The 141,559-nt window shown below is 47.6% G+C and overlaps 5 protein-coding genes across 9 annotated transcripts in view; 2 read left to right on the top strand and 3 right to left on the bottom strand.

Moving 5' to 3' along the window:
- The window catches only part of tasor2 (transcription activation suppressor family member 2), a 30,971-nt gene extending 2,611 nt beyond the window's left edge, over positions 1 to 28,360 (top strand). Inside the window, exons 4-29 of the mRNA XM_042335460.1 lie at positions 1,025 to 1,120; positions 3,581 to 3,653; positions 8,741 to 8,832; positions 10,092 to 10,226; positions 10,590 to 10,720; positions 10,959 to 10,978; positions 11,392 to 11,497; positions 11,653 to 11,753; positions 12,714 to 12,820; positions 13,493 to 13,565; positions 13,696 to 13,867; positions 14,449 to 16,184; positions 16,621 to 17,665; positions 18,628 to 19,084; positions 19,812 to 19,914; positions 20,332 to 20,466; positions 20,901 to 20,969; positions 21,774 to 22,968; positions 23,074 to 23,212; positions 23,420 to 23,764; positions 24,201 to 24,326; positions 24,972 to 25,125; positions 25,840 to 25,945; positions 26,690 to 26,871; positions 27,241 to 27,366; positions 27,934 to 28,360. Of these exons, the coding sequence (XP_042191394.1) occupies positions 1,025 to 1,120; positions 3,581 to 3,653; positions 8,741 to 8,832; positions 10,092 to 10,226; positions 10,590 to 10,720; positions 10,959 to 10,978; positions 11,392 to 11,497; positions 11,653 to 11,753; positions 12,714 to 12,820; positions 13,493 to 13,565; positions 13,696 to 13,867; positions 14,449 to 16,184; positions 16,621 to 17,665; positions 18,628 to 19,084; positions 19,812 to 19,914; positions 20,332 to 20,466; positions 20,901 to 20,969; positions 21,774 to 22,968; positions 23,074 to 23,212; positions 23,420 to 23,764; positions 24,201 to 24,326; positions 24,972 to 25,125; positions 25,840 to 25,945; positions 26,690 to 26,871; positions 27,241 to 27,366; positions 27,934 to 27,944 (7,035 nt within the window). The 3' untranslated portion in view covers positions 27,945 to 28,360. The remainder of the gene's footprint in view (positions 1 to 1,024; positions 1,121 to 3,580; positions 3,654 to 8,740; positions 8,833 to 10,091; positions 10,227 to 10,589; positions 10,721 to 10,958; positions 10,979 to 11,391; positions 11,498 to 11,652; positions 11,754 to 12,713; positions 12,821 to 13,492; positions 13,566 to 13,695; positions 13,868 to 14,448; positions 16,185 to 16,620; positions 17,666 to 18,627; positions 19,085 to 19,811; positions 19,915 to 20,331; positions 20,467 to 20,900; positions 20,970 to 21,773; positions 22,969 to 23,073; positions 23,213 to 23,419; positions 23,765 to 24,200; positions 24,327 to 24,971; positions 25,126 to 25,839; positions 25,946 to 26,689; positions 26,872 to 27,240; positions 27,367 to 27,933) is intronic.
- Positions 28,361 to 30,066: 1,706 nt separating this feature from the next.
- gdi2 (GDP dissociation inhibitor 2) lies at positions 30,067 to 49,872 on the bottom strand. Its single transcript, XM_042335485.1, has 11 exons — positions 49,671 to 49,872; positions 40,355 to 40,462; positions 39,773 to 39,872; positions 38,262 to 38,396; positions 35,708 to 35,906; positions 34,955 to 35,086; positions 34,063 to 34,162; positions 33,648 to 33,819; positions 32,762 to 32,906; positions 31,630 to 31,684; positions 30,067 to 30,761 (listed from the first exon to the last, which is right to left on the bottom strand). Exons 1-11 carry the CDS (start codon positions 49,713 to 49,715, stop codon positions 30,609 to 30,611), a joined length of 1,344 nt encoding a protein of 447 aa, XP_042191419.1. The 5' UTR covers positions 49,716 to 49,872; the 3' UTR covers positions 30,067 to 30,608.
- A 5,925-nt stretch (positions 49,873 to 55,797) lies between these two features.
- Positions 55,798 to 65,529, bottom strand: ankrd16 (ankyrin repeat domain 16). 2 transcript variants are annotated; one of them, XM_007891020.2, is made up of 8 exons: positions 65,188 to 65,529; positions 64,616 to 64,836; positions 62,899 to 62,941; positions 60,606 to 60,714; positions 59,708 to 59,869; positions 59,154 to 59,232; positions 58,017 to 58,173; positions 55,798 to 56,223 (listed from the first exon to the last, which is right to left on the bottom strand). In XM_007891020.2, exons 1-8 carry the CDS (start codon positions 65,514 to 65,516, stop codon positions 55,968 to 55,970), a joined length of 1,356 nt encoding a protein of 451 aa, XP_007889211.2. In that variant the 5' UTR covers positions 65,517 to 65,529; the 3' UTR covers positions 55,798 to 55,967. The 2 variants fall into 2 exon arrangements, with proteins under 2 accessions (XP_007889211.2, XP_042191276.1); XM_042335342.1 differs by lacking the exon at positions 55,798 to 56,223 and having other exon boundaries at positions 57,830 to 58,173.
- A 2,231-nt stretch (positions 65,530 to 67,760) lies between these two features.
- On the top strand, positions 67,761 to 84,813 carry fbxo18 (F-box DNA helicase 1). Its single transcript, XM_042335459.1, has 21 exons — positions 67,761 to 67,770; positions 68,086 to 68,235; positions 68,373 to 68,782; positions 69,492 to 69,622; positions 70,110 to 70,245; positions 70,536 to 70,726; positions 71,371 to 71,463; positions 72,290 to 72,387; positions 73,410 to 73,578; positions 74,011 to 74,233; positions 75,421 to 75,508; positions 76,423 to 76,509; positions 77,349 to 77,485; positions 77,656 to 77,755; positions 79,111 to 79,232; positions 80,278 to 80,353; positions 81,173 to 81,370; positions 82,331 to 82,456; positions 82,826 to 82,932; positions 83,934 to 84,068; positions 84,623 to 84,813. Exons 1-21 carry the CDS (start codon positions 67,761 to 67,763, stop codon positions 84,737 to 84,739), a joined length of 2,904 nt encoding a protein of 967 aa, XP_042191393.1. The 3' UTR covers positions 84,740 to 84,813.
- A 4,934-nt stretch (positions 84,814 to 89,747) lies between these two features.
- On the bottom strand, positions 89,748 to 120,742 carry il15ra (interleukin 15 receptor subunit alpha). 4 transcript variants are annotated; one of them, XM_007890824.2, is made up of 9 exons: positions 120,423 to 120,742; positions 108,529 to 108,720; positions 102,886 to 102,969; positions 97,900 to 98,001; positions 96,768 to 96,899; positions 95,992 to 96,147; positions 92,281 to 92,325; positions 91,433 to 91,508; positions 89,748 to 90,725 (listed from the first exon to the last, which is right to left on the bottom strand). In XM_007890824.2, exons 1-9 carry the CDS (start codon positions 120,505 to 120,507, stop codon positions 90,530 to 90,532), a joined length of 1,068 nt encoding a protein of 355 aa, XP_007889015.1. In that variant the 5' UTR covers positions 120,508 to 120,742; the 3' UTR covers positions 89,748 to 90,529. The 4 variants fall into 4 exon arrangements, with proteins under 4 accessions (XP_007889015.1, XP_007889017.1, XP_007889016.1 ...); XM_007890826.2 differs by lacking the exon at positions 96,768 to 96,899; XM_007890825.2 differs by lacking the exon at positions 102,886 to 102,969.
- Between the last annotated feature and the right edge of the window lie 20,817 nt (positions 120,743 to 141,559).

The following is a 141,559-nucleotide window of genomic DNA, read 5'->3' as shown; positions in this document are numbered from 1 at the left end:
TGCCTAAACCCTTCGCCAAACTGGTCCCCATTCCCCGTGTCCCACCATCGCAAGAGTCCAATCATCAGCCACTATGCCCTGTTCTCTAGTTTCCAAAAATCCCTCCGCCTCACCCTCTCTTCCCTCCTTCAGTTCCCATCGGAAGACCCAACTCGCAGCTCGGGTCCAAAAACCCTGATGGTCCAGCGCCCTGGGAGGTCTTTTTCTGACGCGAAGGGCGCTATACAAGTGTAGTTTGTTGTTGTTGTTGTTGCTATAAACGCTCCCATTTTAATATGTAATAACAATTCTTGCAATTTGATGTAGTGTCTCAAAGCGCTTCTCAAGATTTAGTGTAAATCGTAATGACTTTCGTATAAAATGCAACTTACGTTGGTACACGTAAAGGAGGACGTCGCAAAGGGCTTAGCAATGCTGGATTGCATTACAGTCACTACGCTTTACAGTGCATCCCGTGAAGCGCTTTGAGACGTCTCGAAGACGTGCTAAGGCGCTGTATCGAATGCCAGGATTATTATTACATTATGTGACGCACTTTCAGGACGTCGCAACTACGTGATAAAGCGCTCTATTATAATAATAATAATAATACTCGCATTTGATATCGCGCCTTAGCATTTCTTTCGGATGTCTCGAAGCGCTTCACGCAATGTACTGTAAAGCGAATTGACCGTATATTTTGTGGGCGAAACGCGACAGCCGATTGCGCACAGCAGCGTCCCCGCAAACAGTCGTGGATTGAGTGACCAATTTTTTTTAAGGGATATTGTTACCCCTGGAAAGCGATCCGCCAATCGACTTAACAACCGGGTTTCTACTTACTGCTGTAAACAGAGGCGCGTGGAGTAAGGAAACTTGTCCAAAGTTTCGCCCCCTACCGGGGAATCAAACCCAGGTCCTCTCGCTTGCGAGGCGAGTGCTCTAACCACTGAGCTACAGGGCTCCAGCGCAATAATTATTATGCACAATAATCCTTCACCTGTACGTAACGGAGGGTCGGTGACGGTGTATTTCTTGGTCGCAGTATAATGCCCGCCGACTGGACATGGAGAAGAAGGGATACAGCCAAGAGGAACTGGCGGAATCCTTTGCTTTTGTACCGTTTCAAGGAGAAGATCAGGTAAAAGAAAAAAAAAACACACACAGATCCTCAGACGTTGAGTGAACACTGTAGTCAGAAATACCGTTAAATGCCTCGACTGCTTTCTTTACCCCACTGAAATGCATTGAGGTGAAGGTGTCTTGCCCCCCGTGGGTTTGCATCGGAGTAGATTTGCCGAGCTCAGTACAAGGCGATTCACGTCACGTGTGGGTTGCTGAGATCCCATCGATTTGGAGACCCGTGTTACCCAGGAGAGCGTTGCAGGATCTAACCAGCTGGGAATGTAGAACCGTACGAACGTGTGGACGGGAGGAAGCTGTCCTGGGTTCTGTCCCTTGGGTTCTTTGCTGGAGCAGCCTTCTTGTAATAATATACTAATAATAAAAATAATAACTCTTGCCTTTGATATAGCACCTGACCACGTCGTCCAGACTTCTCAAGCGCTTCACAGGATACACTGCAAAGTAAATGGACTGCGTATTTCGTGGGCGAAACTCGGCAACCAGTTGTGCACAGGCAGCGTCTCACAAACAGCGGTGGATTGAAGTGACCAGTTTGTTGTTGTTGTTGTTTTTTTTTGAAGGGATTATTAGTCCCAGAAAAGCGATCCGACAACCGGGTTCCTACTTACCGCCAGGTAAACGGAGGCGTGCGGAGTAAGGAAACTTGCCCAACGTTTCACCCTGCCCGGAGAATCGAAACCCGGGTTCTCTCGCTCTAACCGCTGAGCTTCAGGACTCCGCATTATAGTCAGTCCCCTTCTCTTTTCACCTGCCCTTTATACCAGCTCTGTCCGTTTAGGGCTTTGGCTCAGTTTCCCACACCCAGCGGGTCTCGATGAGGAGCCAGCCTGGCGTTTCCAGCCGCGCAAGCCGTTGGAGCCAAGACTTGAGAGCGGCTTTCGTCCCGAAACCTCAGAGCGCGGTTGCTTTGTTTTGTAACGTAAAGTGTAACGTGTGTATAAAAGGGGGTGACTCCCCGCGTTGGCTCGCAATGGGCTTTACATAATATTTACCGAGATTGTACAGCACGGCACCAGGCCACCTGGCCCAACCAGCCCGTGCCGGTGTATATACTCCACCTGCGTCTCCGTCTGCCCCTTCTTCCTTTCCGCGCCCTTCTCGTGGAGTCCTGCAGCTTTTATGGTTAGAGCACTCTTCCCCGCAAGCGAGTCCCGGGCGGGCCCGAACATGGAGGGTCTCGAATAGGGCCTTGCTCCACACGCACGCACACGCCTCTGTTTGCCCGGCAGTAAGTGGGAACCCGGTTGTCAGTCGATCGGCGGATCGCTTTTCCGGGGGTGATAATCCCTTCCAAAAACAATAATAGTAGTAAATTGGTCACTTCGATCCACGACTGTTTGTGGGGACGCTGCTGCGCGCAGTTGGCTGCCGCGTTTTGCCCAGAAAAAACATACAGTCAAATTCACTTTACATTATGTCCCGTGAAGCGCTTTGAGACGTCGCAAAAGACGTGATAAGGCGCTGTGTCAAACACAGTGTGGTTTCACCGCACGGGTTGACGAACCTGTTAAGAAACTGCTGCCTTTTCGGTCAGTGGTTAAACAACCTGTTTTAGGGCTTTGTACTCTTTCCACACATCGCTCCCCCCTTTCCATCAGCAACCACACCCCCCCCACCACCCCCAGTGTGGCCCAATGGGTTGTCCTGTATGGCTCCTCCATCCAGAACATCCAAATCTTCAGACCCAACCCCTTGTGATGAAACGTGAGGGGCGAAGGCCAGAGGGGGGGAGAGAGGTGATGAAATTCACCCTTTTCTTCACGATCAATTCTGTTGCGTAACGTGGCATTGTTTCAGACACATCCCCTTAACGCTCCTCCCCCCCCCTCCTCTAGCTCCAAAAAAAAAGCTTCCTTCCTTATAGGAAGCAGGGGAAAACGCAGTGCGGTTGGCCAGTAGGTTTTGGATTGAATAAGGAAGTGGCGGGTTTATTTTTAATGCAAATTGTGGAAACTGGGGAAGAGAGTTTCGAGCCGTTAGTCGTCTTGTGACAAGTGGGGTGGGGGGAGAGGAATGTGCGTGTTTTAGTTTATCTTCTGCTCGTCATGTCTGCCTGCCTGATCCCTCCGCTCAGCGGGCTCCGGCCCGCTTCAGGTCCCGTCCCCTCGCCTGGCCCTCCCCGCCATCGTGGGCCATCGTGGGCCATCGTGGGCCATCGTGGGCCATCGTGGGCCGGGCCTTCGACCTCTCTTCGCCCACCCATTGGAACTCCATCCCATGTTCCCTTCGCCTCGCTACGCACCCCCACCACCTCCCTCCCTCCCTCGCCTCCTTCAAGGCCCGTCTTGAGACCCTCCTCTTCGACCGCGCCTTCGGTCGCCCTCCCAAGCCCCTGCCCTCCACCCGCTCCTGATCTCAACCCCCAGCTCGAGGGGGTGGAGATTCTCGACCGTCCAGCGACTTGGGACGTTCCTCTCCATGTAAATGTAAGTTGTTGTTTGTTTGTTTGTTTTAGGCAAAAGTAGTCTGTCAGGAAGGACTGGGTGTTGGACACAGCGCGATCACGACCCTGGGAGATCCGACGAAGGGTATTTGTTCTTTTGAATGTTTCCTTTTCGCGCGACGTGCGACCTTTTTAATTAAACGCCCGTTTTTTCTGGCAGTGTGCGCCTTGCGGGGCATGGCCGCGCGCGGTTGGGCCGCTGCCGCGTTTCGCCCTCCAGGTGCCGTGCAGTCGACGCACTCTACAGTACATCCTGTGAAGCGGCGGAAGCGCTCTCGAGACGTCTCAACGACGTGATCAGGGGCTGCGTCGGAGGCAAGGATTATTATTGCCTTGTCGTTATCACCGCTGAGCAGTAGCGTTGCTCAAGCGTCGGCCCGGCTCGGGTCGGTGTAGTGACCTCTGTGAGCTCGTGGTCAGGGCTGACGTTTCCTGATGCAATGCTGGGGGAGAGGTTGGGGATGGGATAGGATGGGGTGGGATGGGGGGAGAGTGTTGTGCTGTCAGAGGCGCCGTCGTTCGGGATGAGACCCCAAGATCACGCAAGGATTATTATCGTGACGATAACCAGAACGACACCCGCAAAGCTACACGTTTGCGGCCACGGTTCGTGACTCACTTCCTTCCGCCTCTCAGTCAGAGTTAACTCACCAGAGAGCCCAGTCTCTCTAGACGTGTCGGCTGTGTAAGAGTTAACAGCCAACCGTCAGAAATATTTGCCTCGAAACCTGAAGACTGTTCCTGGACTTTAACCTCATTTTGAAAGGTGCAGCCTGGAATCTCCCCCACCCCCCCCCACCCCCCCCCCACCCCTTCCCCTCCCCAATATCGTTCAGCTCACACGCTGAGACACTGAAGTAAGTCACAAACTGTTCGGACTTGTTAGAAACTCGTCGATTTGCTTCACGGAAGCGTATGTTTGCACCATTGACGGCCGTCTCGAGCTGAAGAGGGGATTGGAACCCGCATTTTCTCCTCCCTCCCTCCCTCCCCTTCCGCCAACACCCAAACACGCTCACGCGCAGTTGCTCACCCAGGTATGCCTCACCTATACTCGTTCGATCAGCGTGTTAAGGCACCTTTTCCTTTCTCCCCCACCCCTCCCCTCCCCTTCTTCGAGTACCTCTCTGGTTCCCTTTTGAAACTCAGTGTTGAATCCGCTTCCACCACCAGCCTTTCAGGGCATTAACGACGGGTCTGCGTTTTAAAACGAAACAACCACAAGAAATTCTCCTCGTCTTACCCTCCGCTGCTTTCGCCGATTATCTTAAACCTGCAGTCAAAACCCGTCCGCTCTTGTCAAAACCATTCATAATTTGGAGCGCTCGTTTGCTTCTCTCGGCAACTTTCGGACACTGTTTGGCGTGTCTGGCGGCTCTTCGGGCTGCTTGGGCGTCCTTCCCGACGTGAAGGGCGCTGTGTAAATGGAGTGTTGTTGTTGGCTCGCTCTGAGGTGCGCGCGCGCGTGCGCGTGTGTATGCGCGTGTGGGGGTGGCTGGTGTGTGTGTGTGTTGGCTGATGTGTGCGCGTGTCTGTCACATGTTGTTAATGCCGTGGCGATCCTGAAAGTTTGGCGATAAACTTGGGCCAGTGGAAAAGCACTTTAAACACGAGTGCAGGTTCAGGAACCGCAGCCTGTGCGTAGTTTCTCAATCGCACCAATTAATTAGCCCTCTGTAATTTTCCGGAGAGCGTCGAACGCGCCCGCAGAACCCGGCCCCGCAAGTTTTTGGGCAGATATTTCCGCACTTTTCTGCGGGGCCAGAGGGTGAAACACCGTTGATCGGATCCATTGAATCCTTTCCCGGGCTACGGGGAAGCAAGATAGGACAGTTTTGCTTCCTGGTTGTAGCTCGGAGCAGGAAGTGACGTTGGTATAAGCGGTGACTTGGAAGTTGGCTGTTTCCCTGTGGACAGTATGAGCAAAAACCACGTGGTGCCAACTTCCTGGTGCATTTTATTGCTTCGTAGACTTCCCCCCACCCCCCCCTCCGACCCCCCCACCAGTGGAAAGCTGATGGTTTTAGGATCAATTGCAGCAAAGCCAAACCACAGAAATATACAGTGCAGAAGAAAGTTCGTTGATAGTTGATAAGTGTACAGTTAGGAGCCCGGGAAAGGTTGGGTTTTTCCCCGGGGGGGGGGGGCGGTGGGGGGTGGGGGTGTAATAATGCCTTCAGAAATAATAATAATAATAATAATAGTAATAAACTGGTCGATCCAATTCAGGACTGTTTGCGGGGACGCCGCTGTGTGCGTTCGGCTGTTCCGTTTCGCCCGCAAAATATACAGTCAATTCACTTGGACCGTATATCCCGTGAAGCGCTTTGAGACGTCTCGAAGAACGCGATGAGGCGCCGTGCCCGACGCGAGTCTTACTATTGCTGCGGTCGGTCGTCACCGAGTGCAAACGAATGCCAAAGGAACCCCCGAGAGAGAGAGGTTCGCAAAAAGACGACCCCTTTTAAAACCACCTTCGCGGAAGGAACCCCCTACTTTGCGTCCGGAGAATCGTTTCGAAAAGGTGCTGCCTCGCGCGGAGGCCGACACGCGATGGTTTCATGTTTCGGGCACTCGGGAGCAGGTGGAACCTGTTTTTTTTTGTATTTTTTTTATATCAACCTCCCAAGAGTTCCTGCCATTCGATTCGATTCGAAAGGTTTTTAATGAGCTCCCAGGTTACAGCGGTCATGTTTCAACAGGCGCTGGTTGGTGCTTGTTGGCCGCGGTTCTCGGAGACGAGACGGCTCTCGTTGTCTGCTGGATTCCTTATTCGTAAGGACGATCATAATCCTTGCACTCGATGCAGTGCCTCATCCCGTCGTTGAGACGTGAAGCCTCGAATCGCGTCGCAGAACGTGGCGTAAAGTGGAGTGACTGTGTACCTTGCGGGCCAACGCCGCAGCCAGTCGCGCACAGCGGTGTCCCACGGACAGGATTTTCTTTTATAATCCCTGGAAAGCGGTCCGCCGATCGATTAACGACTGCGTTCCCCGCTTACGGCTGGGTAAGCAGAGACGTGCGTGCGTGCGTGTGCGTGTGTGCGTGTGCGTGGAGTAAGGGAAACTTTGCCCTGGCCCCGGGAATCGAACCCGGGTCCTCTCGCTTGCGAGGCGAGCGCTCTAACCACCTCGAGTGTGATCACACTCACGTTTGGTGCAGCACGTTTTGCGTCGGGGTGGGGGGGGGGGCGGACGGGGGGGGGCTTCTCGAAGCGCTTGCACACCTCCAACTCCCCGTCTCTCTCTCTCTCGCTCCCTCCCTCCCTCCCTCCCCTCCCTCCCTCCCTCTCACTCCCCTCCCGCCCTCCCTCTCTCCCCCCCTCCCCTCCCTCTCCCCATCCTCTGTTCTCTCTCCCCCCTCCTCTCCTTCCCCCTCCCTCCCTCCCTCCCTCCTCCCCCCCTCCCTCTCTCCCCCCCTCCGCTCTCTCTCCCCCCTCCCCTCCCTCTCTCCCCCCCCTCCGCTCTCTCTCCCCCCTCCCTCCCTCCCTCTCTCCCCCCCTCCGCTCTCTCTCCCCCCTCCCTCCCCTCCCTCTCTCCCCCCTCCCTCTCCCCCCTCACTCCCTCCCCCTCTCCCCCCTCCCTCCCTCTCTCCCCATCCTCTGCTCTCTCTCCCCCCCTCCCTCCCCTCCCCCTCTCCCCCCTCACCTCCCCCTCTCCCCCCCCCTCCGCTCTCCCTCCCTCTCTCCCCCCTCTCTCCCCTCCCTCTCTCCCCCCCCTCCGCTCTCCCTCCCTCCTTCCCTCCCTCTCTCCCTCCCTTCCTCCCCTACCTCTCTCCCCCCCCTCCCTCCCCTCCCTCTCTCTCCCCCCCCCACTCCCTCCCCCCCTCCGCTCTCCCTCCCTCCTTCCCTCTCTTCCCCCCCCCACTCCCTCCCCCCTCCGCTCTCCCTCCCCCTCTCCCCCCTCCCTCTCTCCCCCCCTCCGCTCTCCCTCCCCCTCTCCCCCCCTCTCTCCCCCCCCCCTCCCTCCCCCCCTCCGCTCTCCCCCCCTCCGCTCTCCCCCTCCCTCTCCCCCCTCCTCTCCCCCCTCACTCCCTCCCTCATTGAATCCATTGTGACCCGCACAGAGGTTGCACCACCATAAGATTTCGCCGTCTCGTTCGGTTGGGTTGTTGCCCGGTAACGGCCGGTATTTAATTTAAACTTATTTAACTGTTTTATCATCTATTTTAGGGATCTTCTTTGACTTGGACTTATGTTCTCTCTCTCTCTCTCTCTCTCTCTCTACGCACATAGACGCAACGTAAATGTACATTAAAACACATACGCGTTATTTTAAGAAAACTTTTTCCGCGTCTCAAGCGATTTATTTTCACGTTCTCTCCGGTTTCCGGCCCGCAGTTCCCGCTCGCTGTAAGTTACGGTTACTTTCCTTTCCATTTGGTCCCTGGCGCTGCGAGCTCCTTCCCTCCCCTCCCTTCCTTCTCGTTCAAGGTACGTCTCAAAGCGTAGCTCTTCCACGTACCTTTTGGGGTCATCTCCCGAGAGGTCCTCCCGAGATGAGAGCCGCTGCGGAGAAAAAAAATCGCAAATGTATATCGCGCTGTACCGGCTCGTTGGATCGACCCGATCCGAAACGTATCTGTCGAGGGTCGACACTCCAGTGGCTGCCCGACAAAATAATCCTAGAAATAAAATGCTGCAGTTTTATTGCCACGAGTCAAGAAATATTCAGCCGAGAAACATGTATTTTGTTGCCCACCGCTGTCTGCTCAGCATCGGCAGTGTTGTGTGGTGTTGAGGGTTAAGTGCTGTTCGGTGTGTGTTGTGGTAATATAACCTACATTATCTATACCTTTATGTATATATATATATTATATATGAAATAAAAAAGCCTGATAGATATTTTCTGGAGGATTTATTGGACCAGGGTTTTAAGAAAATACTAAAGTACGTTGACTGAACCGTAACCTCACAGGAGAGGAGAGTTTTTTTTATTTAAAAGCACTTTTTCCTCTTAAATCGAGGTGGTGGGTGTATGTTGCTGTTGTGTAGTCCGTCTTGAACGCGGTTGTGGGGGTTTATTATTATTATTATTTTACAGCATACGCAGTGGAGCACTTTGGGATGTCCTCCCCATGTGAAAGAGGCATTGTACCAAATGTAGTATTATGATTATTATTATTATTATTATTATAATAAATCACCTTGTTTTCCCATTTCATCCTCTGCAGGAGTGTATCTATGCCGATATTCCGATTTCCTTCACCCCGCGCCGTGGCTTCACAAGGAATCTGGCTGCCTTGTCATATTTAAAGTCATTCAGGTAATGTTCACGCTTGCGTGTTGCGATGTATTTCGCTTTGTGTCTGTGAATGTTTGTTCAGTGCCACTTTGCGGAGCTCCGGGACTTTTCCGGAGGACGTCCCAAGGCGCTGGACAGTCGGGGATTTGGACCCGAGCTGGTGGTTGGGATCAGGAAGGGTGGAGGGCGGGGAGGGTAGGAGTTAGGAGGATGACCGAAGGCGCTGTCGAAGAGGAGGGTCTTTGAGACGGGCCTTGAGGGGGCGAGGCGTGGGACTATGGGATGGAGTTCGAGAGGGTGGGAGTTGAAAGGCTGAAGGGCTCTATGTTAAATGCAAGTTGTTCTTGTTTAGTGTTGACAGTGTATTTGGTAATCTGACAAGATGCAATCATCCTTTGCGTGAGACGTTAAGCTGAGTTCCTGCCGCCTGTTCCGGTGGTTACGATTTGAGGAAGTGGGTGTGTGTTGTTTTTTTTGTAAAAAAAAATCGCTAGTGTGCCATTTGAAACGAGAACATGCGAGTTTCCCCCCCGGTGATCTGGCCAACACTCCTCCCCCCCCCCCCCCTCAGGCAAAGTAAAGGACCAAAGCCCCAACCAAGGGGGTCCAAATTGGTCTTGCGTTGGCTTAGCTCGAGATTAATCACGGCAGTCACTGCGCTTGTAAGCAACGTGTTTTGTTGAAGTGTGTGCGTGTGGTTTTTTTTTGAAGGAGGTTTCAATTTCACCACGAGGAGAAGCCATGTCAAGCCATGTTGGAGCAGAGAAGGTTAAGGGGGTGACGGGGGGGGACCTGATGGGAGGTGCACAAAATCAAGAGGGTGGGTTGCGACAGGGAAAACAAAAAAAAATGTATTTGTCGGGGTGATGGTTGGCCAGGACACCGGGGGGTGGGGGGGTGGTTAGAGAAACTCCCTTCTCTTTTTGAACGCGCCACAGGATCCTTAACGTCATCCACAACCACGCAAGGATTATTATTATTATTATTCGAAAGATGAGGGCTCCACATGCTAAGAGCGTCAGCCCAGACCGGGGATGGTCCAACATGTGGCCCGCGGGCCGCATCCGGCCCATTTGGGGAGAGCTTTGTTGTTCCGATGAGCAAATGCAAGCGATCCCAACCACCGGGGGGGCGGGGGAGGTCACGAAGTAGGGGGGGGGCTCCAGATAACCCGCAACCCACTGGCGAGGGAGGCGAGGGAGAACGCTGCCGAGCGAGCCCGGCCTTGACGCCTCGCCCCCTACGCTGTCTAATCGCACGCCCTTGCGTCTCGCCGGCAGGGTCGCGTGAAGTCGGTGGCCGAGAACTACACGGATGATTTCACCAGCCCCTCCCCCGGCTACGATTGCCACGTCTCCCCAAACCTCCGCAATGACGTCTCCTGCGCCACCGCCAGCCGCTTCGAATTGACGCAGGTGAATCGGGGGGGGGGGGGGGGCGGGCGGGAGGGAGCGACTGGGGGGGGGGGGCTTCAGCTCGCGTCCGGCGCCAAGGTAGAAGGTTTCATGGCCGTAGTATCCTCCCCTTTTCTGCTCAGCCACCCCGAGGGAGCCTGTTCCGTACGCGTCCTGCGAAGCAGTCCGATGTTCTCGGGCGCAAAAGGCTCTGGCAACGGCGTGACCGAAAGGGCGGTGATGCCGTCACAAACGTCTCAATAAGTCTTCCAAGAAATTCCGAGATTTTTTTAAATATATATATATTATATATACACACACGCAAAACGACGCAGTAGATACCCTCAGACGCCGATTGCTAATAGGTTTTCCTCCTTGTTTCAGTATTACGTCTACGAATTCGGGCAGAGCGACGGATTCCTTCGTTGTCCGAGACAGTTATGCCCTTACGCGCTCGTGGAATTCCAGTACTGCGGAGGCGCACGAGCCATGCGGGAGTCAGTCGACGAGGAGATGTAGGTTCTCTTTATTCCCGTGGAATTTAGCGGTTACCCTTTCATTTTACTCCCTTCGATCAACTGTCCGTGTTGGCCGTCACTGGAAAATAATACCTTTTTTTAATAAAATGATGTGTTTGACATTGTTTTGACGTTGCATTCATGCTTTTTTTTTTCTCCTCCCCCCCCCCGCCGCCCACTCCCCACCCCCCCACCCCCCCCTCCCCATCCCTTTTTTTTTCTTACCTTTTAACAGATTAGTTTCCGAAATTCACGGTGAGTTATTTTTCCTTATAGAGCTACGAAATGCGGTTGATGTGTCGTTGGCTTTTTTTTTTTTAAATCAGTTAAGTAATCAAGTAAATAAAATGAGGGACCGGGTTCGAAATCCCGGCCGGGGGGTAATATTCGATCCAAAAAAAAAAGATAATTTGGTGACTCAATCCACGACTGCTTGCGCGCAATTATCTGCTGCATTTCGACCCACACAATCCGCAGTCGATTCACTTTACGGTGCGTTCTGTGAAGCGCTTTGAGACGATGTGATCAACGATGTGATCAGGCGCTGCGGGGATTGGTATTATCGTAAGTGGACTGAAGTGCGTGTTAATGACCGGGGCGTTAAGTAGGAAGTCGAAGTGTCCGTGTGGGAAGGTTATTACGTGTTGGCGTAACCCTTTATATTTCAGCAGAGCAGAATTACTACCCTTGGAGGGGGCAGCTTATCAACAACAACACGGCCATCAATGTAGCTCTGAAGTCACAGGTTGGCGGGGCACTGATGCCAATTGTTTTGTAAGTTGACCGGCCTTTTGTTTGCGACATTTTCCCCTCTTTCCTTACCTGGCTCTCGATTGCGGGGTTTGCGGGAGTCACTGATAATTAATGACTAATCACGGACGGCGGTAAATCCACGCCATTGACCCCAGACCCCCTTCCTGTGCGTGCAGGCCGTCGAAGCTGGAGGTCAAATGGGTCATGAACGTTTGCGATCTGAAGACCAGGCTTCCCCCAGCCGTTTTTGATAAAGAAAGTTATGATCTGCAGGAAGGTAAGTTGCCTGGTTTTGACCCCGAGTTTCTCCCCCCCCCCCACCCCCCGTTTCTCCCTTTCTGTGGGGTCGCAGACTCCACCCTCGCGGTTTGTGAGATTTGGGGGGAATTATAGGCACAACAGGCAGAGGGCGAAACCTTGGGAAAGTTTCCTTACTCCACACAGAGCCTAATAATAATCCCTCCAAAACCAAAAACAATAATAAATTGGTCATTTTCAACGCACGACTGTTTGTGGGACATTGCTGTGCGCAATCGGCTGCCGCGTTCGCCCACAAATATACAGTCAATTCACTTTACAGTGTGTTCTGTGAAGCGCTTTGGGACGTCCTCTCCCGACGTGAAAAGCGCTATATCAAATGCGAGGATTATTATTATTATTAAGATAATTACAGGAACCACAGGACACGGCCTGCGATTGACGGGGGGGGATATACAGAACGAATCCACGCAAACACTATTGCAGTCAGCGAATAGCGAACCTGTGGAACCAGGCTCCCGAGGGAGACGGTTGAAGCAGGAAGGGTTGATTCTTTCAAACGGAGATTAGATAGTTTTCTTTTAGGAAATAACATTATGGGGTACAGGACATAGGGAATTTGGGACATATGTGCATGCGGCTGACTGCAAGGAAGGTTAGAAGGCGAACATTAGATGGACCGTGGTCTTCTTTCGTCTAACGATTCTTATGTTATAATTCCACGAACTGCGTATTATTATATCTATAAACTATGTTATATGTACCTCTTAAAAAAAAAAAAGATAATCTGGTCACTCAGTCCACGACTGTTCGTGGGACACCGCTGTGTGCAATTGGCCGCCGTGTTTCATCCCACAAAATGCACCGTCACTGCACTTTACGGTATATCCTGTGAAGCGCTTTGAGACGAGATATTCTTGTGAAGGCCCTACTTCGAATGGAAGTTTTATCATTATGTTATATTGTGCTTTTGCCTCAGTTTGCCTGGAGGGCCTGTACTGCAGCTTTTACGAGCTGGTGGAAGTCTCGCAGGACGAGGCACTTCAACTGAGCCCTTTATTGGACCGGCTGAAGGAAAGGAATCTGGTGAGAATGGATCCTTGCTGCGCGCGATCAGCTGCCGCATTTCGTCCACGAAATATACGGTCAATACGCCTGACAGCGTACCCTGCGAAGCGCTTTGAGACGTCTCGACGACGCGATCAAAGTGCTACGTCAAATGCAAGGATTATTATTATTATTATCCCCTTTTGTACTCCTTGAAATCGAGGGATATGTTTGGACCACCGTTGTACATCATCAAAATAATAATTTGATCATTTTTTTTTTTTTTGACATGCGCAGAAACTCGATGCGACGCTTTAGAGTCTGTAAACCAGATGAGTGAGGGTGCGCCGGGAGCGGGGGGGTGACGGGCGGTGGTGGTGTGGGGTGGGGGCGGAAAAGCCTGGCTTGTTCTCGAACGACGACAACCACCCTTCGTGCGGGTGGTGGGGGGTGGCGGGTGGGGGGGTGGTAGTGTCTCGGGAGCTGCTCGTAATGGGATGTAGCCGGGTTGACGTGCGATATGAAGGGATTGGGCTGTGCTTTAACTCGGAACTCGGGCTGAATTCATGTGTGTGTGTGTGTGTGTTTGTGTGTGATTGTGTGCCCGTGCGCGTTTGGGGTGCCTGCCCACGGGTGAATTTGTGCGTGTGGGCGTGCGTGTGGGCGTGCGTGTGGGCGTGCGTGTGTGCGCGTGTGTGTGCTTCATTTCAGGCAGTCGTAAAATTCTTAAAGGATCAAGGGTTGCTCGTCCTGTTCGGTGGTCCCGTTTGCTGCAACACCGAAGGTAAGCGAGCGGAGGAGCAGTCAAAACGTTTCGAGTTGCTGAGTTTAGGAAATGCCTCCAATGTCTAATGCCTTTCTCCACCTTCCCCCCTCCCCTACCCCCCACCCACCCCCACCCCTTCCCACTGCAGAAAACACAGAGAACGTCCCCAAAACCGTGCAAGCCGTGTTCATCTTCAAAAGTTCCAGGATCGCTCACCTGAGCTCCAGAGCCCAAGCACCTGCCGCGCCAATGCCGGTCCCCAACCCGCAAGAAGATCCTCACGTGGAAGGTGCTTTCCAAATGCTATTGTACCAGAGAGAGTGATGGAGAGGGCGGGGGGGGGGGGGGGATATGGGTGTGTGTGTGTGTGTGAGAGAGTGAGAGAGGGAGGTGGGTGAGGGGAGGGGGGTGGGGGGAGGAGAAAGAGAGAGCGGGGTGTGAGAGTGGGGGGTGTGTGTGAGAGTGTGGTGTGTGTGTGTGTGTGTGCATGCGCTGCGTGTAAGAGCGCGTGGGGGGGGGTGTGCGGGTGTGAGAGAAGTAGCAGAGGTGTGTGAGAGAGAGATGAGGGGAGAGGCGGTGGGTGGGCGGGTTGAGGGACGGGGGGGGAGGAAAAGAGAAGGAGCGGGGCGGTGGGAGGGGAGGAAGGGAGAGCGGGGGCGTGCGGGAGAAGGAGGGAGTGAGGCGCGAGCGAGAGAGAGAGAGAACGCGCACGGGCGGAGGGTGCGATAGGAGATAAAGGGTGAGCGAGAAAGAGCGTGAGAGAGGAAAAGGAGGATTAAATAAATGAGAGAGAGGGGGAGAACTGGGGAGTGGGGGGGGGAGAGGAGAGATGGCTTTGCCTTCGGGTGGGGAATCCTTCACGAATCCCGCTTCCCTCCCCCCTCCACCCCACCCACCGCAGATGCCAACGGGTGGAGCTGCTGCCTGGAGTCGACCTGGGCGAGCCCCCTGGTGCCCACCATCCAGGACGCAGACGACGGGGCTCGGATCACGGCGGCCTGCGCAGACCGCTACACGGAGCTGGCTCGCTGCGTCTCGGCAGGGAGCGGGGGAGCGGGGGGCCTGCCCCAGCTCCCGCCCGCCCCCACGGCCCCCGGGAACAGCCCGCCTCCTCTTCCTCCTCTTCCTCCTCCCCCCTCCCTGGCCCGGCTCCGCCTGTACCTGGCCCGGCCCGAGGGCTACGCCCTGCCGGTGTCCAGGGCCTTCGGGCTCTTCATCTCCAGCAGCAGCCCCGACCAGCGGTCCCTGCCTCTCTACGAGACCTTCTGCTACTCCCTGATCCGGGGGGTCACGCCCCCCCTCCTGGACGCTCCCCCCGACGTCGCCCCCGCCCCCCGCCTCGAGACCGCGGGCGGCCCCCCGGCCGGGAACGAGCCCGGGGGCGGGAGAGGGAGGCGGAGCCCGAGATGCCGGGCATCGAGAGGGAGCTCCCGGCCGAGCCGGGGAGGGAGCCCCGAGGCCCGGGGAGAGAGGCGGCGCCCCGGGCGCTGGTGAGGCCGCTGGAGGAGGAAGAGGAGGAGAGGGAGCCTCCGATCCTGGAGAGAGCTGTAGAGCCCCAGGCCCTGGTCGTGGAGAGGGCCTCCCAGACGGTCGTCGAGAAGATCGAGCCCCAGGCGTTCAATGGGGAGACGGAGCCCTCCGCCCCCCCTCCGCCGCCGCAGGGGGCCTCGGACCCCCAGGCAACGCAGGGCGAACCCGCGCCGACCCCCGACGCCAACTGGAACAGGGAGTGGGAGTGGGGGTGGGAGAGCGAGTTCGAGCCGCGGGCGGGGGGCCACGGGTGGGTTTCCCGATTGCGGGAGAGAGGGCAGCAGGCGGGGGAGGGGCAGGGGCAGGGGGTTGCCAAGAATAGGCGAGGGGGTCCCCGGGGGAAAGCTAAGGTGGTCCCGACCTCGCCCGACAAGGGCGGGGTTCCGAAGGTGAGGCAGCGGAGGCTGAAAGCGGGGGAGCGGAGGGGGCGGAAGCCGGAGCCGGAACCCAGCGCCGCGGGGACGGAGAACCGGCAGGGAACCACGGTCCAGCTCCAGGCCTACGGCAGCGGGAAGGCGGAGGATGGGGGACGCTGGGGAGGCAAAAGACTCGACGAGGAGGAGGAAGAGGAGGAGGAGGAGGAGATGGTGGTGGAGGAAGAGGAGGAGGAGGAGGAGGGGCGGGGAATGGGAGGAGGTGGTCCCGGAAGTCCGGCCCGCTCCGCATTGCGAGCCGCCGCCAGCAGCTACGGGAGGAAGAGACCGTCGCCGGGGGCCGGGAGGGCGGAGGGGGATGTTCCGGAAGACCTCGGCCCGGCTCCTCAGGGCAAAAGGCCCGTCAAGCTCAGAGCCCCCAAAAGAATGGGCCGCCCTCCCAAGTGCCTTCAGGTTGTCCTGCCGCCCCCTCCCCCTCCCCCGCAGGACTCCCAGTACCCCAAGACCTCCCGCATCGGCAGGCTCCTCAAGAGGCCCCAGCCGGTCCAAGCCCCGAGCGCCCCCCAAGACCCCGGCCGAGGCCAGAGGACCTCCCGGAACGGCCGCCCCTCAAGAAAACCCAAGATGCGCCCGGGCGGGGGTTCGGCCCGAGCCGGCAAAGCCCCGAAAAACGCCCGAGCCCCGAGGAAGGCGTCGGCGGACGGCAAGACCAGCAGGTTGACGGAGGAAAGCGGTGAGTGGGGTAAGGGGTGGGTACGGGGTAAGGGGTGGGGGGGGACATTCTCTCGTCGTCGCGGAAATCTGGGCAGAGTGGCTACCGATCGGGGGAATGGTGGGGGGGGTGGGCTGGTGTGGGGATGGGTGGGGGGGGGGGGGAGTAGGCGGAGGGCAGGGGGACGCCTTCACTTCGTTTCGAGATGGGTTCGGCTTCTTGAGGTCCCTTCGCAGACCCCGAGCAGAGCATCGATCGATTGATTAGTTTGGGGGGTACGAACGGGTGATTTCTTTTCGACTCATTGGGTGGGGTTTGGGGGTTTTGGTGTCGGAGGGGGTGGGGGGGGTAAGGGGTCGGGGGTCAGGAGTTGGGGGGAGGAGAGCCTCGGAACGCTTTGCCCCCAGATTTACCGACAAACCAACCTCCCCCCCTCCCCTCCCGGTTTGTGTTGCAGGAGGAGAGAGCGCGCGCAAGCCCAGGCGCGGTGGTCCGACGACAGAGGCCGGGAGTGGAAACGCTCCCAGCGATGCCGAGACCTCCGACGCGGAGCCGGACCCCGGAACACCGCCCGGAGAGCTCCGCACCGTCTCGCCGCAGGGAAGCACGGATGCCCTGAAGATCCTGGCCCAGATCTGCAGCTCGGCCTTGCCCTGCGCCCTGGCCACCCTGGCCAGCCTGGCCCAGCCGGGCGGGGGTGGGGGCGGGGGCGGCCCAGAGGCCGACCAGGAAGCCGGGAGCGGTGACCCCCTGGAGGCCGGGAGCCAAACCCCCCCCGCGCCGGGGCCGGGGACGGTGACGCTGATGGTGATGGCTTCGCGGGAGCGCGAGGGCCAGCCCCGCTTCTCCCCCTACGACCCCGAGGTGCACAGCGCCCGGACGGCGGGCAGCTACCCCACCCACCGCAAGCTGGGCTCCCTGCTGCTGGCCGCCACGGAGTGGGCGGGGGAGCCGGCAGCGGCCCCCAGCGTCCCCCAGAGGGCCCGCTCCCCGCAGGCCCGCCCGCCGGCCAAGGTCCGGCCCCTGGAGGGGCACCCGCCCTGCTTTGTCCACAAGGATCACTCGTACTCCCAGCCCCGGTGGTCCGAAGAGCCCCCCTCCTCGCCCCCCGGGCCGGCAGCGGAGCCGGAGCAGGAGCCCCCCGCCGGTGGCCAGGCCGGGGGCGCCTCCCGGGACGAGGAGCGCAGCTACGAGGAGGGGACCCTGGTCGGGAGAGTGAGGCCCTTCAGGCGGGAAGAGGCGGGCATTAGCCCGCTCGCCCCGGAGAAAGAGCTGCCGGAGGCCGGGAAGGACTACGGGCGCCTGCCCGAGCCGGAGCTGGAGCCGGAGGAGGGCTCGGAGGAGTGCTGCGGGCGCGGGGAGGAGGAGGGGTGTCACCGGGTGTACGAGGAGGAGGGGTCCCTGAGGGTGACGTTCGAGTGGAAGGGGCCGTACCTCTCGCAGTGGGACAGCAAGTACACCAACGACCCTCTGGAGAAGTCCGTGATTCGCGCTCTGCACGGGTAAGATAAAGAGAATAACACAAGTAATTACCAGTACTAATTGATAACACTACTAATAATAAAAATGCTAAACGTAACGAAGAGAATAAAATTAATAAGTCAGAATAGGAATGATCCTGGCGTTCGATACGGCGCCTCGTCACGTCTTCGAGGCGCCTCAAAGCGCTTCGGTGCGTGAATCGGCGGTTCGTTTTGTGGGCGAAAGGCGGCAGCCAATTAATTGCGCGCAGCGGCGTTCCCGCAGACGGCCGTGGAGCGAGCGACCGAATTACTATTGTTGTTTATTTCTTTTTTAAGCTCCGTCCCGCCAACGCGCTGAGGCGCTGCCCAGGTGTGAGTTTCGCCCGCGGAATATCGCAGTCACTCCCACTTTACAGCGTGTACTGCGAAGCCCTTGACGTGATAAGGCGCTATTATTATTATTATTATTATTACTATTATTATGCTGCTCAGCGTGGCTCGGGAGGTGTTTAATGTGAAGTCCTGTAGCGTAGTGGTTATCGCGCTCACCTCGCGAGCGTGAGGACCCGGGTTCGATTCCCGGGCCGGGGCGAAACCTTAGACCCAAGTTTCCTCCCTCCGCACACGCACACGCACGCGCGCACACGTGCGCCTCTTGTTTATCGAGCAGTAAGTGGGAACCCGGTTATCGAGTCGATTGGCCGGATGGGTTTGCGGGGGAAATAATCCCTCCCCAAAAAAACCGTGTCTCTCGATCCACGACTGTTTGTGGGGACGCCGCTGTGCGCAATTGGCTGTCGCGTTTCGCCCACAAAAATACCCGGTGAACACTTTTCCCTTCACCGCGTAAGGTGCGGCGCTTTGAGACGTCTCAGCGGCGTGGAAAAGGCGCTGTATCAAATGCGGGGGTTATTAATATTATGATTTATTGTTGTTATTATTGATCGTGCACGGGTTTTGCTTCTCATCCTCTGCCCTCCCCCCCCCCCCCCCCCTCGCAGACCCTGGGACCCGACCATTCAGGAGACCATGAAGGAAGTGAAGCTTATCCTGCACATGTGGGTGGGTCTTTTCTACGCCAGTTCCAGCGCCGTGACCCACAGCTCCATCAGGGAGGTCCGGGAACGGATGGAATCGGAGATCTCCGGCGATCTGGCGCACGGCTCCCCGGTCCCGGTGAACAGCGAAATCCCCTCGGGGCCGGTCACCCCGCTTCCCAGGCAAACGGCGGGAGGGGCCATCAAGTCGTCCGTGATCAAAAGGATCCAGAGGAACTCCAACCTGGTCACCTCGTACGACGAGAGCGAGCTGGAATCTTCTTGCGCCGGAGCCCACCAGCCACCGGCGGGACCCCCAGCGGTCCCCGACCCCGATCCCCGCTGTGATTACCCGACGTACCTGGAGGCTCGGCGGGCTGCAGCCTGGCTTCCGGCGCCCGGAGACGCCACGATCGACGCGGTGAGAGACATGATGGGTTTACCCGCGAAGCCCTGTAGCTCAGCTACAGGGGCGCAAGCAAGAGGACCCGGGTTCGATTCCCGGGGCAGGGGGCGAAACGTTGGGCAAGTTTCCTTACTCCACACACACACGCGCGCCCCTGTTTACCAGCAGTGAGCAGGAACCCGGTTGTTAAGTCGACTGACGGATCGCTTTTCCTTGGGTAATAATAATGATTCGGTCACTTCAGCGCTGGGGGGGTGGGGGGTGGGGGTGTTGTGTTGTTGGAGGTGCCGTCCTTCGGATGAGACGTTAAACCCAGGTCCTGTTTGTCTGTTCAAGTAGACGTTAAAAGATCCCGTGGCCCCTATTTGAGAATTGTGTCTCCTTGTGTCCTAAACCCCCAATCTTTTCCTCCCCACTCCCCATTTAAAAAAAAATGGTCATTCACTTCCCGTGTGCGTGTGTGTATGTGCATCTGTCTGTCTGTGGTTTTGTCTGTGTCTGTGTCTGTGTGTGTATGTCACATCGCTGTGTGCACAATTGGCTGTTGCAAAATACACTCATTGCACTTAGCAAAACTCCGTAAAGGGCTTCAATGTATATCGTGTGATAAGGGGCTACAGCAGAGGTTCAGGATCATTATTATTATTATTATTATTACGTGCCATGAAAATACATACACAAAAGCGAACGAGAAAGCTGTGAATCGTTCTGAATTGCAACACGTATCTTTTCACTGCGCCAGCAGCCTCAGCGGGAGCAAGAGTCCTCCGACGGCGGAGAAGAGAGTGAGGGTCGGGGGATCTCCGAGGAACTGGAGCTGAACCACCGCTTCCCTGCGGACCCAGGTCTGAGACGCGCACAGGACACGGGTTTCACCAAAAGGGTTCGCCCATCAAAACAGCACAGGCCCTCTCGCTCCACTTGGCAACATATTCGATGGAGCGCTTTGAGACAGCTCAGCCATGCGGTAAAGAGCTGAATCAAATCGAAGCCGTCAGCCCCCCCCGCCCGCCGCCCGCCCTCTGGAACTCCATTCAGGAGGCCCTCTGCCTCGCCCCTTCCAAGGTGCAATCTGGCGGCCTTCCTCTTTGACCCCACGTTCGGTCGTCTCCCCACCCCTGGCCCCCAGAAGCCCTCCTGAATCCAACCGTCTGACTGATAAGCCCCAACGGGTGTCCTCCCGACGCGAAAGGGGCTGTGGAAATTAAAGTTGCCGCTGTTGATGGAGCCCTCCCCCACCAATCCCTCTTGATGTTGAACAGGTGGAGGAGCGAGGCTGAACAACGCGTGGCAACTCGACGACGGCCACGACACCAATCCCGGGCACGTTTCGGAGAGGCAGACCAACTCGGTCATAAAACCGACGGAGATTATTCAGCAGCAGCGACAGTTTACAGGTAAACTCTCACCGTCGGATTACGATTTGTCAGTCATAAGAAATAACGTCCCCGTGTAGGTGTTGCTCACCAGGACTTGGTAATTGTTTTTACAGTCGACTGCCTTGCCCGTTTGGACCCCCCCACCCACCTACCCCCCCACCCCTAGCCTTGAGATGACTCTCCAGTGCAGTGCTGGGGGCAGTGGGGAGGGGGGGATTAATTGTCGGAGGTGCCGTCCTTCGGATGAGATGTTAAACCGAGGAGGGAGTTTCTGTCTCTCCCCGTGTCCTGGCCGACCAAACCCCCCCCCCCCTGCCCCCCCCTCCCCCCCCCCCCCACAAAATACGCAGTCGATCCACTCTGCAGCGCGTCCTGCGAAGCGGTTTGAGCGACGTGAGGAGGCGCGGGCGCTGCATCAAACAATTATCATTGTTATCGTTAAATCCCGCTAGAAATCATGCAGATCCATGAGGACGCCAGCCCGGAAGATGATTACAGCAGCGAAGAGCTCCCGTGTGTCGGTGAGAGCTACCGCCTCGTTACCTATTTTTTTTTCCCCCCAGTTATGGAAATCTTATCGGAAATCTCTAGGGAGTGCGTCGATAAGCTGTCGGCCGGACTCAATGAATAAGTCCTTCATTGCGCCTAATAATAATCCTCCAAAACCCCAAACAATAATAAATTGGTCATTTTCAATCCACGACTGTTTGTGGGACATTGCTGTGCGCAATTGGCTGCCGCGTTCGCCCACAAATATACAGTCAGTTCACTTTACAGTGTGTTCTGTGAAGCGCTTTGGGACGTTCTCCCGACGTGAAAAGTGCTATATCAAATGCGAGGATTATTATTATTATAATATTGCGGCTTCAAGGCTTTCAAAATCGGGCTCTGCTACAAGTGCTTTGCGGAGGAGAGGGTCGCTTTGTTGAAAAGCGCTGTGGCGCTTCACGCGAACAGCGTTCAAACCGTCTGACTGCTCGTCAGCTGGAACGTTAAAGATCCCGTGGCTCTGTTCGGCGCCCGGGTCAACTGTTTCCCCCCCCCCCCCCCCCTCCAGATCGGGTGGGCCGTTCGCTTCGTGGCTGTTTGCGCGGAAATTGGCTGCCGTGCTCACCGGCGGATAGATACTCAGTCACTGCACCTTCACCAAAAGGTTTTGAAGCGAGGATTGTTATTATTATTATTATTGTTGCACCAAAGCTATGACCCAAAGGGTAGTGGCCATAACGGTGACGGATTTGCTGCAACTATGGGGGAAAGTGTGTGGAAATAGTCCCCCCCCCACCTCCCCTCCGATTGACGAGTTACTTATCTTCTCCCTTCAGAGACGAAGGACCGGTCCCCCCCCACCAGCCTGTGCTCGCCCAGAAGCGGCGGAGAGGCCGAGGGCGCCGGGGAGCCCCCCCAGGCCGGAGTGGCCCGCCAGTCGTCCGTCATCCAAGGCGGGTACGTGGCGCAGCTCAGGAAGCAGCCGTCGTCCGGGGGCGAGGAGGAGGTGCTGAGGATGAGCGACGTGCTGGCCCTGCGAGGTGGGGGGGGCCGGGCGGAGGGGGGGCCCGGCCCGAGGCAGCGGCACCCCGAGTGCCCGGAGACGGTGGCCAGGGGGCCCCCCGGGGGCAGCCCGGCCGGGCAGGTCTACTCTCACGCCGGGACCTTCTCCCTGGCCGCGGCCTTCGCCCTGGCGGACCCCCTCCCGCCCGGCCAGGCGGAACGGCCGGAGAGGGACCCCGGGGGGGGCGGGGACGAGCTGCCACCTCCGACGCCGAGGGCCGGGGCCGACTCGAAGAGCGATGGGGAGATCACGAGCGACTCCGACGACGACGAGCGGGGCGCGACCCCTGCTGGCCCCCACCCCGGCCCAGAGGCCCCCCCCGGGAACATCGGGCGGGGGAACAGGCTGGGGCGCCGCTCCGCGGGCTGCGGCCGGGGGTTTTCCGAGGCCTTCGCCGCCGCCTTGGCCCCCGACCCCTTCTCCAACTCCGAGGGGCACTGGATGGACGGCGGGGGCTGGGGCTGGGCATCACTCCCGCTCCGCGGTGGGGAGTGGGCGCCTGCTCTCGCCCGCGAAGCCGCCTGGCGAGACGGGAGGGCCATGGCCTGGGCGGAGGCCGCGTGGGAGGAGGAGGAGGCGAGACGCCAGAGGGAGACGTGGTGGAGGGAGGCCGGTGGCTGGCGGAGGAGGAGGCGGAAGAGGAGGAGGAGGAGTGGGGGGACGCAGGCGGAGCCCGGCTATTCGTCCGGCGATACCCCGGGGGAGGGCTCGCTCCCGAGCAGCTCGGCCCCGGAGGACGGGCCCGACGAGGAGAAGGAGCGCGAGCGGGCCAGGCCCTCGGTGGTGAGGGTCACCGACCTGCTGGGCCGGTCGCTGCCGTACCTGAGCCTCTCAGGCCCGGGGCACGGGCTGGGCGGGGCCCCGAAGCCCCGGGTTTACCGCATGGCGTCCCAGATGTTCCGCGAGCGGCAGAGGGCGGACTGTACCCCTCGCCTCCGCTCGGAGTGTTTCGGGGGAACTCAGCAACAGCAACAACAGCACCATCAGCAGCACCAGCAGCAGCAGCAGTGTTGGAGGAAGCCCAGTCTGGTGCAGGAGATCCTGGACTGGGAATACATGCGCTTCTCCCAAAGGCTCAACAGCCTGGTCAACAGGTCCACCGGGATCCTGCCCTCCTCCTGCAGGAACGAGGGCAGGAGGGCGCCCAAGGGAAGGACGCGCGGGCAGAAGGATCCCGAGGGCAGAGGGTCCCCAGGCAGGAGAGCGCCCCCGGCATGCCCCGCCTCCAACCCCGGGCCGGGCGGGGGGAAGGGGGCCGAGACCCGGCGGCGGCGGTTGTGTTGGAGGGGAGACGGGGACGGAGATGCTGGGCCCCGGGAGCTGGAGGGAACCGCGTCCAGCAGCCGCCGCCACCACCATCGCCACCGCCGCCACCACCACCACCACCACCGGGCCCCCGGGGTTTCCGGCCACCGGCAGAAAAGGCGGAGGCTGGCCCGTCGGGCCTCCGGGGAGGCGGTGGATCCTGGCGGGTGCCCGGAATACCAGGGCCCCGCCCGGGGTCCGTCCCGGCCCCCCGGAGACCTGCCGGGCGGGGGGGGCCGCAAGGAGCGAGCAGGCTGCTTTCCCCCGGGCGAGGGCGAGGCTGGGGGCGAGGACGAGGGCTGGACAGGCCGAGGCCTGGTTGCGCCGGCGCCGACTGGGACTCAGGACCACGACTTGCACCGAAACCTGAACGAAGCCGAGATGGACGACATGTGGAGAGGCACCTACAGGTACTACGTGGTCGAGACCAACACCGAGCAGTTCTTCGAGGAATTGAAGGTAATTTGGTTCTCTTTGCCCTCTTTGCCTCCCCCGACACCCCCTCCTTTCCTTCCCCACCTTCAGAAGACCTGCCTCTGACCGTGCTTACTGTCACCTCTCTCCCCCTTCCCCCCCCTCTCCCCCCCCAACAACCCTCTTGTTGCCGAAGACGTGTGTCAGTCTGGCTCTGTCGCTGGCGCTCTCTCTCGGTCGCTCGCTCGCTCCCCATAAGTCAGAAAGTTGTGGGTTCACCAACATCCCCTCCTCCTTATTAAGGCACTGATCAGATGATGATGTTGTTATTATAAGCTTCAATATAAGGCACTTTATCAAACGTATTTCTTACTGTGCGTCTCCCTCGTTTCGCTCTCGTTTCCTTTGCCCCGTGAAATGGTTTTAAGTCTCGCCAAATTCCACCTGAACCAACCTCGCCAAAAACCCCCTTGTGTTCCAGAACTTGCTGAAGAAGGAAAGCCACGTGGAAATTGGGGCTTCGGATCTCTCTTCGATACAGCTTCATCCTCCCGAGAAATGTTTTGTCATCATTAGAAAAGACGACGTATGGAACCATCTCCATCAGGTGAGGTCAGAGTCAACCTACGCCTTTGCCAAACGCTCTGAGATGCTGACGTGTGCGAAGGCCGCAGGTTGTTGTCTGTAACCCAGAATTTGGGGGTTGGGGGTGTCGGGGGTGCGGTTGGTTGGGGGGGTGAGGGTGTGGTGGGGGGGCAAGAAAACCTGTAGTTTCGTGGTTAGAGTGCTCGCCTCGCAAGCGAGAGGACCTGGGTTTGATTCCCGGACGGGGCGAAACATTGAGCAAGTTCCCTTACTCCACACACACGGCTCTCTGTAAGCAGGAACCCGTGGATCACTTTTCTGGGGGGGGGGTAATAATCCCTTCCAATAAATAAATAAATGAATAATTTGGTCAGTTAATCCACGACCTCTTGTGGGACGCTCCCGCGTTTCTTCCCTTGACGGTGTATCCCGTGAAGCGCTTTGAGGCGTCTCAAAGATGTGATAAGGCGCTGTATCAGATGCAAGGATTGTTAGTAAAACTTCTCCTCGACTTCCTTGTCTGCGTGTAGACTTGTGGTAAGAAATGAGAGGGTGGTGCCCAGCAAGGGGGGTGGGTGGGATGTCCTCCTGACCCGAAGGGCACCACGTGAATTTGTATTGCATTTATTTTATTGAAACGATGGCATCCTTCATGTCCTGTCCCCAGATTCCACATCTAACACTATTGAAGCGAACGAGAGGTGTGCATTTTGCTGGGGTGGACAGTCCAGAGGACATGGAAGATCACACGTTCCAGGAGCTGTTGTGTTCAGGGGGCTTTGTGGTCTCCGATTGGGCCGTGCTGGAGTCGGCGACTGTAGGTAGGCACGAGTGTTAGCGATAGGTTCGTCCTCTCGCCTCCGAGTCAAGATGGTTGTGTCTGTGCCCCCTCCTTTTAAGAGCGATGCTCTTAGTCTCGTGTTGGGAGACTTGGAGCCCATGTAGTCTCGGCTGACACTCCAGTACGGTGGTGGGAGGGTTGTAAGAGGTGCCGTCCTTCGGATGAGACGTTTAAATCGAGGTCCCGTCTTGCCTGTTCAGGTAAACGTTGAAGATCCAAAGGAAGTAGTGACGATGATGATAATAATCCTCGCATTTGATATTGCGCCTTATCACGTCGTTGAGACGTCTCAAAGCTCTTCGAAAGGCTACACTGTAAAGTGAATTGACTTGTGTATTTTGTGGGCGAATTGCACCTAGAAAGTTTCTTCTGGTGTCCCGAACAAGAAATCCCCCAAGTAAAATTGCGGGGCCCTGCTGTTGACATATTGACTGCTACATTTTTGCCCGCAAAACACACAGTCCCTGCGTGTTACAGTAAAAATCCTGTGAAGCACTTGCAACCGGTAAGTCACATTATCAAAGGCAAGGATTATTATTGTTGTTGTAATTATTATGCTGTTAGCTGAAACGCGTCCTACGTACGTGGACTGCAGTGGCTGCTGACGGTTTCGTAATGCGTAGAATGGTTTACATTTCGCCACTGCACGATTGTGAATAAAAACGCAACTTTTTTTTCTTTGTTCGTAAATCAGAATATTTGCAACAGATTTCAGACGTCCTAATGGAGCTCAATGAAGAGAGCGAGTGGAAGTGGATGCTTCACATGAAAGAGCTCAAGCAGCTGAAGGAGAAAGTGAGGTGAGCTTGTGACGTTTGGAATCAGGTGAACGGAATGAAGTCTTCGCAGTAGTAAGTAAATGGTATTTAAGGGATCCTCCGTTTACTTAGTAGTAAGTAGGAACCCGGTTGTTGGTCGATTGGCGGAATTGCTTTCTGGGAGTAATATTCCCTTCACCCCCCNAAAAAATTATTCACTCAATTCATTACCGTTTGCACAATTGGCTGTCATGTTTTGCCCACAACATACACAGTCATCTCACCTTGCAATACATCCTGTGAAGCGCTTTGAGTCGCTTCAGCAACAATGATAAGGCGCTGTATCAAATGCAAGGATTATTATGCTATCGTCTGAGGCCTTCAAATGTTTTTCTCGAGCCTGCGCTGTTTTTCATCTGCTCGACCAAAGTTGTAGGGTGGTCCTAGCTTTGTCAAGGGGTGGGAAGCTTGCTGGACGTTACATCAACGTCAAACTATGTGCTTCTGGCTGGTTAAACACCAGCAGTTACCCCAAAGCACACTCTGGGGTCTCCAATCCTTGGCTCTTGCCAACTCTCTGGAATTAGGTAAGCAGGGTGCGTCCCTCCAGGGAGAGAGAGAGTGCGCAATGCATTCCAAACGTGGGAGTTTTCATGTGGAGATGGCACCCACGGAACTCTTGTCTGGCTTGGGTACTCTTAAAGCACGGTGACGGGTTTCCGCACGAGTCAAGACCACCCCGCTGAGCCACAAGTGAGTGCGTAACGCTGTCAATTATTGACGCAGGGATGAGGATGTGGCCACAAGGAAGAATTCGCTGCTGACGTCAATGATGGCAGCAAAAGTGGTGGAAGTTCTTCCTTTCCACGAGTGTGACTCCAGGCTACAAGAGAAGCCCGACTACCTCAACTGTCTCATAAAGCTACAAGTCCAGAAAATTGCTTCCAGGTTTGCTGTGTTTCTCACAGGTGAGACATGACCATCTGTGCAGGGCTCCCTCCCACCTGCGTTGAATCCCGGTCAGTAAGGTTCTGCGGATTGTAAGAAAAACTGGAGAGAGAGAGAAAAAAAATATATGTCGGGAGTACAGGGAAAGAGCGGGGCAATGGGATTAAAGCACGCAGCTCCAGTGAGGGGGAGCGAGCATTAGCTCACACCCGATTCGCCAGATAGTGTCCCTCTGCGCTGTAAACTTCCTTAATAATTGCCTCGACTGCAAAGGGCACGGCTGGTTTTGCTTTACGTGTAAAGAAATATTAATTATGGATTTGGGTTTTATTATTTTTTTTGTCTCTTCTCTCCCCCCCCCCCCACTCCGCCACCACTCTCCAATCTAGGTAAGCCTGAGGAGCATCGAGACACTTTCATGCAGAATGGCATCCTCGTGACAGATGCAAATAGTTTCGTCAAAGATTTCAATGCGTGGAGCACCCCTTCGCCAAGTAACAGCACCACGGAAAACGGTAAGCTTTATTTGAACGGCGGCGACGTTCTCGCGCTGACTTTCCCATTGTAATAACGATAGTTATAGATAATCCTTGAGTTTGAGGTAGCGCCTGATCGCACCTTTTGACACGTCTCAAAGCGCTTCGCAGGATAGACTGTAAAGTGAATCGATTGTACATTTCGTGGGCGAAAGGCAGCAGCCAATTGCGCACGGCAGCGCCCCCCCCCCAAACAGCCGTGGATTGAGTGACCAAATTACTCTTTTGTTTTCCCTTTCCTCATCTCTTATGCTTTACCACTTCCTACTCCCGTCTTTATCTTTTCCTGATTCTTTCCGTCTCTCGCCGTTTTGTTCCACTTTTCCTTTTGTTTCCTCCCCCCCCCCCACCCCCATTTTCACTTTCCTCTCTGCTCGTTCTTTTCTTTCGCTTTCACCTTCCACTTTTGCTTTCTTTCTTGTTTTGCTCGTGAATCTCTTTCACTTTCTTTCTTTCGATCCTTTTTTTAAATGTGGGTTTACATCTTTTCAAGGCCGTGAAATCCCATTTGAAAATGTGTCCAATTAATTGTTTCGCTCCCTTTAGGTCTGAGCTGAGAGGCAGATGACGATGACCTGTATCCCTCTCGACAGTATTCCTGAAACGCAGTGAAGAGACCAGCTCCACAAAGGTGACAGCTTTCCATTTCACCCGGTGTCTCCCTCCCTCGCTCGCCCCCACGACCAACTAAAGTTAAGGAATTTAATGTTCGCATTGTGTTACCGATTTGAGTTTCAAATGTTACCACGTTTCCACCAATCGATCAGTTTTATTGGTCTTTCGGCATGGTAGATGCTGTGTTTGCCGACATTAACTTCCCACCCCAGTTTTGTTATCAATGAAATATTGTATTTTTCTATTTATTTGTAAACGTTTAGATATTTTATTGGTGTCAAATGAAGACGATTCCTGTATTTTAATAGGGACATTCCATTTTACACATATTTTAATAAAAAGCACAATTTGGCAACAATTCATGTAAGCTTGTAATGTGTGTGTGTGCGTGTGCGCAATACTACCTTGGCCTCTGCTTTGAGCCCCAGCTTTTCTTTCTCACATCTACCTTGTTGAATGAGCCGATGACCACCTCCCCCTTGCTCAATACCCAACCCCGTTCCTTAAAGCACTTGGAATAATTACCCCACCTGAAGGCCAATAACCACAAAATATACAGTCAATTCATTTTACGACGTCTTCAAAGACTTGATCAGGCACTATATCAATTGCAAGGAATATTATGTGACCACTTCAGACTGGCACGAAGGAATTTCAACTAGGTCTGTTCTGCAAAACACCCAACAATGTTTAACATTTGATTATCGTGCCCCAAGTCTGTCTCGGAGCTCTTTTGAGTAACTGCTGTTAAATGCAGCGAGTGTGTTGGTCAGCCACTTCCAAAGACCTTTAAAGTGAATGGCCTATTTATCTATGCTGTTGGTCCATCTGCCTTCTGCTCACATCCCAATCTACCAACCACCTCTGTTCATCTGGCACTAGTCTGGCCTACTGCACATAACCCCCACAATTTGGCAGCCGTGCTATGCTCTGGAACTCTTTGCCTCAATCCCTCCATCTTCAAATCACACCCACCTTTCTGGCTCTGTCAAATCACACTGCTGTTAAGCATTCCATGATGCTACATAAATGCAATTTGTTCTCAAATGGTGGCATTGGATTTTAACATCCCTCTGAAGAGGCAGACCAGACCCTTAGTTTTAACATCTCACTTGATGGAATTATACTTACAAGTGGCTAGTCGTAGCAGCATTTTTACATACTACCTGTACCCGTTGCAGCTAGGCTTGCAACCAGTTTGATTTAATCGTCCTTCTCTTTCGTCTGGCATTTTAATTTGCTCTTAAATGGCTTGATCTTCGCTTCTTTTTTTAAGGCTTAAATAAAGCTTTTTTAATGTAGCTCAACAATAGGAGACCCCCAGTAAAAAAAATATGCCCATGACACTCCCCATTAGGTATAAATTATGTGTCTATGTCAATCGGTTATTGCATTCTTGCCAGACACACAGACAGACATTTTGTCTTTATGAGTATAGATCCCTTAAGATTAAGAAAATGTGCTATTGAACTTATTACCATCCCTTGCACACACCTCCTTTTGGGAGGACTCAGTGGGATGACTCCTGTTGGTGTCTGTCTCTACGTCAATCAGTTAAACAGACACCAGACAGACATTTTGTCTTAATTAGTAAAGATGTCTCTCTCCAGGAGGGTGTGTGACCTCGTTCACGACTTTGTTGTAGAGTACCATGCATACTTTTGTTGGAGCTGAATTAAGAGCATTTTTTAAAATATGTTTTGTATTATAGCTCATAAACAATAGATCCCCCAAAATATGCCCATGACACTCCCCCATGCAAGACCTTTCCGCTGAGGTATAAATCATGTATCTATGTCAAGGATAGACACGCAGACATTTTGTCTTTATTACTGTAGATTTTACAATATTCTAACAATGAACCAATACATTTTGCTGTTAGCAGTCTACTCTACATTACCTACCAGCAGATATACATTCTAGTCTCACTTGAGGTTCACTCCTGTCCCTCAGTTCCACATTCACCTTATCCTCACTCTTCCTATTTAAGACCCAAGTTACATCTCCTGAACTTACTCTTAACAATGCAAAGAGTAAAAATAAAATGTCCGCAGCATTACAATGTCTGGTGGTACATACAAGTTTTTATTGTGAAGTTGTAGTTGTACATAGAATCAATCCATCATAAAGTTAGTCAATCAATCATACAATGCAATTTTAGACTTAAATGTTGGGAGCTGATTAAGCAATGGCAGTAAACACTTCTACAAATGAGGAAATCATTGAATATTGGTTTAGCATTTTTACATCTTTCCACGTTTACAATAAAGAATGCATCAGAAGGAATTAACTGCATCACAGCCTCCTCAATTAAAACCTCTGATCAATTTTGTTTCCCGAATGTCAGTAAGTTGTCTTCTTTGGACAGCACCCCTAAAGATATCAGCAAAATTTACACATGATGCCAAAGACAATGATGGCTTTCCCATCCAGAATCAGTGCAATACTTGTCAGGATCTTGAAGATGTAATTTTAAAAAATAATCAGGGCCCTCACAATAAGAAATTTTTCTGCTGTGCTCATTAAGTTCCTTAACAGCACAATAGTTGAACCAGCCAAATACGTACGAGATTCCAAATGGGTCTTGAAGGTGCTTTTTTTTCTCTCTACTCACAATCTTGGCCGAAGACGTCATTCTGCTTGCGCTTCATTTCTTCAAACGAAAACTCAGAGCCCGTCAGCCTCCTGTAAATATCTTGGATGTCGTCGCAAGTGGTCTCAAAGTGGGTGGTCGCATCATAGGTACGGGAAATGAAAATCTGGAAATAATGGGAGCGTTCAAAAGGAAATCCAAGAAAAAAAATTGATTTGCTTTGTAAATGTATGAATTCTGAATTTGACCATCAGGCCAATTTCCTGCCTAAAGTATTATGAATAATAATAATCCTTGCATTTGATATAGTGCTTTTCACGTCGGGAGGACATCCCAAAGCGCTTCACAGAACACACTATAAAGTGAATTGACTGTATATTTGTGGGCGAACGCGGCAGCCAATTGCGCACAGCAATGTCCCACAAACAGTCGTAGATTGAAAATGACCAATTTATTATTGTTTTTGGAGGGATTATTATTAGGCTCTGTGTGGAGTAAGGAAACTTGCCCAAGGTTTCGCCCTCTGCCTGGAATTGAACTCAGGTCTCTCACTTGCAAAGCGAGTGCTCTAACCACTGAACTACAGGACTCCACACTTGACTTGCATTATTTAGGACAGCTCAAGTTAATAATAATTCTTACTTTTGATATAGCACTTTATGAAGTCATTGAGACTCAAAAGTACTTTACAGAATACACTGTAAAGTAAATTGACTGTAGTTTGCAGGTGAAACGCAGCAGCCAATTGTCCACAAACAGCCGTGATTGAGTGACAATATTTTTGGGGGCGTGGGTAGAGAAAAAAAGACAGTCAGCCAACCAGCCAGAGGATGCCAAGTTGGGTTTCGTTTAAGCGGCACCCTAACCATAAATGATGCAGTTTGGCTGAGCAGGTAATCGATCATTTGAAAATAAAACATTATTTCAAGAAAGATAAGGGAACTTCAATGGTCATAAACTGTACAGTTAGAATTTAACTGAAGTTTTTTCCCCCAAATTACAAGTCTTTTGTAAGGACTTTATCAAGTACTTACCTGACTTTCTTTTCCCAAGTCAGTAGGAGAGTACATATTACTGATACTAACGAACCTGAAAAGAAAAGGACGAGACTTCAATTGAAGTTTAACAAACTAACCAGAAAAAAAGGCATTTCAATGTGCAACTATCAACAAAACCAAAACATATCAGGCCTCTTATGTTTGAGAATAAATTGGATTAGAAATTCTAATCATTTGATACGAGGTGATTTTTAGAAACCAGACATTTAACAAAGGAAGCAGAGGACAAAAGTGGAAGGATTTGGTAGCCAGCAGCTGAAAGCAGTCAAAAGAGTTGGTCTTTGGAAAATATGAAACAGAGAAAGGTAAGACAACAACAAAATTAATTATTGATGAGTGCTTCAGAGGATGACAGTATAATGGCTGAAGCTTTAGCCTCCAGAAGGAGGATTGGGACAAGGCAGAGGTAACAGTGAAAAATACAGGCTGGACAAGAAACTGAACAGGTGCCGCCAGACTCAATGCCACTGAAGTGCATTTCAAACTACTGTATTTGAGATTGTAATAATACTTGCATTTGATATAGTGTCTTATCAAGTTTGAGCCGTCAGAGTGCTTCACAGAATATACTGTAAAGTGGATTGACTGTTCATTTTATGGGCAAAATTGTAGGACTCATCATAAGATAATGCAAGGATTGAGGGGAAAAGCCTTTCTGGATAAACACTGGCCCTGATAATGTCTTAGAAAAATTAATCCCCAATCTCAATACATTTGGGGTTGGGGGCTGAGAGAGAGACCGAGCCTGCTTCTCTTCCCAATGTTCCCTCCAGCCATCGGTGGTCGGACATTCAGCCCTTGCCTTCGAGTGTGCAACTGTGCCTTTGTTCACCCTCCTATCCCCAACCACCCTGTCCTCCACCCATCTTGATGTTCAATGTTCAAATTTAAGACCATAACACCTAGCTTAACTCAAGAGATAAAAGGCATCTGGTCAATTTGCCGCTCAGTTTCACAGATTTTTCTCCAAACTACTTACTACAAGTCTAACGCAAGTCAAATCATTCTCATCAGGGATGGGGATTATTTCAAATGTCACCATTACACAACCTCAAGTCTCTATATGCTTTTACTAATGTCTTTCCCCCGTTTGAAAATGGTAACGTACTTCTGTTCTATGGGTTCCAGAAGGTCCAGTGCTGCTTTAACTTCTTTCTCAGGATCGTTGGTTTCCACAGTTGTACTGACGATGGCAATGTACTTCTGTTGAGAAGCTACATTGTGTGCGTAGGATATCATGCAAACGTAGATATCTGAGGAAAAAATAAGTTTCATAGTACAGTATATTAATTCCTGGTGTAGATAATAGCACCCAGAAAGAACATTGTCCCCACATGGAACATTAACACATTTCCATTTTCAGGCTGAAATACTTCATTTTATTCCCAGGCCATGTTTTACATAAGATGACAGACAGGCCACCTGAATACTCAAGAGTTTCTACTAATACAGGAAGTCCAACTGTGTGTGTATATATGTGTATATAGAGAGAAATAGGTATCAAGATGAGAAGGAAAACGATCCCTGATCACAAGGCAGTGTTGGCAAGATTAGGAGCTTATCTGTGGGGGGGGGGGGGGCGGGCATTAAAAGGAAAGAAAATTGAGAAAACCCACATACAACAACTTGCATTGATACAGCGCCCTCAAGCAGGGTAGTGTCCCAGAGCGCTTGACAGTGGCGCCAAGGGGAGAGGAAGTGGGAGATGACTGTAGACACGGTTGAAGAGGAAGATCTTCAGGCACGACCTGAAGATGGGGAAGGAGGGGGGAGGGGGAGAAAAACTACATTTGGCCGTGGCAAAGTGAGAGCTCTACAGCCTACTCTACATTAATTTTCCGACGAGCAAGCCACAAACCCGCTAACAGCGAAAAGCCTAGGTTAATTCCGATTCAAAATTCTAGAAATGTCTAAACCATGTTAGATAACAATATTGCTCATGCCCCAACTCAGACGAAGATCTCTGCCGACTCAAACCCACCCAGAGTACTTACCGGATTTCCTGTTGACCTGATTTTGTGGAATGATAATCTGACAGGAGTTCACGTCATTTATGCTTTTGATGGGGTGATTCAATATGCAGATGACTCGAACCACCTGACCAACTTTCTTCACGTGATCTGGTACATAACTGGGGTCACAGATCAACTGCTTACAGCGGGCAATCTGTAAGCAGAATACATTTTATTACAGTCAACAAAGTCAAAAAAATGTTTCCCTACATCTCAGCTCCATACGTACGTGCATCAGGGGAAGAAGAGTCTTGTTTCATTCTGATAAGCCGCACAAAATAGTTTAAACTCTCACACATGAGTACTAGAGTGATTTACTGGAAGAAAATCCAAGGCCATTGGACAAGCCAGGGAAATTTAGAAGAGAGAAAATTGGGGAGAGAAAACAAAATCTCACCTCTCCTTCAGATTTAACTCCAACCACTCGTCCGTTCTCCATAATTATTTCTTCAATTGGCTTGTTCAACATGTAGGTTCCACCATAAATGGCACTTAACCTATAAGGAAATGGGTATTAAAACAGCAGACTCCAAAATTTAAAAAAAATTCTGTAGATTGAGAACACCAAAATGGAAACACAAAAATGAAGTCTTTAAACTTCATAAGAGATAAGGTCTAACGTTTTTAAAAGGTCAGTTGAAAGCTTTCAATCGACCACGAGAGAGCATGTCAAAACAATTCACACAGTGTTTATGCTGCAGTGAGGCATCTGCTACTCCTGAAACTCTTCTCCAGATGGTATCAGGAACAGAGCCCCTCAAGCCCATTTATACATCAAGATACTGGCAACTAATCACCATCCTTTAGTGATTTGTAATCAATCTAAATACAAATTAAAAGTAGGCATGTTGTAAGCTTCATAACTTAATTGACTTTTTAAAAAAATGCATTTTCCTGAAAATGTAATAATCCTTACATTTGATATAGCACTTTATCACGTCGTTGAGACGTCTCAAAGCACTTTACAGAATATACTGTGACATGAATTGACTGTATACTTTGTGGGCTTAAACCCAGTAGCCAAATGCATACAGCGTCCCACAAACAGTTGTGGATTGAGTGACCAAATTATTTTATTTATTTTTAATTTATTCATTTAATAAAATTATTCATTTAATAAAATGAATTTAGGAACTAAATCACATGTACCTAAAACACATTTTATTTTTAATTCAGACTCCCACCAAGTTATCCCACACTGGAACTCACCCTAAACTGTCCTACTTTCAATTTCTACTGAACTAAAGAAGCACTAACATCTTATGCAGCAGTTTTACAACAAAGCTTACCTGGCAAAACCCTGAGGCAACTCTCCAAGGCCATAAAGAGGGTAAAGGTATGGGCTCTTTCCATACTTGAACAGCGATTCTCTGTAAAGCTTAATCCTCTGTATGATATTATAGCAAGGCTCCTCCAGATAACTGTGAGGGAAAAACATTTAACATGATTATCTTGTCGATTGTGTCAATTAGAACTTTCTATTACTTGGCACAGTAGATATGGGATAGCATTGATTCACCACAGTGCACGTTTCTGATCTGAGTCATATTAAGGGGAACAAGTTGCAATGTGGAGTCCTACTGATGCCCTAAAGACACTTCAGTCTGCTCCTGTGCATACTGTCATGTAGGTCACAAAGTTACAGAGAAAAGGTGGAGAGAAATTCAGGGTCACTGGTTTGAGGTTGACGTTTCATTCTAAATAGAGTAAACATGAAATGGTGGCAATATACAGGGTTTAAGATTTTTGAACAGTCAAGGAAGGCACAGCTCAACTTGACATCTCTAATATGGTTGGAATCAGAAATAAGTCACTACTTAAAATATTATTTTACTTCAGTTAGAAATGCTTTTGCAATTGTTAGTCTGTAATGGAATGATTTGTAGACACTATAAGCCTAATCAGAGTCAGGCCTAAAGGCAGGAAAAAGATGCTAAAAGTCAAATAAAATAAGCAACAAATATAGTGTATATTAGTGTGTGTGTATATAAATATATATATATAAAAAAACACAACATTACAAAATAACTGCAAACACTCACTCATCAGTTCTGTGTAAGGCAAGCGCATGGCCTGTGAAATCAATGGTATCCACTCCCAGGCCAAATTTCTTATATAAATCCTTCACAAGCATTTTCCTGGCATCAACCCCGTCGTGAGTTTGGGGGTCATTTTCCTCATATTTGGAGACAAACACCAAAAAGTTTTTGAATCTGCGCTTCTCAAAAATACCCATCAAACCTGCGAGAGAAGAGACATTACATTACTTAATAACCCAAATCCATTACTGGTGAAAAACAATCCTGAGCTACTGAAATGTAGGTACCATCAGAGTTCTTTGGTACCTCCAGGTTGACAGGCTGATACTAGCAGTAGCTAAGCCTCTACACTTCACACAAGACATTTTGTAGAAGAGGCACGGGCACAGAGCCATCTGGCACTGCTGATGCCAAAGCAGTTGCATGTCAAATAGCTGCAGTGCAGATAGTACTGAGCTAGTGAGTCTTACACTTCCAGAGGCAACTTATAATGCTCAGCCGGGTGTCTGACACATGCAGGAACCGGTCACCGTGCTTAAGAGTATCCAACCCAAGCTGAGAATTCCATGCATCCCACCTACACATGGAAATCCCTGAGATAGATAGTTGGACTGGAATGTGCAATCTCTCCCTGGAGGGACACATCCTGCTTGCCTAATTCCGGAAAGTATTAGGCGCAGGTTGGCAATAGCCAAGGCTTGGGGACCCCAGAGTGTGCGTTGGGGTAACTGCTGGAGTCTAACCAGTTAAAACTACGTAGCTTACCATTGATAATGCAGAAGCAGCATTTTGGAATGCATATCTAAGAGCTCCAAAACACTCATTTTTCTACAATTATCCAGAATGCAATTATATATAATTATCCCATATCAGCAATAAATCTAGATTTTTGAAGGTTGAGGGGGTCGCCCGAAAAGCAAATCTAGTTTCAAAGACAGGTGGCTGCAAGACACAAATCTGCCATGACTTAAGGAACAGGACCACCTTAGATTGACGGCAGGGGGCAGCAGAACAATGTGCAAACAGAGCAAGATGTGATTTAACACCCACAGCAACTTCCTGATCTAGATTTGCTGGAATGCAACTGGTGGCATCTACCAATAAATGGAAATATGTTTGAAGCTTAAAAGGAAAGAGGAGAGGGGCGGAAAGCCGTTTAAGAATTGCACATATTCCAGTACTTATTTAAAAAGGCAAGCAGCTGAATTCCACTAGGGGGAGGATACTAGGGATGAGTGGTTTGCTCCATGAACAGAGACGGGAGGAATTGCGACTTTTTTTTACTGGAACAAAGAAGGTTGAAGGAGTGACCCGATCGAGTTCTTTAAACTTAGAGGAATTTTGATAGTCAATGGGGAGAAATTATTTCCACTGGTCAGTGAGTCTGTAATTAGAGGGCATCAATTTAACAGTTAATAAAACAACAAATGGGGATGCAAGGAGAATTTTTTTTCACAGAATATTTAGGATTTGGAATGGCCTGCTGGGATTGAGGCAAAATCCTTAATAGGCTTCGAGATGGAACTAGACAAACATCTCAAGGCACAGTTGCAGCAGTATGGGGAAAGGGCAGATAAATGAAACTGGAGCCATTGCTCGAGGGAGCTGAAATAGACATGTTCAGCTGAATGGCCTTCTGTGCCATAGATTTCTATGGTTATCTGTTAATCTTTGTATTTGATATAGCACCTTATCACACTGAAACATCTCAAAAGTGGTTTCGTTTTTTCTTTTTTTATTGGTAGACAAACACAGCTGCCAGTTTGTAAACAGTGCCCATTTTTTAAAACTGAAGGATTGTTGGCCAGGACACCAGGAGAAATTCAATAGAGCCATGTGATTACTTATCATTAACCTGAACAGGCACCCAAGTTTAACGTCTCATCAGTGAGATGTTATCTCCAACAGTATATGATTTACGCAGCACAGGCTCACACACAATATTTCAAGTGTTACAGGTTGGGAAAAAAAGTCTTCAACTGAAGTCACTGCTAGTAATTCCTTAGGAATTGGGAATAAGGAATGTCTAGGTTATGGGAGGGGGGGGGAGAGAGAGAGAGAGAGAGAAGGTAAACGCATCTCCTTGGGATTGAACTAGTTTGAACGGACACCTGATAAAATCAGACAAATTTGCAGTTATCCAAAGACATTGACTGTTACCCAGTTTCTCTTGCTCATCATTTAAGATGTTAACGTGACCTCAACTCTGAATGAAGATCTCAACAAACAAATATCATAAAGCTTACTAGCGTTTGTCCCATTTGTAAATTGTCCCATTATCACGATTGTGGTCCTAGATGCCCCAATTGCCTCGTAACACTAATATTTTCTTCAGTTGGACAGAAGTTTCATTGCAATATTAATTTATTTCACTGCTGCAGGAGTTTAAAATAAAAAGAAAATTGATGTATCAAGCACCCTACAATTCATACATCAAGGTTACTACATAAAAGATAGTTGGAATAAAAAGACTTTAGAAAATCTGTGCACTTAGTCAATGTTCCATATTTTTCCACCGTATTTAAATTTTCCTCATGCCAATTTAGTATTTACTCACTTGACTGTAAGGCTTCAGCGTCAGTGGAAGGGACTTTGTAGATTTTTCCTCCTTTGTAGACATAACTGCCTTCAATCACCTTGAAGTCAAGATAACGGGTCACGTTGGTGTACATCAACATATTCACAAGTTGGCCTGAAAAGCAAAGGGAGCACATCCAGTTTAATGAAAGCAATGTTTCAAACAACCCAAAATATTGCAACCTGCATCAGCATTCTCTCTAAAAGCCAGTCTCACAGAGAAGGCAAGCCTTAGGAGAAGCTAATCCCAAATGTGTTAATATTTGAAAGAAACTGCAGAATCTAGTATTTCTTCCACCACACAATCTTAGTCTCCCCGTATGCAATTTTATTGACTGGAGCCTTATTGCCAAGGGTGTGAATTGCCTTCACAGCCAGTGGCTAGGAGTTGCACAAGAGATGCAAAGTGATTAATCATTTTCTCCTTGTGAAAAATGCTTAAGTAGCTCCCCAGAACAACTGAGCTAAGATCGAAACTCAGAGAATCAATAAACAAAAGTACAAACCTCTCTACGTTACAATGTGCTGGAGCTTCAACTTGGCTTTAAATATTATTAAATATTAGTATATTATACGTGGTTTAAGATGAGGGTCAGCAAAAGAAACCTGCATTTAGGCCATCCGACATATCAAACATTTGCAGAAATAAATAGACTCCCTCACAATACAGACAGCTGTTCTATCCATCCACCAAATACAGTACAATATAAATTCTTCCATTTCTTACTGCAAACATCCTTATAACCAGTATAACCAATTTTCACTAGGAATTGGGTTGACACTAGTAACAGAATGATTTTATTTGGAATCTAGAACAAGATAGAAGAGACGACATACAAATCTGCACTGGATTTGAACCCATTTCCCAAACAAAAAGGACAGCAATGTTTAACTCACTGTACCATTCAGCCTCCATAACCATTTCAAGTCATCTATGATTTCACTGGTAATGATTCTATGAATAATTCAATAGAATGAGTCATTAGTTTGCATTTTAGTCTGTTCCAGTGCTTTCCCTCAGTCCCAACTGAGGTTACCTGATCTGCTACGACTGCATACAGCACAACACTGCCGATTCATAATACACGTGTGGCAAAACGTCCCCCAGAAACATTGCCATTTTACATCTCCGAGTTTTACTCTACACAATGCGTTCCTAGGGCTTCAAACTGGGACATGGATTAGTTTCAACTTTTGTCCATCAAATAAATCTGGTTAATTCGGAATCCTAAGCAATGAACGACTGGGAAGAAAAGGAACTGAATGCATTTCTGCAGTTGCCCAATTCACTCCACTAAGTTCTTTGCTCTAAAAATCAACCAGGTTCTTTCACAACATTTTAACCATGAGCACCCCAGATGAGTAAAATACATGATTGTACAATCCACAAAAACTCCATCGAGGTAGTCCAACTGATCATAACACTGCTTCCATTTAGCTCCTTTCAAATGTGTTGTACCTCATTCTAAAGCTGCAGAAAGATTTTCCTACCAGTAGCCATAAGGAACTTGGGAATCAGGTCCACATTCCAGTCTCTTCCCCTGCCCATACTCTCTGGAGGTGACCCAGGAAGGTTAAATCTTTTGTATAACTGCAAGAGAAAAAAAACATTATGTAAGAAAACCATTACATCAAAGCAGCACACACTGCAACTAGAACTTGCATTTATATAGTGGGTAGCATCTGAAGGACAGAGTAAAATTGGGACGTCCTCCTGACGTGAAAGGCGCTATACAAATGTAATCTTGTTGTTGTAAAAGCCCATTGTGTAGTCTATTCCATTTCCCTTAATATTTCTAATGAGATGTGTGGTTGCACTCCTAGTTCTTTAATAACTTTCATAATCACCTATTGATGTTGGTTATTGGAGCCTTGTGCATGCATACAGCTTATAGTGCCAGAGGTTTGTATTCCAAATTGGTGTACTAATGGAAGTGACAATAAAAGTGACAATTAAAACCAATGACTGACATTTGCAGATGTTTCAAGTCTACTAAGATTTTAAATAAATCCCATATCTAATGCTCCATGTCCACATTTTTTTTTGCTAAGCAGTACTTCCTCATTACTTACATCCTCCAGGGGAGTTATGGATGCACTCTCGCCCCCGTAGTAAGAGTTCCGGTCCATGTGAAGGACTTTCTTTCCATTCACTGACATTATACCGGAGAGGATGCATTCCTGTAAAAGATTGAAAAGAAAGCCATTTCAGTTAAGTGTGAATTTCCTTATTGAACAAATATGACAGTTTGCTTGTCAACACAATACGTCATACATTAGTTAAAAGCACACCAATCTAAACAGATTCTATTAAATTCTTAACATTTTTTTACACTCCTACTTACAGTTACACATAGCCATTAAAAGTATAATTAATGCTTGGGGGAGGAATGTAGAGGCAACCATTCAACTTTCAGATGTTAATTTGGAAAGTTTCAAAATGAGGACGCAAGATAATTTTTTTTACAAATAGTACTTTTCACCTCAGATTTTATAGTCAAGACTAGAATTAAATCCAGAACTCGAAGTGCGCATACACTCTATTTAACAAATTAGAAAACCTACAACGGGGAGTTTATCTGTGGGCACAAATTTATTAATATCAGATTCTAAAGAAATATGCTAGTGCTACAATAAGCGAAAGTACAAAAATGAACCTGCCTTTAACCCACAATGAGGGGGTTATTAAGTAAAGTGGAAGTAAAAGAACCTCTGGAATCTTTAACCGTATGTGATGCATTCAGAGTAGAAAGACACAATAGAAAGAAGCCTAATATTAATCAGATGACTGAGGACATAAGGGAATTTGATATAGCGCCTTTCACAAACGGTTGTGGATTGAGTGATCAAATTATGATTAAAAAAAGATTTTTTGAAGGACTATCCCCAGAAAAGCGATCCGCCAATCAACTAACAACCAGGTTCCTACTTACTGCTATGTAAACAAAGGTGTGTGGAGTAAGGAAACTTGCCCAAGGTTTCGCCCTGCTTGGTTGCCTGATATCATCTTTTTGCATTTGTGTTTTAAGCACAAAGCAGCATTTCAATCATTCAGCTAATCATGTCAGCTAAGGCTGCTAGCCAGCAAGGTTATGTAGTCTGCCAGGTACTTTTTTGGAACCCGTACAAGCATTTTGCATATGAGCAAATGTGGTCACGCAGCATAAAGATGATCTCAGTGACTATTGTTAGGGTTACAATTTCATCATCCACCACCACATATTAAAGATTACTGGTTTTATAACTTGCTGTTGTACTGAACACATCATTGTAGTTTACCTCAAAGCACATATTCATGTCCTAGAAATTTCCTTACACATATTCCAGGTTAGTGATATTAGATAAAGGGTTAACTTTATGCAGAAGTCAAGCAGTACTTTGCAGAACAATGGCTTACAGTTTAATTATTAAAATATTGCAGCTGCTTTGATTAATCATAAAATACAGTACTAATAATGTAAAGTACTTTGTTTTGTTTTCTAATGCCAATACCAAGTGCCCAATAAATTAGCTCATGTATAGATCAAATCCATTCTTGCAGTTAAGATTCTACTTTCTTAAAATAAGGAATTGGCTTTTTAAAATTAATCTTCTGTGATGTGGAATGCCCATTTAATAATTCAAATCCTACAGCAAAACAGAGTTGAAACAATAGGAATGCAAATAGTTTTACCATTTCAGAAACCACAGGATTTCTGATTCTAGAATTAAAAATGCCATTTAAGCTGAATTTGGTAAACAGCAACAAATTACATTTGTATAGCGCTTTTTACGTAGGGAGGACATCTCTAAATGTGTTCACTGTTGCCAAAACAAGCTTTTTGGGATGAGAGAAACTCTTCAGCAAAACACCAGGAAAAAACTACAACTTTTAAAAAAAAATAAACTACAAATTACTATAGATATTTAAGAGAATGCATTAAATTAAAAATATTTGGTTGTATGTAAAAATCACTTGAAATATTCCATATTTTGTTTCTGCACTATTTCATTGGTGTAAGATATACCCGACAAACTACTTTCCAGGGAACATTAATCAGCAACTAGTTTAAAGGCCGCAGTACTAGAAAAGGGCTGGTCCTGTTATCAACTCACTCCAAATCAACTGCCATAGACACTGCTCTGGGAAAAAGCCAAGTGAGGGTGTTGGGGAGGGAGAAATTACACATCCTTTCCCCGAAACAGATGCTATTATGTGAATCCACATAGCATTGGAAGTGTTGAGTTAGTAGACGGCACAAGTCTTCAAATTCTTAACTATCATATAACAAAACCATTCAAAGCACTACAAGATGTCCCGAAGCCACAGAAACAATACAATCAAGGATTTTCAGCTTCATTGTTATAATTTGCGTCAGTGAATCATTATAAATAAGTCTAATACCAGAACTTGAACTGAATATGTGCTATATTAAATGCAAGGATTATTTCCCCAGTGCTATTTTGATTCTAATTGCAACAGCCAAAATTGTGCAGCTTTATTAGATCAAGCAAAACACCATTTGATAATAATGATCCTTGCATTTCAGATAGCGCCTTATCACGTCGTTGAGACGTTTCAAAATGCTTCACAGAATATACTGTAAAGTGGAGTGACTATTTTATTTTACTGACAGAAGTCCCCAAAGATGGGTCGAATTATTGCAGAAAGGCTTTAAAATGATAATTAAGTCAATGGAAACGAAAGACCCCAAATTCAACAGCGCAGGGAATAATTGCCAACTGTAATTATTGTATCTCAGCTGCCTCAGTTGGTTGCATTCTTGGCTGAGTCAGAAGATTGTCGTGACTTGGACCATCAGCATAGACTATTCGGGTTCCAATACAGTGCTGAGGATGTATTTTCATTTTTGTACTTTAATTCAATTTAATTGGCATTGCAGAAGTCTACCTATATGAGCTGCCCAATTATACCAACACACTTGACAGTAAATACTGGCCAATTCCATTATAAAGCAGTGGTATGGGTCCATAAACACACTACACCAACAAGGCATGCTATAAAAATGGCCACCTGTCACCAATTCTGGGAGGGCAGGTCATATTGAAGTCACTTCCTGCGCACAGGAAGTCTCTCTCAAGTGTCTCCAGTGTCAACTTGAATGCCAGGAGGCTTTCTGCACCTGCACAATATGCACCGGAAGCCGACAGCGTATTGCACTTTCAGTATACCATAGGTCTATGATGCAACCGCGATATAAATAAACCTGTAGTATACAAGGCTATGTTATAGCTCGATCAGCTTGTGCCTATGAAGAATTTTGAGAAGTTTCAAGTACTTTATCAATAGCAAGCATTGATTATATTATCTGTGTCTTGCTCCCCCGCAAATAGTACCCCCCATGCAGATCTGCTTGTGGGAGGTGGAAAAAGGGAGAAAATAGAAGCTCCTTCAACAGAAGTGGTCTCTTAGGGAGAAGGCAACGCTTCACTGAACTGGAAAATAAGACATAATAACTGACTGAGTCAAATGGCAGCTGATACGAACACAAAACACATGCTCCATTCAGCATGTTCCAACAGTCTCCAAATGGCCCAGTCCAGTGCAGTTTTAACATGGTGCACCAAGGAGTGGTAGGATTATCCTCATCTTTCACACATCAATTTTTAAAGTAGGCATTTCTAATTACTGAGAGCAGGCATGGATTACGGTGGAGAGCTAAATCAGTCTAATCATCTAATCAGCAATGCCTGTTCCGCAAATTATTTCTTTCTCCAAGAACAGTTAGCCATTACATGGTTTAAAAGTACATGCAGTTTGCTTTGTTCAAATATAAAGCTTAAGGAATGCAATTTCCAATAACTTCCGAATCAAAACCAAAAGCCAATGCTCCAGGTCACAAGCAATAAGTGATCGACTGATATGACCTCTATAAACGAGGAGAACTCCTTGAAGCTCAATACAAGACATGTATAAACCTGATTAACCAGAGAGCATTTTAAAAAAGGCAGAATGAGTATAGCCTGTATAGCCAACAAAATTGGGAAGCAACACAGAAATGTAACAGAACCCCATATTAACACAATCTCAACTACCTGGATCGTTACAGGTAGAGTCTTAAACAACAAAGCAACCAGAACGTTTCACAGGAAGCAAAGGGTAGAAAAAATGTCATTCATTAGCACAAGATCAAATTAAAGAACCAACCGGGAACAATAGATATTCAGATGGATTGAGCTGCAAATTCCCTTTTGAAACAGAAAAGCAAAGTATGCGAGAGAGACCAAAGAAATTGCAGCAATGTAGACTTGAACAACCAATCGTTAAGACTGGAATATGACCACAAAAGTGAAAAAAAACAGGATGCCTAACACAATGGATAAAAGCAAAAGGATCCCAGTACTCGAGATAAGCCTGCACATCAGATAAGCCTCCACATTTGTGCTTGGTTTCCGCCCCCCATTCTACAAAATAAAATGACCCACACTTATGTTCTGCATGGTTTCCATAATTCTGAATCCAAACTACTAGGGTCTCCACTGAAACCACCTTTAGCATAACTGTACCACTTCCTTTGTACTCTGACTAATTTATTTATTCACTTTCAATAAAAAGTATAAAATCACGAAATAATTTATTTCAATTTGTGCACCTCTGTAGACTCCCTGCCTCTGTGTGGGTCGGTTTCCTGTCTGGGCCAGTGTTAGGCTTCCTATTTAATGATCTATTGGTAGCACAAGAGTTTTAAACTGTTTCAAATAAGCCCTTATGTTCCACTCCCCCCCTCTCTTGAATTATGTGCTTTTGTTTCTTACCACAACAAACTCACTTATTAGAGGGAAGATACCATAAAATATTCATTCTGAGCCAGATAATAGTCACAAATCTCAAAACTCCTCCTAATTCTTCCCCTGCTTACTTTTATTTAGTTCTTCTGTTCTTTGAAAGCAAACTTAAGACCAAAGCTCTGCTAATTATATTCCACAAAATATTAAGTGATTATTAAAGACAGATGGGGTAAATCTCAAATATAATCTGGGTTTTTTTTTAATAAATAGTCCAGGGTACAATGATTTGCTCTCTCCCAAGTGGTGCTCTGGGGGTGTCAGATAGTCTGCTTTTTTCAAGGAAAAAGGATCCCTGAAGCATCCCTCCTACTTTCCAAAAAAATCCTGAAAGCAGGAAAAATTACATTGCCAAGCCTCAGCAACGTACTCTGTTCAATATGAGCTGAAGCTGATTTTCATCAGAACACTGAACCTCCAGAACGCTGCCAAGCAACCTCACAGAAACTAAAAAGGCTCTGTGGAACAAAGCACAAAATACTGTAAGTAGAAGGAGCCTGAATAACCCTAGCTACACTGAGTCTTCTATTGTGCAACAGCATAAGAGGTACAGAAAATATTATAATACTTTCATGGTGGGCTCTTGCAATACATTTTGTGACAAACATCTGGAGTAGCAGCCTGCTTCATGTCCCCCATCTGATTTGCCCCATTAATGGACAAGCTTTCAGCTGTTCTGCCCCTGCTCTGGATCTCCACTTTCCCCCTGTGTCTCCTGCGTCAAGACCAATCTTTTCAATTGCCTTTTCAGTTACCTTCACCCCCACCTGGACCTTCAGGTAATAATCACCCTTGCATTTCGTACAGCACCTTATCACGTCTTTGAGATGTCTCAAAGCGCTTCAGAGAATATACTCTGTCTGTCCAGCGCCTTGGGACGTCCTCCTGAAGTGAAATGCACTTTACAAATGTAATTTTGTTGTTGTATGCTGTAAAGTGGGCGAAACAATACTGTAGTTATGGCAACCTATTGGAAAGTGCCAGTATGATTGAGTGTTGACCCACTCTTGTTCTTCTGCAGGTGAAGTGATGGTAGTGATTGGGTGGTGGTTGCCACTCCTCTCTTAGCAGTGGATATCCCAGTTTTCTGTATTTTGATTTCATGGAAAACTGCAGTGTGTGTGGGTTAATTAGTTGGGTTGCGGGTGACCAGTTGGTAGTATGGTGGGATACTGACGGTAGCAGAGGTCCTACTGTGCAATGTGGAACTTGTTCTTCTGTTTCTGAAAAGGTTCCATTTTCTTTTGAGTTAGTTGCCCAGTTTGGGGGGCATCATCTCACAATAGATCACTTAACATGAGATCATTAGGGCTCGTCACAACTCAACGCAGACTTTCGGGATAAAAAGAAATTTGAGGGTGTGTGAAAGTGTGTACACTGAGGCTGAAAGCATTCCAGGATGCTGCCTCAGGTGAAGGGCGCTATACAAATGCAAATTGTTGTTAATAGGGACAGTGCTCAACTCCGTACACAGCTGGAGATTTGAGAGGATCGCTTGTGACAAACAACAATTCCCTGGCTTTATTCATCGCGGTAATGTTTAAGGTTCAGGAGGATCAGCCACCTTTCGTAAAAAATTGTGTGTGATATCTACCTGTTCGGAGGATCCTGAATGGATCGTTCGGAGAATGTCTGGGAGAGAAGCAGTGGAATTTGAGATAACAGGATAAAGACATATACTGGGATTCAAAGTACTGTACTGTATGGTACATAGGACATTGTTCTGGATGACTGCCCTGTTATTATATAAGTTAGTACTTTGAGCAACAAGTCACTAAATTTGTTCAGATCTGCTGCACAATCTATTTAAGCAGAACTCCAAACAGCCAGATTTTCCCATCATTCATTTAATGTTACAGCACAGCAACTGGGCGACTGAAGAGAATTTTATAAACTACTGTGGCTTAAAGTACCGATCTAGTCAGAGTTTTATTGAAAACATTTGACAATTGACCTGCACAAAAACATTCAGGTACGGAGTAATGGGTATTTAAGAAAATGTTATACATTTTTGTGCCATGTGTTTCTACAGCTGCTGATGTGGCCTTTTTGCAATTGTAACCTGCATGTCTTTCGCTCCTAATTTCCACGCTGCCCGCCCATCTTTCTTTCCATTGTAGTTTAGTCATGCGAGGCTCCCAAATAGTTTCTAAATCACAGACCAGCTTTCCAGTGACTGACTTCGACATAGACCACTGAAGAAAAAAAACCTCTTGCAACTAGCTATTATGTAGCTTTAAAACAAATCCACCAGGAGATACGGTTCCAACAAAACTATCGGGATAACTGATCACACAATAATAAATCACTTAACTTACAACCCACGTACTTGTGCTCTTCATCTACTTTTCTGCTACACTGTATCGCAAGCTGCAGACATCAAAATGACATGCAATTTAATTGTAACACTACCCGTCTTCAAATTCTCCTCCGAGTTTTAAAATGCTTGTACGGTCTTCTAAACTCGAGTAGGAAAACACAGTAGTGTTTTTTTTAAAACAACCATGTAATAGCCGACTAGGATAGTAATGATTCATTCTATTCATTTGATTTCACGAGCTTGAGAAATGTTTCTTGATTTGGATGGAGTTTAGAAATGGTTTCCGTTCTCATTGTTTAGTCATATCAATTTTACAACAGCCACATATTGCTCTTATATTGATAAATAAATCACTGCCTTAAAACAGTTGTCACTAGTCATAAATCACCAGTTACATATATATAAAATCAATGTATTGGACAAGATGGCATTTTAATTACACGTTGTCCTTGCATTACAATGTTCGACAGTCCCATTTTAAATAACCATGATGTTTATTGATAATTAGTCAGGAAATAGGCATGTTTATTACTGAAGACTGAAATATTTATCCTTAAGACATCATTGAAATTTTAGTCACCTGCAATGAATTTATAGCAAATGCCACAACAATCATGAAAACCACAGCAAAGATGTGAAAAGAGTCTCAGGGAGCTTCGCCACGTAAATAGGTGGCTGACAAAAGCTTTACCCAATATTGTGCCAAGGCCAACACAAATCTACACTGCAGTCTATATGGTGCACTATATATAGCACACGGTAACATATATCCTGAACTATAGTATCAAGAGCATGCAATGCATTTGTTCTGGGAGTAAAAAAATGAAACGCTTCCTCTCTGCCACCATTTTGTCAAACCCTGCCTTTTTTTAAAAAAAATAAATCGTTTTGCAGAAGTTGCTTATTTCCTTCCCCCTCCAACCCCCACTCTCTCTGTTCACATATATTTTATCCCCCCCACCCCTTTGCTATTGAAAGCCAGAACCCAGCACGTTAACGCAGTTTGCAGACGAGGCGATTAAGGAGGTCCACTCCCGACTTTTACTGTCGCTTTAATTTAGAAAAACAGATACACACACGCGTGAAAATAAAAAGTCTGACGAACGGGTCGAAAAGGAAGTGTGTGGGGGGGGGGGGGTCTAACTTTGGTGGTTTTGTTTTAAAAAACAATGCAGAGATCTGTTTTCGTTTTCAAAGAACCAGAAGAACCAGATTATTCCCAAACACAACGATTGCTGAATAAAACGCCTAAAGAAATACAAACACTACACACACACACACACACAGAGACAGTCTAAGCTGCGAGTTCGTGTTTCCCGTACTAAACATTTTAATGATTTCACTCTCTCCCTTCCCTCGGGTCTGGAGGTTGGTGTGTGTGTGTGTGTGTAAACATATATATACACATATAAAATACAGGTGTGTGTAATAAAAAAACTCCCTTCAATTCACATTGAATAATTTTTTTTGCAGCCTCCGCCCAGCTCCACATCTACATACTCTGCGACAGACCCCCCCCCCATCACCACCCACCCCCGACAGCCAGAATCCAGCACATTTTGCAGACGAGGTGATTTAAGTCCCCACTCCCAACTACTGCTGCTTTTTTAAAAAATGTTTCAAACAATATAACGGGCACTACACACACACACACACGGAAGCCTCTGGACGGGTTTCAGGAGAGTTTAAAGGGGGCCAAACGCTCACTGGAGGAGTGGGGGGGTGGGGAGGAGAGAGAGAAACAAGCTGCTGTCGACTCTCACCTCATCTCACCCCGGAGGCCTCTTTCACCCCAACCCCCCCCACCTCTCACTCCAAGAGCCAAGCCACTAAGCCCCCACCCCCGGGGTGGGGGGAGGGACAGGTCACTACCCCCTCCCCCGGGGCCAGGCTTCTTCTCATCCGGAGACTTCTCTTCCCCCCCTCAACGGGCCTCTTCTTCTCACCCCTCAGACCAAGCTTCTCCCTGACCCGCGGGGAATAGGCCTCTCTCTCCACCCCCAGAGCCCTGGGGACCGAGCCAGAGACTCTGTCCCACCCCCTCCCTCGCCCCCGGAGGACCAAAGCTCTCCCAACCCCGGGAGCCAGGCCTCCTCCCCGTTCGGCCAGGCTCCCCGTCACACCAGAAAGGGAGGGGGGGCAGTTCTCTCTCTCTCTCTTTCTCTCTCTCTCTCGGTGGCCACTCCGCTCCAACGCGCCGCCTGACTCAGCAACGCCGGCCAACAGGCCCCAGGCTCACACACACACACGGGGGGGGGGGGGGGAATACGGCGCCAAACTGACCGTCAGCCCGGTGCCCAGCACGATCACGTCGTAGTCCTCATCCATGGCTGGTTGGTTAGCGGGGCTGGTGTGTGTGTGTGTGAGGGGGGCGCTGGCTGGAGGGATGGAGGCTGCGGTCGACGTCGGGCGGCGGCTAACGAGGAGCGACTCTCGCGCAGGCGCGGTGCGTCCACCTCTCCTCCCCCCCCCCCCCGGCTCGCTCGCTCACTCCCATCTGCGCAGGCGCGGCGCGTCCACCTCTCGCTCGCTCGCATTCCCACCCGCGCAGGCGCAGTCCGAACCCCCTTTCTTTGCACCGCCTCGCACGTCTCACGCGCCGCTCCCCATTCGCGCAGGCGCAGTGCCTTCGCCTCGCCACCACCCCTTTCTCGCGCGCCCACCCCGCGCCACTCGCGCGCAGGCGCAGTGCGCGGTGCGCGCGGTGGTGGGTGGGGGAGGGCGGGACACGTCGCGCGCGGAGTTCGTTAGGAATTCGAAATCGCCCCGCGTTCGTAGCCCAAAGTCCCGCTGAGTCCCCGCACACCCGCACCGCCCTCCCCCGCGACTAGCCCAAAAAGTAGCCCAACACTCATGATAATCCTTTGCACTTCGCCCACAAAATACACAGTCACTCCACTTTGCAGCGTCTCCCGCGAAGCGCCTCTGAGGCGTCTCGAAGGCCCGAGGCGGCGCGATGTCGAATGCAAGTGTTGTTGTTGTGCTGATGAATTGTTATGCATTGCTGAGGTACTAAGATTACAAACGTGGTCTTGTTGTTGTTGTTGTTGCTGTTGTTGTGGCTGTTGTCGTCGTCGTCGTCGCCGCCTTCGAGGCGTCTCAAAGCGCTTCCCGGGATGTACCGTAAAGTGAAGCGACCGTGTGCGTAGCACGGCAGCGCCCCACAAACTGTCGTCACATGCAAAGGGAATATTATTGTTGTTGTTGTTATTATTATTATTGTACTGAGTGGCCAAATTATTAATTATGATTGTTATCGCCCTCCAAAATACACAGTCACTCCACTCGAGCGCGTATCCCGTGAAGCGCTTTGAGGCGTCTCGAAGACGTGATAAGGCGCTGTACCAAATGCAAGGACTGTCATTGATATCCTTATTGTCATTATTATTAATATTATTGTTATTAATATAATTATTGGTATTAATGTTATTATTGTTATCGATGTTATTATTGTTGTCATTATTGTTGTTATTGATATTATTGTTAATATTGTTATTATTGATATTATTGATACCATTATGGTTATTATTAATACCGTTATTAATATTATTATTGTTATTATTGCATCTATCATTATCATCATTATTATTATCATCATCATCATCATCATCATCGTTATGTTATCGTCTTATTTATTATTTTCTACTGGGGAAAAAAAAATCCCGCTGTTCGCATACCGAACGCCGGCATTTCGAACGGCTTTCTTTCCAGAAAGGAACGTAATGATAATAATAATAATATAATAATAATAATCTGCTCTCGATGACCTCCGTTAACTTTTAACGTGCGTTTTGACGAGTAACGCAGCCTTCCGGTTTGACTTGGCGACAGTGCGGTCGGATATATTACGTCTCCGGAGAGCGGGGGGGTGTAGTTTTCAGCCGCTGTATTAATATTAATAACGATCACCCGCGCGTTTGATAGAGCGCCTTATCACCTCGTTGCGACGGCTCAAAGCGCTTCGCGCAACATACTGTAACGCGCGTATTTTATGGAGCGAAACGCGGCGGCCAACCACACAGCAGTGTCCCGCAAACAGTTGTGGATTATTATTATTCAATCATTTATTTTAAAAAAGTGCTTATTACCCCCAGAACATGATCCGCCGATCGACTGACACGTGCGGCATTGGATCAAAATGGCGAGATTTGTAAAATAATTTCTTTCCCCTCACCCTCCACCCCCCACCCCCCCCCCCACACTCGTCTCCCACCCGCAGCTCGGGTACCGAATCAGGACCATTAAGTGCCTCGGGATGTCCTCCCGACCTGAAAGGCGCCGCACGGATGTAAATTGATCGACTTTTTTTTCTCTCTCTCCGTTCCTCCGCTCGGCTGGCTCTCCTCCTGCTTGTCCCTCGTCCGCCCCGCTCCACCATCGGCCGCCGTACTTTCAGCCGCTGGGCCCTGAAGCTCTGGAACGCTCTCCCCCAACCCCCTCCGCCTCGCCCCCGCCTTCCCGTCTTTTAGCTCACAGCTGAAGACCTTCCTCTTCGGCCGTGCTCACGGTCACCTTCTCCCTCCCCCCCCCCCCCCCCACCGCTCGGCGACAGTGAAGCTGTTAAGCGCTCCGAGACGCTGCCCAGCGCGAAGTTGCGCCTTATAAGTAGAAGTTGTTGCTGTTGTGGGTACCGTACTTTAGAATTAAAGTCGTTTACACCTTAAAGTGGATTTAATTGCTCCTCCGTGTTGGGAGGGGCGAAAGCAGCAGCGCTATTCGCCGGATTGTACGGCAAAGACGAGCTGACCGACAGCCGAGAGGGAGATCTGCGGGTAGGGGACCTCAACGCAGTTTTACTTCCCCTTTTGCTGTTTGGGTGAGGTTTGGTTCAAAGAAAAACTGAAGTCGCTGAGACAACAGGAGCTCCAGATGGATCCTTAATTCAACAATCATAGTAGGAAGTGGCACCACGGCTGTCATTTCAGTTGCTGCGTCTGCTTTCCCAGTGACAGAAGTCATTCTGAAAGCAATTTACGTTTGATGGCAGTGGGAGATTGGCAGGAATGCCTTTCTTCAGGTGCCAAGTATTGTATTCATCGGTGACAGGGATAACTTTTGCTTCTCGTAGAACGGTACAGCACAGACGCAAAGCCAAGTCTGCTCTGCGTTTTTGGCTCCACACGAACTGCGTAAACCCAGTGGGGCGTTGTATAAATGCAAGTTGTTGGTGTTGAATCAATAGAGCCAAGAGCCACACGTGGTTTCATGTTGGGTCTTGGTGTGGCTCACGGTCAACGACAACTTGCATTTATATCGGGCCCCTCACGCGGGAACATCTCAGAGCGCTGAGCTTCAGCAGAAAGCACGCGTCTCAGATAACTCCCCCCGACATTTTGCATCCGGAGATGTGCGCGGCTGTTTAAACTCCTTGTTTGTCTTTAAGTCGTGCACTCGGCTGACCCATTTCGCCCAGAAAATATAGGCAATTCACTTTACAGTCTAGTCTGTGAAGCGCTTTGAGACGTCTAGAAGATGTTATATCAAAATATATCATCTAGAAGAACGCTATATCAAATGCAAGAATGATACTATTCTTATATTTTTTTGAATATTCAACTGAAATAGCCCTCTACAATAATACTCGTCTCAATAAAAACAATCAGGGCGAAATTATTTTCAGTGCTCAGATCGACACATAATAATAATAATACTTGTATTTGATATAGCGCCTAATCAATCGTCGAAAGATCTCAAAATGCTTCACGCAGTTATACGGTAGAGTGAATTAACTCTATATTTTTGTGGGCGAAACTATCCGATTTATCTGTGAATCAACATTTTCTGCGATCACTTTCAGCAAAGGAAACTACAGATCTCTCTTGACAGACGAACGTTCGGCGGCGGAACCGTGCTGTGCGTTTGCATAATCGTTTCCATCGAATTTGCAGAAATTGGTAGAGATAAACAACTGTCAAATCTCACACCAAGGTGTTTGTTTTCGTGCCGCCAAAATCTACTTATGTTCGCGTTTTGCTGTGGCTTATGTGGTTTCCTTGGGTTTGCCTTTCTTGAAAAGGGTTACGCTGGGCAAGTTTCTTTACTCCACACGCCTCCGATTACCTCGTAGTAAGTAGTAACCCGCTTGTTAGTTGATCGCGTTTCCGGGGGCAATAATTCCTTCAAAACAAATAATAATTACAAATGAATCGCTTCAATCATCCACCACTGTTTGTGGGTCTCCGTTGTGCGCGATTAGCTGCCGCGTTTCTCCCACAAAATATACAGTCAATTCACTTTGCAGTATATTCTGTGAAGGGCTCTCCAAGACGTGATAAGGCGCTATATCAAAATACAAGGATTATCGTTATTATTATTATTATCACATACTTATGCGGAGGAAATTCTGCGATTTGTTTCATTTTTCAATTGGTGTTCTTGAGCCACACTTGTTTCTTCGTACAAATCTGCGTTCGACCGCACAAGCCTAACCTAACGCACAACCTTCTGACTTCAGAGGCGAGAGCGCAACCGTTGCGCCAGACTGACACAGCACAGCATCACCAGAGTAATGCTGAGTAGAAGGGGATCTTTGTGCGATTATCCCAGTCATTTCGAGATTCAGTGAAGGAGGTTGCCGTAATTGCGCAATCACGTGGACGTGTTAACCACACCGGCTCCTGCGAATAACACAGGATGTGAACAGTAAGAGATAACCTGCCAAAATGCTTCTCAGTGGGGTTCTGAGCCCCCTGCAGTCCAGGAAGGTCCAATCTGCATTACCCGAGCTGACCTCAGAACAGATGGACAGAGAAGCTACAGCAACTGACAAAGGAGATGCCTTTGTCGATGGGGGAAAATTCAACCAGGGTTCCCGTTATGGTGACTATTCCTCGGAAGTGTTTTCCGACGTCTGATGAGAGGTTTGAGCTTGGCTCCCTCCGCACAGTCAAGTATAATAGTTACAAAACGGCTCTTCAAACAAATGACTGCGGGAATGTGGAATGTACAGCTTCAGGCAGGTGCACGGATGCAGCGCTGACTCGAGGTGTTAACAACAACAACAACAGCAACAACATGATTCCATTTAGAGAGCGCCCTTCACGTCGGGAGGACGTCCCAAGGCGCCGGACAGTTGGGTCAGGACCCGGGCATTGGGGGGAAATGGTCAGGGAGAGGGGAGGGAAGGGAGGGAGCGAGGAGGGGGTAGAGAGTCGAGAGGGGAGCTGAAGGCTCGGTCAAAGAGAAAGGTCTTGAGACCGGCCTTGAAGGAGGAAAGGGAGGAAGCAAGACGAAGGCACCGGGGGATGGAGTTCCAGAGCCTCAGGGCTGAGAGGCTGAAGGCCACCGATGGTAGGGCGGTTGGGGCGGGGGATGTGGAGCAGACCGGAGCCAGAGGAACGGAGGGTACGGGCAGGTAAGTAGGGAGATAGTAGGTCGGAGAGGTAGGAGGGAGCGAGGCCGCGAATGGCCTTGTAGGTGAGGATGAGGATCTTGAATTCGATCCTCTGGGGGATGGGGAGCCAGTGGAGGCGAGCGAGGGTTAAAGAAAGGGACTGGTACGTACCACGACTTGCATTCATGTAGCGTGCTTCATGTCGGATAACATCTCGGAGTGCTGCAGGAGACGGGAGATGGGGGGAAGATGGAAGTGGCCGTAGGCGCAGTCAAAGAAATAGGTTTCGAGGTAAGACTTAAAGACGGATGAAAAGGGAGAGGGGTTAAAATTGGTGGGGCCAACACCCTTTTAAAAAAAACCTCCAGAACTCTGAGAAGCTATCCACTGCGAAGGAAGCTATAAGGGATGCAAGTTGCTGCTGTTGTGATTCTTTTTCGGTAAAAGTCAGTAATTTATGAAATTTGCGTCGGTTCAGTGTGGTTCAGGAGGGAGCACGCTTATATATCGAAATCTCTCAAAGTGCTTCACCCAACGAGAGGCACCCAAAGTACGTTTATAACCATTTTACTTCCCACCAGGTGCAATGCTCCTCTTGTTTCCTTTCGTCTGTGCTTTTAATCAAAGTCCCCACCTCGCCTCTCCATGCTATAAATGTTCACAACAAGATTCATTTCATTTATGGAGCGCGTCGAGATCAATGACTGGAACAGATCACCGGGAAAGATGGTTAATAATGCCTTCAAACTAATAATCACAACAATAATAATTTGGTGACTCAATCCCCGACTGTTAGTTTCGCGGCAGTCCATTCACTTTACAGCATATCCCGTGAAGCGCTTCGAGACGTCTCGAAGCCGTGATGAGGCACCATGTCAAATGCAAGGAGTATTATGATAAGTACAGCAGACGCTGGCGATAGCACAGCGTGGCAGCGAGCTGAGACAGGCTGCTATTCTGCCCGGTCCCTGCTGTTTACAATAGCGAGCATTCTGCCTTGAAGAAACCACAGGTCAATGATGTGTAACCTTGAGGGAGGGGGCGGGGGAGCCAGTTGACGTGGCAATGAATTTCATTGATACGCAGGAAACAGAAGGTGTACAGGCCTATATCTCTCTACCTTCCGTTACGTCTTTCCTGAGTGTCGAGTAGAAGTTTGGACACATCCATTCAAGCATCTCCGACGGTTTTAACGGCACGCACGTGTTTTTTTTTCTCTCTGATGTGGGTCAGTGATTGCAGCTGGCTTAGTCAGTGCACCAATGGAGCCAATTATTGAGGGGGTGGATTAAATTAAGATAGTCATTGAGTGAATGCCAATGCAACATTGTACGTATTGTGCTCTCACACTGCAAGCTTCTCCCCTTAATGTCAAATGACAACACCCTGATTCCCTCTCCGCTTTGGCAGCCTCCGTCATCCCCGTTTACTCCGTTGGCTCTGTAAACTCCGGCCTGCACCACAGCCCTTCGAGAACTTTTGTCGTAGAGATTTGACGTCCACCTTGGAGAGAAGTACAGCATCGTGATTTCAAAATATATCCTCCTGCACTGAGCCTCCTCACTTCCCCTTTAGTGTCGAGACGTGTTTCCTCCCGTGCTCTGCCATGGGCCGCAATCGTGCTATTATGGCAAGAAGCCAGTCGCTTCCTCCTTACGACCAGTCACTGGGGGCAGGGGCAGCCATCCCACTCAGGTCCTGTTAACCCTGCAAGTCAAAGGCCTTGAAGGGTAGGGTGGTCCTAGCTGGGCAAGCAGCTGGAAAACTAATCAGTCAGCAATATCAATGGCTATGCTGTTATAGCTGGTTAGACTCCAGCAGTTACCCCAACACACTCTGGGTGCCCCCCGCCCACCCTCAAGCCTTGGCTCTTGCCAACCTGCGCCCAACGCTTTCTGCAATTAGGTAAGCAGGATGTGTCTGACCACCCATCTGCTGAGCTTGCTGTCAAGGATGTTGTTAACAAAACTAAAGTACGTGAGGAAGGGAAAATACTTAAGGGAAGTTTCACCGTAACCACAAATACATTAAACAGATCACATTTATATATCGTGCTTTAATGGCAAGTTATGAGGTTTTTAACTGGTTACACCCCAGCAGTTACTTAATACTTTCCGGGATTAGGTAAGCAGGATGTGTCCCTCGAGGGAGAGAGAGAGACAATCTATCTCTGGAATTTCTACGTGCAGGTGGGATGCATGGAATTCCCAGTTTGGTTTGGATGCTCTTAAGCAACGGTGATGGGTTTCCAAACGTTCCAGACACCCGGCTGACCAAAAATAAATCATGCCTTTCACACCGGGAGGTCATCTCGAAGTGTTTTCCACAACTGGCTGGGTGCCTGGGTTGGGAGGGGAGATGACCAGAAGCATAGCCAAAGAGGTAAGTCTGAAGTGGGCTATAAAAATACTCCATACAAGCCTCCACCCCTTGCAATCGCCTCTCCTGTACACCTCTGTTCTACATCTATGCAATGCCAGAGAACACAGCATCTTGTTCCAGATCAATGTATTAATCAAATCCACGGTGTTGTATAGAGGAAAACACAGTCTGCTGTGTATTATGCAGTGGTCGCCTTCAGCTTTCAGGCGCTTTCAGCCACTACTCCCCAAAACTGTGGAACACTCTCCCTCAATCCCTCCGCCTTGACACCTCTCTTCGCTTTTTCAAGTCCCACCTGAAGACCTTCTTCTTCGATCGTGCTTATGGTCATCTCTGCCATTCCCCCACCCCCACACACACACCCCAGCACGGGTCAGGCTCCGCAACTGTTAAGCTCTCTGAGACTTTACCCTGCGTGGGTGGTGGGTGGGTGGGTGGGGTGGGGGGCGCTATATAAATGCAAGTTGTTGTTGTATTATACACAGAATAACAGCCTGGAACGTGTTCTATACAGGCAAAACACAGTCTGCAGTGTGTTTTATTCACAGCGTTACGAAATCATTCCATTCCAACAATCTGTCTCTGGAATTTCTACGTGCAGGTGGGATGCATGGAATCCTCAGTTGGTTTGGATGCTCTTAAACACAGTGATGGGTTTCCACGCGTGCCAGACACCCGGCAGCAAGAAAAAAACAGGAAGTAACAAAAACGTGGGCATCCAGGGGTGTTAGTATGCAAGCAAAAGTCAAAGGTTTATTTTGTTTTAAGTGCACTACAGTACGATGGAAAGTCAACGCAACTCATCAAAATATCTTGTCGACAAGGGGACCGGCCATTCGGAGTGCATTGCTTCATAAGTGCGCGTGTGCGGGAGAGGGAAATGCTTCCAAATGCGATCAGATGAATAGCTTTACCTGGAAGCGGTTATGTTTTCCAGGGCTTTGAGGACCTCAGCTTTCCTGACCAGCTGGCTTGCCAGAGTCCCGCTGTTATCAGGAGAATCGTCCAGCCCTGCCTCTGTGAGCACTCTGACGCACTCCGAGTGCTGGCCTGCGCAGGCCATGTGCAGAGCTGTGGCCAAAGGAAACAGACTGGAAATAAATCGAGCCACGATGCCACCACGCGCGACAAAATACAAAACACACCTCCTCTGCTTCTCCTTTGCCGTCTCGACTCTTGTTAGAATTTCAATTAGTCTTCTTTGCATTCGCACCATTTTGTGAACACGTCAGCCTGGCTCTTTGAGTCAGAAGTCTGTGGGGTTCAAGCCCCCACCTGGCGACTTTGAACCCCTACGTAATCTGGGCTGACGCTCCAGTGCAGTGTTGACGGTGAGTTGGATTGCAAGAGCCAAGGCTCGGGGGGACCCCCAGAGTGTGCATTGGGGTAACTACTGGAGCTAAAACCATTGCAGCTTGCCATTGATATTGGCAAACTTTCCCGGTGCTTGTCCAGCTAGGACCACCCTACCCGTGAGGGCTTTGGCTTGCAGGGTTAACAGGAGCTGAGTGGGAGGATTCCCTACCCCCAGTGACTGATCTGCCCTTCCAAGTCCGGCCGATGAGTCAGGCCGGGCTGAAATGGGGATAGGCGGTGAGTCCTATTCGCGCACCGCTGCCCCGATGTGCTTACACTGGCCACTAGGCGGCGTGTTAGAGTAACTCAGCTTCGGTTCTCAGCTCCCCCTCCAATGCCTCGTTTCCCTTTGCCATAACCCCTCCCTCCCATAATCCATAATAATAATAATAATCCTTACATTGGATACAGCACCTTTCATGTTGGGAGGACGTCCCAAAACACTTAACAGGAGATGTATATATGTAACACATCGCTGTGTGTGTATATATATATACACTGTAAAGTGTAGTGACTGTGTATTTGGCGAACGAACCCGGCAGCCCAATTTCTAGCAAAAATACTGTGAGACATGAGCAGCGCTATATCGAGGGCAAGGAGTATTATGATTCTGTGGCGGGCTGTCAACTGTTATCTCCGCGTTGCTTTGGGTACCCCGTGCGTTCAACCCAGAAGACAAAGATTGTGGCACATACCAGAGCGGCCTTTGGCATCCTTTGCGTGCACGTCAGCTCCTAACACCAGCAGAGTCTGTATGGTCCCCGCATGGCCCTCCTGTAGTGTCAAAGAAGCAGACGTTTGACACGTTGAACCGACGCAATAAATTACAGCAAATAAGCGAATTCAACCCTAATTAACTCTCAGTTAACGGATGATTCTTCAACTTCAACAACTGAAGCTGATGGTTTTAAAGTGGTCAGCAGGAACCCCGTGGTCAGTCGATTGGTGGATCGCTTTCCCCGGGGGGTAATAATCCCTTCGAAAAACAAAATGAATGATAATAATTTGGTCACTCGATCCACGGCTGTTTGTGGGACGCTGTTGTGCGCAATTGGCTGCTGTGTCTCGCCCACGAAATACAGTCAATTCACTCGATAATATATTCAATATATTCTGTGAAGGGCTTTGAGATGTCTCAACGAGGTGCTAAGGGACTATATCGAATGTAAGGATTATTATTATATTATTATTAATCTCTCTTCCGCCCCCACCGCCCACCCCCCACCCAGGCCAATGATTGACAGCTGACCTTGGCTGCGTAGTGCACGGCTGTGAGCTCCATGCTCGTGGCTCTCTGGTTGACATCCACGCCTTGCCCCCTGACCAGGAAACACAGGGCGACATCCTGAGCTGTGACCGAAGCTCGGTGCAACGACAGAGCTCCTAGTTTGTCAGCAACTGCGACGTTGGCCTAAGAACAAACAGTTACTCTGTGAGATCCTCGGCTCGCAACAAAACCTGCCCCGTCCTAACCTAATGACGCACTCTCATCCGATGAGCTTTATCACGACAGCAACCATTTTACGTTTAGATTTCACGTCAAGAGGACGTGAAACAAGAGCCAACTGAGGGCTCAACCTTAATGGTAATAATAATAATCCTTGCATTTGATATGGAGCATTATCACTTTGTTGAGGTGTCTTAAAGCTAATGTATGTTTTGTGGGCAAAACATGGTAGTCAATTGTGCACAGCGGAGCCCCACAAACAGCCATTAATTGGGGCGGAGGGATTTTTACTCCGGGTAGCGATCTGCCAATCAAATAACAACCGGGTTATTGACTACTAGTTAAACAGAGGTGTGTGGAGTAAGAAGACTTGCCTAAGGTTTTGCCCCACCCGGGAAACGAACCCCGGTCCTTTTGCTTGGTGGGATGGTTCAACAAGATAAGGTGCTATAAGAGGCACGTTCATCTATAAAATAAAATACACAGTCATTACACTTTATGGTAAGTCTTGATGTGAAAGGCGCTGTATCAAATGAGAGGATTATTAGTATCTGCAATAGTTATTTGCTTCTTTCTTTTCACCCAAAGGTGGGTAATTGGAGTTGAGGTACAGATCAGCCGTGATCTTAATAGCATGGCGGAACAGGCTCGAGGGGCTGAATGGTCTCCTCCTGTTCCTGTGTTCTTACACCGAGTCTACCTTATGCTTCTCCAGTAGGAGTTTGGCAGTGTCGATGTGTCCGTTCTGCATGGCGTCCATGAATGGGGTGACTCCACAGCTATCTCGGGCATCTGGCACGTATTGGCATCTGCAGACAAGCAAAAACAATGGGTCAAATCTACATCCCTCTCGATCACAATAAATCAGAGATCGCTGTTACAAACAACAACAACAACAACACGACTGTGTGCGCTCGACTCAGATAGAGGAGAGAGAGAGAGAGAGGGTGTGACCAATAATTATTCACAGATTGTGGAGTCCTGTTAGAGCACTCGCCTCGCAAGCGAGAGGATCCAGGTTCGATTCCTGGGTCTTGGGTGCGAATATGCCCTCTTTCCTCGGAGGGACGCGCCTTGAAGGAGGCGAGGGAAGGAGCGAGGCAGGGGGACTGTGGGATGAAGTTCCAAGGGGTTGGGGGCAGAGAGGCTGAAGGCCCGATCACTGACGGTGGACGTCGAGAGGACGTCTCAAATCGCTTCACAGGATTTACTGTAAAGTGTGGTGTGTTTCCTGTGTATGCGGCAGCTGATTTGCAAGGAGAGCTTTCCACAATTCCCACATCAGCCTTCAGTTTGAAGTCAAATTGGCGAAATAAAAACGGGTGAAAGCTCAGGGCTCGGGGCTGGGGGTTGAGGGGGGGGGGATGGGAAGGGGATAGGGTGGGGAGAGAACCCTGCTTGACGTTCCTCCTCTACCCAACTCAGGAAAGCACGCAAACCTTCTCATTAGGAAGATTTCACTCAAGATTTGCTGCAAACTTTCTCCAGCTCAAAGGACGTTTCCCCCCCACCCCACCCTACCCCATCCGCCACCCACTCCCCCCCCACCCACTCTCCCCCTCCTCCCCGCAGCTCTCAGAACTCCAGCGTTAAAGAGTCACTCGGTTCCTTTGTAAGAGAGTGAGTGGCTCCCCATTGATTGCAGTGCACAATGGAGCACTGTCAAGAGCAACGCTCCGGTACAATGAAATTGTCAGCAATAAATCGCTGGTCACAGATAAGACAGCAGGGGTGACGACGGGATCTGTCAACACCAAGGCTTTCAAACAACAACAATGCCTTTGCATCTGCTGTTTTTTCCCCCTAAATCAGCATTCACAAGCGAGACATTGAGGATGTTTTCCTCCTTTTCCTTCCCCCCCCCACCACCCGCGCCCCCCCCCCCCGCTCCTTATTCCACGCTATGCATCAGTTCTACTGTGTGTCCCGGCTGACAATCCCCCGAGTAAAATCGGTCGTTCGCTTCATGGCTGTCTGTAAGGCATTGCTGTACGCAAATTGGTGGCCGAGTTAACCTACAAAATATACAGTCAGTTCCTGTAGCTCAGCGGTTAGAGCACTCGCCTCGCAAGTGAGAGGACCTGGGTTCGATTCCCGGGCAGGGCGAAACGTGGGGCAAGTTTCCTTACTCCACGCGCCTCTGTTTAACCAGCAATCAATAAGAACCCAGTTATTAGTCGATTGCCGGATCGCTTTTCCGGGGATAATAATCCCTTCAAAAATAAAATCAAATAATAATAATCCACGACTGTTTGTGGGGACACTGCTGTGCGCAATTGGCTGCTGCGTTTCGCCCAGAAAACATACAGTCAATTCACTTTACAGTATATTCTGTGAAGCTCTGTAGGTAATTCGCTTATAAGTACGTAGTCACTAGATTTTACAGTATATTCTATGAATTGCTTTGAGATGCTATTCCGACATGTAAGGAACTATACCAACTGTAGTTATCATTATAATAAGTGGGTACTTTGGGGCCCGGTGGGGGTTCATAAAATCCCAACCAGCGCTATAATGCCCACACGATCACTGGTCAGTGCTTCTGCATTCACTGCTCATGCACTCGGGAAGCCAAAACTCTGCCCAGCCCAAGGGGAGAAGTTTTGCAATGACGATCCCAACCAACAGAGGGCTGAAGGACTCGATCCTCCCACAACAACAACAACTTGCATTTATAAAGCACCCCCCCTCAGGCAGGGGATGGGATCACTGGTCAATGCATTATGGGGAGATTCAGCTGTGGACATGTAAGCACAAGCGCATCTCAGTTGGAGGTCTCCCAGGCAGTGTAACTGATAAGAACAGAGACTACAATCGATCTTAGCTAAAAGATCGAGAACTCTTAACTTCCTCTGTTCCTACTGTCACGTTTCTTACTCCGATAAAGGAACTATTCCAACATGACCGACAAGAGTAAATCGCACTTGTACAGCGCCTTTCACGTTGGTAGGATGTCCCAAGGCGCTGGCTGGGGGTTTATGAAGGAGCTTTACCTTCTCAGGAGTATCTCCACCACTTCCAAGCAGCCGTGCAGAGCTGGAAAACACGAACACAAATGACGAACGTCAATCAGTGACTTGCACGCCTCGAGCTCACAAGAGCCACAACTGAAAGAGATGTAGCGTGGCCTTTCCTTCTTCACTGTGTTCCTCAAACACCGTGGCCTGATAATAATAATAATGATAATAATAATAATAGGAATCCTTGCAATTGATATTGCACCTTATCACGTCTCAAAGCGCTTCACAGGATATACTGTAAAGTGAATTGACTGTATATTTTGTGGGCGAAACTCGGCAGCCAATTGCGCACAGCAGCGTCCCCACAAACAGTCGTGGTTTGGGTCACCTAAGTATTATTACTTTTTTTAAAAATGTTATTTGTTTATGTGTTTCAACGCTTATTGGAAAGAACCTGCGTTAGTTTTAGCGCCTGTAATGTCAACCTAGGTCTCAAAGAACCGCAGTGCAAAAATAGCCATTGCGTACGTAACAAGGTCCCATGGATAGCTGTGAGGTGAATCACCATCTTATCTGGAGGATAGTTGGCCAGGACGCTTAAAGAAACATTGCCTTTTTTAACAGGATCTCTTAACCTTTTAACGTGTGCTCTCCCAGTTTCACTCTTCCCTCAGAACTGCAGTGGAGCGTCAGCCTCGACTGCGAACCTAGTCTTGAAACCATTAACGGCAACTGGGTGGTGGGGACGCGGTTGAACTCTCTGTGCTGGAGGCTAGAGTGCCGAGCAATGAGTCCTGGTTCCCTGGTAAACGCACAATCTTTCCATCTCACCTCTCTTTATCTATCTTTAAATCCCACCCTAAGACCTACATCGCCAATTACATCTATAGTTATCCCCCGCCCCCACTTTGCTCGGCGTCTGATATTAATAATAATCCTTGCATTTGATATAGCGCCTTATTACGTCGCTGAGACGTCTCAAAGAGCTTCACAGAATATACTGTGAAATGAATTGAATGTATGCAGTATATTTGTGGGAGAAACACAGCGGCCAATTACGCACAGACCCGAGACGCGATCCTGCGTGAAGGGAGCTTTACAAATGCAAGTTGTTGTTGTCACGATCTGTGTAAGATGATTGTCAGAGAGAAAGCAGCTCTTCGTTGGAGACTGGTGGGGGTGCGTGGCTCAGTTTGATACGAACTGCACCATCACCCACAAAATGCACAGTCACTCGGCTTTACAGTATATCTCGTGAAGCGCTTTGAGACGTCTCGAAGACGTGATAAGGCGCGATTATCAGACGCAAGGATCACATCTGCAGTGTAATATTTGCTGTACCAAGCTCACGGAGGGACCTCTAACGGCAGAAAATGGCCACAGCACATCACTGACTGACTCACTGACTTGGACTGCAGCTGCACATTTTCTATGCAAGGGGGCGCTCGCTCGCTGCCTTGATAAAAGTCCGCTCGCGTCTAAACGTTATATGATGTAATAATAATCCTCGCGTTTGATATAGCGCCTGATCACGTCTTCGAGACGTCTCCAAGACACTTACTTTACAGTACATCCTGTGAAGCGCTTCGAGACGTCTCAACGACGTGATAAGGCGCTATACCAAACGCAAGGATTATGATTATTATTATTATTACTATTTTTCCTCGAGCGCGTCGACCCGATTCCCTTTCAGAAGCTCCCTCGGGAATTCATGGAAGGGCCGCTGCTACCGAACCCCCAGCCCCCTCACCAGCGGTGTGCAAGGGGGTCCTGCTTATCTTGCTCCGCGTGTCCCAGACCCCCGGGCTGACCTCCAGGAGGTAACGGACGATTGCGGGATCGCCCTCCCGACAGGCGACGTGGAAGCTGTTCCAGCCGTCCTTGTTCTTCAGCCCTGGGTTTGCTCCGCTTTCAATCAGGTCTCGGATCACCTCGAGGTTCCTCCTGGCGCAAGCCATCATCAGCGGAGTCCTGCAGGGCGACGAGCAGAGTTTAGCCCTTTTAAAAATAATCCTGACCGGTTTTATTTTGGGGGCGTCGGAGGGGGGGGGATTGTTGGCTCGGACGCTGGGATTGAGGGAGGGAGGGAGAGAGAAAGAAATTCCCTTCTCCTTTCCAATCGCCTCGCTGGACCTTTAACGTCCACGCGAACAGGCAGAAAGGCGGCGCCTGTGACGGCCCCCAGCCTAGATGGAGTGACATGACCAATTTTACCTGGGGGCGGGCGAGAGGGCGAGAGGGCGAGAGGGCGGGTCGAAGAGGGAGGGGTGGGAAGGGGGTGGTGGTGGCAGTGGATGGGTGGGTGGGTGGCTATTAACTCACCAGTCAGCTTTCTTCAGCGAGTCGACCTTGGCTCCCGTGGCGAGGAGGTAGCGCAGGCAGCGGGGGTGACCCATGGAGGCCGCCTCATGCAGCGGCCTCTTGTAGTCGGTGTTGGGCAGCTCCGGGTCCATACCCAGCTCCCCCACCAGGTAGCCCAGGAGCTCGGCGTGGCCGTGCCTGGCCGCGTGGTGGAGCAGAGTGTCTGCGGACTTGCCGAAGTGCCTGTTCGCCACCCTCTCCCTCGCTCCCGCGCCCTCGCCCAGCTCCTCTCTGAGGAGGGAGAGGTTGCCCTCCTGGGCCAACCTAACGAGGAGCTTGTCTTCGGGCATGTCAGCCCCCCCCCCCCACAGCGCGCGTCTCCTGCGCCCACTCCCCTCCCCTCAACCAACCACTCACCCACCCACCGCTTTGTCTAACTCATGGGTCTTGATTCAAACTCTTTTTTTATAACTGGGTGGGTGGGTGGGGGTTGTCTTTTTTCAGGTGCGCAGGCGCCGGAAGGGGCGCAGATAGCAGTGTGGAGGGGAGGGGGGAAGCGGGGTCAAGCGCCTGGGCTTTGGGGGTCCAACCGATGAGCGGGCGAGGGGTGAGTCTGCAACGAGCGCTCTCTCTCTCTCTCTCTCTCTCCCTGGAGGGGGTTATGCTGCTTGAGTTAAGCCTTTTGCGTTGTGGCCACCGTTGCGTGGGTGCGGAGGGTGGTGGGGGGGGGTGTGGGGGTTGGACCGGTGGGGGATGAGGCGGGGAGGGGGGGTAACTTCCGCCGTGTCGGGTGCGGGGAGAGTACGCCTGTCGCGAGGCTATGTTTGGCAAGGAGGACGGTCAAGTCAAGCTCGCCCTGTGCAGCAATGCACTGCTCTGGTCCTCTTGTTTATAGCGCTCTCTCTCTCTCTCTCTCTCTCCACAGCTGCCGTCTGCCTCTACGTCAGTTCCTCTGGACTCGTCAGCCCCCCGGGAGCTGAGCAGCTACAAGCACTCACTGGATCAGACCTCCCTCTCACGGCAAACCAACAACGGCCAGCGATTTTTCGCGCAGCCTTCACGAAACGCTTTGCGGAGAAGTAGGGAAGTCGTTCCGTTCCGTTCCATTCCTCCCACACACTACACAGTTCACTCCGCTTCGCGGTGTATCCTGCGAAGCCCTTCGAGACGTCTCGACGCCGTGATAAGGCGCTGTGTCACCTGCGAGGGTTATTATGATACGCGCGGCTGGAATTTCCACGCGGAGGCGGACGTGTGGTTTGGAGAATCTTAAGCGACGACGTGCGATGCGATACAATTGCGTTTGCGCAATGCAATTCACGTTCGTGCAGCGCAGTTAACACTCGCAAAATGTATCGCCCACGAAATACGCAGTCACTCCACTTTACAGTGCGTACTGTGAAGCCCTTCGAGATGTCTCAACGACGTGATAAGGCGCTTAATAATAATAATAATAATAATAATAATAACAACAAAAATAATAATCCTCGCATTTGATACAGCGCCTGATCACCTCGTTGAGACGTCTCAAAGCGCTTCGCGGGATAACACGGTAAAGTGGAGTGACTGTGCATTTCGTGGGCGACACGTTGGAAAGAAATCTCGCACAAATGGAAATCGTGCCGCAATTAATCGATGCAAGTAAGTTGGCTGTTGGCGGTGGTGATGTTTCCCAGGGAAAGCACACAGTACGACTACATGAGGCTGACGCATACCAAAACACCGAAGGCATCAGTTTCCTTTTAACCGTGTCTCATTAGCTGGTGTTTCTTGTCAATCACATAATTAGTGTGAAGCCGAAAGAGATGGGGTGGGGGGGGGGGGGATAAGAGCTGTGTGTGAGGTCCATTGATGCTGAGCTTGAGTTATAATAATAATAATAATAATGATTGTATTTTTACAATGTTTGTATCGCGCCCTTCCTGTCTGGTCTGACGACCGCCACGTAAATGCAACTCCTCGTCGCTGTCGCTGTCGTTGTCGTCGATAGAGCTCCTTGAGTCAGGCCGTTGAGACGGCTCGAAGCGCTTCGCAGAATATCCCGTGCGGCGCAGCGACTGTGTGTTTCGCGGGCGAAACGCGGCGGCCAATCGCCCGCAGCGGCGTCCCACGAAACAGCCGTGGGTTTTGAGCGACTGGTGGTGGGGCGTGGGGGGGCGGTGGGGAGTTGGGAGGGGATTGTCGGCCAGGACACGAGGAGAGAGAAACTCCCTTCTCTTTTCGTGTAGCGCCGCGGGGATCTTTTAACGTCCGCCAGAACCGGGGCAGACGGGACCTGGGTTTAACGTCTCATCCGAAGGTCGGCACCTCTGACACGACAGCACGTGTGCCCCCCCCTCCCGCAGGGCTGCGTTGGAACGTCGGCTTCGACTGTGATTCCAAGTCCCCGACGTGGGGGCTTGAACCCACAACCTTCCGACTCGGAGGCGAGAGAGAGTGAGAGAGAGAGAGAGAGCGTTACCAACTGAGAGCCGGGCTGGCAACACGGGTTGCCGCTTTCCGCGGGCACGCAGCGAGACTCAAACCCGACCTCTCTGTGTCCGCTCTCCCCCGGCTGGGATAGAGACGGGAAGCCGGCGAGGCCGTAACCCACGATGAGCCACGGTAAATGGAAGTCCCTTTTGCCCCCTCGTGTGATATCTCGCTCGCTGTGGGTGTGTTACGCGGCGCCGAGCTCGCTTACCTGGAGTTCCCAACCTCTGCTTTCACGCCCTCGGGGCTACCAGGCCGTTCGTCCCTTGTCTCCTGCGCCCCCCACACCCCCCCCACACCATCAGCAGCCGCGCTTTCAGCCGTTCAGGATAGGCCGTAAAGTGTAGTGACTGTGTGTTTTGCGGGTGAAACGTGGCACCCAAGTTGTTGTCGGGCGGGCCGCCCGCCCGCGATGCCCCTGTGACGTGAGTCGTGTTTTCTCTGCAGGTCGAAGAGGCAAAAGGCGACACCTGACTCCCTCCGACTGCCTGTCCTTGAGCAACAGCCGCGAGGGGGCTTCCTCGCTGACCCAGCCGTTGGCCTGCGGCCGGGGGGAGAGAGACCCGAACGGGGGCCTTTACCCCAGGCACGGGAAACGTAAGCCTCGCGGCGCCCGGCCTTCCTGCCTTGTCCAGGGTTCCTGGTCGGGAATCGCCGCACGGTCAGCCGGATGCACGGGGGGCGGCGGGAGAGAAGCAGCCCCGGACGGACCAGATGTCATCTTTGACCCCCAGGACCTTCTCGCCGGCGACTCGCCCTTCGACGCGTGTTTCCCACCAGGAAGCCCGGAGCCGGGCGAGGAACGCTGCTTCCCGTGGACGGGAATTCCGGGCCAGAGCGGCAACGAACTCGGGATTCCCACGTCATAAGGCGGTGGGCATCCCAGGAACCCAGGGCGCCTCGACCCGGCGTGTCCGTGACGTGGCCTGCGCTTGAGGACGAAGCAGCGGCAATCGATCCGCTCCCCGACTCTTACTTTGGGCTGTTGGGGTGCGCTCGTTCCCAACCCCCCGCGTCCGGGCACGTCGGCCAGCTTCCCGACGAGCTGCTCCGGATGATATTCTGCCTCCTGCCGGCAGCGGATCTGTACCTGAGTCTCAGCCCCGTCTGCCGCCAATGGCGACGGGTCATCAGAGATCCAGCGGTAAGCGATCGATCATCATCATCCTCTTGCCAGCCCGGCTCAGTGGGTGGGTCAGCCCCGGCTCTCTCTCGCCTCTGAGTTAGAAGGCTGTGGATTCAAGCCCCATTTCAGGACTTGTCTAGGCTGACTCTCCAATACAGGACTGGGGGAGCGCTGCACCGTTAGAGGTGCCGTCCTTCGGGTGAGGGCTTAAACCGAGATCCCGTCTGCCTAAAACCATAGAAGTTTATGCCACAGAAAGAGGTCATTTTGGCTCCCTCAAGAGCAATCTTTTTGGTCCCATCTACCTGCCTTTTCCCCGTAAACTCCTGGAGCTCTGTAGCCTGTTAATGTGGATGTTAAAAGATCCCACGGCGCTAATCGAAAAGAGAAAGGTGTTTCTCTCTCCCCTTTGTCCTGGCCAACAATCCTCCGAATAAAATTGGTCACTCACTCCGTGACTGTTTGTGGGGACGCCGCTGTGTGCAATTGGCTGCCACGTTTCGCCCACAAAACACACAGTGAATTCACTTTACAGTGTATCCCGTGAAGCGCTTTGAGACGTCTCGAAGACGTGATAAGGCGCCGTATCAAATGCAAGGGTTATTATTATCATTATTAATTTTTATTATTATTTTAACAGCCTGGATGACATCTGTAAACCGCAATGTGAATGGAGAGTATAATTATTATTGTTATTATTATTATTATTGTTATTATTTACTGACAGTTTGTACCCTATAAGAAGATGTACTATGGATACAGGAAGGGAGAGGAGACTGTGGTGGAGTGTGCAGGCCAGATCCTGAACGCGAATAGTATCACAGCGGAGGACAACTTGTGTCTCCTGAATCTCGTCAAGTGAGTGTCTAATGTGGTCTGGTTACACCCTGACTGACTGAGCAATGGAGACGTGGTGTGGCTGGGGGTGGGGCGGGGAAGGGGGATCTGACCATTGGTGTGTTCAAAGAGGTATGTTTTAAGGTGGGATTTCTTGTAGCTCAGTGGTTAGAGCACTCGCCTTGCAAGCGAGAGGACTTGGGTTCGATTCCTGGGCAGGGCGAAAATTGGGCAAGTTTCCTTACTCCACACGCCTCTGTTTCCCTAGCAGCGAGTAGGAACCCGCTTGGTAATCGATTGGCGGATCGCTTTCCCAGAAGTAATAATTCCTCCAAAATAAATTTGGATTTATACCCGAGGGCGAGGATTTTGAAGTTGAACCTTTGAGAGATGGGGAGCCCGTGGGGTGATGGGAGTGAGGAGTTTGGTGCGTGTGAGGATACAGGACGAGGAGTTTTGGATCAGCTGGATCGAGTTCTCTTACCTTTACGATTCTCTTACCAATTAGGTTCATGGCGTCCTTTAAACATGCCCGATGTGTGGATCCCGAAGCTGTCTTGTGCTGCTTGAAGGATCACCCGCTTTTTAAGCGTTCTGAAGCCTGCGTTGTCCAGAGATTGCCTGATTTGGTGCAAAGATCTGGGGTACGTGTTTGTCCTCTCTTCCTTTTCTCCTCCGATGTTGTCTGGTCTCTGGAACTCTCTGCCTCATTCCCTCTGCCTCTGCCCCTTCCTCGCCCGTCATCAGATCGCACCTTTCTCTTCGACCGTGCCTACGGTCACCTGCCCTCTCTTCCCTTGGCGACGTCTTGAAGACATGATAAGGCACTATATCAAAGGCAAGGATTATTATCATTATTATTATTGACGTGCGCAGGATTAAGTGGTTTAACACAGAATGTTGTGGGACACTTTTTTCCCCCTCACTGTTTCAGGCCGCAAAGGTTTGGGCGGTGATGTGTGTGATCGTCCTCCTGTCCATCAGCGTCAAAGACGTCCAGAGACTCGTCACCGGACTGCGTGAGTCTCGATCCACTCTGCCTGCGAGTGAGCTGAGCGAGACTCTCTCCTGCCTGGCCACTCTGCTGTTTGCCTCGAGGGAAAGAGGCATTAACCTCAGCAACAGGTAGGTCGGTCGGGGACATTTTTTCTGGTTGTTTCACCTGCAACTTTATTATAATAGTTATAATAATATAATTGTAATCGTATCCATCCATTCATACTAGCAATATATATAAATCAATATCGTTAACTGTCCAGGTCACTGGACCGTCCTTTCAACGTGACGGGCATTGTATCACTGTCATTTGTTGTTGTAGCTCGGTTAGAGCGCTCGCCTCGCAAGCGAGAGGACTCGGGTTCGATTCCCGGGGCAGGGCGAAACACATCCTTACTCCAAATGCCTCTGTCTAGCAGTAAGTAGGAACCCGGTTGTTAGTTGATTGGTGTTTCGCTTTACCGGAGGTAAAAAAAAGAATCATTTGCTCACTCAATCCACGACTGTTTGTGGGGACGCTGCTGTGCGCAATTGCTTGCCTTGTTTCCCCACAAAATATCCAGTCAATTCGCTTTACAGTGTATCCTGTGAAGCGCTTTGAGACATTGCGAAGACGTGATAAGGCGCTGTGTCAAATGTAAGGATTATTATTATTATTATCTCAGAATCCACATCCCGCTAATCTTGACATAAAAGTAAAAAAAAAATTCAGGATGTGTTTTTGAAATTCTGAGCTCTGTGCGTGTGTGTGTATTTTCATTTAAATGTTTCAGGATCCACTACAACCTGTTCCATGTTCTGTACCTGATGGAAAACCCAATGTACCTCAGCAAGCGACCTTTCACGAATCCCTATCAAGCTCCTCGGTGAGTGTTAGCTGGTGAGCAGCGAGTGTTTGGTTGGTGCGTGTTGTAACTGTCATCAAAATTCTGCAAAATGTCAGGGTGGAATAAAGATGCCGCTCATTGAATAATAAAGCCATCTGTCGGAGAGCAACAGGTGCGCGGTTCAAATAAAACAGTCTCTAAGTTTATCTGAGCTGGGTCTGCAGTGATCCAGGTCACTGCTGGTGACAGACCAGCCCGGCTTAGCTCATCGGCAGGACCTGGAAGTGCAGACCAGTCACTGGTACTCAGCTCCTGTTAACCCTGTAAGCCAAAGCTCTGACAGACCAGCCCAGCTTGGCTCATCGGCAGGACTTGCAGTGGCAGACTGGGAGCAGGGATAGAAACATAAAACCTGAGATAATTTGTGGCACAGAGGAGGGACAATCTGCCGATGGTGTCTGTGCTGGCTCCCTCGAGAGCAGTAAGAGTGGGATCTCTCAAGAGTGAGATTCTTCCCACTTCAGCTACTGTTAAATTTTGCAACGGTGTAGTTAGTGTAGATTCATTCAAGAGGAAGCCAGACCTTCACTTGAAGGAGAGGGGAATAGAAGGGTGTGGGAGGGAGTAAGGAATGGGTGAAGACTCGTGTGGAGTATAAACACTGGCACGGACTGGTTGGATCAAGTGGCTTGTTTCCGTGCTCTATAGTCTTTGGAAACACTGTAAGCCAAAGCCTTCAGGGGTCAGATGGTCCTAGCTGGACAAGCAGGAACCTTGTTCTTTGCTCCACTTTGGTAGATGGCCCCTTTTGTTAGCGGAGAGGAGGTGCGCGGTTGCTGATCTGTTTTCCTTTGGTTAAGTACAGGCTGGTGGCTGATGTCGAAGTCTTGACCTCAGAGCAGCAATGTATCCTGAGCCACGAGATCGCCCCGACACACGTGGTAAAGATCGCCGCATTTGCAGGTGGGTATTGCCGGCGGCTTGAGCTGCTCATCACTGTTGGAACGTGTTGGGCTCCTCCTGCTTCCAGTGCAGGTGAAATGTGTCCTCTTCTTCGACCTTGCTTGCAGTCTCCCCATCTCCCCCCCCGATCCCCTGGCTCGGCATCAGGCTCTCCCACTGTCGAGTGCCCCAAGACTCTACCCTGCGTGAGGGACGCTATATAAATACAAGTTGGAGGGCTGTATAATGTCAGAGGTGCCGTCCTTTGCATCGGACTTTAAACTGAGCTCCCGTCTGCCTGCTCAGGTGTGCGTTAAAGATCCCATGGCGGAGTTACACATCAGGAGGGTATCTCAAAGCGTTTCACAGGATCTTAATGTAAAGGTGTAGTGACCGTGTATTTTATAGGCCAACGCCAAGCTGAAACTGAATTTGAGCATTTTTCCACAATTCATTTTAAGGACAAAATGGTCTCACTCGCTAGGACCAGGTGGAATTTCGTCCCTCTGGAGTTTATCTAAATTGAAGTCACTTCATTTTGGGGTAATTGTAAAGGGAGCTGCAAAGTCGTCGAGAACGGCCTGGAGATGGAGCTACAATCACGTTGACGCAAACCTTTGCAAAAAAACAGGCAATGTCAGAAATGCACAACTTCTGAAAGAGGAAGACAGGGCAACGGTTTAGCTGTGACACACTGGCGTAGCAATGATAATAACAACCCTTGCATTTGGTACAGTGCCTTATCACATCGTCGAAACGCCTCAAAGCGCTCGACACAGGGTTTACGGCGCAGAACCACCGCTATTTTGTAAGGCAAACGTGGCAGCCAGTTGGTGCGTAGCGATGTCCTAGAAACTGCCTTGAAATGAGTGACCAATTTTATTTGGGGGATTTTGGAGCAGGACACTGGGAGAGAGAAATTCCCTTCTGATGCATAGCGCCAAAGGAATTTTTTTAACTTCCACCTCAACAAGGCAGACTCAGAGGCGAGGGCGCTACCATCCAACCGAGCCAGTCTGACCCTTCTCCCTCTAACTCTCCAGGTACTGGTAAGACATGTACGCTGATCTGGTACGCACAGCAACGACCTCACCTCAGGTTCCTGTACGTGGCTTCATCTGAGTCCGATGCAGTACAGGCCAGAAGCCTCTACACCCCTAATGTCCAGTGTGTGACCATGGACGCCATGGCTTATCACTACGAAGGCTACAAGTAAGTAGGACGGGAAGGGAACATTGACCCGCCTCAGAAGTACGTTACCGACATTCGATTCTTCTTTTAATGATAATAATAATTATCCTTTGATTATTATTATTATTATCCTTGCATTTGATGTAGCGCCTTATCATGTCGTTGAGACGTCTCAAAGCGCTTCACAGAATATACTGTAAAGTGAATCGACTATATGTATTGTGGGTGAAACACGGCAGCCAATTGCGCACAGCAGCGTCCCCACAAACAGTCGTGGATTGAGTGACCAAATTATTAGTTTTTTTGAAAAATGTTTTGAATCACGATCTATCTGCAGCATTTTTTAAAATGACTATAAATGAACTCCTGGGTTACACATTGGAATATAGACTGAATCTTCACAGATTACTTTATACTATATATAATATATATATATAAAAAATTCTACACCAGGTACCAACGTAGGAAGAAACTGATATTCGGTGATCTGAAACCGCTTGCTGTTCTGGGAATGCTTCGTGAAAGAGGTGTTGGGTACATCAGAGCGAAGCTCCTCTGTAGGACTCTATCGTCGTTCTTCTGTTCTGCAGACGAGGAGATCTCTGTGGCTCACGTGCCCGAAATATGTAACAACACCCGTGGAGATGTTCAGCTAATGGAATACAAAGAGAAATCGGTGAGTGCACAAACCATCAATCTCAAGACATGTAATAATAATAATAATAATAATAATAATAATAACCCTTGCATTTGATATAGCAGGACTCAACTGACCTCACTATCTTGATAACCCCTGTTGAAAAGTACACGCGCAGTTTGGCAATGTGTGAGACCCGGCTGGAAAAGACTCCTCGCAGTTGAAACTCTGCCAAGCCTCATGCATGACAAATTCGCAACTTGTGTGAAGTCACTGGCTATTGCTAGAACTGCACCCTTGAATAAGATAAGCGTCTTTAAGACACGAGAGAAAACTGTAAGGAAAAACACCGGTGAGAGGAAGGGGAAAAAAATCTCACTCGTTGCTTTGAATCACATTGACGGCTCCAGAGACCAGAAAGGCGAGAATAACTTATACTACACAAGAATAATAATAATAATCCTTACATTTGATGTAGCACTCTATCGTGCCGTTGAGACGTCTCAAAGCACATCATAGAATATACCGTAAAGTGAACCGACTGTATATTTTGTGGGCGAAATCATTGAGACAATGATTTTTGTTGCCGAATTGATGTTCTGATATCCACATAAAAAGAGGAATGATAATTGTACGGCACTATCTCACACCCCTCGCCTTGGGATTCAGCGGCTTGGGATAATAGTAATAATAATTCTTGCGCTTGATATAGAAATTTATCACATCGTTGAGATGTCTCATGAAATTGACGGTATATTTTGTGGGCATTTTATTTTGATAATCAAAAGTGCAAGGGAGGCGAAGGGACTCTGGGATGGAGTTCCAGAGGGAGGTGGCAGAGTGGCCAAAGCCCGCCTGTCGTTGGTGGGGTGTAGGCTGGGGGCATCCCCTTGGCAGGAGCTGAGCGAAGGGAGCTCCCAGGATGGTAAGGTTGAAGGAGATCGCAACGTGAGATGAGGCGAGACTGTGAGGGGATTTAACGGTGAGGACAAGGAGCCTCGTGCGGGAGAGGACACGAGCTGCAGAGTTCTGGATAGTCTGCAGCTTGTGTAGGGTTGCGCTGGGGACATCGATCCCTCAATGTTAAAATTATAATACAGAGATGCCTCAAAGTGTTTATTATTTTGTGAATAATGCACCCCACTATAATTTCCTCCTGGATAATTTTTTTCCGAGTTTTTCAGTGTGTGACCGGAAGGCGTCTCTGATTTGTTGATTTGTTCCAGAAACTGGCTGAAGACGCAGGAAGGATTTGGAGGAAGATGGTGAATCTTCGCGAAACGAAGACAAGTGGTTACTTCATGACTCGTGACGGTAACGCTTCATGTTTCCAACAGTCCTCCAGACAGAAACTGGTCGTTCACTCTCATGGCTCATAAAAACACACCGCTGTGCGCAATTGGCTGCCGCGTTTCGCCCACAAAATATACAGTCAATCCGCCAGACAGTGTATCCCGCGAAGCCCTTCGAGTCGTCTCGACGACGTGATAAGGCACTATATCAGATGCAAGGATTATTATTATTATGGCTGTTGGTGGGATGATAAATGCGCGGAAATTGGTTGGGGCATTTTGCCTAAAAATACACAGTCCCCAACTCTTTACAGTAAAAATCTGTGAGGTGCTTTGAGAGGTGTAGGTATGTATGTGTGTGTGCGCTTGACTGCGTGTGTCTGCGTGCATGGATATGGCCGGGTATGTATGCGTGCATGGGTGTGCCTGCACATACACAAGCACCAATGTGAGTGTGTGCGCAAACTGCGAGTGTGTGTGTATGTTGGAGGGGAGGGGTTGTTAAATACCACCACACTGGGGATCGTCGTTTATTTCTCCACTGCAACTGCAGATTTGCAGTTATTCAGACGAGTCAATGGGTGCAGGGAATCCTCCCACTCAGTACCTGTTAACCCTGTGAGCCACATCTCCAATGGGTAAGGTGGTCCTAGATGGACATGCAGCGGTAAAGCTTGCCAGAGAGTGATATCGATGGTGAGCGATGTGGTTTCAGCTGGTTAGACTCTAGCAGTTACCCCCAATCCACACGCTGGGGTCCCCACAAGCCTTGGCTCTTGCCAACCTGCGCCTATTACTCTCCGGAATTAAGCAAGCAGGCTGCGTCCCACCAGGGAGAGAGAGAGTGTGCATTCCATTCCGACGATCTATCTCTGGGGTTTCGATGTGCAGGTGGCAGGCAGGGAAATTGCGCTTTACTGTGTTTGTTTTGTTTAGGATGCCTGAAACTCTGGCAACTCAGCAAACCCAGTCTGTGGACGTTTGATGCGATCTTCGTAGATAAAGCTGAAGATTGCAGCCCAGGTTAGTGCAGCCACGCATCAGCTTCCGAGAACATTCTCAGTGTAGTAGTTGTCCCAATGCTTGCTAGCGCAGATCATGAACTTACTGACCACATGCATTCCCCAATGCATATCAGGTGTCAGCCTGATTCAGTTGGTATCATACACTTCTGAGTGTGGGTCCAAGCCCGAGTGTCCTGGCCTTGAGCTCACAGTCTAGATTGACTCCCCAATGCTGTCCAATGGGGGTGTAACGCATTGCCGGAGATGCCGTCCTTTGTATCGGACGTTAAACTGAGGTCCCTTCTGCCTGTGCGGGTGCACGATAAAGATCCCATGGCGCTACTAGAAAAAAGAAGGGAGTTTCTCCTGGTGTCCTGGCCAACAGTCCCCCAGATTAAATTGGTCATTCACATCATGGCTGCTTGTGTGACATTGCTGTGCGCAAATTGGCTGCTGCGTTCACCTCCAAAATAGAAATAAAAAACAAAATACACAGTACGCAATTGGCACATTTAACTTTTGAATTCAATTTAAGTTTCTGTACTCCACACCCACACATGCCTCCGTTTACCTGGCAGTAAGAAGGAACCCGCCCACTTGTTAGTCGATTGATGGATTGCTTTCCAGGGAAATAAACCGTCCAAAATAAAATAATACTTTGGTCACTCAATCCACGACTGTTTGTGGGACACTGCTGTGTGCAATTGGCTGCCGCTTTTCGCCCACAAAACACAGTCACTACACTCTACAGGTATATTCTGCTAAGCTCTTTGAGACATCTTGACGACGTGATAAGGCGCTATTTCAAATGCAAGGATTATTATTATTATAATTATTATTCTTTGTTCCGTCCTTCAGCGATCTTGGATATTGTGCTCTCACAGAAATGTGGGAAGTTCCTTGTGGGAGATCGGCACCAGCAGATCCACAGCTTCAGTGGTGCTGGCAATGCCCTGTGTGAAGCCCCTCACACTCACACCTACTGTCTGACACAGGTAAGGATACATCAGAACGGCCTGCCTTTAAAGTAATGCAATGGCAAACTGTCCGGTCCACAGTCGTGGATTGTGTGTCCAAATCATTATTATTATTTTTATTTTTTGAAGGGTTTACTACCCCCGGATAGTACAAAATGTTCCTTTTCATTCAACTTTTGTTCTTACAGAGTTTGCGATTTGGACCCGACATTGCCTATCTTGCGGCAACTATTCTGGAAGTCTGTAAGCACGTCAGAGACAAGACCTTGGTTGGTGGAAGCCTTGATGGTAAATGAACCGAGACATTTTTCTCTGTAGTTTTGCAAGGAAGAAAGGGTAGAGTGGAGGCGGAAAGGAGGTTTACAAGCTCTTTAAAGAGGGAAATATGGCAGACTAAATTACTCCACAACTTCAGGCGTCACAGACTGAGATTCCTGGCGTTCGCCCACAAATATACAGTCAATTCACTTTACAGTGTGTTCTGTGAAGCGCTTTGGGACGTCCTCCCGACGTGAAAAGCGCTATATCAAATGCAAGGATTATTATTATTATTACTTGGACTCCTGTAGCTCAGTTAGAGCACTCACCTCACAAGTGAGAGGACTGGGGTTTGATTCCCGGGCAGGGCGAAACCTTAGTTTCCTTACTCCACACATTTCTGTTTACCAAGCGGTAAGTAGGAACCCGATTGTTAGTCGATTGACGGATCACTTTCTGGGGGTAATAATCCCTCCAAAAAAAAAGTAATAATTTTTTCACCCAATGCACAACTGTTTGTGGGACACTGCTGTGCGCAATTGGCTGCAGCGTTTCGCCCACGAAATATACAGTCAATTCACTTTACAGTATACTCTGTGAAGCGCTTTGAGATGTCTCAACGAGGTGATAAGGCGCTATATCAAATGTAAGGATTATTATTATTATTATTACTTCCCTTTGTGACTAGGTTCCACCACACTGATGTCATGAATAGGATCATTGAACGTGTACCAGCATCGCTTTAGGCTTATTCCCAATCTCACTGTCCCCAGTTGCACCAACATGACATGTGCCACACCAACATACTCGGGGGCACCCTTTAGTTAGTGAACTTAGTATCCAATTATGGGCAGCTATGTGGTGTGGACCTTGGCTTACTCTAGAAGTAGTGAGATCTTTCTCAAAGACCAGTGAACCAACTAGTCCGTTCCAGTACCTCATCCCACAAAATACCAGTCAGTTCACTTTACAGTATATTCTGTGATGCACTTTGATTCGTCTCGTAAGGCGCTATATCAGATGCAAGGATTATTATTATTATCCCATCCCCAGGCACTAGTTGGGCCGAATAACACTGTTTCCGTGTTGTATCATTGAACGAGACATTTCTTCCATCTGTGCAGGGTGTGTGTGTACACGTAGGGGCACAAAGGTAGCTTGATAAGCACCTGAGCAGCAAAGGTTGAGGTTGAGTTGTGTTAGGATACTCTTAATCACAGCGATGGGTTTCCACGTGCGTCGATCACACGGCTGACCAAAAGAAAAGTATAATCCAGGCCCCCCCCACTTTCATTCATTCCCCCCCATCTACCATTGGCATACGTGTATGTTTTGTTTGATAAAACTTAAGTTAAGTTTGCACTCGCGTTCTGTCGCTCTTCCAGACGGCTCGAGAGGGAACGGTGTTGAGCAAATGGCCATTCTCTGCAGAGGCGTCCCTGCTGCTTTTGACGAGGCTCTCCGGTTGACTGCTGGGCAAAACCCCTCTAAGATACATCTCATTGGGGTGGGTATTGTTGTCAGGAGAATTTATACAACACAATCTAACCTTATTATTCGACCACAAAATACGCGGTCAATTCACTTTACAGTGTATATATAAAACAAATGCTTATAATAAAAATGATTTGGTCACTCAGCCCACGACTGTTGGTGGGACGCTCCTGTGCGAAATTGGCTGCAGCGTTTCGCCCACAAAATATACAGTCACTTCGCTTCACAATATATTCTGTGAAGCGCTTTGAGACGTCTCGAAGACGTGATAAGGCGCTGTATCAAATGCAAGGATTATCATTAATACAGCAAACTGCAGGAGCGTGTGTATAGGTGCGTATAGCTCTGGTTTTGATGCAGTCCTGCAGTCTGCGAGGTGCTTGTTGCGGGTATGAACGTTTCAGAGCTGTGTTGAAGCCAGCAAGCAGCCGGCAATTTGCTTAATCTTTGTGTGGTTGCGGCTCAGATTTTTGTTTATTCGAGTTCTCTCCCCAGAGAAGGTTAAACCTTTGTAGGAATGCAATTGAGCATCCACACTTTCTTCTGTCCTGCCGGGAATGGGAGCCTTTATCTAGCTTTTGACCACCTCCACTTCACTTTTCCTTACTCCACACGCAGAGCTCTGTTAACCTAGCAGTAGGTAGGAACCCGGTTATTAGCCGATTGGCGGATTGCTTTTCCGGGGGTAATAATTCCTTCAAAAAAAATGTATTTGGTCCCTCAATCCACGGCTGTTTGTGGGGACGCTGCTGTGCCCAATTGGCTGCCGCGTTTCACCCACAAAGTATACAGTTAATTCACTTTACAGTACATTCCATGAAGCGCTTTGAGACGTCTCGAAGACGAGATAAGGCGCTGTATCAAATGCAAGGATTATTGTTACCTTCACGCTGGGTAGCGTCTCAGAGCGCTTCACAGTGATAGGATCGGACCCTGAGCGGGGAAGCTGGAGGTTACCATAACAACAGCAACTTACATTTATTTATTTAGTGCCCTTCATGTGGGGTCGTATCTCAGAGTGTTCTCTTTTCATTGCTCAAACCCTCTCGCCTCCTCAGGGACTCGGTAAATTTGGGTTAGACACGATCCTGGACGTTTGGATGCTTCTGAAACCCGACGAAGATCCAAAGAGAAGTGAGTTGGCAGCAGTCTTCACACTCCATCAGGTTCTCATTTATATTTCCACCCGCAGTTCGTTCTGCTACCTCACGTATCTTAGCTCTGGGAACAATAACAATCGATTTGTTTTTGGACTCCCCCCAAGCCTTGGCTCTCGCCAATCTGCGCCTAATACTTTCCGGAATTAGGGAAACAGGAACCCTCCCTCCCTCCAGAGAGAGAGAGAGAGAGACAGAGAGAGCGTATTCCATTCCAACAATCTATCTCTGGGATTTCCAGATGTAGTTGGGATGCAGGGAATTCTCAGCTCGGTTTGGAGACTCTTAAGCAACGGTGACGGGTTTCCGTGCGTGTCAGACACACGACTGACCAAAACATAAATGTAATTTTGGTGTTTTCCCTTCATGTGCAGGGCAAGGCAAGCTTTCAGCCAATTCTGCCTTTGCTCCCTGGAACTCCACCGCCCCCACCGCAGCCCCCACCCTCCCTACCTACTCACGTTTAAACCCCACCTTAAAACCTAATTCTTCGACCGTGCTATCAGCAATCTCTTTCCCCTTCCCTCCTCCCAGCTCGTTTTCTTTGTCAGCGTGTGAGATTCCCTGCGTGAAAGGCATTGCTGTGTGTTTTGACAAGGCATGTTTTTGGAGACAAAACCTCAATTTGCGTTTCGTCCACAAAATACATAGTCGCTGCACTTTACACTACATTCTGTGAGGCGCTTTGAGGCATCTCGACAACGTGATAAGGCGCTATATCAAATGCACGGATTGTTATTGTTATTATTATTAAATGAAAGGCGTTCTTATTGTTGTTGCTGCTTTTCCATGACAGAAGAGGCTGTGATCAGGGACCCATTCATCAGGATATTTTCCCGGAACGGCGGTTTCCGAGGTTTGAAGGATTACGTGAGCACGGCTGAGGACGAGGTGCTGGGAGGGAGCATTGCTGTGGTGGAAAAGTACAGATTCAGAATCCCAGGATTTGTACAGAGGATCACTGAATACTCCGTAGATATCCCAGCTCTTGCAAGTAAGGGGAATATAATGTCTGCCTCCTACGTAGACTTCCCTCCCCACCATCGGTGGCCGCGCTTTCAGCCACTACACCCCGAAACTCTGGAGAACCCTCTCCCTCAATCCCTCCGCCTTGCCCCCCCCCCCACCTCTCCTTCCCCATTTTTAGATTTCCCTTCGACCGTGTTTACGGTCACCCCCACAGCTTAGCATCAGGCTTCCGCCACCATGAAGCGTTGGGATGAAGGGCGTTGTATAAATTCAAGTTGGTGGTGTTGTTGAAGTATCTCATGTTTAGGTTTCCGCTTAAATCTTTTTTGCTGTTTCCTTTTTGTCCAAAACTTTGGTCTTTGCTGTGAGTTTGCAGCGGAGGGTGCTAGATTTCCCTGCCGGGACCCATCGTTGAGACAAGAGAGAGGAGTCCTTTTGAAAGGGATTTGGACAAAGACTTGAAACAGAGGAGCGTTAAAGGGTGCAGGAGAGCGAGCGAGTGAGCGAGCAGTGTAGTGGGATTGGATTAGATTGGGTGGCTCCGGTGGAGAAAACCATCAGTGCAGACTCGATGGCCTGAGTGTATCTGTGCTGCGTTGCCTGATACTATGGGATTCATGTCCTGGAACTAATCATTGTTACTACACTAGTATTCTTACCTTTGTTACTACAGTAATTTTGTTACTAGTTCTCGCCCCATTGTTACCACAGTAGGATTGTTCCTGGAGCCATTTTTATTACAGTAATATTTCTCCTTGCTCCGAGATGCTACAACAACAGCAGCTTGCATTTATATAGCGCCCTTCACGAGTCTCGGAACGCGTTATACAGAGCTTATATAGATAGATCTTCGGAGTGCTGTATATAGCACCTCTATAGCACCCTTCACGCTATCAATAGGGGTTGTTTGGGGGAGAGGAGGGGGTGCAAAAAGGGGTTCGGGAGGGGAAGGGAAAATGTTAATTGATTTCTTTCACCTTTTCAGATGTTGTGTTGGGAACGGTACATAAAGCGAAAGGTTACGAGTTTGACACAGTGCAGATGATGGATGATTTTGCGAAAGTTCCAGGTTTACAGCTTAATGGTCACTTGCTCTCTGGATTCAGTCCGGGTAAGTTCAGGTGTCAGAAAAAATAGTGTGTCTGTGCTTGTGTTGGGAGAAGGGAGGGGTATGGGTGGGAAGGAATAGTGATGTGATAAACCATTGACAACCCGGTGTGTTAATCGATTGGCAGATCACATTCCGGGGGTAATAAAGCCTTAAAAAAAAATTGGTTACTCAATCCACGACTGTTTGTGAGAAGTTGCTGTGCTTAATTGGCTGCCAAGTTTTGCCCACAAAATACATAGTCAATCCACTTTACAATATATCCTGTGAACCGCTTTGAGACGTCTCAACAACGCGATAAGGCGCTGTGTCAAATGCCAGGATTATTATTATTTTTATTACTTTATTCCCTTAATTTATATCTTTCCTCAGATGTGGTGGCCGTCGAGGAATGGAATCTGCTTTACATCGCGGTGACCCGGGCCAGGAAGCATCTGGTGATGAGCAAGTCTTTGGAGAACCTTCTCTCCTTTGCAGGAGTAAGGACGACATCTTACTGTCTACAAAATATACAGTCAATACACTCCAGCACCTTGGGATGCCCTCCTGACGTAAAAGGCGCTATACAAATGTAATGCGTTGTTTACAGTGCATTTTATGAAGCCCTTTGGGACGTCTGAACAACTTGATTAGGCGCTATATCATATAATAAAAATAATAATCCTTGCATTTGATATAAAGCCTTATGTATTTGAGACGTTTCAAAGCGCTTCACAGAATACTGCAAAGTGAATTGGTCGTCATGGATTGAATGGCCAAATTATTATTATTTTTTAGGGATTATTAGGATGGCATTATTATTATTATTATTACTGTGCTCTTTTTAGTTTGTGGCTGAAATCTGTACCCAGGCATGGAGAGTGGAATTAGATCGCACAGCTCCAGTGAGGGAGCGAGCCGCAGTGCAGACAAGATAATAATAACAATAATAATTAATAATCCTTACATTTGATACAGTGCCTTTCGCGTCTCAAAGCGCTTCACAGGAGTTACTGCGAGCTGTTTTATTTTACGGGCGAAACGCAGCAACCGATTTGCGCCCAGCAATGTCCCACAAACAGCCGTGATGTCAGTGCCCAATTTTATTTTGGCGGTTTACTGGCGCGGACATCAGTTGAAGACCCCTTCACTTTCAAATAGTGCAAAGCGATCTTCAACATCCACCTGAACAGGCAGACGGGGCCTTGCTTTAACGTCACCTCCGAAGGACGGCACCTCCGACATTGCAGCACACACCCTAACTCTGCGTTGCAGTGTCAGCTTAGACTATGCGACCCCCAAGTCCTGACGTGGGGGCTTGAACCAACAAACCCTTCTGACTCAGAGGTGAGAGTCCTACCCGCTGAGCCAGGCGTGGGATGGGAAAAGAGCCAGCGATGTAACAGAGGCGCTTCACAGGAAATGTTTTGTTGTCGTGTATTTTTGCTTCAGCCATTGTTTTCCATTTCCGAAACCCAATTTTTTTATCTTGACCCCAAAGGAATACTTTCTGAGGACAGAATTCACTCGCGACCTCTTGAGGGGTGGCTCGCTGCCCAATTGCCACGTAAAAGGATGCCCCAACCGCATTGTGAACGAGGCTGTGTTGACCATGATCAAAGGGCCAAGTATGTACGTGAGTAATAATAATCCTTGCATTTCATACAGCGCCTTATTACGTCGTTTCAGACGTCTCGAAGCGCTTCCCAGGATATTCCGTAAAGCGTATTGATTGTGCATGTTTGTGGGCGAAACGCGGCAGATAATCGCGCACAGCGGTGTCCCACAAACACAGCGAGTGAGTGACCGATTCTTATTTGGAAGATTTGTTGGTCAAGACACTGGGAGCAACTCCCTTCTCTTTGCAAATTACTGTGGGATCTTTAACGTGCACCTGAACCGGCAGACGGGGATCTCGGTTTAACCGTCTCAACTGAAGAACGGCACCTCCCGACAATGCAGCACGCTCGCCCCCCCCCCCCACCCCCCCAGGGCTGCAGTGGTGTGTCAGCTTAGACTGTGTGATTCCAAGTCACACGTAGCCAAGTCTTGGAAGGCACAACCCGCTGCCTTCCCTCATGTTGCGTCTCGGAGCGATTATTCTTTCCTCTCGTTTCCTCCCGCTAGTCTAGTTCTGGCACGATATGAATCCGGGCTGTTGTCGATATCAGTTTTGCTTTATTTTTGTAGGGGGTGGAAGGTGACCGAAGACATGAGGCTGGGGGACCTCTGTGCGGCAAGTGTTTGGAACAGCGGGCCGGCCCGTTGACGTACCTTGTAGCCTTCCGGGAGCTCGTAGAGCAGTGAGGAGGAACGCCACACCCTTGAGAGCATAAGAATTTTCTGGGCGAAAGAAGACCGAGGTCCGTCTCGTTCGCCTTTCATCAGTCGCTTGACATGTCGTGGCAGAAATCTATCTCGTTTGTTCTTGAAACAAATGATGTTTCCTGCTTCCACCTTCAGATTTGTTCTGAATACCCCCCACCCCTTCAATCGCAGGCCGTTGTCCTCTGGTTCTACTGTTCAGCACAAGATAAAACAGCTGGTCGACGTTAACTTGTGTTTGGCATGTTTCGAAGCCGTCAGAAGCTTGACGTCAACAACAACAACAACAACTTGGATTTATATAGCGCCCTCCACGCCGGACGGCATCTCAGAGCGCTTCACAGTAACGGATCCCGGGGACGAGCCAGGGGGAGGGGGTGGAAGGTGACCAAAGGAGCGGTCGAAAAGAAAGAAAACAGCTGAGGGCTTGGCCGCTCTAACCTCGTGAAGGTTTTCGAGAGAAGCCGAACAGGTGACAGTCTCTTTCACCGTCTGTCCGAGCGTGTGTCTTGGTGGAGTATTGAGGCACATCAAGCAAACATCATACAGTCGCAAAAAGGTGTCTCCCCCCACCCCTCCACCCACTCACACACACACACACATCAGAAGATATTCTACCTCAAACCCATCTGAATGTAAATATATTTATCTGAATGTTTCATGGAACTATCTGGAGGATGTGAGGTAACCTTTTTTTTACACAGACACCCATCACTGACTTGAGTGTGAATCTTTTGTCTTCGTCCCTTTGTTTTCCTTTACTCAGGAAAAGGTAACAAAAAAAATCTTTACATTTGTCATGTCATGTCAATGCATCCTTGAAATGCTTAATCTATCCTTTCACGTCTTTTGAAGCACTTCACAAGAATTTTGTCTCTGTCCTTGCCGTGACTTTTGTGTAAATCAGAGTGAGTCAGTGTTTGGGGGAGGGAAAAAAAACACACACACCCTTGCCATTTCAGCATTTGTTTAGCTGAGAACATAGTACATGGTATATTTGAAAAGTTCTGCATGTTTTGCTTTCCAAAGGGTGTAATTTACTTGAGGGGGTTATTACTAACCAGAACACCACTCTAATAATAATAATAATCCTTGCGTTTGATGTCGTGCCTGATCACATCATCGAGCTGTCTCAAAGTGCTTCAAAGCTGTCTCAAAGCGCAAATGAATTGACTGTATATTTTGTGGGTGAAACGGTTCCAAAAAAGAGTTTCCTTTTTTTAAATTAAGAAATACGTTTGGAACTACTGCAAAAAACTGACCTTTCTGGGACACCTCCCCCCCACACCCCCACTCCCCACTCTTGCTCCCCCAGACTATGTTAGTACCAACATTACTAACCTGATCCACTAGAGCGTCAAATACCATGACCAAAATTAGAATCATAGAATCCTACAGCACGAAAGGAGGCCATTCGGCCCATCGTGCCTGCGCTGGCTTTTTGACAGAACCATCCAACTCGTCCCACTCCCCCCTCTCTTTCCCCACAGCCTTGCAAATTGTTTTTTTGATTGCCTGAGCGTGATTCGAAATGGATTTTTCCACTAATAGTCACGAAGGGAGCACGAATCAGTGGCAACATCGACAAGGCTTTGCAACGCACCACAACCCTCGCCAGGGAAAAACCATGAGGCAGAATAAAAATGTGCATTTATTTTCAGTTCGTCTCGAGATTCCATTTTGGGCGAAGGCCAGGAACACTGGAGAAGTTTCCGTGTCGATTGCTTTTTTTTCTCTGTCGCCTCTTAAGTTTGCACGAATCAAAAAAAAAAAACTGTACGGCTGGTTTCAAGGTCAACCAGGTTCCCTCTAAAGTGTGTGGAAGAAGAGTTTATTGAGGTACACCAGTGTGCCTTTATTTCGGAAATGAAAGCATGAGAGCAAGCACGAGGGAATCACGTGAGAGGATGCAACCGACGTCTTAAATCTCTCGTGACTTCAACCAGAAAACCACTGTCTTAACATTGCATTTTTTTTTTTAACCTTTGGACAGCTTTTATTTTTTCTCACGGAGAAAGAAATGCAGAAGCAAGAAAGAAGGAAGGAAGGAAGGCAATGGCCTGAAATCTTAAGGATACGGCGTTTTCAGGTCCGGAATTTTAAGAGATTTATATTCCCCTCCTTCGCCCTCTCTCCCCTCTCCCCCCCCGCCCTCTCCCACCGCTTATGTTATCATTTGCAACTACACTGCACTGTACATAAACCTGAATCTGAATGATATTATCTAAAGAAATTTGACATGGTTTTGACATGAATACTGTCCTTGTGAGTCATCATCATAATCCTTGCATTTTTTTTGACGTAGCGCCTTATCGCGTCTTCGAGGCGTCTCAAAGCGCGTTGCAGAATGTACTGTCAAGCGAATCGGCTGTATATCTTGTGAGCGAAACGCAGCAGCCAATTGCGCACAGCGGCGTTCCCACAAACAGCCGTGGACAGAAGTGACCAATTTATTATTTTTTAGTTTGGAGGAATTATTACTCCTGGAAAAGCGATCCGCCAATCGACAAACAACCAGGTTTGCTGGGAAACAGGCGCGTGGAGTAAGGAAACTTGCTCAACGTTTCGCCCTGCCCGGGAATTGAAACCCAGGTCCTCTCTACTTGCGAGGCGAGAGCTCTAACCACTGAGCTACAGGGCGCCATTGTGTCTGGTAACATGCAGTACGTGCCGAGCGTGTCTGTGCTGAGAGGTGACCTGATTGTCTATTGAAAGCGCTGCTTCCAAACCCACGCTGGGACTTGATTGCCACGAGTCAAGAGGTGGGATTTTTATTGGGTGTTTTGTGAGATCGTAAAATGCGCGTCCGTCCGTCCGTCCTCACGAACTGATTTCTCTTTTTTTCCTGTAACCTTCCTCCTCGCATGACTCCTCTGTTGCGGATGTTTTCTTAGAGCGCTGAGCTGTGGCGGGTAAAAGTGCCACAGCTTATATGACATCGCAACCACCCCCCCGCACGCGCCCCCCACCCCCACCACTGGCAAGTGCCCACCTCTGAGCCGCAGATGTGACGATTTTACACGCTTGTGCATACACAGGCACCAAACCCAACCGCGTCCGTTTACCTCCTCAAATCTCACTGCTTAAGAAGGCAATAGTTCCTCCGCCAGTCGATTAGCGTCTTTCGAATCGGCAGGAACCTCGGAGCGCTTCACAGGATTGAATGATGCACCGAGCATTTTTTTTTTACAATCCCCCTCAAATTGCGTTGGATGGTGACCCAGTACTGAACGCTGGTCACTGCATTCATTGCTGGGGTTGCATAGTGAATGGTGGGGAAGAGATGACCAGGTGAACGCACCTTTGGATCACTCTCTTCCCCTTCCCGCGCCTCCCCCCGAGTTAGGGGGAGGGGGTCTGGATCAGGAGGGGTGGAGGGCAGGGAGGGTGGGGACAGGATGACGACCGAAGGGTGAAACAAAAGATGTAGAGAGATGCCTTGGGTCTCTATAAATAGCTCGCCGGTACAGCCATGAACTGTACGCATTGCAGGTGGTGTAAAGGTAACGTTCTGGCGCTGAGAGAACCCGTTTGTTTCACAGGAACGTTTGGGACATCATCGCTTTGCGACACGGAATCGCGACCTTTTTGGTCATCCTCTAAATGCTCTTCCTGTTCCCCGAATCCTCCCCGTGGTTGAAATTAAAAGACAATACAACCTCTTTACCGAGGACATATTTGTGTCTTCCTTTCCTTCTAAAATCAATAGGCATTTAAATCCGCATGTCAGCTAAGCACCTTCAGGATTTATTTATTCTCTTATTGCTTACACTCTTCAACCTTGGTGATGTTTTGCACTACAGGACTTGGCTGGTTGCCCCAGTGATTCACTACAATGATTTGGGAAGGACTGTACGTCACCTACATATACCTGCAAGGTCTTAGCTTCAAAACCCTGGTCTTAAGCTTAATTGACTGGCCTCGGCAATAGAGAATAATATAATAATAAGCTTATAATAACACTAAGCCTTGAATTTGACACAGCGGCTTATCACGGCTTCGAGACGTCTCAAAGCGCTTCACAGGATATACTGCAAAGTGAATTGACTGTGTATTTTGCGGGCGAAACACAGCAGCCCATTGCGCACAGCAGCGTCCCCGCAAACAGTCAATGGGACTGAGTAACCAAATTATTATTTTTCTTAATTTTTACCCCGTGGTAAAAACGGCTTAAGGAAACTTGCCTAACGTTTCGCCCTGCCAGGGAATTTCCAGCGAGGTCCTCTCGCTTGCTGGAAAGAACCACCAGCAGTTGAAACTCTGCCAAGCTTCATGCATGACAAACTTGTGTGAAGTCACTGGCTATTACTAAACTGCACCCTTGAATAAGATAAGCGTCTTTAAGACACAAGAGAAAACTGTAAGGAAACGCACGCCCACCCTTTGCTTTGAATCACATTGATGGCTCCAGAGACCAGAAAGGCGAGAATAATTTATACTACACAAGAATAATAATAATAATCATCCTTACATTCGATATAGCACCCTATCGTGTCATTGAGACGTCTAGAATAATACCTCACACCCCTTGCCTTGGGATTCAGCGGCTTAGGATAATAATAATAATAATTCTTGCGCTTAATATAACAATTTATCACGTCTCAAAGCTGTGAAGTGAATTGACTGTATATTATTGTGCACACCAGTGTCCCACCAACAGTCGTGGGATCAGTGACCGAATTATTAGTATTATTTATTTTTTGGAGGGATTAGTATCCTTGGAAAGCGATCCGCCAATCCAATCGACTAATAACGGGGTTCCTGCTTACAGTCAGGTAAAACAGATGCGCGTGAAGTAAGGAAATTTGTGAATGGTTTCGCCCTGCCCGGGATTCGAACCTGGGTCCTCTCGCTTGCGAGGAGAATTGTATTGATGGGTGGGAGGGGGGTGGGTTAGGGAGTAGAGGGAGCACTGACCAGGAGAGTGGGATTGCATTTGGTGGCTCATGAGGAGAGAAATTCCAGCACAAGACATTGAGAGGTTGGATGGTTTGTTTGTTTGTGTTCTTTAACATTGATACGTGAATATAAACTGAACATCTGAACCAATCCTCCTGGTTCTGAAAATAGTCTGGAAGAATGGTGTTCCGCTGATCCAGTCTTAATTACAAAAATAAACAATATATAACTCTTATCTTTTAAGAACTTTGCTTTGGTGCGCAAAAATGTAGGAGATAGCAATGACTATTTTGGTTTTGAAAACTACTGAGTTTCCCGAAGACGAGGTGTGTTTGTGTTCAGCCTTTGGCCTCTGTCGTCCGGTCCACTTATCATGTGCAGAAGCTGACCGGTTGATCGTTGACCATTTGGTTTGATGCAGAATCCAGGAGTGGAGCTGGAATATCTCATCTTGAGGAAAGTGCACGGCCACGGACGTTCAGACGGACACACACGTACAGACAAATGACCTGCCAGTCCAGAGGGTTCATAGTCCGATGGAAGCCACTCGAGAAATAATTCTCCTCGTCTCTCCTTTTTCTCTCTCTCCTTACATCCTGTTTTCTGCTCGTCCATTCTCTGAGGTCAAGGCTGCGGAGGTGGGAGGGTTGGATTGAGGTGGGTTCCCCGGGAGGAATCAGAGAACCACAGCCAGGGCTCAATTCCGTGTTCAAATTAAGAGTAACAGGGAATAGAACAAGCAAACGGGGTTTATTTAGGTAGCTTCAGTGGACGAGTTTGTGGTAGTTTAGGCTTGATGGGTCGAATGGCCTCAACAATTCTGCTACAGGTCTGCCTCGACAGTCTTTGGTTCTAACCTGGCTTTTATAAAGCTTATGCACTCCCCCCACACCACCCCAACAATGGATGAACTTGACGTGTCTGTATCATTTCCGAGTCTCGGTGTTCTCCACTTTGTAAAGCCTTGGTCTCGTTCACCAATTCCACTTCGGCCACAGTCCCTGATTCTGGTGAGTTTGGCTCCACTGGTTCCATTTCATACTTCGAAGCACGTGATGTCAATCTGCACCTGTTGAGTGGACGTAGAAGGAAACGTTCAGCAAGGCTTGTGGATGCGAAGGCATCAACGGGAAAAGCGATCATACACTGCTGCATAATAATAAAAATAATAACAATAATAATGATCGATTGGCGGATCGTTTTCTGGGTGTAATAATCCCTCGAAAAAAAAAAATTACGGTAGTGCCTGTGTTTGGAAGTTTCTGAGATTCCCTCTTAACTTGGTTTGCTGGCTTCTCTTCAAACACGGCAGAAAAAGCAACTTCAAGAGGTATATGCAAGTTTTACAAAACACACAGTCACGGCACTTAAAAATAACAATAATAATAATCCTTGCATTTGATATAGGGCCTTATCACATCATCGAGCAGTCACAGGATATGCTGTAAATTGAATCGACTGTATATTTTGTGGGCGAAACTTGGCAGCTACTTGCGCACAGCAGCGTCCCACAAACATTGAGTGACCAAATTATTATTTGTAAAAAAATTTTTTTAAAAAGGGATTATTACCTATGGGGTAAGAACGGGGAAGTGGGACAAGTCTTTCAAAGACCCCGGCACAGGCACGATGGGCCGACTGGCCTCCTTCTGTCCGGTGCGAGTCTATGATTCTATGGGGATGGAATCCCAAACCTTCTGACTCACAGGCAAGAATACATCCGACTGAGCCAGACTTTAACTCATTCAATACACAAAATATCTTCACAGCACTTACACTTTCCTCTTTACGACGAACAGCCAGAGAAGGAACAGACCTCCTCCAATGACGATAATCACAGCAGCGGAACCTCCTTTAGTAAATGGAATGAAAAATACAATAAGGTCTCCAACAACAGCAACAACAAATTACATTTGTTATAGTGCCCTTTCATGTCGGGAGGACGTCCCAAGGCACTTCACGGGTAAAAGCAAAACACACTGAAACAACTAACACATGCTCCACGAAGACAAGCCAAATGTGGTCCTAACCCTAACCCTAACCTAGGTTTATTGGACTACTGCGTGCAGTTCTGGATGACTTACTATAGGAAGGATATAATAATAGTATCAATAATAACCCTTGCATTTGAGTTAGCGCCTTGTCACATGGTTGAGACGTCTCAAAGCGCTTCACAGATTATACTGTGAAGTGAATTGACCGTATATTTTGTGGGGGATATATGAGGGAGAATGGAACAGAGGGGAATAGGGGGGGTTATCAAGTGGCCACTTTCAGTGCTGTAATGTTCTCTGTAATTATTTTATTGTCGTCAATTTTCTTTATTGTAATGTAGGGCAAGGTCTCGACCAGTGTCTGTGGTGCGAAAGGTGAATCCAGCCCTCCTTAAAGCACATTAAAAACGCAAGCTCTTTTATCTGTACGTGATTATATTGATAAATATATACACTAAATACACTATTTTTACAGTGCTTTAACACATCAAAACATCTCAAGGTGCTCTCTCTATCCTAATAACTGCAAGGCATTGTAACTTGCTTACTTGCATCGCATCCGGCATGATCAATAGAGAAAGTCTAGACGTGGAAGAAATTTCAATAAGACTTAAGGTGCTATTTCCTTACCGGCAACCGCCTTGACCTTAATGTTGTACATTGGACTGGCATTTTCTGTGGACGATAAAAATAAAACTAATGACAGATTCAGCCAGAATGCAGATTATCTAAAGCAAACATTTTTATAGCATATCGAGCAGGTGCATCTGTGACAAACTGCAAGCTACTAATCCAAATGGTTTGGATATTACGGTCAACACGAAGACAACAGTTTTTGCTGGTAAATAATCATAAAATAATAATCCTCGCATTTGATATAGCGCCTTATCACATCTTCGAGACGTCTCAAAGCGCTTCACAACATATTCTGTAAAGCGCAGTGACTGTATTTTTATGCATAATATATACACGAATGAAATTGATGGATCACCAGAGATGTTTGGTTGAAAGAAGGCTCTTCAGGTCGTTTGTTCTCACCCTTCCAGAATCACCATCCCATTCCAGAATCAAGCTCTTTCTTGAATAGATCCAGCGTCCTGGCCTCCACCACCCTTCCCTGCTTAACCACCCTTCCCTACGCCAGTCATGAATCTCCATATAAAGAACTACTTCCTGAAATTAACCGTTGCCAACCTTGAACTTTTGATATTTTGCTCTGCTGGCTTGACACATCTATTGTTCTGGGTTGATGTTCTCAACCCAATTTAGAATCTTATATGCAGTACCTCTGTAAGGTCCGTTCTGGGATGTCTCTTCTTAAGACTGAAGAACCCTAGGATATCTAAGCTTTGGCCATAATACGTTTCTCTGTCACGAGGATCTAACACCATTGCTCTCCTCAGCATTTCCTTCATGGCTCAGGCAGCCCATTGTAATGTGGGGAAATCTTCCTGGTGGGAGTGGGGGAGAAGGTAACCTTGGAGCTGACCTGGGGCAGGTACTCTTCCCATTCAGCTCTTGCTAACCCTGCAAGCCAAAACTCTTGACAGGAATAGTAATCCTAGTTGGACAAGCTGCAGGAAGCAGCAGACACTGCTTTCAATAGCAAGCTACGTGGCTTTAGCTGGTTAGACTCCAGCAGTTACCCCAATGAATACTCCGGGTTCCCCAAAGCCTTTTGTCTGTATTGGTGACATGCATGGAATTCTCAGTCTTGTTTGGATATTCGGACACGATGATGGTTATCTGCATTTGTCAGATACCCGACTGACCAAAAAAAAGGGACATCACAATCCTCACAAACATATGAGTACTACACACACACACACACACAACACACACACGTTCTCTCTGGGTATCAATCAGTAGTAGGAATCCTGGCAAGTTTCTTGTCTTAGTCAAGTAGCATTGAGTGTCCTGGATGACATCAGCTAACGCAGCATAGATGAGATATCAGTGAAAGGATTTAAGAAAGAGAAAAAGAGAGATATGGGCAGTAAAACTAATAAAGGTTATGGCAGGAAGGTAGAGAGGTGGGATTAGGGGAGGTTTGAAGCAAGTAGACCATGGAGTGATCTGTGGCAAAGTTGGCTCAGAGAGTCAAATGACTTCCCACTGTTCTGAATTTCCTATCTCCAGGTTAGAACTCGTTCCCTAACTAGATGGTTGTGGCGCTGCCAACAACAGCAACAACTTGCACTTATACAGCGCCCCTCGTGCAGAGTAGCATCCCAGAATGCTTGACAGTGGTGGAGCATGACACAGAGCAGGGCCACCGATGATGGAACAACGGCACGAGGGACATGCAGGAGGCCGGAGCCAGTCGAGCGGAGGCAGAGGGTAGTGAGTTGGGGGATAAGCAGGTGGCAGCCTTCGTTAGCTGAGCATCACAACAGCTGAGCCTTTGGTGGAGGGTCGGGCATTTGATCCAAGTAACAATGGAAGATTAAATCCCATTTTAGTGTTAATAACAGAGCAACTAGCGTAATGTCAATACAGAGGTCATTCCTTGATGCTGTTCAACCCAAAATAATTTAAGCTATGCCTAAAACCTTTTCTGGCTAAGTTAAACCCCAGAGGACTTAACTTCAGCCTTGGCTGTGAGAGACTGGAAGACACAAACAAGCTACAAATCAAGGGGCCGCAGCAATAGCTCCTATTGTCAACCCTTAAGATGTTGCCTTAAAAAATGAAGCAGCTGCAGAACGTTGGAAGACAGTTAGAAATTGAGTCTCAATTGAGAAGCCAATCGCAGTTCTTCTTGGATCCTTGGAAAATCATCTTCCAAAGTAAGATTGAATTTAAGGGCGGTTTCCAAAATCCCGCGTAACCTTAAATGTTCGAAAGCCAAAGAACATGAGCGACTAAATGACCCCCGGCTTTACTAGGGACTTGCAGTCACTCGCATGTTCATGGCTAGACTTTTATATCAAGTCAAATTGAGCCTAAACCTTGAAACAGCTTTTCTGCGGTTCCCAAGAGAACTTTCAGGGCAATAGCTGAACTCCCTGTTTAAGAGTTTGGCAAATTCTGTGGGATTTTCTTCGGTCAACCTGGGAGTGATCGGATAAGTAGAAAAACCCATCGCAGTGCTTTAAGAGTATACAGCTCCAAACAAGACTTGACATGTTTGGATACTCTTAGGCACAGTGAAAGATTCTGGATGCGCTGCAAAGCGAAGAAAATAAGTATAAATCTAGTCATAGGTGGAATTTCAACCCCCATTCCCCACCCCCCCATCCTCACTCCATCCCCCCAAACAACCCAAATGGGGGGCACCTGCACGCCAGTATGGGTTTTTAAGCCAAAACGATCCTTTTAAGACAAACCAATACATTAAAACTCACATAAGTCTGATCTGTATAAACCGTACAATTGCCTAAGTCGTACATCTGCCCAAGTCCGTTCAAGGGTTTATATTCTATGCCAGTTTGACATAACTCACACTTTGCATAAGTCATAGTAATTAAGTGTATGATCCCAACCGATATGACTCGTGTGAGGTTTACCGTAGCAGTGGATCGAGTTTCAAAGCTGTGTCTGACAACTAAGTGTGAATCCGGGAGGAAAATGTGAAGATGTTTTGCAACCAATCTGAACTGACCGGGGGCACCTTCAGTAGTGTCCGGTACATCAGTCGCTGTTTCTCCGGATGAGGTGACTATTGTTTGGGATAATGTGTCAATTGTTGCTAATGGTTCTGCTCCAAGGTTCCCGTGAGTTAATAATAAGATGGAGAATAGTGACAGTTAGCAAAGTCTAGCAAAAAAAAATTGAGTAATGCTATTTGATAGAGATGAGCACTCCAAGACACTATCCCGCATGAATAATAATAATAATAATAATAATAATAATAATAATAATAATAATAACCTTTGCATTTGATACAGCACCTTATCACATCGTTGAGATGTCTAAAGCGCTTCACGGAATATATTGTAAAGAAAATTGACTGTATATTTTGTGGGCGAAATGCGGCAGCCGATTGCGCACCGCAGCGTCCTACAAACAGCCGTGGATTGAGTGCACAATTATTTGTATTTAGATATGCGTATAACATGATATAAGTCCAGTCTGTTATGGAATAAATACCCCACTTAAAGTGATAAAACAATATTAAAGCACCATTTGTTAATGGGTTTTAATAATACTAATAATAATCCTTGCATTTAATATAGCGCCTTATCACGTCTTTAAGACACTTCAAAGAGCACACGGCAAAGTAAATTAACTGTATGTTTTGTGGATGAAAAGTTTTGTGTTGCAAATATCATTAAAAGTTTCTCAACCCAAATCTACTGAAAGGAAAGGTGAAGTCTATGAGTTGCGAAGTCCACTGACCTGTGGTAAGGTTAGCACTATAAGTGACTGTGGTTTCTGCAGTGGCTGTCTGAGTCCCCTCTGAGAGAACAGTCGTTGCAAATTCTGTTTCAGCTGTGGTGGGGCTTGTCGTTGTTGACCTGACTGCTGTCCGCGTCGATAATAAAGGTCCCGGTCCTAAGTTTTAATTAATAATAAGACGGGCAATGTTTAAAATGAGCTGACGTTTACCACAGTTGTGAAAAACTTCTGCTAAAAATAGCGCATACAGAGCCATTTCCTATTTATTAGTAGGTAAACCGAGGCGTGTGTGTGTGTGTGTTTGTGTGGAGTAAGGAAACTCGCCTAAGGTTTCGCCCTGACCTGCCTGGGAACTGAACCTGGGCCCTCTCGCTTGCCAGGCGCGCGCTCCAACCAAGACGACTTAAAGCGCTTCACAGAGCACGCTGTAAAGTGAACTGACTGCATGTTTTGCGTGGGCGAAGCTCGGCAGCTCAGCAGCATCCCCACAAACAGCCGTGGACGGGAGTGCCCCAAACTATTCTTGTTGTGTATTAGTATTATTAATTATTATTATTAACAGAAACGGCCCCGGTTTCGCTCGACTGCCCCGGTGATGAAAGCGTTTCTGTCCCTGTTACCGTAATGATGGTTTAAAATGAGCTGATGTTTCACAATTGGGGCAATATTTTCCACGGGAAAAAAAAATGCCGCATGTGACCAAATGAGAGTCGCACCTTTTGGGGGTTTTTCTCCTGGTAACCATTGAAAATAATTGGTGTTTTAGTCGAACAAACCTGAGGTGCCCGTATTGTCCGTAGCTGTTGTTCTAGGCTGGTCTGAATGTGTCGTCACTGTGTCTGTTGCTGCTGTTGTTGTCTCTACTGATCTCGCTGCTAATGTGGCCTCTGGTGCTAACCGATGGCTTCCTGAATCAGCGATCGTGAATATATAAATATATATGTTTACATGGGAAAATGGTGTATGCCCCACCATCGGCGGTTGGACCTTCAGCCTCTCTGCCCCCAGCCTTCGGAACTCCATCCCACAGTCCCTTCGCCTCGCTCCCTCTCTTGCCTCCTTCAAGGCCCATTACAAGACCCACCACTTCGACCGTGCCTTCGGTCACCCTCTTACCTCCATTCTCCTTGCCCTCCACACCTCCTGATCCCATCCTCCTACAGCATCTAAATCCCTGACGGTCCAGCGCCTTGGGACCCGAAAGGCGCTGTACAAATATAATTTGTTGCTGTTGTTGATGTAACCCATCTTGCTGGGCGACTGCCAATCAAACCACGGACTGCGTCCAATCAAGTGCGGAGAGGCAAGGTGTACGCAAGTTGACATGCTGTCTAGACCGGTCTGTCTACCCCGCCTGGAGTTCCCATTTTAAGTTCCTATGGTCTGTTTCCCAACTCAGTTTCTCCATCCCCGTCCTCGCCAGGCCCCACTGGCTCCCCATCCCCCCAGAGGATAGAGTTCAAAATCCTTGTCCTCACTTTCGAAGTCGTCCATGTGTTTGTTCCTCCCCGTGTTTGTCTATTTGTCTTTAAGTCTTGCCAGTATCCCTCTGTGTCTCTCTATCGCGCTCTCCGGCCGGCTTTTCTTTCTCGAACTTCCTAGCCGCCCTTTCTAGCCAGGGCCGCAAGCTTGTTACCTGCCCACCACCTCCTCCTCCTCCTCAAAGCAAAGTTCTCTCTTCTCACAGCTTGTCAAAGAAAGCAGAGGCATAGACAACCTGAAGGAACTGAAACTCAACCTCTCTCACTACAAAGGCCAGATGAACTCTACGAAAAATACTTAGCATTTAAAATGAGACGATATTTAACATGAATCTTTTTTTCGGGATTCTCCCTTCCTCCCTGTCCCATCCCTCTCTCCCCCCCCCCCACCCCCCAAAAAAATGATTTACGCTTGTCAGTAACGAACCTGTGGTGCCTGTCAAGTCAGTAGTTGGTGTTCTATGAAGGTCTGAAAGGGTTGTTGAAATTGGTGGTGTTGTTGACTCTGCCGTTGTTATTGTTGTCTTTGCTGCGAACACATGACCTTCCTGAGTATTTTATTCATACAATATTCACACTATCTGACCCTGCCAAAGCCAAAGCCTCAACGGATAGGGTGGTCCCGGTTGGACAAGCCGCAGGAAAGCTTGTCGGACAGCAATATCAATGGCAAGCTACGCGGTTAGACTCCAGCAGGTACGACCAACTGCTAATACTTTCCGGAATTAGGTAAGCAGGATGCGTCCCTCCAGGGAGAGAGAGAGAGAGAGAGAGAGAGAGAGAGAGCACATTCCATTCCAACAGTCTATCTCTGGGATTTCCATGCGTAGCTGGGATGCAGGGAATTCTCAGCTCGGTTTGGATACTCTTAAGCAACGGTGATGGGTTTCCGCACGTGTCAGACACCCGGCTGAGCCCCCACCCCAAAAAAACACACTATCTCACACCACACGGTATAATTTCTTTGAAAGACCAATACACCCTTGGCGTAATAATGACTTCCCTTCAAGCCCGTATTGCGACAGTACATCTGAAGGAGGGGAAGTTGAAAACAAATCTGGGGAAACACTATTTCAGAGAGCGAGAGTAGTAAATGTATGGAACGGGCTCCTCTAGGGAGAAAGTGGTGATTCATTCAAATCCGAATAGATTTTTTTTAGAAAATAACATTTTGGGTTTCAATATGAATAATTTGAGACAAGGCATAATAATAATCCTTGCATTTGACATAACGCCTTATCACGTCTTCGAGGCATCTCAAAGCGCTTCACAGAATATAATGTCAAGCGAATTGACTGTATGTTTTGTGGGCGAAACGTAAGTGTAGTGTGGCTTGGAAGAACCAGGCAACTTAGGATCTAAGGTTCCCAAAGCTTTCCACTGTGTTGGTAGACTAATCCGTACAGAATTCATTGCTGTCAATAACTCCATTGTTATAGCAAGGGACTACCAGGATGGGAAAAGGCGAACGAGATGGACCTTGGTCTTTTTTCGTCTAGTAATTCCTATATTCCTATATTTGCATCAATGTGGTAGAGCTTCTATGGCCAGTCCTGCTGATCACATTGTGCCGGGAAGAGCGACTTAGCTACGATACAGATCACTGGTTTGCACGACACACAAAAAGGAGCTGCGTTAGAAAAAGAACTTTGCGGGCAGAGATTCTTCCTATTTGGCTTCTGTTAGCTCTCTTCACCTTACAACTAATACTCTCCAAATTAGGTAAGCAGGGTGCATGTCCTTTATTATTATTCCATACACATGTATTATGCCACCTTCATATTGCCATTTTCCATTAGTAGAATCTTAGTATCATAGAATCCTACAGCACAGAGGGAGGCCATTCGGCCCATCGTGCCTACGTTAGCTCTTTGAAAGAGCTATCCAATTAGTCCCACTCCCCCCCGCTATTACTCCATAGCCGTGCGATTTTTTTTCTTTTCAAGTATCTATCCAGTTCGCTTGTGATAGCTTGCCATGACTAGCACTGTCTACTTGCCCACCTTGGCCACCCTACCCATTAGGGATTTGAGGATTGAGTAGGAAGAATCCCTGCCATGACCCCAAATGTCTTGGATGGTCAGTCCAACACTCCCTAGGAACACCCAGGTCTAGCCTGGCTCAGGAACCAAACTATCAAGACCTCCCCACGCAGAAACGACTTGACTGAGTTGAGTTGAGATACCCATTTCCCTTGACAGGCTTTTCTATTCCAGTTCAATTGACCAGAGAAAATGTCCTCTGACTGCAAAAGACTATGGTAACAAGGCAGATTGGCTGATTGAGCAAACTCTCCACTCTCATGGCTGAAAAGTTAATATCGCTAACTTTTATTTCCATATTTCCCCCCCACCCACCCCCCCCATCAAAGATTGTTGCTCGAGTGTTGCCAGCTATTTTGTCCAAAGAAAACGAGGAATTCAGAACTAACGACACACTGAAAACAAAGAGTTGCACATCGATAGACAACAGCTGAGTGACGAACTTTGATTAACCAGATGAGTTGGTGAGCTTCGACAATGAGACAAGGAATGGTCAAAGTGTTCTTCCGATGACTTCAGGGGTAATGAATGCACTGCCCAGTGTTGTCGTACAGGACTTAAAGTCACAGGTTTGATTCACAAACGGCACTGATTGTGATTCACCACTCTATGCTACCAGACTTCTCAACCCTCTATAGTATCTCAATAGCAAGCGCTCGAACGCGATTGAATCCACGGGCAAGTTAGTCAACAGCCACAGTGGGCTGGCTTCATCCCAACCATTGCAATGGAGTTTAAGTAAATGGTGGTGGGGTAGGTGGGTGTAGGAACACATCTACGATTTATCACGTCTTACAATTTATCATGTCTTCGAGACGTCTCAAAGCACTTCACAGGACATACTGTAAAGTGTAGTGGACGAAAGTATTTTGTGGACGAAATGCAGCAGCAATGTCCCACAAACAGTCGTGGTTTGAAGTGACCGATTTATTATTCGATTTTTTTTGAAGGAGTCATCTCATTCATCTCATTGATCAATGTGTCAGATGCCTCTAATGGTAACGAAGACATCAAGCAATCGGGCGTTGTAAATGTTCTCCTCAGTAGCAGTGCCAATGCACGTGTGCACGTTTCCCTGAGGGAAATTCATGGACAAGATAGGAGACAAAAATATATTGATCCAAATTACATACAGCAAGAGAGAAAACCGAACTGCTCATCAAATGCAGGAGGATGAAGGACGACACTCAGGAAGGAGGATAGAAAATTGGATAGCAGGATTAGCCTCAGCTAATCCATTTTTGGCTACCAAAATGGCAAGCGGTTGGCTTGAAATGTGACGGTCATACACAGGAACTTTGCAGAATAGAGGAAGTATACAAATTTGGCACAAGGCAGTTTATTTTGGTCAGCCGGGTGTCTGACATACCAAAAACCCATCACCATGCTTAAGAGTGTCCAAATCCAGCTGAGAATTTCATGTATCCCACCTACACATGGAGGTTTCCCAGAGATAGATTATTGGAATGGAATGCGCACTCTCTCCCTGAAGTGACGCATTCTGCTTACCTAATTCCAGGCAGTATTAGGCGCAGGTTGGTAAAAGCCAAGGCTTGGGGGGACCCCAGAGTGTGTGTTAGGGTAACTGCTGGAGTCTAACCAGATAAAACAGCATAGCTTGCCATTGATATCGCTGATTAGCGAGGCAGAGTGAACATCTGAGGTAATGCTGACTGTATCCACTGTATGATAACAACTTAATCTGAATTCATAGACTCTGAACAAAGTAGTCAAGTTTGCAGATGACACCAAGTGACTGTTATCAGCACCAAACATCTTACGAAGAGAGCTCGATAGGGTATGCACCTTAACTGATGGCTGGCAAGTCACCTTCGATATAGATAAAAGAAAAGTACTGCAAATCAGAAATAAAACTAGGGGGCACAGGGACAGGATGGAGCTCGCTAGGATTTGAACGAGTCTTAGGAGCGTTAACTGATTGCCCACCAGGTTAAAACAGTGTGAAGCAGCAATAAAACAGCAGTACACCCACAAGCTGTTTAGCTGTTTTGCCAAATCAGTTAAGCGCGGTTCCCAAGAAGTCATGCTCAACTTGATACTTCAAGCCTGGCTGGTACATTCACTGCATGCCATCTAGATGCCACAACACAACCCAGGCCTTAAAGACAGTGTAGAGGAGAGGAACAAGGATGATCCGCAATATTAGAGGGGTGATTTGGTTTTTTTGGTCGGCCAGGTGTCTGACACATGCGGTTACCCGTCACCATGTTTATGAGTATCCTAACCAACCTGAGAATCCATTCATCCCACATACACATGGAAATCCCAGAGGTAAATTGTTGGAATGGAATGTGCACCCTCTCTGCCCCTGGAGAGACGCATTCCTGCTTACCTAATTCTGGAAAGTATTAGGCGCAGGTTGGCAAGTGCCCAGGCTCGGGGGGACCTCAGAGTGTGCATTGGGGGGTAACTGCTGGAGTTTAACCAGCTAAAACCACATAGCTTGCCATTGATAGCGCTGTCTGGCAAGCTTTCCCGTTGTTTGTCCAGCTAGGACCACCCTACCCGTCAGGGCTTTGGCTTGCAGGGTTAATAGGAGCTGAGTGGGAGGATCCCTTGCTTCCCAGTGACTGACCTGCCCATCTAGGTCTTGCCAATGTGCCAGACTGGCTGTGCTTTCATCAGCAGTGTCCTGGAATACTACGGACCCGCTGGCTCAGGAGCGGGACTACTGAGATCGCCTCAGAGGGCTGGCTCGATCGTCTGACATTCTGTTGCCAAACATGTCACCTTGGAGCCAGTTCGGCTTCAAGGAGACCCTGCTTACCTACCCCCTGAGGAGGATAGAGAGAGAGGGGTGAGCAATGAGGAACGAAGAGATGAGATGGGCCTTGAAAAGAGACATCTCAGAGGAGATCTTATGGAGGTTATAACAATTCTAAATGGGATTGAGATGCTGGATCCATTCACAGTTTCAAGACTGAGGTGGTAGATGCCTGTAAGCTCAGGGTATCAAGGGATATGGGGCAAAGGCGGAAAATTGGAGTTAAGGTCCAGATCAGCCATGATCTGATAGAAGGAAGAACAGGCTCGAGAGGCTGAATGGCCTACTCCTGTCCCTATTTCTCTAGTGTGGAAATTCCCGTGAAGAAGTGGTTGGATGAAGCTGGTAGCTATACGGTGTGTGTGTGTGTGTAGAGGAGTGGGGTTGGGGGAAAGGGGGGAGAATTTGCAACGTTGAAGATTTCACCCCCAATCGCTGTACAGATTCACCGATACAAACAACACTTTGTTTTTAAGCTGGGATTTCTGCAGTAACTGTTTAACTGTTTATCGAAAGCACGATTGAAAAAAAAGATAATTATCTTTTTTCTCCAGTCTCGTTTTTTTTTTTGCTTTAGGCAACAAACCTGTCGTGTCATTGTCGGTCGGAGTCACCGCCTTAGGGGCCTCGGTTGTTGGAGTGGTTGTTAATGGTGGGTGACCACTTAATCCTGACAATTAACAAGTGAGAAAATATTAATACAGGGTTAAAAATAGTGTCGGAATTTAAACGTTTTATATACTGTACATGTAAGCTTTGTGATTGCCTTTCTTAAAGCTCACCTTCGGGTTTTTTTTTGGTCTCTCTCCTGTTGTCAACACCCTTCCCTTTCAATCAGGGTCAACTAGGTTCTGCTGTTAGTCCTGCCTTATGAACACTTTGGGTTTGACTTCTCCTCTGCACAACAGGATCCGACTGTTTTTCCGAGAAGCACCGCTCAAGTCTACTATCGATCAACTCTCGTCCCCACCCTCCCACCTTCACCCTACTGAGCAATGAATTCCCCACCCACCCACCTCCTCCCATTCCTCTCACACGCCCCACAATTAACACAGTGAAGGTTAGTGCAGTACACAATTACGGCTTTAGCAGAGAAGGAAATGCGAGAGAGAGTCGATAAAGGTTAGCATTGCAGGGTTGTTAAACTTCTTGCTCACGACGATTGTCTCAGTCGTGTCGGCGGACGTTTGGGTTAATGGAGGAGATGAAAAGATGAAAGAAAAAGACTCCAACAAGGCCTAACTCAGGATGGTCCAACTGGACCCCAGCAGCCAAAATGTTGGCCCACCCTGCCTTATACAATCACTTCTTAAAGTTGCACAAGGCAGCACTCCCTTCTCCCTTCTCTCTTCCCCCACCCCAGTTTGCTGCCTGTCCCAACAGCACACACATGGCTCCATTCCATTAAGTAATCCTAAGTTTATAATCACCAAGAAATAAATTGCTGACAGAGCCTATCGGTAGGATTCATCTCTCAAAGTATTTTTTGCAATATTTCTGAGCAGATTTTGATAATTATCCTGCAAGCATCTGTTAATGCATTCCAGAAACATTTCCCAAATTTCCATGTTGCTGCCACGGCAATGGTTTTAAAACATTGACTCGGTGTCAAGTTATACATGTTCCTGCCAGTTTCCATCCCTCTTGGTTGGTATGAAATGTTCAGCTCTTATATCTCTAGGTCCTGAGTATCTTAATGTACACCTACGGATGTCGGACTGTCCGTCCAACTACCTACCTGTCTCATCATATGCTTCTCAGGATGTATTTTATTGGCTGATTACATTATTAATAATAATCCTTATTTATGATAGAGCGCCTTTCATGCTGGAGAAGAGAAGGTTGAGGGACAATATGATTACCGTCCTTACGATTCTAAACGGACTAGATAATGTAGACCATGATAAGCTGTTTTATCTTGTACTGAACAGCAGAACCAGAGGACACAGCCTGCGATTGAAGGGGGGGAGGGGGTACATTCAGAACAAATCTGTGGCAACACTACATCAGTGAGCGAGTAATAAATGTATGGAACAGGCTCCCTAGGGAGACGGTGGAAACAGAAAGTGTTGATTCTTTCAAGAGAACAAATAGATTTCTGTTGGGAAATAATACCTTGGGGTACAGTATATAGTTTGGGGCGCGGCATGTACCAACGACTGCCAGGGTGGTGGAAGGCAAACTGGATGGACCCCGGTCTTCTTTTGTCTGGCAAATTCTTATGATGTCTCAAAGCGGATCTGATGAAAAGGGTAATGGCCCGTAAATTGTAGCGACTGTGTATTTTAGAGGCAAAAGCGTCAGCTAATCTGCCCACAGTCCTGATTGCCGCGACATAAGGAGGCTACCCACGCACAACCCTAGGTAGAGGAGAGCAATGAGGATGATTCCCCAGTGCTAGAGGAATGAGCTTTGAGCAACGACTAGACAAGTTTGGCCTCTTCAGTCTTGAGAGAAGGCAACTCAGACAAAACCTCACAGAGTTACGCAAAACGGGTTGAAAAAGCTATCAATACAACAGAGGAACACGAGGACATAGGTTTAGAATTGTAAACGGCATTTTCAGGACTTCTTTTTAACGCAGAGGGTAATCACTGATGAACAGGTTGTCAGGAAGAGTGGTGGAAGGCCAGGGCACTAGACTCATTTTTTGTGTGAAGGAATTATTAGCCCCAAATCAATCCACCAATTGACTAACAACCAGGTTCCTACTTGCTGCTAGAGGCGTATGGAGTATGGAAGCTTGCCTAAGGTTTCGCGCTGCCCAGGAATTGAACTGGATCCTCTTGGGTCCTCTAGTTTTCGAGGCGAGTGCTCTAACCAATACGCTATAGGACGCCACGGAGAGGGAGTGAGGGGGAGTGGGGGGGGGGTGGTGGTTGGGGTGGCGGATTAGGGCAGGTCTCCTATCAATTAACAAGGACGCATTTATGTGGCCTTAATGAGATAGTGCGAAAATGCTTTGTGCATTAGAAACTACAATACTTCCAATGCAACCTTGAGATACATGGAGGTGTTCCAGTTGGCTCAATCGAAGGCAATTTTGCCACAGATAATAGCTATCTTAGTTCAAAATGTTGGCCAACTTCCAATGCTCTCTTTAAAGGATCTCTGGATATAACAGCGAGGATTAACGCATACAAATTCTGAGTGTTAGATTTCCTCACATTGTAATTAATGGGTAAAGACTTCTCAATATTACCGCACATTCAGGGCAGCCACTGTGCACAATGGGTTATAGATAACAACAGTCGCTTCCGGGCTTTTTAGTAAAGATTAAGTAGTGACGTGAAAAATATGGAATTGCTTCACAGAATATACTGCAAAGTGAACTGACTGCATATTTATANTTTTTAAACGAATTGGGGTCGTGCATCGCTCCTGAGGTTCAGGTCAAGGCACTTATACGTTTTGATTCAGATAATTTCAACTAGTTCAGAACAAGGAGCCTAAGAGGGAGCAGCTCATTGCTCACCAATAAAAATAAATAAATAGCGGTAATTCGTAACGAGATTCCTTAATACCTCACCAAAGGGGGACTCCTTCTGGTAACGAGAGGAATGCATCAAGTATTGCATCAGTGAAAAAGATAACTGGGCTCCTACCAATTAATAATAATAATAATAATCCCTGCATTTGATACAGCGCCTTATCACGTCTTCGAGACGTCTCAAAGCGCTTCACAGAATACACTGTAAAGTGAATTGTATATTTTGTGGTTGAAATGTGCCAGCCAATTGCATACAGCAGTGTCCCACAAACAGTCGTTAAATTTGGGATAATTACCCAAGGAAAGAGATCCACCAATCGACTAACAACCATGTTTCTACTTACTGCTAGGTAAACAGAGGAGTGTGGAGTGAGGAAACTTGCCTAAGATTTCGACCTGCTCGTGAATTGTACCCGGGCCCTCTCGCTCGCGAGGCGAGTGCTCTAACCACTGAGCTACAGGAATCCAATTAACACAGAAGCGCATTTATGGCCTTACTGAGACAATGTGGAAACGTATACGAACTCAGTCATGGAACACCGACCGCTCTAGTACAAGCTCGCTTAAATTCCCTGTTAACTGGACGGATTCCGTGTCTCGGTGTCCTTAGTAAATATTCCTGTTCCTAAACCCCACCCACTGCCAATGCTTTGTGTCAGTACAATTTTCGATCATCACCTTTCCTGCGCACAAGTGACCTGTGAATAGACCAAGAGAAATGCTGATTTAGCATGAAATGAGACATGGGAAAGAAAATGTGCAGCAAGGTCGGATGGAAGCATTGCTACTATATCAAAAGAATGCACCTTAAACCAACCTCAGAAGAGCCCTTAATCCACTAAGGTCCCATTACCACCCTGTCCAGAACCAGAGCTTTTGAAAAACACAGCAACATCTTTGAGGTAAAAAGCCGCAAACATTGACATCTGCGTCCATTGGGTTAATCAAAGCAGCGGATAGGGTTAACGGAACGTACAGGTACCAATGTGTCATCAAGCGTTTGCTATGGCATAGCGCAATTCCAAATGGCCACACTTTAACAGGACGCTATGTTCGTGAAAAAGCACACGGCAAACCTTTGTGCAGAGAAGCGTGAAGGGAACCCGGGAGATGTCCATGTTGTGATAAAGTCATGTTGGACGATGAGTTTGGACGTTGTTGGAACAGGCGTTTTAAAAAAGAAAACAGCAACAAATTACATTTACACAGCGCCTTTCAGGTCGGGAAGCCGTCCCAAGGCATTGGCCAGTCAGGGATTTGGTCCTGAGCTCAGGGTTGGGTTCAGGAGGGGTGGAGAGCAGGGAGGGTGGGGGTAGGAGGGTGCCGAAGGCACGCTCGAAGAGGAGGGTCTTGAGTCAGGTGAAGGTTTGCCGAAGAGGCTTTTTCATGAAGAGGACGCCTTTTTAAGCATAAAGCAGAGCTATTACACACACGCTCAGGTTACACATAACAGGTGGACCCTGCCCCACGACTGACCAGAGTTCTGTTCAAGGATTTGTAGCATGTTTCCCGGTTTTATTGCCGTAATATTTTGACACATTCTAAATTAGTAAAACAAAATCTGACCTGAAAATGGAGTAGAAGTCGTACTGATGGCGGTCGATAAGATGGCATTTCAAAATCACATGCAAATAAATATTCTGCTCTTTACAAAAATTATTATAACAAATGTACAGTACTAAGATCTAGTCAGGCAATAAGTCTTAGCCACATTTCCTCATGATTTCGAACGTGGCAGGAAAGAGAGGCTGTAAAGACCAATTGGTAAAAAAAAAGCAGCTATAATACAACACAATGTACAGGCAACTAGTCTATCCGTGTGATGGTTGGCAAGCTTAAAGCTTCTGGGTGTGATGTTCCTTTGAATCCGACCTGAATCTCACGGCTCCCAATTAGTCTTGCTGGTCAACTGAGCCCAATAACACAATACCAGATTACATTTGTACAGCGCCTTTCACATTGGGAGGACATCCCAAGACCCTGGACAGTCAGGGATTTGCACCCGAGCGGGGGGCGTAGGAGCGGGGGTGTTGGGGTAAGGGAGGGTGGAAGACAGGGAGGGTAGGAGGTTGGCTGAAGGCACGGTCGAAGAGGAGGGTCTTGAGACGTGCCTTGAAGGTGGCAAGGGAGGGAGTGAGGCGAAGGGAATGTGGGACGGGGTTCCAAAGGGTGAGGGCAGAGAGGTTGAAGGCCCGAAAGCCGATGCAGGCTGGGCGGGAGATGTGGAGCAGTCCGGAGCCCTTCACACCTGCAATTAGGTGTCAGCCTGGCTCAACTGGTAGCACTTTCTCCACTGAATCAGAAGGTTGTGGGTTCAATATTGGCCCTTTCACTTTAAGAGGACCTCTAAAAAAGTGCTTAAAAGGACATTCCGTAAAGTGTAGTGACTGAGTATGTTACAGGAGGGCGAACGTGGTAGCCGATTTGCGCACAGCGATGTCCCCACAAGCAACCAAGCGATCAATGACCAATTTTCTCTGGGGGATTGTTGGCCAGGACTCCGGGGGTAGACAAACTCCCTTCTCTAATGCAATTTGATTTTTAACATCCAACCCGAACCAGCAGATGGGCTTCAGTTTAACATCTCATCCAAAGGCCAGCACTCCTGATAATGCAATGCTTCCGCCAAGCACTCCATCGCATTGTCAACCTAGACCGGGAGTCACTTAACCTGAATAATACATACGACACTTAGCCCTCAATACTCAGAATTCTTTCTACACAGTGTGATGTACTTACGAATGCAAGTGAGATTTGGTTTCGACCATTGGAATTGGTTTGCCTCACAGTGGATGAGGTTTGATGTCCCGGCCTTCCTCACGTAGCCATTGTCACACGTCAATCGCAGTCTGTCTCCGACCTTAAAGCTATTCTTTGTTATCACGCTCATGTTGACATTGGGAACGTTCAGATCGGGTCGTCCACAGCTTCCTGCGAAGAGGCAAAAAAAGGGAAGTAAGTCAATCTGCTGCGGACTTGTTGTCATTTCAGAATCAAACCCACTGCATTGGCTAGAAGTCCTGTAGCTCGGTGGTTAGAGCACTTGCCTCGCAAGGACCTGGGTTTGATTCTGGGGCAGGGTGAAACGTTGGGCAAGTTTCCTTACTCCACACGCCTCTGTTTACCTAGCACTGAGGAGGAACCCGTTTGTTAGTCGATTGGTGGATTGCTTTTCCGGGGGTAATAATTCCTTCAAAAATAAATAAAGATAATTTGGTCACTCAATCCACGACTGTTTGTGAGACACTGCTGCGCGGAAATCGTGTGCTACGTTTCGCCCACAAAATATAGTCAAATGACTTTACAGTAGATTCTGTGCAGCGCTTTGTGAGTCTCAAAGACGTGATAAGGCGCTATAGCAAACAAAAGGATTATTATTACTGTTGTAACAACCACGTACTTATTATTACTATTGTAACAACCACATGCTTTCAGTAGGGCCTGGTGGTATACCCGCTTTGGCTGCATTTTCTTGTATATGTGCATTTTCTTTACATGTTCTGTATATGTTACAATTTCCTGTTGGATTGATTTTAAGTTTTCTTCAATACTTTGCTGACACAAGCGAATTTTACATGCCAACTCCTTGTTCTGCATCAATTATTGTTGTCTTGGCCTGAACCGCCACTCTGCTGCTGCTCAAGCGGTTGTGTCAAATGTTCAACAGTTTCAACATACGGTTCTACTTGTTTTTTTTGTTCAGGCCCTCAGGCAATCCAAATTTTCGGATCAAGCCAACCGAGTGTTGAAAATATTATACGATCCTCGCATTTGATTCGTCGCGTTTTCGAGACGCCTCAAGAATATACTGTAAAGTGAATTGACTGTAATTATTTGTGGGCGAAACCCGGCGGCCATTTGCGCACAGCAGCGTCCCCACAAACAGCCGTGGATTGAAGTGACCAATTTATTATTGTTTTTTTTTCTTCGGGGATTATTATCAGGCATGTGGAGTAGGGAAACTTGGCCAAGGTTTTGCTCTGCCTGGGAATCGAGCCCAGGTCCTCTCTTGCTTGGCTGGCAAGTGCTTTAACCACTGAGCTGCTGTACTCCATTTTGTAGACACAGTGGCGTCCTGTGTACAGCCATCGAGTGAGCGACCAATTTTTGCCTCAGGGATTGTTGGCTCAGGACACTGCGAGAAATCCTCTACCCATATAGTGGCTGTGGGATCTTTCATTGCCATCTGAAGAGGCAGATGGGCGCAGGGAGTGAGGGGAGTAAATATCATATAGTGTTCTTGATTCTAGAGCATGAACTTCCACTGATTCCTAGCCCGAAGGACTACCTCCTCTCAAAATTTTACACAGAATTTTGGAAAAATCTTCAATTCACTGTCAGTCTGGCTCGTTTTGCAAAACCGTTTTCCAAACCAGAATCGCGTTTAGGAGTTTTCCTCAATTCTGCCCATTTTTAAACCAAAATAGTCTCGAGGTGTGGGGGTGGGGGGCTCTTAATAATCCAAATGAGGTGAGGACAGGATGTAATTTGGTTTGTTTTCCCCCCATGGCATGATGATAATGATAATAATAATCCTTGCATTTGATATAGCGCCTTATTCCATCAGTGAGACGTCTCAAAGCGCTTCACAGAATATATCTTAAAATGAATTGCCTGGAACAGGATAACAGGATAGCGGTTGAGGACGCGATGCTTAGACAGTTTTAAAAAAAAATACAACTTGATGGGAAGACGGTAGGGCGGGTGTTCTGGAAAACATGAGAGCATATGGGCCAATTCATCTGAACCAATCTTGTGGTCTTGTACGTAAACGAAAGAAGACTTCGTCAGGCGGGTTAAAAAAGCCCCTCCAAAAACTCAACATAGAGTTTGCATGTAATGACCTGTTAAGAATATTGGGTTATTGAATATTGTTATTATAGGAGCAGTCGAAGATATCAGATTTGAAGGCAGAGAGGAGAGGGCGAGGCGAAGGGAGAAATGCTGGGATGTTGGCAGCACAACATGGTATTTTTCACCTGAACTGGAGCGTTGCCAGAAGGGAGTGCCTGCGGAGCTAAGACAGCAACTCTTGCGGCAGTTTGTTCGCCACCCCCCCCGCCCCCCCACTCCGCACCAAAATTCTGCTTACAAGACAATAATAATAATAATCCTCGCATTTAACGTAGCGCCTTATCACGTCTTCGAGACGTCTCAAAGCGCTTCACAGAATATACCGTAAAGCGAATTGCCGATATGTTTTGGTGGGCGAAACGCGGCAGCCGATCGCCGCGCAGCAGCGTCCCCACAAACAGCCGCGGACTGAAGTGACCAATTTATTAATTTTCTTTTTGGAAGGAATTATTACCCCTGGAAAAGCGATCCGCCAATTGACTAACAACCGGGTTCCTACTTACCCCCGGGTAAACAGAGGTGTGTGGAGTCAGGAAACTTGTCCAACATTTCGCCCTCCCCAGGAATCGAACTCAGGTCCTCTCGCTTGAAAGATAAGTGCTCTAACCACTAAGCTACAGGACTCCAGATTGCTGAACATCTGTGCACTGTTAAGAGGTGGAAACTCACAGGGAATGTTTTCTTTTATTTATTTTTGGCCAGTTGTCGCTCTGACTGGGATAACTATCCACATCTCAGCCTGCCAAGTGGCCAGTTCTCATATGAGGGAGTGAATATAACAGATAATAATAATAATAATAATCCTTGCATTTGATACAGCGCTTTTCACGTCGGGAGGACGTCCCAAAGCGCTTCACAGAACACACTGTAAAGTGAATGGACTGTATATTTGTGGGCGAACGCGGCAGCCAATTGCGCACAGCAATGTCCCACAAACAGTCGTAGATTGAAAATGACCAATTTATTATTGTTTTTGGTTTTGGAGGGAATATTATTAGGCTCTGTGTGGAGTAAGGAAACTTGCCCAAGGTTTCGCCCTCTGCCTGGATTGAACTCAGGTCTCTCACTTGCAAAGCGAGTGCTCTAACCACTGAGTTACAGGACTCCACAAGAGTCGATCTACAGATCTTCAGTTTGGTTCAGTCTCCAGATGTTCTCACCTCTGAGCCAGATGACTGTAACCAATTACACTTACACAACGCTTTTCCTGGTTTGGTGGACGTCCCAGGACGCTGGACAGCCACAGAGTTTGGAATCAGGAGAGGCGGACGTTTAAAATTTTAAGGTCGTTTAAGCACACGTAACAGGACTTTGAGCTCACGTAGCATAATAATAGTAAATTACATAGTATTATTATTCGAAATCAATTATTTATTTGTTTACTTGTTTGTTTGTTTGTTTATTTATAATAATACTAATACGACTACTACTACTACTACTAATAATAATAAATTGGTCACTTCAATCCACGACTGTTTGTGGGACACCGCTGTGCGCAATTGGCTGCCGCGTTTCGGTCGCAAAACATACAGTCAATTCACTTTACAGTATAATGCCGACGTCTCGAAGACGTGATGAGGAGACGTGGGGAAAGTGCAGGGGAGTGAGACCAGATCAAGAACTCTTTCAAAGAAGCCGGAACGGGTGCTATGAGTTGAATTGCCTCCCCTTCGGTGCTGTAAAATGCAATGGTTTCGCTCCTTCGCTCTGATCCTGCTACCAGTTGTAGCATGCATTCAAACCGCTTTGACGAATCTTTTTGCGTGCCTGCTTCCTCCCTTCCTCCTCTAACCTCGCTCCCCGGAGCACACGGTTCCGCAATCGCCGAGCCCGACAAGAATCGCTCCTTAAAAGGAATAAGCCGATACCCAAATATTGATGGATATGCTGATCCCTCAATTGCGCAGAGATGTGGAAGTATTTAACAAATCCATCAAAACATACGCTTGCATAATTGACTTCACGCCAGCAGATGTCTGATTCTAACATATTAAATGACAGCACATCACGCCTAAATAAGTAAATAATTAAATCCCAAATAAATAAATGAATAAACCTACCAGTAAATAGGACTCCAGCTGTTAGTCGATTGGCGGATCACTTTTGTGGGGATAAATAATCCCTTAAAATAATAATAATAATAATAATAATAAATTGGTCACTCAATCCACGACTGTTTGTGGGACATTTCGCTTCACAGTCATTTCACTCTACAGTATATTCTGTGAAGCGCTTTGAGACGTCACAGAGACGTGATGAGGTGCTACGAGCACTCTGAGACGCTACCCTTCAGGTAGGGCGCGATATCAGTGCAAGTTGGCGGTGTGGTACATCAAATGCAAGCATTATTATTATTATTATTATTATAGCACCCTTCAAGCAGCTCGGAGCCGGGCGTGGAGTTGTTTCATGTGCATTTCTGTGAATTTCCATCTGTGGGTGGGATGCATGGAATTCTCTGCTTGGTTGGGATACTCTTAAACATGGCTGACCCCCCAAAAAATTGTTCCATTGTGATTTTGCGCGGTGGGATTTGATCTTTTCTCTGGCGTGCCTACTTTTTGGGGGGGTTCTTATCCGAAGGACGGCAACTTCAACAATGCAACATCCCTTACCCCCACCCCCCACCCCCTCCGAGCACTGCATTGGAGCGTGAGCTTTGACTGTGTGATTCCATGTCCTGACCTGGGGCTTGAACCCACAACCTTCAGACTCAGAGGCGAGAGTTCTACCAACTTGAGCCAGGCTGGCTGATCTGTTATTGCCAGTGTCTCGGAGTAGCGCAGACCTCACGGTTTAAAGGAGGACTGAAATTTGTGCGCAACTTTCAAACAGGAGCTTCGGGAAGATACAACAACAACCGCAACCTTAACAACTCGCATTTATTTACACAGCACCCTTCGCGTGGGGCAGTGTCTCGAAGCACTTGAGACACCAGCTGCTCGGAGGAGATTAGAGGTCATTGGGGAATCGTACACAGATGCTCCCCTCCACTTCCTCACTTCCTCCTCCTCTGTACAGACACAATTGCACATATTTGATCTGGCAATCCATCTCATACACAAACGCACGCACTTCCCCTCTCACCCTGTCTGCTCCTATTCTGGTTCCAAGCCGTCACTCTAGCACCACGAAGCTACCAAGATTGACAACTCGTCGGCTGTTATCAATCATGAACACAAATTCATGGAGTCCTGTAGCTCAGTGGTTAGAGCACTCGCTTTGCAAGTGAGAGACCTGAGTTCAATTCCAGGCAGGTCAGGACGAAACCTTGGGCAAGTTTCCTTACTCCACACAGAGCCTAATAATAATCCCTCCAAAACCGAAAGCAATAATAAATTGGTCATTTTCAATCTACGACTGTTTGTGGGACATTACTGTGCGCAATTGGCTGCCGCGTTCGCCCACAAATATGCAGTCAATTCACTTTACAGTGTGTTCTGTGAAGCGCTTTGGGACGTCCTCCCGACGTGAAAAGCGCTATATCAAATGCAAGGATTATTATTATTATTATTATTATCTTTGGAAACGGAAATATAGAAAGGAACAATTTGCATTCTCAAGGAAAGTTACTGTTTTATGTAACAGTAATAAGAATAATAATCCTTGCATTTGATACAGCGCCTTATCATGCCATTGAGACGTCTCAAAGCGCTTCATAGAATATATTGTAAAGCGGAGTGACTGTGGATTTTGTGGGGGAAACACGGCAGCCGATTGCGCACAGCAGCGTCCCACAAACAGTCGTGCAGCTGGGAGGTAAAGGCTCGGGGTTGAATCAGTTTGGTTGGGTTTGGATGTTCTGCTCTGCTCTGGGTTGGGTTTGGTTCAGTTCGCTTGGTTGCTGGACTGGGCTGGATTTCGCAAGGCTGGGCTGGGCTGGGCTGGGTTCCAAACCCCCCCACCCCACCGCCAACAAGAACTGCACCCGGCCTCACATTCGTCCACCTCGCTTATCGGCTATCTTTCCAGCTTTGCTTTAAAACCTTGGCAGTCGAGCGCAATGAATCACCCGCACTTGCAAACAAAAGGACACTTCATTCTGAAGGCTTACAAGAGTTACTCACTGGAGGATAATTGACAGCGTTGTTAATTTAATTGCGTCTAAACGGCTGTGCTGCGCGATTATTCGAAAGGTGAGAGAAAGTGGAATGGAGTTGGGTAGAGCAGAATGCCCCCGAGCAGTTATACGGCACGCGACTCGTCTGTTTTGCTGTCAGTGGCACAATTTAGCCACATTCTTCCATTTATCCCGGTTGACTCATATTTCCAACATTAGCAGTTGCCCTTCCTATGTGCCTACTACTACCAGTAAGAGTCTGTGAAGGTGAAAGCTCGTTCTCAAAGATGATAATAATAATAGTAATGATAATAATAACGATGATAATCCTTCCATTTGATACGGCGCCTTATCACGTCTTCGAGACGTCTCGAAGCGCTTCGCAGGATATACTTTAAAGTGAATCGACTCTACATTCTGTGGGCGAAACGCGGCAGCCGACTGCGCTCAGCCATAGAAGTGACCGAATTACCGTTACTTGTTTTTCATTTTTAAGTGAAATAAGGTGAGTCTCACCCAAAAAGCTCACTCAGATCTACATCGAAAACCGGGCGCGATTGAACCCGCTCCACAATCCTACCTGTGGAGCAGGAATTGACATGTACAGGTTTTGACCGTGTAATTGTCATGTTTGCGACTATGAGGCCATTTTAAAAAGATATTGTTGCTTATTTTGTGTGCGTAGTTCAAAGGGCCCCCAAATGTGATCTGCCTTTGGGGCGTAATCCACAACACTAGTTGTCAACTTGGGTTGCTGTGACCTTTGCGAAATGTGATCACAATCACTTGACCAGAGAACGGCACACCTTGAGCATCATATGTGGGAAATTAAAATTATTTTGGCAAAGACGCTAGCATCCTGTTTAACTTGCTTGATAGCCATACTGTTTTGGTGCCAGTTATGTGCCAGTTAGTAGCACTCACGTCCCTGAGTCAGAAAATTGTGGGGCTTGAACTCACATAGCCTCCAATACAGCGCTGGGGGTGTGTTGGAGGTACAGTGCATTGTTGGAGGCACCGTCTTCGGGTGAGACGTTAAATCGAGGTCCCGTCTGCCTGTTCAGGTGGACATTAATGATCCCGCGGCGCTATTTGAAAAGAGAAGGGAGTTTCCCTCTCCCGGTGTCCTGGCCGACAATCCCCCCAAATAAAACTGATCACTCGCTCCGTGGCCTCTTGTAGGCCATTGCTGTGCGCAACTGCTACGTTCGCACACAAATACACAGCCACTCCACTCCGCTGTGAAAAGCTTTAGGATGTCCTACCGATGTGAAAGGCGCTGTACCAAATGCAAGGATCATTATTATTTTTATTATTGTTGCTTGGATACGATGGGTGATGAATTCTCTTTAGTGGATTCATCACTCACTCTTGACATTCCCCTTGACAAGTTCTCTTCTATCCGTGGCATACATGTATCTATCACTGTTCCTTCCTCTGATCAGTACCCTGCATCCAAATGCATTGAACTTCATTTGCCAACGATCAGCCCATAACTGTCAACTCTCATTGTAAGGTCTTTGGTGTCTTTCCTCTGATTGCTGAGGGTTAGGATTAGAGTCAGGTCACCCAATTTGGTGTTATCTGTAAGTATATGTACCTTGCCCTGACTTTAAGGATTATTTATTGTAGTTTGTGAATCCAGCAACAGTTTGCCCCATCAGCATCGACCCCGAATGTATCTAACTTCTTTTGACTACTCCTTGCTCCCTTGGTGTGTCACCCTGCTTCAGTCGGTAATAATAATAATAATAATAATAATCATCCTTGCATTTGATATACTGCCTTATCACGTCGTCGAGACGTCTCAAAACGCTTCACAGAATATGCTGTAAAGTGAATCGACTGCATATTTTGTGGGCGAAACACGGCAGCCAATTGCGCACAGCAGCGTCCCCGCAAACAGTCGTGGACTGAGTGAGCAAATTATTATTTATTTATTTTTGGAGGGCTTATTACCCCCGGAATAATCGATCCACCAATCTACTTTCTGCGAGGTAAACAGAGGCTCGTGGAGTAAGGAAACTCCTAGCTCATTAGCAATCCACGTCTTATAAGGTTTTCCCCTTTCTCCAGTTAATAATTCACTACATTTATTTTGGCATCGGAACTCACTGTGATGAGTCTATAAAAGGAGTCCCTTGTTACATTATTTATTATTGCCTCGTTAAAGATTTTGCTCAAGACCTACCCCTTTGACCGTGTTTCCGGTCATCTTCCCCCTCCCCCCCCCACATTCTCTCCCGCCCTAGCTTGAGCACACAACCACAACAGGGTCATATACTTTTGAGACATCCTCCTGACGTAAAAGACGCTGTGTAAACGTAAATTGTACTGTTTTGTGGCAGTCTGGATACACAGACTGGGACATATGGCTCTTGTTTATCAAGTGAGACCCCATCTCCCCTGAAGTCCTTCGGCAGCTGTCATTTATCCAATTATTTCAATAACAATAAAAATCCGTGCACCCTGATACAACGCCTTATCATTGTCATTGAGACGTCTCAAAGCACTTCACAGAATGTACTGTAAAGTGAATTAACTGTTTATTTTGTGGGAGGAACGCAGCAGCCAATTGTGCACAGCAGCGTCCTTATTACCACGAAAAAAGTGCTCCGCCAATCGACTAACAAACGGGTTCCTACTTACTGCTTGGTAAACAGAGACGTGTGGAGTGCGGAAACTTGCTTAAGGTTTCGCCCTGCGTGGGAACTGAAACTGTGTCTTCTCGCTTGCGAAACAAATGCTCTAACCACTGAGCTAAAGGATTCCACAAAGCGTATAAGTGTACAAGATGTATGCGAGTTTTACTGCTTATCTAGAGGAGGAATTTAGACAGCGAGCGAGAGGGACAACACGTGTATGACTGCAAACCAGAGGTTTAGCCTGTCTAACCAGACCTTACAATTTCTAGACAAATCAACTGGTGCTGAAAGATCAGTTTCGGTAATGTTGACTGACGATAACGTGTGCAGACTTACGAAAGTCATATAAAATCCGATTTAATCACTCATCTACACTCTGCTTTCGTAACTGAATGCAGTCGTTAAATGCACACGCAGTATAATTCAAATAAATGCAAATAATCCACAACTGTTTGTGGGACACAGAGACCCAGGTCTCTCGCACACACACACAACTTTAAGAAGAGCACTTGCATTTTTTTCCCCTTTTTAAAACAATCATAATTTTTTTTCATCGTGAAAGGCAATCAGTTTTGGACCAGGTATTACATCAGATATTAGATGCAATAGCAGTGTATGTGTGTGTAATATGCAGTGTGCGTGTAATGTAGTGTGTGTGTAAATTGTGGTGTTTGTGTGTGTGTGAACTGCAGGGTGTAAATTGTAGCGTGTGTTTGTGTGCGTAAATTGTAGCATACATTTGGATGTAAAGTGCGGTGTGTGCAAATTGTACTGTGCGTGTAAAGTGTAGTGTGTGAAGTGCAGTGTGTAAATTGTAGTGTGTGTGTAAATTACGTACATGGCAGTGTGTATGGGCAAATTGTAGTGTTCGTGTAAAGTGTCTGTAATGTGTAAAAGTGTCTGTAATGTGTCGTGAGGGTGTAAAGTGCAGTGTATGTAATACAGTGTGTGTATATATGTAAATTGTAGTGTGCATGTAAAGTGCAGTGTGTGTATGCAAATTGTAGGTGTGTAAAGTGCAGTGTGTATGTAAAGTACAGTATGTATATATACATTACAATGTGTATGTGAATTAGTATGTGTGTAAATTACAGTGCATGTGTGTCAATTAGTTTCTGTGTGAATTAGTGTGTAAAGTAGTGTGTATAAAGTAGTGTGTTTAAATTAGTGTTTGTGCAAATTACAGTGTGTTTGTGTGTAAGTTAGTGTGTGTGTAAATTAGTGTGTGTGTAAATTACAGTCTGTGTGTAAAGTACAGGGTGTGTGTAAAGTAGTGTGTGTAAATTACAGTGTTTGTGTAAATTACAGTGTGTGTGTGTAAATTAGTATGCGAGTTACAGTGTGTATGTAAATTACAGTGTTTAAATTAGTGTGTAAATTACAGTGTGTGTAAATTACACTGTGTGTAAATTAGTGTTTGTAAATTAGTGTATGTGTAAATTAGTGTGTAAATTACAGTATGTGTGTAAATTACAGTGTGTAAATCAGTGTGTGTGTAAATTATACTGTGTGTAAATTACAGTGTGTGTAAATTAGTGTGTGTAAATTATACTGTGTGTAAATTACAGTGTGTAAATTACAGTGTGTATAAATTAGTGTGTAAATTACAGTGTGGGTGTAAATTACAGCATGTGTGTAAATTGCAGTTTGTACAATTACAGTATTTGCGTAAATTACAGTGTGTGTAATTTAATGTGTGTACATTACAGTGTGTGTAATAATAATAATCCTTGCATTGTATATAGCGCTTTTCACGTCAGGAGGACGTCCCAAAGCGCTTCACAGAACACACTGTAAAGTGAATTGACTGTATATTTGTGGGCGGACGCGGCAGCCAATTGTGCACAGCAATGTCCCACAAACAGTCGTGGATTGAGAATGACCAATTTATTATTGTTTTTGGTTTTGGAGGGATTATTATTAGGCTCTGTGTGGAGTAAGGAAACTTGCCCAAGGTTTCGCCCTCTGCCTGGAATTGAACTCAGGTTTCTCACTTGCAAACCGAGTGCTCTAACCACTGAGGTACAGGACTCCACAAATTAGTGTGTGTAAATTACAGTGTGTGTGTAAATTAGTGTGTGTGTAAATTACAGTGTGTGTAAATTACAGTGTGTAAATTACATTGTATGTAAATTACAGTGTGTGTGTAAATTACATTGTATGTAAATTACAATGTGTGTGTAAATTGCAGTGTGTGCAAATTACAGTGTGTGTGTAAATTACAGTTTATGTAAATTACAGTGTATGTAAATTACAGTGTATGTAAATTACAGTGTGTGTGTAAATTACAGTGTATGTAAATTACAGTGTATGTAAATTACAGTGCGTAAATTACAGGGTGTGTTTAAATTATAGTGTGTGTGTAAATGACAATGTGTGTGTGTAAATGACAGCGTGTGTGTAAATTAGTGTAGGTAAATTAGTGTGTAAATTATAGTGTATCTAAATTACATTGTGAGTGTATAAATGAGTGTGTGTAAATCAGTGTGTGTGTGTGAATGACATTGTGAGTGTATAAATGAGTGTGTGTGTAAATGAGTGTGTGTGTAAATGAGTGTGTGTGTAAATGAGTGTGTGTGTATGAATGAGTGTGTGTGAATGTGTGTAAATGACAGTGTGTGAGTGTAAATGACAGTGTGAGTGTGAATCACAGTGGATGTTAAAGCGCACAGTTACGCACTGCACAGCACAGAGACAGGTACAGGGACAGGTACAGGGACAGGGACAGGGACAGGGACAGGTACAGGGACAGCGACAGGGACAGGGACAGGGACAGGGACAGGGACAGGGACAGGTATAGGTATAGGAACAGGTACAGGGACAGGGACAGGGACAGGGACAGGGACAGGTACAGGGACAGCGACAGGTACAGGGACAGGGACAGGGACAGGTATAGGTATAGGGACAGGGACAGGTACAGGTACAGGTACAGGTACAGGGACAGGGACAGGGACAGGTACAGGGACAGGGACAGGGACAGGTAGAGGGACAGGTACAGGTACAGGTACAGGTACAGCTCCAGGGACAGGGACAGGTACAGGGACAGGTACAAGGACAGGGACAGGGACACCCACCTGAGAGCACGGAGTCGGTGGCTTGTGATGGGAATATCCACAGCAGCAGCAGCAGCAGAGGTTGGAGTGCAATGAGCAGAGCCATAGGGGAGTAGGAGATGAACCCGTGGACAGACTGTGGGGGTATGTGGGTCACAGGCAGCTCTCAACACCGAGGTCCCATTCCCCTCCACACATATCGCATCCCCTCTGAGCTCTCCTCTTCTTCTTGGGTCCTTTGGGGAGGAAAGACTGCAGGTCAAAGCGAATCATGGTCCCTTCTCAGAGCTGAAGAGTCTGACTGTCTGCGCCATTCACTCCACTCGCAAAGTTACATTGGCCCCAAGTGTAGTGCAGTGTGTGTTTTTTATTTGCTTTTACCTTTCACTTTCGCTTTCAACTAAGAGGAAGCAAAAAAAACCACACACACACACACATTGCTTGACTTTGCTTTGCATTTGGCTCTTTGCAAATACACCATCTGTTTCTCATGGGGCGTAAAATTATAGGGTGTGTATAAAGTGTGCCTGAAGTGCATTGTGTGTGTGTGTGTGTGTGTATATGTATATATATAATAAATAATAATAATAATCCTTGCATTTGATATAGCGCTTTTCACGTCGGGAGGACGTCCCAAAGCGCTTCACAGAACACACTGTAAAATGAATTGACTCTATATTTGTGGGCGAACGCGGCAGCCGATTGCGCACAGCAATGTCCCACAAACAGTCGTGGATTGAAAATGACCAATTTATTATTGTTTTTGGTTTTGGAGGGATTATTATTAGGCTCTGTGTGGAGTAAGGAAACTTGCCCGAGGTTTCGCCCTCTGCCTGGAATTGAACTCAGGTCTCTCACTTGCAAAGCGTATATATATATATATATATAGTGCAGTGTGTGCGTAAAATGCAGTGTGTGTGTGAAAAGTGCAGTATGTGTGCAGTGCAAATTGTAGTGTGTGTGTGTGTCTATAGTGTATCTGTTTTATTTTAAGAATTGTATGGTTCTTTGCTCTCGGTTTGTTGCTGAACTCAAGACAGGAGTGGGGGTGTGAGGGTTAAATGTGGATCTGGTGACACATGTCACCAGATCAGAGAATTGTTCCTGGAAATCAGGAGGATGGGCAGTCAGTCAGCACATCTGGGGGAGGGAATGAGTGAGAAAGGGGTCTTTCCACTGTAGGAATTTTTCCCACTTTCCCTTTTGCATTTCAGGCAACTGAGAATCAGAGAAATTATTCGGTTACTGGGAAATAAGAAGCTGCTTAGGGTCTGATGTCACCGACGAAAAATTCACAGCATAATCAGTGCTGCAGCACCTCCTTATAGAAAGAGAGAGAGAGAGAGATAAATTTGGTCACTGGCTTCTCCAACCCCTGTTTGTGGGACCTTTCCCTGTGTGTGTGTGTGTGTGTTTGAGCAAATCGCCTGCTTGGTTTCCCCAAGAAACAAGACCTAATAATAATAATAATAATAAACCTTGCATTTGATATTGCGCCTTGTTTCGCCCACAAAATACACAATCAATTCACTTTACAGTATGTTTTGTGAAGCGCTTTGAGATGCAACGATTGTTATTATTATTATTAAGCATTTATAGAGGGGCCCTTCATGCGGGTAATGACTCGGAGTGATTAGAATCTTCCTCCGTCGCACTTCCAACGTTTATCTCGGAGTGACATCTAAGCCGTAAGGTAGAACTCCAATGCAGATAAGGGCCACACTCTCGGGGACACCGTGAGATATTGTTATCACATCCGAGAGTAAGCATGAGATTATTGGGAATCACACTTCCAGTTGGACTGCTGGTGCTGCTGTTGTGGAGTGTAGGTGAGCCGTCCGTCTTTGTTTAATAAACAGCGAGTGAGCGCAACAACCACTTAACTATGGTAAACCACCGTGTTAAACATTAACATCACTGGCACGATACCAACCACATAGCTGTTTAGGTTTGACACAGTTGCACACTGTGTGTGTGTGTGTGTTGGTGTTATGTATGTTGGATATGTGGAGGTGGCGTTTGTATGTGTGGTGTTTGAGCGAGTGTGGGGGGGGGAGGTGGGGGGGGGGGTGGGGGCTGGCGGTGAGAAGGGTGGCGGGAAGTGGGTGTAACATGTAGTGCGTCAACACTTTAATAGAAGGTCCTCCCACGGTGAACACCCCTGGAGCAGCACGTGGTGCAGTGAAAAGTTTCAGTGCCTTTGTGTGCTGTGTTTTTTGACTTGGATATTGCTGGCAGATTCCCCCTTTGTCCTTTGTTTTTGTGACGTTTGTTTCTTATCACCTGTGGTTTCCCACTGCTGCTGAGTATGTGTCACGTTGGCTCGGTCGATAGCACGCCCAGGTTCATAGTCGTACAGCGTCTAGCGCTCTGGCATGCTACCTGCGTGAGGTTGTCGTCGTTGTTGGATACAAGCCCACGTTGGCAATATGAGGTTCAGGGGTTATCGGGGCAAAGCCCTACATTGCTGGAGGTGTTGTGCTTCACAGAAGACTCAAACCCAAGGTATCGACTATCCTGATTGCGAGAGGACACCGATTGAGAGAGGCGTTCCTAACATCATCCCTTGTACTTGACATAGCGCCTTTCACTTCGGGACGGGAGGACATGTCAAAAGCCCTTCCCGCGACCACGGTCAAGTCATTGTGTGATTTGTCAAGACAACAGCGCCTAAGCCAATCGGTCATTCGCTTGTTCAAAGGAACGGCACCTCTGACAACGCAACATGCCCTCAGCACTGCACTGGAGTGTTCAGCCTAGACTAAGCGAGTTTAGGTAAGTCCCAACATGGGGGCATGAATCCACGACCAGCTGACTCAGAGGTGAGAGTGCTACCAACTGAGCCAGGCATGACACCAATGTGAGCGCAGCTCTCCATAAAGTGTCATTGGCCGAGCCTTCAAGAACACAGTCACTGCACTTGACGATCATTGTGTGTTCAGCCTGGCTCGGTGGTAGGTCGGACTCTCAAGGACTCAAGGTCGAATCACAAAGTCTAAGCTGACCCTCCAGTGCAGTGCTGGGGGCCGTGTCGCATTGTCGGAGGTGACACCATTTGGATCAGACGTCAAGCCGAGGTCCCGTCTGCCTGTTTCAGGTGGACGTCCACTGCACTGTTTGAAAAGAGAAGGGCGTTTCTCTCTCTCTCGGTGCTCTGGCCAATAATCCCCCCCAAACTTACTCCATGGCTGTTTGGGGGACATTGCTGCGTGCAAACTGGCTGCCACGTTTTGCCCACAAAATGCACGGTATGTCCTGTGATGCGCTTTTTAGACAACTCGACGAAATGATAAGGTGCTATGTCAAATGCAAGTAGTATTATTATCATTAATTGGGGTAAGTGCCTTGACATGTTGAACACTATAAGACACTTTAAAATTCCAGGGTCTCTCCAGTTTTTTTCTTCTATAAGCCGACCTAATAACCTATAGTTTTTAGAACATTGCCCTCTTTTGGTAACGCAAAAGATAATAATAAGAATAATCCTTGCATTTGATATAGCGCTTTTCACGTCTTCGAGACGTCTCAAAGCGCTTCACAGAATACACTGTAAAGTGACTTGACCGTATGTATATTTGTGGGCGAAACGCGGCAGCCAATTGCGCACAGCAGCGTCCCACAAACAGTCGTGGATTGAAGTGACCAAATTATTCATTCGTTTATTTTTTTGTCCTGAGGGATTATTATCGGGCGTGTGGAGTAAGGAAACTTGCTCAAGGTTTCGCCCCCTGCCGGGAGTCAAACCCAGGTCTCTCGCTTGCGAGGCGAGCGCTCTAACCCCTGAGCTACAGGGTTCCAGTAGCTCAGTATCACGTTTGCAATATACCATCTGGAGCAACCAACCGTGTTCAATGAATAATACACGATGATGTGGTCACCAACCTTTATGGTCGGCAAACCAAATACATTTTCTTCATCGAATAACTCTCTCTGCTTGTGAAGGTGCCGTATTACTCTGAGGAGATGAGCAAAATTGAAGCAGAAATAGATGTATGATTATTATTATTATCATCGCTAGCGTAATCTTCACAGGCGCGCCGGGTTGAGTTGGTGACTCTGCTTGAGAGGTGTCCGGGTCTTAGTCGGGAGGGTGTTTTTGGGAGGGTGGAAAATCGGCCACAGTTCCTGCTTTCTGGTGCCTGGTGTTGGAATTCACCTGATTGCACCATGGCACCACCTGTAGGACGGACACATTCACTGTGATCTGCACGCTGTGCTGTTAACGTTTACAATTCCATGACCCCTTACCTGCAGTGCAAGAGTTAAAGAATCATTTGCGAACGCATTTCAACTTCTGGGCTTTAAGTCTGCAGACTAGACACGTAGTAGATAAAATTGCTTCCAGTTAATACTTTATGGCTGATTTTTAAATGGCACTACAGAGGATTGACCTCCTCAATTAGTGTCATTTAAAAATCAAAGTTCATGTTGATTTTTACTCGACACTAATTGAGGAGGTTAATTATATGATAATAATAATAAATCTTGCATTTGATATAGTGCCTTATCACGTCGTTGAGACGTCTCAAAGCGCTTCTAGAATAATAATAATAATAATAATCCTTGCATTTGATATAGCGCTTTTCACGTCGGGAGGACGTCCCAAAGCGCTTCACAGAACGCACTGTAAAGTGAATTGACTGTATATTTGTGGGCGAACGCGGCAGCCAATTGCGCACAGCAGCGTCCCCACAAACAGTCGTGGATTGAAAATGACCAATTTATTATTGTTTTTGGTTTCGGAGGGATTATTGTTAGGCTCTGTGTGGAGTAAGGAAACTTGCCCAAGGTTTCGCCCTGACCTGGAATATACTTGAAAGTGAATTGACTGTATATATATATATATCTGTGGGTGAAATGTGGCAGCCAATTGTGTGGGTCAATAAGAAAAATTGCGTTTATATAGTGCCTTTCATGTCAGGAGGATATCTCAAGGCGCTGGTCAGTCAATGATGCAATGAGTGAGGGGCAGGTGAGCCTGAATGACCCCTTGCTTGTGTCAGCCTGGCTCAGAGGTAGCGCCCTTGCCTCTGAGTCAGAAAGTTGAGGGTTCAAGTCCCACGTGGGGACTTTAGTCTAAGGCAGGTGTCTCCAACTGGATCGAAGGTGACTGATTTCCTGGAGCTTCAAAGAAGACACCCGCACCCAGTCTGGGCAGGTCCACAGCAAAGTCCCAGTAGCTACTGAGCCACGATACGCAATTCACGGCCATAATTGAAGAAAAATTCGATGAAGAAAATGTATTTGGTTTGCCGACCATAAAGGTTGGTGACCACTCTCGTCTCAGATGAATCTCCGATACAGTGCTAGGGACGTGTTGTAGGGTTAATGGTGCCGTCCTTTGGACGAGATGTTAAACCTAGGTCTAAGTGGATGTCAAAGATCCTCTGGCAGTATCCCAAAACCCACCCAACCGGCACTGCAGTGGAATGTCAGGCTTAACACCATGTCTTGATGTGGCACTTGAACCCACAATCTTCTGACTCGGAGGCAAGAGCGCCACCTCTGATTGCCTTGCTACCAACTGAGCCACACTGACACACAAGCGCTCAACGGAGCTACCTTCTAATCAGCCGAATGCTTCCATGTTTCACCAGCTGACATATCCAGTTGATGTACCTTTAAGCAATCCCGTTGCAGTCCAACACAGGGGAAAAAAAACATGTTGTTCCCGCTTTGTGCCCTCTTCTTTGCGGAGTCCTGTGGCGGATTGGTTAAAGCTCTCGCTTTACAAGCGAGTAGGACCTGAGTTCAATTCACGGTCAGGGCGAAACCTTAGGCAAGTTTCCTAACTCCACACTCCTCTGTTTACCCAGCAGTAAGTAAGAACTCGGTTGTTAGTCGATTGTTAGTTCTGGGATAATAATCCCTGAGAAAAAAAGAGAATTTGGCCACTCAATGTATAACTGTTTGTGGGACGCTGCTGTGCACAATTGATTGTCTTGTTCTGCCTACAAAATATACAGTCAATTCACTTCACAGTATATTCTGTGAGATGTCGCGAAGACATCTGTTCCAAATGCGAGGATTGTTATTATTTTTTAATGCCGTATTTGGCTCTCTACGGGAACCTCACCAGCACAGAACAAGCGGCTCGTTTCCAACACGTGAGCGAATCAAATCTCGAGTGAAATTAACTGCTTGCCAACTAGTACTGTTAAGCAGTTTAGTCTCTTGAATTGTGTTCTCTGAAAACAGACTAAATGCTGGTCAAATGCCAATGCCTTTTAAACCCAAAAGGGCCTAAAAATGACAGAATCCTTGGATTGAACAAAAGGGTGGGGTAATTCCAGCTGGATAAACTTGCCAGCCAACGAGATCAATATCAGAAAACTGCTGATCTCTTATCGCATATACAAAATGCTGTACACACACAAAATCAGTGCGGTTTTAGCTGGCAGGCCCTTTGTCACGTCTCCGACCTTTCCCTCAAATTTCTCCTTATCTACTGCCCCCCCCCCCACCCCCCCCAAGCCCCTCTCCCACCTTCATCCCCGACATCTCCACCCTCCTATCTTCCCTCTCTCTTTGCTCTGAACGCCTCCTCATCCTCGGCGATTTCAACCTTCACTTCACCCCCTCCTGCTCTACCTCTGCTGACTTCTCCTCCCTTATCTCCTCCCTCTTCCTGTCCTCTGGTACTGTTCCCACCCTATTAAAAACCGCTCTCATCACTCCTATCCTTAAAAAACCCTTCCTGACCCTATCTCTACTCTCAAACTACCATCCCATCTCCAACCTCCCTTTCCTCTCCAAGGAGCTAATTTTCTTCAGTTGAACATCAACAAGACCGAGGCTCTCCTGATTGACTCCTGTCAGCGCCTCCTCACCTCAGGCGCTGACAGCATCACCGTCCATGGTTGCACACTCCACCTTGCTAAACCAGTCTGGAACCTTGGGGTCTTATTTGACCCTCAACTAACCTTTCTACTCCACATCTGCGCCATGACCCGCTCCGCCTTCCCCACCAACGACGCCCGGCTCCGACACTGTCTCACACCGCGGGCCCCCAAAACCCATCACACAGAGGATACAGTTCAAAACTGTAGTCCTCACCTTCAAAACCCTGCACGGTCTTGCACCCCCTACCTCTCCGACCTCCTAACCCCCTACCACCCTGTTCGCTCCCTCCACTCAGCGGGCTCCAGTCTGCCTCACGTCCCCCGCCTTCCACGCCCCACTATGGAAGTGCCCCCACCCTCTGGAACTCCATCCCCCAGTCCCTCTGACTCGCCCCCTCCCTCGCCACCTTCAAGACCCATCCCAAGACCCTCTTCTTCGACCGTGCTTTCGATCTCCCTGCGTCTCCCCCCTGCACTTCATCCTCCCCCCACCCCTACCCCCAGCTCGGGTCCGTAACTCTGTTGTTGTTGTTGTTGTTGTTGTTAGACTCCAGTAGTTATCCCAATGGACATTCCGGACTCCCTCCCAAGCCTTGGCTCTTGCCAACCTGCGCCTAATACTTTCCGGAATTAGCTTAACAGGATGCATCCCTCCAGGGAGAGCGAGAGAGAGAGAGAGAGCATTCCATTCTAACAATCTATTTCATGGAATTTCCATGTGTGGGTTGGAGGCTGGGAATTCTCAGCTTGGCTTGGACACTCTTAAGCAATGGTGATGGGTTTCCGCACATGTCATTCACCTGACTGACCAAAAGAATAGAGCAGAAGGATGCTACAGGGATCTCAGATGCACCCTGCTCGCCTGATCCCAGAAGGTCTGACCACCGAGTTGGCGAGAGCCAAGGCTTTAACCTCCACCTGAGCAGGTCCACCGTGGTTTGCTGTCTCATCCGAAAAGTAAGTCAACAAATTCCGAGCCGTGGGGACAGCTTTAGTGTTCAGGAATCCATTGCGTGGAGGTCAATGAGAGTCCGTCAGTGGTTGTGAAAGGCTTTGAGATGTTTCGATAAGATAAGACCCTATAATAAACTGCAAGCTCTTTCGTTTTTTTAGGGAACTTCCTCTTTGGCCACTTGAAATTTTAATGACATTCTTTCATTTGAATTCAATTTAAAGAAAGTTCGCTTCCACACGACGTCTCAAAGCACTTCACAGGATGTACCGTAAAGTCCATACTCAAAATTATTATTGTTAATAACAATAGTACTTACATTTGGTATAATGTGTTTCACAATGGCAGGACATGCCAAAGTACTTCACTGGAAATTAGGGTACTTTTCTTCCCAGAACCACAAGTTATAGCATATTACACTCTAGTATTAGCTAGTTTCAGCAGTTTCGTCCACAAAATACACAGTCAATCCATGTTATAAAATATATTTTGTGATGTGCTTTGAGACGTCGCAATGACATGATAAGGAGCTATATCAAATACAAGGATCATTATATCATTTTCAATCCACGACTGTTTGTGGGACGCTGCTGTGTGCAATTGGCTGCCGCGTTCGCCCACAAATATACAGTCAATTCACTTTACAGTGTGTTCTGTGAAGCGCTTTGGGACGTCCTCCCGACGTGGAAAGCGCTATATCAAATGCGAGGATTATTATTATTATTAAACACGTGGGGCGGAATGAGTCACTCATTAACTTCTGCCTCGTCAGGACAGCAGTTTAACCTGGATTTGCGTATTTAACCAGCATTAAGAAGTTCAGAAAAAATCACTTCCAGAAGCTATGATTCTGGAGCAAGCATAATCAGGGTCAAACTTTGTGGGGTATCCGAAACAAATGGGAAATTTAATAATAATAATAATAATACTGATAATAATATTCCTTGCAAAAAAGGCAGTTGGATCGCAAGCTGTTTTAATCTGATCTAATCAGAGCCAGAAATCTGATCATCTCTATCACTTATACAAAATACACACCCCAAATCATCCACAACAACTAATTACAGTTGTATATCGCCTTTCACGTCAAGAGGATATCCCGAGGCGCTGGACATTAAGGGATTTGCACCCGAGCTGGTAGTTGGGATCAGGAGAGGTGGAGCTAGGGGTAGGAGGGTGACCGAAGGCACGGTCCAAGAGGAGGGGCTTGAGTCGGGTCTTGAAGGAGGCAAGGGAGGAGGCGAGGTGGAGGGACTGCGGGATGGAGTTCCAGAGGGCGGGGGCAGAGAGGCTGAAGGCTCGCCCACCAACGGTAGGGCAGGCAAGGCGGGGGACATGAAGCAGGGCGAAGCCTGCTGAGCAGAGGGAGCGGACAGGTTGGTAAGAGGTTAGGAGGTTACAGAGGTAGGGAGGAGCAAGGCCGTGGAGGGCTTTGAAGGTGATCAATGGCAGGCTATGCGGTTTTAACTGGCCTTTGTCCCCAAGCCAGTTTCCCCCAAGCCTTGGCTCTTGCCAGCCTCCGCCTAATGCTTTCTGTAATTAGGTAGAGAGAGAGTGTGCCTTCCTTTCCAACAATCCACCTCTGGGATTTCCACGTTTCGGTGGGATGCATGGAACTCTCAGCTTGGTTTGGTTTCTTTTAAGCACGGTGATGGGTTTCCACAGGTGTCACACCTGTAAAAATAAAAAATATTTTGGCAGATTGCCGATCAAGATGTTTCAGTTAAACAAATTCCTTTGAAGGGTGTATGCCCTGGTTCCAGGAATACGCAACTCATCGTCTAGAATCTGAGGTGATTACCATTTTAAAAAAACGCACAGAAAAACCGCTTAACAATTCCCAGCAGTTCAATTAACACCTGGAAGAGAGAGACGGTTTGGTTGGGATTATTAATATTATTATTACTATTATGATATAAATATAAACCGTTGTTGGAATTACAGCCATACGCTACAGAGCAACTTTCACATACAGAGGGCTCAGTTGGTAGAAAAGTGAATTGACTGTATATTTTGTGGGATACACAGCAGCCAACAACCGGGTTCCTACTCCTCTCTTGGTAAACAGATGGCGTGTGGAGTAAGGAAACTTGCCTAGAGGTCTTGCCCTGCCCGGGAATTGAACCCTGGTCCTCTCACTTTGTGAGATCAGGGCTCCAATCACTATTTACAGGACTCCATGACCAATCATAGGATTGGTTAAGGCAAGAAACTGACAAACACTGTTGTAGTGGGGCAGCTCATCCACCCCTAGGACTTGTGGTTGACTGGAGCTCGGATGAAAATCTTCTCTGGTTGACTTGGCCCGACATGAAATATGTGTGGCATCCTATGCGTTCATTTTATTGTTACTCAAAAGTTGCCTTCGGTGATTGGATATTTTCTGGGTGTATGTGGTTAATGTTTAACTCCAACAATCCTTTTTATGGCAAATATTTATGAATCACTTGTAAATCCACTTCCTGAGACTCCCCTCATACCTCTCTATTCGCTTCCCTGTCATGTATCAGGTGTCAGCCTGGCTCAGTTGCTGGGGTTCTCTCTTCCGAGTCGGGTGATGGTGGATTCAAGCCCCAACATCGGGACTTGGAACTTATATAGTCTAGGCTGACACTCCAATGCAGTGCTGGGGGGAGTGTTGAATTGTTGGAGGTGCCGTCCTTCGGGTGAGACATTGAGGTTCGAAATGGACGTTAAAGATCCCTTAGCACCATTTGAAAAGAGAATAGAGTTTATCTCAGCACCCTGGCTGACAACCCCTCAAATAAAATTGCCCAACCATTTCGTGCTTGCTCACTAAAATACGCAGTTACTCCACTTTACAATAGATTAAGTATTTTGAGACGTCCTCCTGACGTGAAAGACGTTGTATCAAATGCAAGGATTATTTAAGTTAATTAATTAATTGATGAAAAGTACTGAGAGGCAATTCATCATAGAACTTGCCTGAACATGGAGGAAGACGTTGATTATGATCAGAACTAAATATTATAACTTCTCCAATACCAGAGCACTGTTTGTGGTATGTTTGTGGGTGGCTATTTGTTAGATCAGGGTATCAAGGGATACTTTTCATTGCTGTTATTTATATAAATGTTAACAACAACAACAAGATTACATTTGTATAGCGCCTTTCACGTCAGGAGGACGTTCCAAGATGCTGGACAGAGTACAGCATTTCAGACCCGAGTTGGGGGGGGGAGAAGGGACGGGAGGGGAAAGTGCGTGGCCGATGGCATGGTTGAAAAGGAGAGTATTGAGGCAGGACTTGAAGGAGGCTAAGGAGGGGTTGAGGAGGAGTGACTGGGATATGGAATTCCAGAGATTGGGGGCGGAGTGGCAGAAGGTTCTCCCGCCAATGGTGGGGTATGTGGAGCAGGCCAGAGCCGGCTGAGCGGAGGAAACGGGCGGGTTGGTAGGGGGTTAGGAGGTCACAGAGGTAGGGTGGGGTGAGACCATGGAGGGCTTTGTACGTGAGGACCAGGATTTGAACTGGATCCTCTAAAGGATAAGGAGCCAATGGAGACGGGCGAGAGTGGGGGAGATGGAGTCACGGAGTTTGGTGCGGGAGAGGACACGGGCTGGAGAGTTCTGGATTATCTGCAGCCTGTGAAAATTACCAGACGCTCTCCTCTTCCTAAGATATTCTAGGAATTGTTTCCTGGATTTTTATCTGTAGTCTTGTGTGCAGGAAGACTTCTGATCTAATCAGAAAATCATTTTTGTTTTTAAGCGGTCAGGAAATTAGTTCTGTGAACCATCATCAAAGGAACAAAAAGCTCCCAGAAGGCTTTCCCATTGAAATCATGGACTTTTACATCACAGAAGCTGGCAATTCCACCCATCGAGTTTCACAGAATTCTTTTTTTGCTTGGGAGAGGAGAGCGGATGTGGGCTGACCGTTTGATGATTTTGCCACCGATGATGGAATGGAGTTCAGTGAGGGGAAAGCCAGTGGACCAGAGATAATAATAATATTTCCTGAACTTGATATAGCGCCTCATCATGTCTTCGAGACGTCTATAATAATAATTATCCTTGCATTTGATACAACGAGTCCTGTAGCTCAGTGGTTAGAGCGCTCGCTTTGCAAGCGAGAGACCTGAGTTCAATTCCAGGCAGAGGGCGAAACCTTGGGCAAGTTTCCTTACTCCACACAGAGCCCTAATAATAATCCCTCCAAAACCAAAAACAATAATAAATTGGTCATTTTCAATCTACGACTGTTTGTGGGATATTGCTGTGCGCAATTGGCTGCCGCATTCGCCCACAAATATACAGTCAATTCACTTTACAGTGTGTTCTGTGAAGCGCTTTGGGACGTCCTCCCGACGTGAAAAGCGCTATATCAAATGCAAGGATTATCACAACGTCTTATCACGTCTTCGAGACGTCTCAAAGCGCTTCACACGATATACTGTAAAGTGAATTGACTGTCTGTTTCGTGGGCGAAACAGACAGTCAATTCACTTTACAGTATAAGGGTGGTAAGTTGGGTCTTCTTGGCTGAACTGGCTCCAAGGTGACATGCTTGACAACGGAATGTCAGAATCGAGCCAACGCTCTTGGTGGACTCGATAATCCAGTTCCTGACCCAGACAAAGTTGTTCTATTCCAGGGCACCGCTTATGACAGCGCGGCCAGCCTGGCTCATTGACAGGACCTGGAAGGGTAGACCGGTCACTAGGGGTAACGATTCCCCCCACTCAGCTCCTGTTAATCCTTCAAGCCAAAGCCCTAATGGGTAGGGTGGTCCTAGCTGGACAAGCCACAGGAAAGCTTGCCAGACAGCGCTATCAACGAAAAGCTATTCTAAGATTCCCCAAGCCTTGGCCCTTGCCAACCTGTGCCTAATACTTTCCGGAATTAGATAAAATAGACGCATCTCTCCAGGGAGACGGAGTGCATTCTGTTCCAATAAATATCTCTGGAATTTCCAATGAGGTACATGGAACGCTGTTTGGTTTGGATACTTTTAAGCACGGTGAAGGCTTTCCGCATGTGTCCCGGTTGACAAAAAACAAAAGAGTAGTAAAGCACTGTGGCTGAACAGGGAACACGTAGTCAAATGGTTTACTGAACTGTACCTCTGATTCTTAATGGCTGATATATTTAGCAGCTGCACTTTACACGATGAAAGGAATGCAATTGATATGGTGTCCTATAGACCTGACTATTAATCTCACTGTGGATTGAGATAACGTGTGGGTAGTTGCACAAATATTTGAGAAGCAGATCATGGGGCAAAATGTCATACATGCCTTTGAAACCCAAAGGGCTCAAAGAGTTAACTCTAATACATAGAGTTCACAACAGTAAAAACAGGCCGTTCAGCCTATCTAGCCCATGCCAGTATTTTTACTCTACCCATTCTAATCCCCTTCCCTAGGCTCCCTCTTCATACCCTCTATTCTCTTTTTTCTTATGTATCAGGTGTCAGTCTGGTTCATTTGATAGCACTCTCACCTCTGAGTCAGAAGGGTAATGAGTTCAAGCCCCACGTCGGGACGTTAAGCTAGATGTTACATTGTCTGTGGGGTGAGAAGTTAAACCGAGGTCCCGTCTGCCTGTTCTGATAGAAGTTAAAGACAACAATAATAATAATAATCCTTTGATATAGAGCTTTTCAGGTCTTCAGGACGTCTCAAAGCGTTTCACAGAATAAACTGTAAAGTGAATTGACTGTATATTTGTGGGCGAAACCTAGCAGCCAATTGCGCTCAGCAGCGTCCCCTCAAACAGCCTTGGATTGAAGTGAACAATTTATTTTTTTTTCCCACGGTGCAATTCCCATGTCCCCACAGTGCTATTCAAAAAGAGGAGAGAGTTTCTCCTGGTGTCCTGGCCAACAATCACTCAAAATAAAATCAGTCAACTCACATCATTGGCTGTTGTGGAACATTGCTGTGTGCAAATTGGCTGTCACGTTGACCTATAAATACACAGCCAATATATTTTGTAGTAAAGTTTCGTGAAGTGCTTTGAGACGTCTTGAGGATTTGATAAGGCACTAATTTATTATTATTATTTTACATCGAGTTTCCTCCAAAGCACTGCTGCTTTCTGCTTTGATCATGGCTTCTGACACTGAGTTACTCATCATTCTCTGTGCAAGTTCCTCCTAAACTCTCTTTGAACAATTACGATCGTTGCATTTGACGCAGCACCTTCTCATGTTGTTGAGATGTTACGAAGCGCCTCACGGGATTTTACTGTGAAGCATCGTTTACTGTGTACTTGTAGGAATACGGCTCCCAGTTTTGTGCATCGGGAGGACATGCCAAGGCGCTGAACAGTCAGGGATTAGGGATTAGGACCCGAGCGAGGGGAGGAGGGGGTTGAGGGTAAAGAGGATAGGAGGGTGGCTGAAGGCACGGTCAAAGAGGAGGGCCTTGAGACGTGCCTTGAAGGAGGTGAGGGAGGGAGAGAGTGAGATGAAGGGACTGTGGGATGGAGTTCCAGAGGGTGGGAGCAGAGAGGCTGAAGGCCCGACCGCCGATGGTGGGGCAGGCCAGGCCGGGGGACATGGAGCAGGCTGGAGTCTGCTGAACGGAGCGAGCGGACAGGTTGATAAAGGGTTAGCAGGTCGCAGAAGTAGGGTGGGGCAAGACCGTGGAAGGCCTCAAAGGTGAGGACGAGGATTTTGAACTCGATCCTCTGAAGGATGGGGAGCCATTGGAGCCGGGCGATGGTGGGTGTGGGTGGGGGTCACGGAGCCTGGTGCGAGAGAGGACACGAGCTGTGCAGAGTTCTGGATGATCTGCACAACGTGCGAAACAAAACATTAAAAAGAGGTACAGACACAAAAACCCTTCACTCTGAAAATGTCAACACAGAGCCATAGAAAAATCCATTTGGAAACAGCCAGTTTGTTGCCACCATACCCTATCTCGCCCGCTCTTGCCAACAACTATTGGCTGAGCTGCTGTTTATGATATTAAAAGTAATAATTCCCTACTTTGACATTGTGAGTGTCATGCTTCGAACTCAATTCCTAACCTCTGTTCTCAAGCTTTTTGAGGCCCACTACCGAATGCATTCAAGACACATTCTTGGCAGGGAAGAATAGGTCTCGAATGTACTATACTAAATGAACCCTGGTACAATAAACTACCGATAACTCGACGTGGCTGAACTTGTCACATAATTTAAGCTGAGCTTCCAGTGCAGACTTGGGTTAGCTAACCACAACGCTACGGGACTCCACAGAGCCTTCACCTCTCGGTGACTCTGCTCACTTTATTTGAGGTGAGTGCGAAACAACAACAAATGGCACTTACATGGCGCCCATTGTGTAGATAACGTCGCAGAGCAAAGGAGGGGGTGAGGGCGTGGGTGGCACGGTTGAAGAGGTAGGATTTAAGGTGGTAGTTAAAGACAGTGAGTGAGAGAGAGAGAGAGAGAGAGAGAGAGAGAGAGGGAGGGTTATAGGGAGGGGACGAGAGAAGGATTTCCAGAGGTTACGGGCATATAATAACATGAAGGCTCGGCCCCATTGATGGCGGGACAGGGATTTCCGGGGGATAAGCAACAAAGCCGAGTTTGCTGGGCAAATTGGGGCTAAGGAGAGGGGTGGGTTGAGAGCAGGAATTAAGTTTTATCAGGCACCTCACGCACACACGGCAGGTCAGCAAAGTGGTAAAGCAAACAGACAGCGGTGTATGAACCACACAACAGACAAAGTACCTTTATTTCCTTTTGGAAGATATACATTTCACCAGTTATGGATGAATGGTCCACTGCACGGGTCAATGTCACCTTTGAGAGCGATTGGAATGTTGTCTATGTAACTGCATCCCATGGGTTTCTCTGTAATGAAAGCAGATTAAAGTTACAATCACGGGTTTATAAACCATACCAGATTCATTGAAAAGGGTGGCATTTGATGCCTCGCCACTCACAAGATCACAGAATTTGGTTCAGATGAAGAAGGCCATTTGACCCGTTTGATCTCGTCCTTCCAGAACACCCACCCTACTGTCTGGTCTGCCCATTGGAGCATCAAGCTGCTTTCTAAAGCGAGTCCGGTTTTCCTGATTTCTGACAACCTGTTCCAGTCGTTAATTAACTTCTCAGTTTAAAAAAAAAGCTTCCTGGTGTCTCTCCTGAAATTGCAACTCTAAATCTGTGTCCTCTTGTTCTACTGTCTTGGTGCATCCAAAAGTACAGTTCTGGGTTTACTTTATCTATCCCAATTAAAATGTTATACACCTCTACAAGGTCCCCTCTGAGACTTTCTCCTCTTAAGACTGAAGAGCCCTAGATTGTCTTATTGTTGTTTGACAGCTTCTTACACTGGGGACCATCCTCATTGCTCTCTTCTGCATCACCTCTAACTCCATTATGTCACAGTGACCAGAACTGTATGCAGTGCTTCAGGTACAACCTGACCAGATCTCTGTATAGTTTGGGTATGAACTGGTAACGTAAGCCACAACTGTGTACTTCAGCTACTACGCCCCGAGGCTCTGGAACTCCCTTCCTCACTCCCTTCGCCTCGCCCCTTCTATTCCTATTTTCAGGTCTCTGCTGAAGACCTTTCTTTTCGACCGCGCCTTTGGTCACCGTCTCCCCCCCCCCTCCCCCTGGCTCGGCCCCGGGATCCGTTACTGTGAAGCGCTCTGAGACGCCGTCTGGCGTGGAGAGCACTACGTAAATCCAAGTTGTTGTTGTAATGTAGCGAGCACAACAGGGTGCCTTGCAAAGTTACTCCAACAAGGGTTAATGGCTCCTGCAATCGAAGAGCAATGTATTTGCAGTACAAAGGACAGAATTTCAGATAACACGATTTACTAGCAAGAGAGTGGGGCAAGCAGGAGAAAGCAGTGTGTGGTGTGTTTATCTATACTTATATTCCTCGCACCTTGAGACTTGCAAAAGGTGCTTTTGTCATAATGTGCTTTATCACAAATATCTTGTTTAAGCAGACACATGGAAAAGTAATTTGCCCGGCTCGCGATCCCAGACAGCATTGTGATGTCCTCATGATTTGGAAGGCATTGTATAATGTTTTGCCCACAAAACGCACAGTCAATTAATTCGCTTTACAGTAAATTCCATGAATCGCTTTGAGATGTCTCAATGTGATGAAGCGCTATATCAGATATAAGGATTATTCTAAATGTAAATTGCTGTTGTAATAGTATTATTAAATATGAATATTTTCAGCACAGAAGAGGTTTATTGTCCAGTTTTGGACACCTAATCTTAGTAAGGATACATAATACGTTAGCCTTGGAGTGTGTCCAGTGATGACTCACTAAGCACCTTATCAGGTCTTGTGACGTTTCCCAGGATTTGGGAGAAATTATGCATAGGATGACAATGCAATATAATTACAATTCAATTCACATTAATGTGAGCCTTTCACATTGGGAAGATGTTCCGAAGCCCATCAAATAACTGGATAACATAGTATAACACCACAGGTCAGAGCTTCTTACAGGACATAAAAGCGGAGCTGGAAACATGTCTTAAAACCATCACCGAGAGCAGCGAGATGGTTTCAAATTCACTCAAATCATAACAAGTACTCTGGGATGCTACACTGCTTGAGCGATGCTATATAAATGCAGGTTTTGGCTTTGTTACCGGGGTCAGAAAATTGCAGTCCGACTGGCTATTCTGCAGCACTACTTCAGCAAATGCCAGGATTATAATTATATTGCCACAATAACCTTTACGTTTGATATAGCGCCTTATCACGTCTTCGAGACGTCTCAAAGTGCTTCACAGAATATACTGTAAAGTGTTTTGCCTGTATGTTTTGTGGTAGAAACCCGGCAGCCAATTGCGCACAGCAGCTTCCCACAAACAGTCGCGGATTGAAGTGACCAAATTATTATTATCATTTTTTTGGGGGGTAATAATAATAATAATAATATTTGCATTTGATACAGTGCTTTATCACTTCGTTGAGACGTTTCAAAGCGCTTCACAGAATATACTGTAAAGTGTAGTGACTGTCTATTTTGTGAGCTAAACCCAGCAGTGAATTCCGCACAGCAATGTCCCACAAACAGTCGTGGATTCTTGACAACTACCGGATGGCCTGAACACAGTATAGTGAGCGTTGGTATGAGTTTATACTGTTGACAAATCACATAACTCAGATGCTTACTACTTATCGCTTACTACTTACTTACTCAAATGACCAACTTTGTGCATTGTGTGCTTTTATTAGTAGAAATTTCACTTATTAAACAATAATTGCATTTGATATATCACCTTAGCATGCCAAAATCTATATATGTGTGTGGGCCGTGTAGATGTGGTAAAAGCCTGTATATTATTGGTACAGCTGTATAATATTAGCTGCTCTGCTCTGATCTATTGGGTCACAACAGATCTGATCTCAGCTATCAGTCGTGCGAGGAATCTGACCCCTTTTCAGTTTCCCTTCGCTTGGTGCTGCGTAATCTTTGAGATCAGTCAGTAATAGAGGGTCCCAGGGTACCATTTGGAGGTCTGTGGTGATCTCTGATACATCGTCAGACCGGGGTTTCAATACTGCAACGAAACAAGGCAAACGTCAAGACACGAGCAACAACAACTTGCATTTATATCGCGCCCTTCACCCGGGGTAGTGTCCCGGAGCGCTTGACAGTGGCGGGGGTCTGCCCCTGAGCCAGGGGGATGGGGAGTGAGCATGGTCGAAAAGGAAGGCCTTTAGGCAGGATTTGAGGGGAGAGGGAAGGGGCAAGGCAGAATTCAGGGAGAGAGTTCCAAAGCTTCGGGACTAGTGGCTGAAAGCACGGCCGCCGATGGTGGAGTTGAGGTTGCGAGGGACGAACAGGAGGAAGGGGGCCGGCCGAGCGGAGGCAGCGGGTGGTGGAGTGGGAATGGGTGGGGGGTAAGGCTGACAAGAAGCGAACAAAGACAACTTCTGCCGATGACAATAGTGATGATCCTTGTATTTGATATAGCACCTAAAACATCATAATATCTTGGCACATCTCACAGGTAATTGCCATCAATGATAATAAGTATCCTTGCAATTGATATAGCGCCTTACCGCCTCTTCGAGACGTCTCAAAGCGCTTCTGAAGTGAATTGACTGTATATTTTGTGGGCGAAACTCGGCAGCCAATTGCGCACAGCAGCGTCCCCTGAAACAGTACGTGGATCGAGTGACCAAATTATTTCCCCGGAAAGCGATCCGCCAATCAACTAACGACCGGGTTCCTACTTACTGCTAGATAAACAGAGGCGTAAGGAAACTTCCCTAAGGTTTCGCCCTGCCTGGGAATCAAACCCAGGTCCTCTTGTGAAGCGCTTTGAGATGTTGCCACTATTAAGCACAATAGAAAATGCGATTTCTACGTTGGGGCCTATCGTGAATGATCTTAAAACTAGTGTTTTTCTCCCATTAAAACCCCATTATGATAAAAAGATCGTTGTTTTGAGCAATTATCTTATGATCAACCACAAAGTCTATTTTCACATTCAACACCTTTCTGCCACTGGATTTACGTTAAAAGACTATACTTACTTGTTTAATCTTGCACGTCTGCCTTGTACTCTGGAGCTGGGATTTGCATTTGGCTCAAATGTGGCGCAAGCAAATGATTTTCAACCAATAGAGTGGAAACTTGGATTAGGTGAAACTTTAATCCAATGCCAGGAGATCCAAATGTTGGATGTGATAACATGTCAAAGTTCGAAGGATCCGGACTGTGATGCAGTGAGTTATCTTGTTGGCACGGGATTACAGCACATAAACCGACTGAAAAGAGATTTTTTTTATATAGACGTCAAGCAACAATCGACTGTTGTCTTACAGCAGGAATTTCCCTTTCCTGGTTTGGCATCAGTAAGCGTTGGCGAAGGAATTTTTTCAGAGCGCGTCTGAAGACCTTCCTCTTTTACTGTGCCCTCGGTCACCTCCCCTCTCTCTTCTTGGCTCAGCCTTAAGCTCCTTAACCACGGTTAAGCTCTCCGAGATGCTGCCAAGCGTGAAGAACGCTATATAAATGCAACTGTTGTTGTATAACATTCCAAAGTGTAATTACCAAGCGCTGAAGACAAAATGCCACCACTCAATGGTTCCAATGTTCAATGTTCTCCAGTTCCAAAACACATAGGGTCATAAGGCACGAAACAAAACGAAAACTCAAGGCTGCCAAGGATCATATACAATCCACTCAGTTCTGACTCGAGTCCAATCCAACCTCAGGCTCCCGAGGAAAGGTACAGATGGCAAGCGTCTCCAGGCTTCTCTCCCCAAATGGCTCAACCAAGCCAAAGTGTAGAAGATGCACCCAATCTCGCGTCACATCGCACACTCATGTTTGAATTACAATTGGCTATTCTGATGACTTTCGCTTCTCAATCGCGCTCTGTGTAGCAGCAAGTGCAAGCGACTGCCGGGATGGTGGAAGGCGAACTGGACGGACCTTGATCTTCTTTCGTCCAGCAAGTTCTTATGTTCCTAACAAAACCAATTGTTCAAGTGAAAATCCACCGTTAACTCGCTCAGGACTGACTTGGTATCAGGCATCGTCAAATCTCCGTTAGGAGACGGGAAGGAGAAAGAATTTCTTCTCCCTTGCTTAAAACTGCGGCGAACTTTGGTGATGTGACCAACAGGAAATTCTCATTCTAAGTGCACATCATTCCAGCTGCTGCACTGTGCATGTAGCAGATGGTGTTAAACCTGGAGCGAGTGGCATCATTAATAGTAATAATAAAATAATAATCCTTGCATTTGATATAGCGCCTATCACGTCGCAAAGTTAAGAGGGTAATGAATGAATGAGATGAACACACATGCCCTTGTAGTGGATGAGTTGCCCACACATCCAATGTATGAAATGAACAAGAAAGACATTGATCTTCAGCGCCTTAGGACGTCCTCCCGACATGAAAGGCGCTATATAAATGAAATTTTTTGTTGTTGTTGTTGATTTTATTATTAGTTCCCTGGATCCCCAACTCTCCCTTTATGACCCCACGAAATATGCCTTCACCTCCCCGATAAGTCCCCATCATTCACTGTTCCAGACCCACCAGTCTGGATTCCAACCTGTCCACAGTACTGAGACATATTATACATTGAGATATTATCCTATGCATTGCATATAAGTACATATAATTATAAAAGTACAAGTTACTGTTTGCTGTTAATACAGTGGGGATTTTGGGGATCTGAGGTGTCCATGTGTGCACATTGGTTCAATCTTGAGGTTCAATCTTATTTGCAATTCATCTTCCAACAAAGGTCTTTCGCTCTCTTGCTTTCGGTCCTAAATCTACCGACCGACCGACCAACCGACCCACCCACCCTACCCACCTGCCTAACATTTCCCCATTCGTGTTATAAATGAACCCCTTTGATGTAGTCTTTGAGGGAGAGATGAGATATT

Source organism: Callorhinchus milii, unplaced genomic scaffold (assembly GCF_018977255.1).
Source record: "Callorhinchus milii isolate IMCB2004 unplaced genomic scaffold, IMCB_Cmil_1.0 Scaffold5, whole genome shotgun sequence".
NCBI classification, from domain to species: Eukaryota; Metazoa; Chordata; class Chondrichthyes; order Chimaeriformes; family Callorhinchidae; genus Callorhinchus; species Callorhinchus milii.
The sequence above is the reverse complement of the archived record's forward strand: the minus strand, read 5'-3'. Positions and strand labels throughout refer to the sequence as shown.

Bases quoted from the DNA above. Each gene is read 5' to 3' on its own strand.
- gdi2 (XM_042335485.1), bottom strand. From the start codon at position 49,715: ATGGATGAGGACTACGACGTGATCGTGCTGGGCACCGGGCTGACG. The intron at 35,907-38,261 runs GTGAGTAAATAC...CTTCTCTCGCAG, and splicing joins CGCTGAAGCCTTACAGTCAA to GTTTGATGGGTATTTTTGAG. The intron at 35,087-35,707 runs GTGAGTGTTTGC...TTTCCCTCACAG, and splicing joins GCCTTACACAGAACTGATGA to TTATCTGGAGGAGCCTTGCT.
- ankrd16 (XM_007891020.2), bottom strand. From the start codon at position 65,516: ATGCCCGAAGACAAGCTCCTCGTTAGGTTGGCCCAGGAGGGCAACCTC. The intron at 62,942-64,615 runs GTGAGGGGGCTG...CGTGTTTTCCAG, and splicing joins GACCCCCTTGCACACCGCTG to CTCTGCACGGCTGCTTGGAA. The intron at 60,715-62,898 runs GTAAAGCTCCTT...GCTTGTCTGCAG, and splicing joins GTGGAGATACTCCTGAGAAG to ATGCCAATACGTGCCAGATG.
- fbxo18 (XM_042335459.1), top strand. The intron at 73,579-74,010 runs GTAAGTAGGACG...ATTCTACACCAG, and splicing joins TATCACTACGAAGGCTACAA to GTACCAACGTAGGAAGAAAC. The intron at 80,354-81,172 runs GTGAGTTGGCAG...TTTCCATGACAG, and splicing joins CGACGAAGATCCAAAGAGAA to AAGAGGCTGTGATCAGGGAC.
- il15ra (XM_007890824.2), bottom strand. From the start codon at position 120,507: ATGGCTCTGCTCATTGCACTCCAACCTCTGCTGCTGCTGCTGCTGTGG. The intron at 102,970-108,528 runs GTAAGTACATCA...GTTAATTGTCAG, and splicing joins ACCAAATCTCACTTGCATTC to GATTAAGTGGTCACCCACCA. The intron at 92,326-95,991 runs GTCAGTGGACTT...TATCGTCCACAG, and splicing joins TAGTGCTAACCTTACCACAG to AAAATGCCAGTCCAATGTAC.